This window comes from Blennius ocellaris (genome assembly GCF_963422515.1).
Source record: "Blennius ocellaris genome assembly, chromosome: 1".
Classification (NCBI taxonomy): Eukaryota; Metazoa; Chordata; class Actinopteri; order Blenniiformes; family Blenniidae; genus Blennius; species Blennius ocellaris.
Window position 1 is genome coordinate 17169815 of NC_137650.1, and position 130047 is coordinate 17299861.

The 130047-nt window shown below is 41.6% G+C and overlaps 1 protein-coding gene across 1 annotated transcript; it reads right to left on the bottom strand.

Moving 5' to 3' along the window:
* Positions 1 to 45666: 45666 nt before the first annotated feature.
* Positions 45667 to 119109, bottom strand: mtss1lb (MTSS I-BAR domain containing 2b). Its single transcript, XM_080495616.1, has 15 exons — positions 118722 to 119109; positions 100975 to 101036; positions 100824 to 100897; positions 67590 to 67674; positions 66791 to 66882; positions 65458 to 65532; positions 59211 to 59368; positions 57969 to 58076; positions 57450 to 57547; positions 56346 to 56619; positions 55261 to 55335; positions 51451 to 51606; positions 50811 to 51002; positions 48416 to 48581; positions 45667 to 46930 (listed from the first exon to the last, which is right to left on the bottom strand). Exons 1-15 carry the CDS (start codon positions 118806 to 118808, stop codon positions 46050 to 46052), a joined length of 2583 nt encoding a protein of 860 aa, XP_080351742.1. The 5' UTR covers positions 118809 to 119109; the 3' UTR covers positions 45667 to 46049.
* Positions 119110 to 130047: the final 10938 nt, after the last annotated feature.

A 130047-nucleotide genomic window follows, 5' to 3' on the forward strand; every position in this document is an offset into this window, starting at 1 on the left:
CCCCAGGTTCTCTCATTTTGTGTCTGTAGCCACCAATTAAAGAGAAAAAAGTCCTTCATATTTGATCAAGCTTTTCAATGGAAATTCACAAATGTATGAAAGTGCTTATTACTGTACGTTTTGCAGTTTGAGTACAAATGTGTAAACTTCTGGATGCAGCTGCATGTGACGACGACATGGCTGAAAATAATTCAAATGATCGAATCTTATGAATGAACAGACCTAATCAAGGACTACAGACATGTTTCATGCCAGAACGATCTATCGATTGTGCAGTTCAGGCCAGTAGCAGCACCAGGATTTTGATTGTGGGTGGGCCTCAAGACAATTGAATGGGCCAATGAGCAAGGCTCGTCTGTGGACCTTGCACATGTCACGGTGCCTACATGATTGTATTCATGCTCTACTCTGAGCTCACTTCCGTACGTGGGGTAGAAGCCACTGATTGGCTGAGAAGCTTTCACTCAAACTATCCTCAGGCTGCTTATTTCTATGAACTGCTTGAATGAAAATCACTCACTAAGAACATGGGTGCAGCTCTCTGACAAGAGGACCCAATTGGTGTGAGTGATTTGGAATGCCAAATACCAAAAGCACAAAATAAAGTTGAGCCAATGGACAGGATGAGTGTGTAAGAGGTTTTAAACTATTTCATCGTCTCCATCGCTTGATATTCAAATTCTTAATTGCTTGCTTTAATGTATTTCTTTTATTTCTTTGTAAAGCACTGTGAATTGCCTTGTGGTGCTCTTTAAATAAATTTGCCCTGCCTAAAATCTGGAAACAACACAGCTGAAAATGTAATGAAATGTCTATCATCCTAAATCGTAATTGAAACTTCATGAATATGCAATTTTTGGATGTATATCCAACCTATGTACAGTATTTGAAATGTTATAAGCTGTGTTTACCTCATTTTAAAGGTGAGACATGTTTTGTGGCTCCAGGTAAATCTGATTTGGAGGAAAATTACAAAAAGGGCTTTTTTGATGATAAAGGCTGCAGACCTTTGATCGAGTTTAACACATAAAGACTCAGTGAATCTTGGACTTTGGTCAATGTCTCAAAAAACCTATTGGGAAATAACAAAAAGTTGAGCTTTGTTTGTAGTAAGCAAGCGCTCGAAGCATACACTGACAGTAGGTGGTGATGTGAAAGTCTTTCAGTTAGGGCAGGCATCCATTCATTTATTGTATATATCACTTTATGTAGGTTTCAATATATTAAGTCCCACTAGTGATTGGAATTGTGGGTCTTTTAGGCATCGACTCTCATAGCTTGATTCAATTAAAAACAGTCATTATCCCAGTGACTGCTCAAGCCTTTAGTTCCTTAATGCAGTGATTCCCAACCTTTACTTCGTAGTTTTGCGATGTAAATTAACTAAATGCTGACTCACTTATTTCCAAATCAAAAACATGTTATACCTCTTAAAATCCTAAAAATGATTGGAAATTTACATGTACTCAAGATGGTTCAGAGTGCTACAAATAAATAAACAATTTTGACAATACAAACTCAATCTCAAAGACGAAGGGAAAAAACAAGATCCAAGATATCAGCTTCCGGACATTATATGCAACTATGTTCTCTTCTGTTTAATCTGACCTTTTTCCAGAAACTGTATGTTCTAGCCATACGGCTCAGTGTGTACCTGCAGACATGCATATCAAATAGTTGAGCAATCATCACTAACAACAACAAAAGGAAAATAGAACCGATTAGCCCTGGAGCTGGCTCAGATGGTTGACTTCAAAGAACGGCTCAGAGTTTTTTCGTTCATGACCAACAAGGCAAGCAGCCAATTACACCAACTGATTTGCAAATACCAATTTAGAGTCATAAACTAAAGAAGGCTTTGGTCTGCAATGAAAGAGGCAGGAGGGTGTATGTCAGAAACCTCAAAGGAAGAACATGGAATGTGTTCACGTTGATGTGATAGAAGGATGAATAGTAGGCCAATGTTCGGTTGGCTACAAACTGTCATTTTAATAATCTTATAAATTCACAGCTAGCCTCATTGCACAACATGAATCTAGTAAACTTTGGCCACCACATGAAGTGTCAGGCTGTGTACAGATTGCACGATAAAAACAAGCTGAACTGGGGTTATAGGTCGAGAGGCGTAGCCATGACGTCATCCTTTTTAGCAAATGTGTATCTCGTCCATTTACATGACAAAGTTGAGATGGCGTAATCAAATTTCTCCACTCTGGAACCTGTTTAAAAAAAAAAAAATGTTTTCAGGCTCCTGTGTGGATGATCAGACAAAAACGATGCAGTGACATGAAACGCCATTCTCATGTAGATGAACAGACAAAAGATAGTTACATGGAACGGCGTTGTCGTGTGGGTGGGACCTTAAGGTTGGTTTACACATAGGCACGATAAGTTACGAATGTCATTTTGCCATCATTCCCGGCACATGCTTGACATTCTTTATATAGTTCTCAAATGGGTGTATGACTGCGTGACAATGTTCTGATATACGTGGAACATATTTTTGGCTGACAAAATATCTTCCAACAACAACAAGAGATGCTATTACTTGTAACCCATGATGACAAGTTGCAACTGCTGTGACGGCACATGACGCCTCTGCCCTGAATCATATAATTCAAGTGAAAATCGTGATCTGCGGTCAGGAATTGAGATCCATGACATTCTTTCATTGTTATGAGTAAATGATAGATAATGAGTCATTATCTCTCAAGCGTGGTCCAGCGTGGGAAAGGTCGCTCCACTTTGCATGTTACAGGACTTAAAGGATTTTCTGCTCTTCGACAACCATCTTGATAGATACCAGATACAAGAGCACACATAACAAGATCGTGTTGAATTCCACTCCACAATGGATGTGGGCTACATCAAAAGAAGTAGCTACATACCGACATAGCAGAGGTACATATAGGTATATTCAGTTCTATAGATTGAATGCAAGACAAAAAACAATAATTTTGAGGTTAATCTACATGACAGCATCAAAGCTTTTAATGGCTGTTCTCACTTGGACTTTTTTTGAATTTCACACAAGTCTCATAAAATGGTGTTTCACCCATGGAGAGACGTGGTGCTGGAATCAAAGGCATGGATCAATTATCCACAGTTACTACAAGAACATAGCTTCAAAGGATACATATCAGATCAGAATCTCTAAGGGTTATGCTTACTCCACCTCCTCTCAGATTTCACAAACAGATGGAGTACACAACCAACACACACACACACACACACACACACACACCACACACACACACACACACACTCACTCACTCACTCACTCACTCACTCACTCACTCACTCACTCACTCACTCACTCACTCACTCACTCACTCACTCACTCACTCACTCACTCACTCACTCACTCACTCACTCACTCACTCACTCACTCACTCACTCACTCACACACACACACACACACACACACACACACACACACACACACACACACACACACACACACACACACACACACACACACACACACACGAGCTGCAAAAAATATCAACTTTCCACATCTTTAAATTTGATATCGTTCATGCCATGAGAGAAATGGTACTTATTTGATTGATTAATCACACTGATGAGCATTTGCTATTCACAAGTGCAAGTAAAGAATTAAAAGTGGTTCATTAGTTTCGGAATTTGACCCACTTACAAGCTGAGACGGAAAGAAGCAGATGAGGAAGAGGATGCGGGCGAAGCTCAAGCACCCTCGAAACCAAACTAATGAACCTTGTTAAAGTGAAGATGGAGTCACACGTCAACACAAGCAAAATCAGTGGGAAAAGAAAGGGGAGCATACTCATGTCAGCCAGTGACGGAAATGTGAACTTTTTCAAAGGTAAAAAGCTGAAGAAACAACAATGCGAGAATGAGTGGGGTCTGAGGAGTGAGGCGTCGAATCCACCAATGCTCCGCTTTCAGAGGAGAATAAACCAGGTTGAGAAAAGTGGGCCTCCAGATGTGACTCCTTGTTTTTCCGCCCCCCTTGGCATCATCTTCTGACGGCTGGAATGTGTTCAATTATATTCATAAATATAGGATCGTCTCGCTGCTGACAAATATAGACTGGATTTGTATTATTTAAATGCAACCTGGGAGGAAAATTACAGCGTGAATATGCAAATAGGTTAAGAAGATTAAAAAGATCAGCAAAAAAAAAAGAAGCAGGGTTGTATATGTGGCATGGCATGGATCCATGATGACAACAAGAGGAAGAAGAAGACGATGAAGAGGGGTAGGAAATGACAACACAGAGAGGTTAAAGAAGAGTAAACTGAAAATGAGAGTAAAAGGAGAGGAGATTACGAGCGATGGGAGGAGAGGTGGGATCAGAGGAGAGGTGACAAAGTAGGAGTGTTTGGGAGAAGACTCGATGAGGACAAGAAAGGGTGAATGAAGTAGAAGAGGGACAAAAGGGAGGAGATAAATAAGAGCAGAGGTGTTATCTGCAAAGAGGAGTAAGAGCATTATGTGCGAGGAAGGATACATACAATGAAGCTGCAAAGCTGTTTTCCTAAAGAGCAGAGTGGGCCATGGATAAAAAAAAAACAAAAAAAAAAAACATGTCTTCCCTTGGAAGTCTTCAAATTCTAACTATTACACTGCCTTCGCCTTGGTCTGATTTGCTGAAGTGATTCTTCCAACTAAAGAGGATAAGGGGTGGTGGGTAGCAACATGAATTTCATGAAATTTCTAACAAGAAATCCCTACAAAATGGTGTTTGAAAGGTAGAAATATGTAGTGTAACCATAAACACTCTCCGTCACTCAGTAGTGTAGTGTGTTATGTCATATTTTGAATAATATCCTTCCATAATCACGATTTTACTTTGTTATATTCATTCTATATTATATATCATAACATTATATAAAAATACACATGTGATTCATTTATACCTTTTCATCACATAATTATAGTCTTAATCTAATAGTTCTAACATGTTTAAATTAATTAATAATTAAATAAGTGGAAGCTAAAAAGAACATTATTTATAGCAAAGGGATTCAATAAGTTCTACTTCTTCCCATTCCTTATCAAACATGAAACCTGAACATATTGTTCTGCTGATACTTATTCACAGTTTGTTTGATGAAATGTCTTTGGTCGATTGGTCTTAAATGTTGATTTTGAGCATGTTCAATTAAATGAAAAGAAATGAAAAAAAACATTTCTTGAAATCCGTGTCTTCTCCCTCAATAGTCACGTGAGTTCTGACCCATAAAGTCATGGCTTATTAAACATAATACATTTTTGTACATTTTATGTACCTTTTAGTCACATTTTATCAACCTTTTGAAAATGCAGTTTCATCACTTACAGTTCTATTTTTGAGGTTAAATGATAATTTATCTTCAAAATGTTTCATTTAAAACGATACATTGTCATTCAGGTGTTTGTATGTTTGCTCTACTCTTTTTCTTTTTTTTTTCTGTTGAAGTATCTTTAATCACAGTATCAGATTTCATGCCATTTTTTGGATTAAAAACAATCCTCCAGAAAGGTGAAAGCATTAATTGGGGGGAGGGGGGGGGTGTTGCCTCTGTGGACTGGTTCGTGGCAGTTATCCTCGTCCTGCCACTTTCAGTGAAAAATGCCAAAATGTTGTCCCATTACTCCGTTTTCATAAATCTGACAGCCAATTCTCACGCTGTAAATACATTTTCATGGCGACAATAAATAAAATCCTTCTTGTTCATTGCTACATTGTGGCTGCCTCATTAACATGGTAATAAATGCCGCAGAGTCGTCTGGTTGTTATCACACAGACACATCGGCGGAAATGATATCCGATCGCTCTCACAAAGAAAAAAAAAAAGGTTATTTGGACGCAGCGTGAGGAGGTGCAAGAGGAGGGACGACTGCAAGAACTGAGGATATCGAGCCAGACAAAGGCTGAGGGGAGATGAATCAGGAGATAAGTCACAGAGAAGAAGTGTTATGATGTTCAAAGCTTTGGGCAGCTCCTATTGCTATCCACAAGTCCTTCCATCACACTTCCATCTGTACTGGAGTGAAAGAAATAATTTTAAAAAATCTTTTTTTTTAAAGGCTCTGATGTTAAATTTGTATTAAATATTAAAAGTGTCTCAGGAGAATGTCTTGATACATTTTTTACAGTGAGTGAATTACTGTTTGTCAGTGTTGCTGCAATCCTCCAGCTGTGTTTTGTAACACATACATGCATCTTCTAAGCTCCACTGTTGGTTCGCTCCACTGTTGGTTTGATCCACTGCAATGGGCTAATTACGCCACACTCATTTATACACTTGCAATGAGTTCCTAACCATTAGAAATAAAAAATAAAAATAAAGCCATACTTTTCATTCTGAGAACTACATTGCACTGCATTCAGTGTAAAAGTTGAAAATAATTACTTAAAGAAATCCTCAAGTCTGGCTTTTGAAAGCGAAAGATCAAGCAAACAGAAATCTTGTCTTCTGGAGGAGGCCTTGTGAAGTTTTTATCAATACATTACAAACTAACTCTTAAGAGTTCTCTCAATTCTCATAATAAATCAATGTGTTGCTGCTTTAAATATCGTCTCCAAAGACTAAATTACCCAAAGTGCATGAACATCAAGAGAAATATATCTATCCAGTGAGTTATAACCGTGGTATGACTCCCACTGATATGTGAAACGGCCCTAAAGCGCCTCAGCCTGTCTGAACTCTGTGATTCATGTGATTTTTTTCAACACATTGAAATCTGTGGGGGCTTGCCTGGAAGTATTATTTAAAAAATTTCCAGGACCTCATTATTCAGGCAGGTACTGGCAATTTGCCCTCTCAAAAATTTAATCTGACAACCGGTAATCAGTTTTAAAGGGAAAATATCTGCGTGCATACAGACATCTACTTCCATTTCCGCCCATCCACCTAATTGTATATTTAACTGTTCGGAGATTGAGGAGGCCACAATGCATTATCAAAGGAGAGTCAAAAGATGTTTCATCAAACAAAACCTGGAAAGGAGAGGGAAAAAAAGCACATCTTTACACCAAATACAACAATCGACAAAAAGTGCTTGTTAACATGATGAGTTGGGTCTTTGGCAGAGATTTGGGCGGGATTAGTCCTCGAGGACCTTATTTGGCTGTTGTGAATTGATGGCTGACTCAGTTGTATTATATATTACATTCTAATTCCAATTTGAATTCATTAATGACACATTTAATTAATTATTTAATGGTATATGGACCATTTCCCTAACCGGTTCTCATGACGAACTGGAGCACTAATACCAGTAACATCGCGAAGAAAGCAAGACAGCGCCTCGTCTTTTCACACAAGCTCCGTGATTTTACTGAAAATGTTAAGAGTCTTTTAAATTTTTACTATTGTGTAGTCGAGAGTGTCTTAATCAACTGTATTACTATGTGGTTTGAAAATATCACTCTGAAAGAAAAAAATACTTTGAACAAAGTGGTTCGCTCAGCCAGCAAGACCATTGGCTGTACTTTGTCGCTGCTCCTGGAGGCCACACATAAAGCTGGACTCTTGAAACAAGCTTTACAAATCATGAATGACGCCTCAGGACGCCCTGCTGAGGCCATTGTTGAAATGCTTCCCTCAGGGAAAAGATATTGCTCGATCAAATGCTCCACTGCTCGCAATTCCAACAGTTTCTTTCCGCATGCGGTGATGACTTTAAACAAGGCTCTTTAATTTTCTATGGACTTTTATTGCACAGTATTTGACCCTTTTTACCCTATAGAATTTTATGTGGCATTGATTAACTGATTGTTTTCTTATCATGAAATGTCTGTTAAACGTTGAATTTACTCTATTGACAGTGCACTTTGAGCTCATTGCATTTTTTTTCAAATGTGGTTTCAATACTACAAATGGAAAAAAAACTAAATCTAAATCTGTATTCATTTAATTTTGGCACGTTCAGTACCATCGTTCTCTGCTGCATGTGTGTGAGGTTTCATTATAAACACAAACAACAAAACTAACTAGGAGCCTGACAGGAAAACAACATTGTTTTCTGTGTTTCTGCCATTTTCTGTTGAGATGCACTTCATTTTCAAAACACTGCTATAGAAACTCAACATTTCTGAAATGCAAATGCAAAACAATGTGTTTTCACTTGAAATCTTCCATAAGATGGATGACCAATGGCACTGAAGAAACAGATGGCCTATACAACAGTGGAACAAATCTTAGTATATTGACAGTAGAAAATGAAGAAGTCCTTGATGCAGAAATTAATGTAGTCTGAATGTTGAACTGAGACATGAGCTGCATTTTTATACTTTTATCTCTTTTGAGGGGCTCTCAATCATAATTCTTGGTGCTCTCTGTGCTAAATCTAGATCCCCCCTGCTGAGCAGCTTTTATAGCTTTGATATTAGTTTTTATATTATGTGAGACTATATATAAACTGTTTATCAGATACTCTTCTCATTTCATCTAACTTGTGGGGTTTTTGTAACAAGAAACAAGTGAATTTACTCAATATAGACGTTAATCCCCCATGAGAGCCAGAGGTTAGCTACGAATCCTCAGTGAGTCCAAGAGCCATTCAACCCAAACAAATGCTTTCCTTCGAAATAAACTCAAGTCCAAAAATTCTAGAGTGAATAAAATAGAAAGAGTCCTTCATAAATGTTAAGAGAAAAATGTTTCAGATTTCAGGAAATTAGATACACGAAAAATGAAAAGTTAATTCATTATCTGCATTAAAAGGTGGGATGAAATAATTGCAGTGTAGTTAAGGTTTTAACGCAGTGGAACATCCAACAGAAAAACGCCTGCTGGCGTTCTGGGTTTAATCTGTTAATGAAGGGTAAAATTATGCAACATCGCCAGGTAGAAAATTAACTTGCTTCTAATCCCACCCACCCAAGATTTCTCGCTGCAGGAATCAGTAGGAATGAGTGGGAGATTACATTGTAGGTGAAGGAGCCAATTGAATTTTCCGCCCCCGCTGCCCCCCCACTCCCGGGGGACCGCGCTGATACCACCATTCCTTGCAACTTCCCCTCTTTAAATGTTATTGCATTTACAAATCCATTAAATATGTCCTAATTCCTCTCTTTTAAAGCAGTAATTGGAGATGCCAGCTCCTCACTGTGGCGTCTGCTGCAACCGCTAGTTTGATATAATTGCAATGTATGCGTGACTGGAGTATAATACCAATTAGCTGTGTTACCTCCTTGAAGAGCAAACTGTGTCCAAATAAACACGTCTTAATTATGCCCGCAGAGAATAGGAGTTGGAGAATACACAATTAAAGTGGGTAATTAATTCAGTGTTTTATCATCATAGTTGTTCTTTATTTTTTTATTTTTGACCCTGTCTTGCTTGACGCCAGTATCATGCAACTGAGAGACTAATAGAGCGTCCGTCCTCTCCACAGGACAGTGGGTCAGCCTTTGTAGTTCACTGTCCTGGCAGCCGTTGGCCTCGATGGGCTTGAGAAAAGAGGACCAGCGGAAAAAGAGAAGTAAATAAATAAACTGCCTCTTTCATTGAATTTTGCCATCATTACTGAACCAATCAAACCTCTCGGCTTCTCGGGCTCAAAAAACTTGAGAGACCATCGCCACAAATCCTTTCAAACTTGACAAAGTTTAATTTTGTTGGAGTGAAATCTTCTGTTTGCTCTTTCTTTTCCTCCTTTCTGCCTTCTGTTCCTCCAGCTACCTCTGGCTCGGTGTAAAGAACCTTAAAGAAGTAGAATGCTCATGTTTTCCTGCACAGCATTCCAGCATCCAGCTTAGTCTACACCAGGGGTCGGCAACCCGCGGCTCCGGAGCCGCATGCGGCTCTTTCGTCCCTCCACTGCAGCTCCTTGAGCCTCTGTCCCACTGCAGTTCATCCCGGAGGGACGTAAGGAGGTAAAGCCACCCAGAGCGCAGTCCCGCTACAAAGAGTGGAGTAAAATGTAGGCGTGTAGTGAACGATGCAGCGATGTAACGTCATTACGCAACAATAATGGCATGAAGAACGTAGAATTGCGGCTGCAGGTCATGACAGCGGCTCAACTGGTATCTGAAGCTGGAAGCTTCCTGTGCCTTTCACAGTAAAACTGCTGCGCTGCGGAGCGCCGACAATTCCGGGAGGTTTCATTACAGACTTGTTGAGAGTGACGGCAAATCATAGTGAATTACACAACAAGTAAATGACATTGAAAGCCACACCACTCACACTCATGGCTGTAAAAATCCCTGATCTCCCACATATATCTGCCATTTTAATAATGTGTAGCAATAAAGGAGCTGATAGCTGCAATGCATTATGGGAGTTTCTGTTTGTCGTGTGTTAAACGTAGTTATTGGGGGTTATGTTAGGTTTGTTGTGTTGGTAATAATTGTGTTGTGTTTTTGTTGCTTAGTTCATGTAGTTAAGTTTATGAGTTGTAAGTTGGCAACCAGCAGTGAAGAAGGTTTTGTGTATAGTGTCGTCCTGGCATGGTCTGGCTGAGGAAGTGTTGAAATAAAATGTGTGTGGATCTCTTGGTGTTGTGTTCAGTAGAAATTGGGACCAAATGGCTCTTTGAGCATTAAAGGTTGCTGATCCCTGGTCTACACTGAATTATCAACAGATGCTCTGGTGCATGCTGGGAACTTGTGATGAGTCAGTGGTGTGAGCCTGAGGGATTTACCAGAGTCAATTTAAAGGATAAAACACTTTATACTGTAAACACTTCTGGTCACTTAATACAGACTCATATGTAACCTTATTATATCTATCCCTCAAATTGATGTCTAAAGAATAATGTGATTTGATTACTTATCAAAACATAGTTGTTTTTTTCTTCGGTTAAAAACTATATATTTTGAAAAGCAATTAATGAAAATGAAATCCCAACTATGCCTGGAAATAATGCAGAAGCAGACCAAAAGAAGAAAAGAAAAGTTGTCATAGTACAAGAAGTAAACAATGTTGTTTTAATATGTATTTGCACCAACTGTCATAAACTTTTATACTTTTGTGTTTGTTTGTTTTTTCAAATTTGATTTAATGTGAAGAAAATATGAGTAACTGTGCTGCCACAAATGCTACTCTCTGTGCTGAGAGTAGCATTTAGTTTGAATTAATTGAAATATTTAAATTAGGTATAAAAGAAATGGATCACATCAGTGCATTTGTGTTAATTAATTCTAATAGCAATGCATACCTTTTATATAGCGCTTTTTCAGGACACACGGAGACGCTTTACATTGCATTATTCATTCACTCCATACTCAATGGTGATAAGTACGTATGTACTGACGGAAGAGAGGCTGCCAATCTGCACCATTGGCCCCTCCAACCACCGTCAGCCACTCACTCTCACATTGCATTCAGTCAGGCAGTTACACAATTTTGCAATGAAAGCACACATTTTGCATTGCGATTCCCTACAGGAACCAGCAGGAGAGATTGTGTCACTCCAATATGAGCTTGTCTTCATTGGCTTCATGTTCATTCTACAATAGACTTGAAAATCCTTCTTCACAAGCAACTCCATCATCTGTTAAAGATTGTTCATCCCATATGATCCAGCAGAACACTTGGTTCTCAGAGTGCTGCCACCTGGACGTTACTTGGTTTTCTACAAGTAGAATAGGAGTTTTCAGCTATTAGGCTCCTCTCATGTGAAACCAGCTCTCAGTTTCGTTTAGGGAGGCTGACACAGTCTTTACTTCGAAGGTGAGGCTCAAGACTTTTCTATTTCATAAAGCTTACAGTTCGAGCTGCTTCGGGACACCCTGGACCATTTTCTCATCCAGCTGCTAGAGGTTTAACGTGATGGGAGCTTCAGCATCGAGTGGATTCTTGATTACATCTGTTCGTTAGTTGCTGCTCCGTCTCACTCTATTTCTCTCCTCTGAACCACAACTGGAACAGCAGAACGTCTCCTCCTCTGAGTCTGGTTCAGCAAGTTTCCTCCTGTTAAAAGCAAGTATTTCTTTCCTCCATCTCGTCAACTTGCTCATGGTGGATTGGTGATTTTTTTTTCTCTGTCTTGAAATGTTGGTTTTGAAGCTTCAGAAATAGAATACAATTGAGTTGAATTTGAATGAATATTGCCAAATCAAACAAAATTGAAAGAGGACAGATTGGATATAACAATGACTCAGTGCTGCTCAAACACAGTATTACAAAAGAGAAATAACCAGACAGAAAACGGGGGTGAAAAGTCTGTACATAGAAATGTCAGTGAGCAGTCTTACGTCACATTAAATCCACATTTCAGCACAAGCGGTGGCTCAACCAGCGCAGTGCGAGCATAGGTTGAAAGTGGCGGTCCCAGAGTGACGGCTCTGCTGCTGACGCCAGGCGGTGGAGGAGAAGTGATCACAGTCAGTCGACGAGTCCCCCTGGCTTTGTGAAACAGCATAGTGGGAAAGCTTGCATCAGAGTGACTGTATCACCCTGTGATGCAAGCTCTCATTCTTTTATTTCAAAGCCACAATGCAAGGACAACGCAAGGAAGCAACGCTGAAGATGTTTTCCCCTTAAATCACGCATGCTAATTTTTAATTTCTTCTTTCGTTGTCAAATTTTGAGATTCCGTGCTTAAATATCGCCTCTTCTTTTAACATGCAGCAACAATTTGAGCTGCTCCTGGGTGAAATCGAGGGTAGAGCCTGAACTAATAGGCTCTGACCTTTCCAGTGTCCCTCCAGTGAATCAAATGAAGATAATGGATGAAAGGATGGCCAATTTACCCTTATAAGGAAAATATATATTATGATGTGTACTTCACAATTCTCAGGGGTATTGATAACTGGGAAATAAGGCACTTTATCTCTCACTGTTATTGGATCTCAGCCAGGTGCAAGTGCTTCCTGTAGAGCACTCAACAGGCTGAAAATCCTTCAAGGTGGCCTGCAATGGTTTCCTATATTCACTATCGAATGCATGGACAAATAATACATTCGTATTTTGTATTACACATGGTGACAGTGTTAAGCAATGAGGTTAACTCCATGTTTCAGTAATTCCCTGGATGACAAAGCTCCAAAGCAGAATGAAACTAAATGCTGGCCAGGTTGAACATAGAACAGAACTCTTCAGGATGGCAGAGGTACAGAAAATAAATGTGGCCAAAACCTGCCAAAAACTGGACATGAACAATAAGCTGACACTTTTCACAGAATGCTACAAAACAAACTGGCGATAAACACAAAACACAGAACTGTGGGAGAATAAAATTAACGAGAGACTTGTGGGAAATATCAAGAGGTGAGTTCCGACCGGAAAACATGGTGGACATGAAGCCGCAGCCCAGAGGACTGAAGTGAGAATAAATGGTAAATAAACATCTTCAAACAAGCAAATGTCCTTCCTGAAAACCGTAGCGCGGAACACACGGAGGCTGGTATCAAATTATAAGTAACAGTGCTGAAATAGTTGGCTGTTGACTCTTCAGCAGGTCCACATATGAACATTGACTGTATGGTACTACTGAGTTTTAATTCTAGGTGGTGCTACAATGAGATGTCTCAGAGGTCGCCGACCTTTTTCAAACTAAATAAGTAATATGAAGAAAATGAACTTGAAAACATAGTTTCTGAATAAATACTTCCGAACCGTGCTGTTTGCACATTAACTGTAGAACAAGTCCTGTAGTTTCTGAGTTAGTGTCTTCATAAAATGAGGCTATGTAAAACTACATTTTCACTGTTCATTACCAAAAAAGACAAAAGTAATATAAAGCAGGAAATCAAGTGAGTGAAGATAATTTCAGGGAAATACTTCATTTCCACTGGGTGATCAAGCCGTTCTGTTTGTGCCCCTGTTCTACGTGATTCCTCACATTCACTTTAACTCAGTTCACACACACTTCCACAACTTCTGTGACAAAAGGTGCTCACACACTTTTGAAAACATCTTCAGTGTCTTGCTCATTGACACTTTGACAGGCAATTAAACCATCAAACTTCGAATAGGAAGAGTTTTAGCTCACCAACTACCACTACTTTTTTAAAGTTGGTAGTAAGAATGAGAAAACAAGTTTGGTTTAATTGAAGAATTGAAAACTAACTTGAAAATTAGATCATATTTTGCAAACAACTGGTCAACAACGAAATGACCATTTCTTTGGACAAAGTACAAAAATACATAACTCAACAACCTTTATAGGGAATGCATGGCCAAAAAAATAGCCTTGGTCTATATAAAGGAAAAATACTGTCAGAATTCATGAATCAAAACCAAATTATTCAATTTAGTCTTGTGTACTTAATGCATCAGATCACGTATCCGTTTTAAATCTGTGTATCTTACCTGTTTGTTCACATCCTGTCTTATTGTGACGTACCTGTTTTGTCTGTGTTTCTGCTCACTTGTTTTCCCTGCCTGCCCTCCCTCTGTATCTGATTAGTTTGATGTGTTTCACCTGTGTGACTCCATCACCTGTGTACATAAATCTCTCCCTCATGTGTTTGTGCCAGATCATCTTGCACGTAGTGTCTTAACATCCTACAATTCTCCTTGGGCTTCCTGCTAGTGATTAACTCATGTAATGTTTTGGACCTTGCCTTCATTTGACCTGCTTCTGGAGTCTCCCTTGGATACCTTTGCCTACATTCTGAGATACTTAAAAAGAAAATGGACTAATTAAAAAATCACTGAATATTTACTCTCTATGCATGAGTCTGCTTTTGGGTCCAAACTTGATCTGTGACATTGCCTCTCTCCTCCGGGTTCTGCCAGTAGTGTCTTTCCAGTTGTCTCTGTCTAGTAATCGTCTCACTATGTGATTTTACTTCATGTCTTCTGTGGCGTTAGTTGTCTGCTGAATGTGTTAAGTTACCTTGTTCACCTTGTCTTGTTTCCTCCATGGCATATGCCATCTGATTTTACTTGTGTTCTAACTAATGGGCGGCTCTGGCTCGGCTCGTGCTCAACTCTCAATCAGAGGGTCACAGGTTTGATTCCTCATCTTGCTGTGTCCAATTGTTCAAATGTCCTTGAACGAGACACTGAACCAATGGCTGGTTTGGTCTACAATAGCAGCCACCACCATGGGTTTCAAGAATTTCACTCTGGGATTAATGACATATCTACATTCTCTAATACTACATGTTATAGCTTCTTCTTTCGACAGTTGTCAAGGTTTGGATGTATTCACAATTATGAAAGTATGTTGGCACCAAGATACCAGCAGCAGGTCCTTTTGAGTCCAAAATGGGTCAGAATTTCTCAAATCTTTACATTCATTCATTTTCTTCAACTCTGGTGACCAAATGTTTCACAGGTGCCTTCAGGTAAAGCTAACTTCACCTGGCATCATTTCATGGCATTCATGGTAAATCTATTTTCCTCCCTCCTGTTCCATCTTGCTTATCCAAAATATGACCGTCAATGTGTTATTCAGCGAATCACTTCCTCCTCTATGTTTTTCAAATATTTTGATTTGGTTACTCTGTTTAGATGTGAGGTGGGGATGGAGATTCCAAAGGGCAAACAGTCGTCTCCAGACTCACCGCCACTAGATACAGCACCATGGGGGGGGGGGTCCTGTCTTCTCCCTTTATCAGTCACCGATCAATGATGCTGCCAAATATTTTTCTTATATTTTTCTCTAATCTAAACCCTCTGTATTCAATGACTACCATCATTGGGAAATCTGTAGGTTCTTAGCATGCTGTGACGACCTGCGGTTTGTGACGTGTCATCTGTCTCTAAGATGTGGCTGAAAGATGCATTATGCATGGTGAACCAAGTTACTTTATGTTTTTCCAGCATATCTGCACCACTTTGGCCTCATTTACATATTAAGATGAGATTGAAATATAGGCAGCTTCAAGATAACAAAACAATATTAATAGCAGGTGGTAATGGAAATGTTCTGACATCCCATCTCAAGATACAGATCGCGTCTCAAATATTAAAGGCATGGTATTGAGGAGATGAGTGTAAAACACTGTGTTTCACCCTGTTTCTCATTACTGAACAAAGCTTTATATAGCACAGTCCAACAGAATTAATGAAAAAATGCAAAACCTTGTTTTTTAATAACCATAGAAACAAGCAGCGTTAATAATCCCACTTAAGCTATTAAGGATATGTTCAATATATTCATTAGCTTTAGGAAGTAATTTTCAGAAGAGAGTGAAGAGAAGGTCACACGTCATTCCTGTCAATCGCAGAGCGACAAACAATCTCGTAGGAGTTTGAAGTGATCTCGCTGAGGTTGCAGACAGCAATGTTGATCACGGAGAGGAGCTGATTTGTAATTACTGCCTTGTAACAACCTGCGTGTGCACTGCTGCTTTGTGTCACCTCGGTCCTCCTTTGAGCAGCCCGTGTGGTCGGCCACAGTTGCAGCATCATGAGCAGCTGGGCAGAGGCACGCTGGAGCCTTCATTGATATGCTAATGCGATTGTTCAATAACTGTCTTTAATTAGAGTGTGTGCTGCTGCTACTGCTGCTGCTACTGTGGACTTCTGGATAACTGCAGCCACCAACAGCAGACCATTTACCAACTCATGAGGACCAATACCATTTCGACACACCAAGAGACAGAAGGAGAACGCAGAGGAGGAAGTGCTACGATGGAGGGGGAGGAGAGAAAAACAAGCAAACTGCACTGAACCTATTGAAGTAACTGGCTTGAAAAGCCTGGATCAGACTGGTTCCCAGTTTGTATGATGGTCAGAAAATGTTTGCAGCTTTCTTACAAAATGTGAAAACAAGTGGTCCCAGAAACACTGTCAACAATCCAAAACAATTTAGTTTTCCAAAATCTTATTACCATATTTTCCGGACTATAAATTGCATTTGTCACAAAAAATGTTTCACATAGAGGGAAAATAAACATATAAATCACACTGGTGTATAAGGCACATTAATGTAACTGAAGTTAATCCTGGCCCAGCAGCTGCTGGTCCAGAACCTTCTGTGAATTTGTTTCTCAGCTTTAAGCCTTTAATTAGCCTTCTTTGTTTCCTTCATCATGGTGACACTTTCTTTTCTCCAATCCCTCACAAGTTTCTTCAACACTCTAACCTTTTTCTGTTTTCTCTTTTTACTTTAAATTCTCTGTGTCACACCCTGCATCTCAGCTGCCAGTTAGGAGCGCTGTTGTCTCATTTGGCTTCTCTCCTCTCATGCAGGGTTGGTCATGGAGCAATGTGCTAACTGATTACATGATTCAACTCACCTGCAGAAACCAGGTGGAACTTGTTCCCGTGATAATGACTCGCTCTACTTCACTGGGCTTCAGGCCACATTGACGTGTACCCGGGTATTTAAAAAAAACTGTGATATTTCTCTGCGTTTGGGCCGCGCATTTACACATGAATGCAGCTATGACACACCAAATATGATGATTTCTGAAAATTCTGGCCATGGTGGAGAACTGGATTACCTCTGTGTCTCTTGTTGCATCTAAAGGGGGGTAGGTGGATAGCTACGTCATACTTCGTGACATGGTGTTTTCCAGCATTGCGATTGGCTTCATGCTTCTTGCTGCACTGCCCCCTAAAGGTTTGGCATGCTCAGAGCAGCTCTGAACCAGGTGTATATGCCATCCGTATAAATGAAGATAATTTTTTATTAAAGGTAGAAGGGGAAACGTCAGTTTTGTTAAAAACACAGGTACGTGTAAATATGGCCTCAGACTCCACTCCATGCTGGGTCGTACCACTCAATCCATCAGTGTTAAGGCTAGTTTGCGCTGTTTGGCAGATTCTATGCTCCAAATTAAACTTGTGCCTCTCTGCTTCCAGTTTCAAGATCCAACCTGCTCAACTCCAGTCAACTCTCAGACTTGTCTTTCTCACTCTCTCAGCGAATCCACTCAAAGCAGCCAGCTCCACTCTGCTCTGCTTCCCACAACGCAGTCTCAGTCGCCTGCCTGGCCACCAACAAACACTCCCCTGCAGACTGCGTCCCACTCTATTGTGTGGGAAAGAATCGCAGATTTGAGTGAGTTTTCAAAGTCCAGTTGACAAATCTGTGATTCTTTCCCAGACTGGTATGGATCCAAAGCCTCAATTCAGTTTATACGTGGCTTTAGGGACTTCCAATCGCAGCTGGTTTGTGGACCTTAACATCCTTTCAGTGTAATGTACAGTCACAAGTTCTGATAAATATGGATGGGTACTTTTGGTAAAAAGTCACTCTAACCACACTATCGATCTCTTTGTCAATTTTAAAACTGCTATGGAAAATCGCTCCCAAGTTCTTCACAGGTTGTTTTAGCTTTGAGGACAAAGAATCAGAATACACAGGAACATTTTCACCAAATAAAATGTACTTGGTTTTGTTCATATTCAAATATAAAGTGACGTCAGTCTGATTCAGGAATAAATTCCAAGTTCCAATCAAATACAACGTGCTGTTACCTAATTATCAAGAAGCCACTACAATCAAGTAACTGGGTCAAGTTGATAGAATGAAACCATATTGTGTTGATTCCTGTAGTATACCTCCATCCATAAAGAGGTTAAGTTTGTGTGCTCAGCTAAGAAACACCTTTACAAGAAACAACTCAGTGTATTTACGAGGAAAGTTAAAAACTGTTATATTTATTCTGAGAGTTCACAGATTCTCATTTTTTCACTTCCAATCTGATCCCGATACCTGGATATCTGCTGATACTAATACTATTCTGATACCAGAGCTCTGTTTACTTTAATATTATTATCATTATTGTTGATTACCTTAGTTGGAAATGAAGTTCTCAGCCTGTGTTCATATCTGAAAAAATTGTATTAATGTTCATATTATTTTTAGATTTATGTTAAAACTGAACACACAAAATCAACAACACTCAAATCATTCAAGTCATCGTGTCTTATGTCAAGTCAATTCGAGTCTTTAACTTCCAAGTCGAAGTCGAATTTCAAATCTTTCTCCCCCCCCCCCCAAGTCACAAGTCATCAAAACAGTAACTGGAATCCAAACCACATGACTTCAGTCCCCATCTCTGGTTAGCTCCTGCCATTAATCTTGATAACTTCATATTTCAATGAGCATTTTTATTTTGAACTGCAGCCAAACACAGAACAGCTCATCTGTAACCATGTAGACTCACCTATCAGACATATAAACGATCTGCTGGGATTCAGCTCAGGCAAGAGCCAAACACAACTATGTGCTTATTTATGACCTTTCCTTGTGCCCTATTGAGTTATTGATGACTCGTCGGCTTCTATCAAACAGTGTTAGTTAATGTAAATGAGGCTAAAATATTAAGAAAGTGTGCCAAGTGGGACATCTGGGGACTGAAAGTTGGCCAAGTGATTCATGTGATTCTGAGCACATGCTCTCAGTTTCACCCTGAAAGAAATCGAGGGCGGGGTTAGTGTTAGATTTTGGGATGGTGGTGCTGTTTCTCAAACCAACACTCACATCCTGTTATTGAAGTAACAGTGACTTGCATTTCTGCTGTATGTATGAGTATTTCACCTCCTTGCATTAGTTTTGGCCGGCGGAGCTGCTCAGTGTCACTGAATATTCCCTCCATTCCCTGTGGACGCTAATGGAAGAAGAAGCCATGAATCGAATAGGTTTTAAAGAGTTTGTCTTACGGCTCGGCTGCTGTAAGCTAAAATAAATGCCTCCACCACACCTTCTGAAAAGTGATTATATATTTCATTTTGTTTTCAAAGTTTTTTTTTGTTCAGTTTCCAATTTGTGACCACTGCACCAAATTAGATTCTATCATTTGCTTTCCATCTTTGACCATTGTTGATACTTGGTATATGTGTAATCTCTTGTCTGGCCACAAGAAGTTATAATCCACTTCATGGACTTTGATTGTCTTATTTGCAATTCCTTAAATAGATTTCCTCACAGTGTGTAATCATTTTGCTTACACTGATTGATTTTGAGAAACCACAGTTGTCATAAGAGTGGTGAGATTGTGACTAAAAGAAGGAGGACTCTTGGTTTGCAGTGCCTTGGCCCGGAGGCTTCGTGGAGAATTGCATTACACGCTTCAACACCGGCACCATTGTTCTGGCTGTGCATGCGTTTCTTATATCTCTGAAACCAAATGGGTAGAATTATAATCAATAGCTTACCCTTTTGCTGATGTATAGCAGTGTCAGGGCAGCACCGTTGGTCCCAGAAGGTTTTCAATCCAAGCCAAAAACACAGCACTTTCTCCAAGACTTTCTAGTTAATCCACAACCATAAATACGTGATTAATGAGTCATTTATCTATCAGACCTTCATTCTAATGAAAATCACAAAAGCACAGCACCAAACACATATTCCCTCTTCTACTATGTTTTTTAACATACGTTTTTTAAATACCCTCAAATAAATAACCTTAAATAACCTATCAACCAATCAAAAGCAGAGACAGTCCAACAATGCCTAGTTAGTTGCCAACTTAGTCAAGCGCTGTGTAACACATAACAAGTGACTCACCTGCAAGAATGTGGTGTGTGTGTGTGTGTGTGTGTGTGTGTGTGTGTGTGTGTGTGTGTGTGTGTGTGTGTGTGTGTGTGTGTGTGTGTGTGTGTGTGTGTGTGTGTGTGTGTGTGTGTGTGTGTGTGTGTGTGTGTGTGTGTGTGTCTCCGAGATGTCTTGTGGGAGGAGCGTTGGTGGTGGGTTAGGAGGAGAGAGTACCACTGGACTGAGTGTGAAGTGGTTGGAAGAAGATTAGAACCTCCAGATCTGAGTCCTAAGAATAATTGGACTGATGTGTGTAACAAATATTCTGCTGAATTAATTAGAAGTGAGCTCATTGTCAACTTTAAATGATGAAATGTTTTGCTCAGAGTTTTAGCCTGTAACACTGAAAGACGAACAACTCCTTACTTTAACACTGAAAGACGAACAACTCCTTACTTCCTTGCTGTAGCATTGAGCTTTTCAGTTTATGAGTTCAATCTTTTTTTTCTTTTTTACTTCAGTTGTAGCCTACTGTCATTCACTTGGAAAAACAAATGTGTTATGTTTAGAACTTTTCCACAGACTTTCTGTTGGTGCATTTCTTATTGCACTAAATGTGCATTGTTCTGTTTTCTATTGTTTTCTATTAATTTATTCAATTGTATGAATTTGTATTTATTCTATTGTGCCAGATGGACTTTTGTTAAAGAAATATGCATTTTTTTTTCTTTGAAGCGAGACATGTTTCTATTTAAGAAAAATACAGATTTTGTTCTGCATTTTGTTATTTTGCAACAAAAATGAATTGCTCAATAGTGTGTTTTCAATGTATTCATATCACAAACAATATGCATCTACTAAAATTCTGGTTCAAGGCAGATAGTTAAAAAAAAATGTTTCACACAGAAAAAAAGAGCAAAACAATTTTGCAAAGCCAGGAATGGTGGACACAATTGGGTCAGCCGGCCCTGCCGGTGAAGTGTCCCTTATTTTTTTTATTCAGGGAGTTGGCAACCCGACTTACAACTGATACCTCGGCTGTCCTAGAACTGGGCACAAAGCCCAACTGATTTGACCTATTCGTCTCAGACGACTGAAAATCATGTTTATGGGAGCCTTTAGTAGGGACACATCCTTTGGGTCTCGATATGAGGCAACCCCAAAGGGCCAGTAGCTGGATCTACAGACAGTCACAGCTGCTGGAGTGATGTCCATGTCTCAGTCTCAGCAACCTGCGATGTCCTTCTCTTTTCTCTCCCGGTTGTTGTCCAACCTTGACAGTTCAGCACCACGCTGCTCTTATCACAGCCACGCAAACCAGCGAGCCAGCTCCTGCTCCGGTTGTGGTAACTGAAAATTGTTCCACAGCAACAGTCTCACCTCACACTAAACTAAGTGTGGTGGCAGGCAACAATCCAGACAAATCAGCAACAGGGTAAAACTCTTCTTTTTTTCTTCCCTCTTATTCTCTTTCGTTTCTCTCACTCCTCTCCAAGTCTCAAGCTTTTCCCTGATAGGTTAAGGGTCACAACATGAACAACTTTTCCCCCTTGATTGACACCTGTATCCCCCTATCATCAACCACAACTGCGCATGGCCCATTCAAAGACCAAAAACCCCTTTACACAATAAAATAAATAAAAAAACCTGTATGCACAGTGACAGGTGTAACCAGGGTGCTACAGTTATCTGGTGAAGTATCTCTGATCTCATAAACTCTTAAAGGCTTGAATAGAAACATTCAAGACATCGTCGAAGTGTTGTGGTTTGTTCTTTCACTTGTTGGAGCTCGTCCTTGGACGGCTGTTCATTGTGGAGTTTCCATGTTCTTATCGTCTGTGCAGAGGTTTCCTGGAGGTGCTCTTTATTGTTCTTTCTCTCCGTTTGTCTGGCAACCAGTCCAGGTTTCACCCACATTTCAACCGCAGCAGCAAGAGATAATGTGAATCACTCAGTGGCGCAAATATGTCTCACAGTATGAACTGGAATCGGCTCCAAAACACAACAACCATAGCTTGGATAAAGCAGTGCAGAAGATGGATGAATGGACAAAACAGGAACACTGAAAAAACTCCTTTTGAGACAAAAGATTACTTAAAATTAGTGAAACAATATTATAGCTGGTGTATATTACTTGATAAGATTATACTGGAACATCAAGGACTAAAAATAAGTAAATAACTTTTAAAACAAGTGAAATATCACTCATGTCTAAAAATAAGACTTCAAATAATTTGCAGTGTAAAATACTGCACATGAAAGAAAAATGATTTATACATGGGAGAGATATTTCTGATGGAAATAATCTGTGTGCGTGTGTGTGTGTGTGTGTGTGTGTGTGTGTGTGTGTGTGTGTGTGTGTGTGTGTGTGTGTGTGTGTGTGTGTGTGTGTGTTGTTGTAAGTATGTGTTGTTCAGTGTGAGGTGGACACGCTACGCAAGCACACAGCCCATCATTTACTCAGACAGCCTTTCTTTTTTCCGTCAAGCGTCCCGTCTTTCTTCCCTTCTCTGCCGTCGCGACTCCTCGAGGCCACTGCGTCGTGCAGACGAGACGGTCCCAATGTTTTTTTGCTTTTTTTTCATTCTCGCTGTGAGCTGAGGTATTCTGTGTTTTGTGATCTGGGACTCAGCGGCTTTAGACAAAAGGAGCCGCCATTCCCCCTGAAGCCTGACAGCCATGTTTGGATCTGATGAGAGACATGGAATGGAGAGAAGAGTGACGTTTTCCTGTCATCATCTCAGACACCAGAACTCCAGATGTCCCTTTCATCTCCAGCTTTGTTATTCTCGCTGCTAATTCCTCTCCTGCCTCCATGCCCTCCCTGTAGTTCCCGTCATATATACACTCAAACATGAGATCCGCTGATTCGCTGTGAGGTCTCACAACAGGACAACTATCAGCACCATAATCAAAACGTGATGTTCTTGAATGTTATTTTTGATAAAGCAAACCTGCCTTTCTCCTTCCTTACAATTCTCCTTCCTTCTCTTTCGCTCTCTCTCCATCGCTCTCTCTCCATCTATTATCAATTTGCCCTCGTACTGAGTCCATTTTTAAAGTCAGAACCTGGTTTAATAAAGGTCTTGGTTGAATATTTTAAAAGGTTGGTGGGGAGATGTTTTATATGTCACAGCAGGTTATAGTAAAATTAGCAGACAGGCAACAAGAAAGTCCAACGTGATATTGCATAAAGGGAAGCGGCCCATTAAAAATGTATGATATGTAGTAGAAGTGGTATTTATATCCAGTTTCTCTCCGATTTCACAGTTGATAAGAAGGGTAACTATGATCCCATGGCAGTATGCGTGATATAAAATTGCAAAGGGAGGCCATGCAAAAACAGGATCTACATAAGCTATGAATACCAATAATTGGTGATTAGTGAGTTACGGTGGAGGGTAAAGATTACAGACCGCTAAGATGCTCCTACTATTATTAGAGTTTTGCATGCCACACAGTCTGCTCTGTATCTTCTCTTTTCCATTTTTGGTTATCGCTCCCGTAAAGCACCTTGAGCTGCTTCTGTGGGACTGCGCTGTGCAGATAAACTTGAACCCACAGCAGCAAATCTGTCACTGGATACGGAAGACTTTAGACGCTGTCACTTTTATGTATCTCCTTCATCAAGCCCTCCATTTGTGCGGCACTAACCCCATCGGCATCAACTCTCTGTTAATAACTCCGTGGTCATTTCCTATCAGACAAAACCTGCACGTGCAGGACCTTCAGAGAGACTTTCCTTCGTAGATGTTCATAAAACTGAAAGACAGTTTCACCAGGAGACAGAAATCTGTGTAATGCTCCCATAAAGAGCTGGTACTGACAGCTGCTGATAGACAAACTCACATGACCCCCATTCAGAACAAAGTGTCACGGTGTCTCACTCATAACAGCAGATTCATGTGTGCTAACCTTAAACCTGTGCTAATGTTGAAATCTGTCACTGACTGCAATCGCCTCCGCAATAGGATATCATGAGACTGATATCATAGTGAGCTTTTCACCTCGACTTAACTTGGCCTTTTTCAAGTGGAGGCAGGATTGATGTCATTCCTTTGAATGAGCACATGCCTTTTATGTGAATATCGGCCCTGACAAACTTTCCCCTCTTGACAGTGAATTTCTCCATTGAGCCTGAAAGCATTGCACACAAATTACTTTAATGTCAAAGAGTTAAATGTGTCCTCAGATAATTGAAAAGTGGATGCAGCTTCTTCCAGGTGCAAAATGGACGACAGTTATGTGGCTGTGTTTAGAAGTCTCAATATGTCCTCTATTTCAGTAATATGTTCACACACCACTGATGACAACGCTGCTTTGCAATGTTTTGCCAGCCTTCAGAAGAGATATTGATTTACTAAAGAGTCACTTGGTGCAGAAGTGATACAGTGCACACACACTGTGGATGCTGATCTATAGCAGCGCTCTGAAGATCCAGTCTGATGGACATGTTGATTTACCACATTTGCCTGGATGATGGATTTGTCTCCCATATTGTTCAAAACACTTGGAGGAATATGAATTCATTAATATTGTGTAAAGTGGTTTGTGTCTGAATGTACATTGAGAGTTAGTTAGTGTCAGTTATGGAGGTATCTTCTCAGCGGGCGCTCCACCACGTTTGCAGAAAAAGACTGCAAGACTGAGAAGCGTCTGCAGGTTTCCAGTGGTTGCATCCAATCTGATCAAACTCTGCTGTCACCATGAATATCAAACTGTGCATATACATGAGCTTTGTGTGAGCATGTACAGCTGTCTCCGCCTGCGAGACATGCAAACGTACGGCCAAGACGAACAAGCGTCTAAATGCTTTCCAGAAGCGGTGATTGCAAAAAAATACAAAAGGTTACCGGCTGTGAATGGATCAGTAACAAAGAGGCTCTATGGAGATCAAGGGCTCTTGCACATTACAAGAGAATGTCACAGGACGTTGCTTTTGTCTTGGCGGGTCACATCCTGTGCCTCCCAGCACGCCGTCCAGCCATAACAGCGATGACATGGAGGAGTAAAGCAGTAAAGGTGTCATCGTCTTTCAACCAGATCAGTCAGTACAAAAGATGGATAGATGAACAAAAGTATGGAATTAGTACTTTTTAAAAAGTACATACTGTATTTTTAAACTTCTTAAGAGAGGACATCACACCACGCCTCTCCTGGCTTCTCTCCATTAGCTCCCTGTCCATTTTAGAATTGATTTTAAAGTTGTGCTGATTACGTAGCGACCTGCTAATCCTGTACGAGCCTGCTCGCACCCTTAGATCTTCTGGTGGATCCCGACTGGTGTTTCCAAGTCGAAGCTTAAAATCTAAGGGTGACCAAGGGTTCTCCACCAGGGCCCCTGGACTCTAGACAACCTCCCCCAGGGGATAAAGCTTGCAGAATCAGTGACCTCTTTTAAATCTCTTCTAAACCCTACTTTTAAAGGCCTGCTTTTATTTTAAGTTTACCTTTAGCTTTAATTTGTTTTAATTTTTCATTGATTTAAAAAAAATCTTTTTTCAAACTTATGTCCCGTTTGTTTTATATATGTTCTCTCTTTTTTTTTTTTAGCTGCATTGCCCTTTGGTGTGTTGTCATCTGTAATTACTTTTAGTTTATCACTTTGTTGATTGTCTCCTTGTGTCTTGCCTGACTTTATGTTTGTATGATTTGATTGTAAATACACAAGTAAGTAAGTACCGGTAAGTAAGTAAGTAAGTAAGTAAGTAAGTAAAGTTTACTCATAAAGTGCTTTTCACAGATAAAAATCACAAAGTGCTGTATGTAAAATGGGTCCAATAAAAGAGAAAAAAATAATTTAATAAAATACAGTAAAAGTGAGAGAAATATTTAGCTAAAAGCTTTGTTAAATAAAAACGTCTTCATGTGCATTTTAAAAGAAGCTGTGAAATCGAGCGTGCGGAACAAATTTGCAACCGCTGTTCCCCCCCATAAACGGTGTTTTTAGGGGGAATTGTGGGACATTTTGCTACCTTCAGCAGCTCCAGGCTCATCAGCAGCTGTCTAGTCTATGGAGTCTTCCCCGATTCATTGATCCATGACAGTAATTCTTGAATGACCTTTGTGATTGACTTGTTATGATGGGAGGGAGTCGAGCTGATTGGCTTGAGATGAACATGTATCGATATTAGAGCTGTAGATCAGTTTACGCTGACAGACAGGGAGAATGGACGTCAATGTTTGTGGACAGAATGAGAATGAACACGTCTTTAGTGAAAAGTGAAATGCAGCTTTGTGGAAAACTGAGGCAACAGACAGATGAATTCACAAATTACGATTAAACCTCTGCAGCATTAAGAAGCATTATTCTATGGTTTTTCATCCACACTGTCATTGTGTGTGATGTCAGATAATGAGATTCCTTTAAATCTTCTCTGATTTCCATAAAGACATCACACTCAACTCGGAGCACTATCTGTTTCTAAAAAGCCTTGTGTACGAGAAGAAAGCACGATATACACTATTTACAGTAAATATTTCACACACTGCTTTTCAAAGTGCATAATCAAAGCAAGAGCAAAGAATGTAGAGTTTTTTTCAGAAAATGTTGCAGTAAACATAACATCTTGTTGCCTTGGGCTAAAAATAGCTCAAATGAAGAGTTCACATGCCATACAGGTTTATTTCAGCAGTTATTTCACTACAGATCTCATTTACTTGGTTTTATGGAGGCAGGAACAAGCCCATGTTAGTGAAAGGGTCAGTGTTGGTGTTGAGGGGGCATTTTGAAGGCAACAATAGGCCTACTTTTTTTTTTTCCCCCACTTTAAACCAAGGTGCAAATGAGCTGGACTATTTTAAAATGCGTTCAGCGTCACACTGCGAGCTCGACTGGAGGCTTGTGTTTGTCTTTCATGGTTCCTGTCAGAAGTCTTGCCGCAGTTTTCTTCGCAAGCTGGAGCTGTCAAGAAGGCTTTCTGGGAAGACCGGAGGAGATAGTGTTCAGATAAAGGCACCAATGTTTCCCAAGGACTTATTTAGCTGCCAAGTCCTTGAAGTTTTGCCATATTTTGACATTATGCAGGAGTTAAAAAAAAGTTATTTCCTGTTATTAATTAAATCTAAAGAAACAATCAAAATAGTTTGTGGAAGGCATACACAGTTGATGGTTAGTTACTGGCCTGCACTGCTCAAAGTGGAAAGAAAATCCCAGTTTAATTCTAAACCTGGTCGGTTACTGTGTGGAACCGGTATGTTCTACCTGTGTGTGCTTGGGTTTTCTTTAGGTGCATGAAGGTTTTCCTTTTTTTTTTAACCTCAGAATTTTTTTTCTTCAGTGGCCTTATCACTCTTCCATACACACAGACTACTAGAGAGAGAGAACTCAAGAAATCCTCTCTTTTATTGAAGATTTTCTTTAGAAAATGAAGCAAATACAGTTCAGGGCCCATTATTAATGTGTTGGCATAAACAAATTTCGACGTACCTGTATTACAGTTTATTCATATATTTTGTATTAAAAAAAACCAAAACTCATTCCTCTTGCTTACACCAGGGGGGCCAGCACCCTGGTGCCCTTTATTGACCAGCTGCCACTGCAATATAAAGTCATTGCCAGGGGTGGACTGGGGCAACAAAATCAGCACAGACAGTTTTGGTCCAGAGTAGCCCGCAACATTATGGTTCGACGGAAACAAGCACTTGTTTTTGAATGCAAAGACAAAAACTGACAGAGGTCAGTTTTAAACCATACAGGCAACACAACTTAGACTTTGTTTACGCTTCAGTGTTTTCAAGAAAATAAATTAACATTTTTATCGTGTTTGTGGGTCTGTTTACACAACAATGGTGCTTGGAGACACTGAAAACAAAACTATTTATTTTAACCATGGAAAACACAACTTCTGAAACTCTGCTCCTCCAGGTCCTGGTACTGATACTGCTAGTGGTTCTGGTCCCCATGACTGTAGCAACTAGTAGTTGTGCAAATGCTCAGTAGCTGCTCACTCAGAACAATGTTTCATCCAGAGTGTCATAACTCCCAGTCTATATTCTCCTGGGACTTGGTGATTTTATAGTTGAAAGTCACCATAATAACAATCCAACTTGGTCGTCTGTCCATATCAAAGTCGTGTACTCCCAATGATAATTATTAGAACCTATTGTTCTCTGCTGTATGTGTGTGGTTTCATTACAAAAGCAAATAACAGCACCAACTAGTGGCTCAACATGAAAACCATATAGTTAGTTAGACAACACGTTGTCAATACTCTTCTGAAGGAAATTCGTCATTACACTCATACAAACACGTATTTCCAGCATTTTAGTTTTGCAGAACATACCTGAGTTAATTGACATTTTGTGGTCATGGAAATACCAGAAAATTCCAGAGGCAAGATCCTGTTTGTACACTCGACACAAGATCTCGATTCGTATTGAAAAGACCATCAACATTGAAGAATATCATTGTGGCTTGAAGACTATTTCTTTGAGAAAGTGGCTTTTTTCGGGCTGAATCGGTCAATTGTTGGTATTTTCACTTGAGCTGCAGCGAGGCCATCTTTGATCTCCCAGAAAGCCATGCAACAGGTTTCTGAAGATGACGTCAGTTAGTAGCTAGTTTGGTAGCTACAAATTCCGATGACAGCTAGTGTGTATAACAATACAAATATCATTGTGATTCTCTCTTGCTTTTCTCTTTCGTTACAAATTAAAGGATCAAAAGTCATTTTCTGGCATAATTCCATTGCGTTTAGAATTATATTCCCCATCAAATGATTCTGTTTACAAAACATTTTTTTAATTTATTCAAGTGTGACTAACAAAATCTTGTATCACATCTTACCTGAAAACTGTTATGTTGTGATAGATATTTTCAACATCAACTCAGTGTTATGTCACTGTTTGATACATAAGAAATGTTTCTTGTTATCTTGATGAAATTTGTTGTTATCACGTAAGAAATCAGATCATCTCCAAGGTGAAATGTTAGATTCAGGTGCTACCTCCAGACTTTACAGTGTATCTTCCTATCGGTGGAGGAAAGGCATCCTGCACGGCGACTGGTTTGAATGCGTGACTTTTTGAATGTGTATGAATTAGACCAACATTGTTGTGCATTCTAAACTGTTGAAACAGTGAAAATATATATTTTCTGTAGTGTTCATTTATCATTTAATAGATCTGATGCTGATAGCATCAAGAAAAGCAGAACCGGAGTGAACAAAAACCTGAATGTTGTAATAAAGCTGGAGGTTATTCTACTTTTGTTAGGTTGACTGGAGAGAACTGATTTTAGAGGACTGACTATCAAGAGTTCCTGCTTTGAAAGAGAATTATCTTGTAATCTGTGTATCTTTTAAACAAAACTAGATGACCTGACTGTTTGTCTGCGCTCTGACAGCAGGTCTGCTGATTGTGGTTTAAAAACGAGGGATCCCATTTTCACAGAGCGTCTTGGCATGCCCTGCGTTACCTCCTCAGAAACCATCACCATTTATCCAGCGAGCCCATGTTAGATTAATCCCTTGGCTTTTGACAGTTCCACCTTGTTCTGTCACCTGTCAACATCTTTCTTTTGGAATAAAGAAGTAAAAATTCTCTGTTTTCTTTGATGCTCTTTATATTCTGGTGAAAGAAGAAGTCCTTCTTCTTCAAATATTGCCAGGTCACACCAGGACATCCTCAGCATTGGCCTTCAACACCCGGAGGATAAATCACCATCCAGCTATCACAGTGGGTCTAAAATTGCTTGTGGAGGGAGCGGCGTTTCATAGGTATTTCACCTCTCTGACCGAGGAACTACTTTCCAGCCTCCCTGCGTTGGCTGGACGGCCCACTCCACGAGGAGTCCTGCAGGTTTTCAACTTGACAATTGTTGACCCACTGTGCTCTTGGAAAACTCGGCTTGAGAAATGTCCCTTCGTGCAGTTTGAATGTGGGGAATCTATGGGGAGCTCTTTAGGCTTTCTTGCTTGGTTTTTGTGTGACATTAAATCTGAAATGCGGAGCTTTCCAGGTGTCTGCTTCTTCATGCGATATTCCAATCAGTTCAGGTTAGGTCCTGGACCCACAACTCCACATGTATCCACTTGTTTAAAGGTGAGTCCACTTCCCTTATAATCACACAATCCCTCTGCTAGCCGTATCATCGTGCTTTACATAGGGATGCAGCAATACCATTTTTTTAAAGAGTATGAACCTTTAGTTACTTCCAATACTGAGCACTGATACGAGTACTTTTTGAATGCAATTAAGCCTAATTTACACTCAATACGCAAACGATACACATATCCTCCTTCTCAATGTTAAACACTTCCAACAGCTTTGCAGGCTCCAGGATACGACTGCGTCTACAGTACACATAGCACGGCGTGCAGTGTCTTTCTACGCACTGTGCTATGCTCGTGTAGACTGTAGAACAAGGGACGGAGCTCACTGTTAATGAGTGAATCAGTCACATTTTAATCATGTTTCTCATGCAGCATCGCTGGTGTTTAAGCCTGAAACACTTAAGCATGTAGTACTGCTCAGAGTAAAATCTCCCTGATCTACTGAGCAACATTGTTGTAACTATGCTGGTACTCTGTGCAGTACCGAACCTGATTCCCAATACTGGCATCGATACTGGTGCATCCCTGTTTGTCACTTAGTGACTTAGTGACTTAGTGACACTGAACTGAAACCTTCAGTTCAGTGTTTTTCTCCGGAAAACCTCATTTACAGATAGAGTTGGAAATCTAACATTTTGAAGAAAAACTACTAATTTGCTACAACTCTACAACAAAACTGATAATGTAACTTGTTTTATTTCTTCACTTCATTAGTTAATAATCTACCAAATATCAGGAGGTTCCAATCCTGTTTCTGACAAACATATTCCTCATTCTGGTAATCCCGATGTTAACTCGGAGGAACAAAATGTTTGGTTGATGGCTGTATGTTTCCAACAAAAACAATATTGCCTCAGCCAGACATTCCAGGTCGTAGTTTTCCTGGGTACTAAATGCATAAATAACTGAGCGTTAAAGAAAAAATAAGCACTTTTCATTCTGAGTGCTTTAATGTCAAAGTAATCCAATAGAAATTAAGTGAAAATAAACTGCGGATGCATTAACTACTCTCTCAGTCGAGCATGAATAAACAATAAGCGTGTCTCTCCAATGGGCCTGCTGCAACTCGCTATTAGTGCTACGAACACTGAGCCACACGTTGGCGCTTTTAATTAGTGCCCCAGTGTGAGTAGCAGAGAGCAGCACTTTATCACCGTATCAGCCTCGTGTACACACGCTCCAACCACACGCCAACCCTTCACAATAGGGGTGGCAAACAATTTCAGTACAGCCAAGTTTCATCTTGAGTGGGCCAGACTGGGAAAATAGTACCACTCCAACCTAAATTATCATTCAAGTTCACTACTTGGTGCTGCTAAGATATAATTTCTTTGCAAGCGACAACTTAATAGGTAAAGATGGTTTTCACCTTGCTGACATGTTTCCACTGTTTTTGCAGTCTTCCTCGGAGCCGTTTTATCAGGTTTCAGGCTGGTCAGCTGATAAAACGATCATCAGGGCTGGACCTGGTGATCCGAATATTCAGTTGTTGCGGTGATATCCGGATATTAATTTTGAGATCCAAATAATTGCCCCACCCTCCGTTGACACCTCCAAAAAGGATGGAGGATCTTAGACAAGCAAACTCACTATTGTATTTAAGTCTCATCTTAACACAAATTTTTATTGCTGGACTTTTTACAAACTGATGTTTTGTTTTTAGTTTTAATTTCTTCTCATCTCTATTTTTATTTGTATGTTCTGTATTCTATTGCTTACATTTTTTTGTTGTGGTTTTAATGTAAAGCGATTGGTAACCCAGTATTGAAAAGTGCTTTACAAATAAAGTTATCATTATATTTATCATTAATTGGGCCCAATTATTCAAAGCACAGAAATTTCTATGCAGATCAGCCCGAGCCACCCTGGTTTACAATGCTGTTGAGTGCTCAGCCTCCACAAGATCAGCACGCCAAAGAAATGTTGAACCTTGTAACAAGAGTTAAACCAGATCCCACGTTGTCACAGGCTGAGGACAGTATATCAGGATTACAGTCTCAAGCCGCTGTGAGCTTGAACAAAGCATGCTTCCCTACAATTAATTGTGGCCCACTTATTTTTAATTAAAGTTCTTTGTGTGGCTCCACGCTGCCAACGTGGGAGTAGGTGTTAAGTAAAAGACGTATGTCCTTGTTCTGTCTAAGTGGTTTAATGGGGACTGGTTGAGATGTGCTTCAGTTACCCATCGGATTGTTCACTGTGGATGACGGCCGGCGGCGGAGAATCAACATTCACTACAAAGGTAATGCTAAATGATTTATCACATGAAAAGAAAGAACTCATCAACTCGTAACGGTCCTTTTACACATTGTTTATCACTAACAATATTCACTTTAAAAAAAAAAAAATCTTGCTGAGGTATGAGTAACCTGGCCATCTGTCCCATGTCTTTTCTGTCTGTGCACGAGAGCCTGTCACTTCTGTCTGCCCCCGACACGTTGAGTTGTAGGCCTTTGGCGCCCCCTACCAGTAGATATTATAAAGCACCTGATCGCTACTTCATTTCTTTGTGAGAGATCTAAAACTCTTTGTCCGGGGTGAAGACCTGGGAAAAAATGCAGTTTCGGAGCTGGAGTAGAGATCTCTCAACTGGATTTATAAGAAGAGTGTCACCCACCCAAGTGTGGCCAGGAGGGGTTGAGTTTGACTTATTTTGTTTTTCAATTTTGCCACCCATGCCTCAGGTGCATGCTTTTGGGACTGTAGGGAAAACCAGAGTAACTGGAGGAAACCCCCACACATGGGGAGAACATGCAAATTCCAGAGCAGAGAAATGTCACTATTTTTTTTTTTTTTTTTTAAATACCGGTACCTGTATACATGTAAATGTGGCCTGAATTAGACACTTAATTGAACAAACAGGGTTTCAAAGAGGACAGGTTTCTTTTTTCAACGTGGACAAAGGTCCCTGATTTGGGGAAAATCCAGGAGCATGTCTGGAACAAAACAAAAGTTCATAAACATGATATCAGCTAAACTAGAAACACTGAGAACAAAGCTGGACGTCACGAAAAGGCAGGACACAAACTGCCAGCAACACATGGGGTGGGGAATTTATACTCAGGGTAAGGGAGGTGACACAGGTGAATCACATCAAGGTAATCAACACATGGAGGATCATTGGAAATGCGAGGGGAGACATACATGTCTATTATATTCTTCTTATTTTCATTTCAGAAAAGTTTTGCATATATATATATATATATATAGATAGATAGATAAATAGATAGATAGAAACCTGGTCCCAAGTGTTTCTGTGAGAAATTTCATGTTATTCATGTGCACATGTCGATTTTCTACAGGTAATTTGGTTTCTGTGCTTTTGAGGTTATTGGCACCACGACTATGAATGTGAGCATATTGTATGGCTCTGTGTTTGCTCTCTGGCGTATTTTCCAGTCGGCCAGTGACACTAACTCAGGCAATGTATTGCCTTTGATGAAGTTATTTGCCCAGGTTTCGGTATGGAGCCAAATTCCTCGCCAAGCCTCGTCTGCAGACTGTGACTCGTCTTCGTTTGCAGAGATGTCATTATCCAAGCCGTCCAAATGGAATTAAATGTTGCTCTGAAGCGAATTACAAATTCATCTGCAGTGTCATCCTTTTCCCCTGAAAATAAAAACCAAAACAGACACACTTCTGTGGAATTACTCTTGATCATTCTGCATCCCGGCAATTTATTGAAGCATGTAATCAACTGCAGACTGGAGTGTAATTAGATCGAAGAGCGACGGCTCCATTGAACTGCGCTTTCTTTTTTCAGTTTTTTTAAAAAAAACAAACTTCAGTTAATACTATCAATTACTTTAAAGATGTGAGGAACTTAACCTGGCTGGTTTCTCCTACAATTGCCAATTTAATTTGTTTTCTACACCAGTGATTCCAAATCCATTTCTTGAGGGACTCAGACCTTCTCCATTAAACCTCGGCTACCACCACCACATGCTGTACAATTACAAAGAACATTGAAGGAACTTCATAACACTATATAAAACACAGTTTCTTTGTTATATTCTATAACGATAAGATCTGCTTCTTACAGGTCAAACTCTTTAGGTTCGGTTTGGTGGTCTGGTGCTGGTCCAAATTTTTCTTTTTTTTACTGATTCATCCTTGTTTTTACTCTCAAAGCCCCTTCATATTCCATCAGAACAAAAAGAAAGTTCAGCACTCCAGGTTCTTGTGCGGCTTCACAGAAGCGTGCCAACTGTGAGGGGGTGTGGCCTGTGAGTTCAAGAGCTTCTTCTCGGAGTATGAACTCTCCTGCTGAACAAGTTGTTTTTTTTTATTAAACAGTAGTTTTGTGACATAAGTGAATTAAATGCATACTATTTTTAAAACAATAAAAAGAAAGCCCATTATACCCTTCAAAAATCAAGAGGTTTTTACAACCCCTCCCATGAGTCTTTGGCCTCCCTGGTTGGGACTCGCTCTTCGAGACATTAAAGCAGAAAATCTTCGGGAATTATTACATCATCAGGTGAGTGTCAGTTCTTGTTGCGGGCACATTTCATTTGTTCCTAAAAGCAGCTTGTCTATTTTCAGAATCCACCTGAAGTTACTGTTCAAAAATCCCCCTCTTCTATAGCAGCTCCCCAGCTTTTATCACACTGAGTCTGCAGAGTTAAACTCCATCTCGCATTGTTATTTGTTGGTTCAGCAACTGAAGGTAGCCTCTCTGCCTCCGAGTGGCCTTCAGGTAGCGTGCAGATGATCCACTGACCCGGATTCAATTTCCTCTGTGAACACGCTCAAACGGCGTGGACTTTTCAAGACTCTCTTTCCAATAACAGCACTCACATCGGCCCGCAACCCACAGTTTAAGTACAACTTTTATTAATACTGGAATCATCACAGTGCGTTTTGTTACATTAGCAGTGACTAAAGTTAACCGAAAGAGGATCAATTTTACAAAAAAGGAAGACCGAAAAGAAAAGGTTTATCTCCAGTGACAGAGGCAAAACAACCTTGGAAATTAATTCACAATAAATTAAAGGAAGAGAGCAGAGCGGAAGGGGGAGGAAGAAAAAGAAGAGAAAGACAAGAGCACAGTGGCAGCAGGGCTGTCGAGGAGGGTGGACAGGAGCTGGGGGGGAGGGGGGTGTACAGACAGACGAAGCGGCTGTTGATGCTGTCACAATGGGATTCTTTGAACAAAATAGCCTCTCAGTAAAAGCCTTGGTGGTGAGTTTTCATGGCAGAGTTCAGACTGTCGAGGAAGAAGAGAGCGAGAGACTACGGAGAGCACACACCAAGACATTCAGTGTAGTAACATTGAGGGTGGCACCGGGGGGCCCGAGCTGGCCAAGAGCCCCTCGAGGAGTCCTCCTCAAGCCCCCATGTGAGTTCTGATAATCTCCCTTAGTCACGTTGGCTCAGGACCACAGAGCAGAGTGTGTGGACTGTGGAGGATTGACAGACTATGTGTGGGAGGCGGGGGGAGGAACAGTCAGGCTCTTGAACCACGGGTCCTTGTGCAACACACACACCCACACACACACACACACATACACACACACTTGATATAACTCGAGCAGATGGCTTAAATTTCACTATACATGTTTATGATTCTCTTTTTGGTCCCATCTGTTAAAAGCAACCAATCTGTGAAAAGCTACCAATATTTTCTGATTTAGATCAAAATTATAATTCAGATTATTGTAAAAGTTTGATATTGGAATGGAAAAAAAACATATTTAGGACATTCTGTTTGATTAGAAGTTATGAGGGAAACTCCATTTCCACATGGATTTCCTATGGTGAGTTCCCGCTGTGAGCAAATGCTCACTGAGTGAAGCCAAGATTCAATAAATCTACCACACAAACTGCTCCGTGTCTAGTCAAAAAGTTTTGCTGGCTTGAGAAGCTGTTTCGTCACCGCCGATCAAACAAGGAGATCCGACACTCTGCCGGAGTCTTAATTCCATAATGTCACATTTGGCAAAAACAAAATGATAAGTTGTTGTCTTCAACAGTGATTCAAAAGCAGTACGTAGTGACATATCTGAAGCACTTTGGGGAGATTTGCTGACTACCAACGCATTCATCTTAGTTTAGACTGATTGAAATATTATTTAAGATTTAGTGGTGCCACAATTTACCAAGAAAGAGCAGAACTTGTGCCAGTGGGTTTTCTAAATACTAAATTGATGTAATCCAGAAAGCTACGATGTAAAAGTAAAATTTTGTGGGTTATAGTTAAGTTTTCAAACAAGTCATTTCTAGAAGTTAGCAAGCATATGGACCAAGCGCTTGTTTCCGTGTTTACACGGCAACGTTTTGAAAAAGTTGGGTCACTGTTGGTGTCGTTGTTTGGTTTTGTATTGAAGCCACACACACATGCAGCAGAGAACAATACACTCTAAACATTAACAATAGGAGTACACAGACATAATCGTTTGGTCAGACGACCAAGTTTGATTGTTATTATGGTGACTGTCGACTATAAAACTACCAAGCCCCAGGAGAATATGGACTGGGAGTCATGACACTCTGGAGCAGGGGTGAGCCATCCTGGTCCTGAAGAGCCGCAGTCCTGCACAGGTTCAATGTGTCCTCAGCTGATAGCAATGACTGGCTCGTTATCAGGCTTCCAGGCAGAGCTTCATCATGATACATTCATTACATTCAGGTGGAGCAGGGAAACATTGAAAACATGCAGGACTGCAGCCCTCCAGGACCAGGAATACCCAACAATGCTCTGGAGGAAACATTGTTCTTATCATCTAGCTAGCGAGCATGTGCACAACTACGAGTTACTACGACTGTGGTGACCAGGGACAGTAGCAGCATTTCAGAAAAGTTCTGATAGTTCCACTTTGGAAGACTTTTTTTTTCAAAAAGTTGTGTTTTCAGTGGCTACGAGCACCATTTTGCATTTTCATTAGAAAACGTTGCCGTGTAAACTTGGCCTGAGACTGATGTGGCTTAAATTTGAAGGCAAAGTCGTTTTAAGATACCGAAACATACAACAGACAGCGTGTGAAGGGTACTGGACGATTGTAGCAGTTGTTCCGAAATAAGATTTCTTGTCTTTGCAATGACTGGTGATATAAATTATACCCTCACTGACCAAAGTAGTTCAAGTTTTGATTGGTATTATGAATCGTAAAATCATCCAAAATAAAAAAGAACTGGATTGAAGCTGCTTTCTTTCTTGACCGAGATAATTTTAATTACATTTCAGCATTATAATTATGCCTAAGTCGCCTCTTGTGGCTACGATGGTGGCAGTTCAACAAATTCCTTCAGGTTTAATCTTCCGCCAGCAGATTTTGTTTTTCTTTAGTTTTTAACTAAATGTCAACTCAATCTCGAAACTTTTATCAGGACTTTAACTCCATGGTGGTCGAACACACGAGAAGATTTCTCAGAAGTGTGTGTAAAATGGTACAATGACTGCTTTGCAACTTGCAGGTTCCTTTGACGGCAGCTCGGTGAAAAACCATTTAAGCAATATAAGCTGCCTTTGAGATGATGCCAAACGGTGTCTTTAAAAAGCCTGATGAAAATTTTATTAGAATGTAATCTCAGGTTTGAGGCGGAGCATTAGACGTCCATCTGCTTGCCTTGAGACCGTCTGGAGTTAACTCGTACACCAGTTTACTCCGGCTAACGGTTCCAAGGCTTTGAACAACACACCCAGGACCCGAAAAGATTGCACACGTGAGCAACATGACACACACCCACTTTTCAACTGTTGCACATATGGACACATGCACAGTGGCACAGAAAGAGAGACGAGGAGGTGGAGGAGGAAGAAGTGAGATAAAGAGATAATATACAGCTGAGTGTGTATTCATTGTGGACTGTGGAGAAAATGAAGACTTCATCAGAATGATTCTTCATTAGCGTTGATGGGCCACGAGGCTCAAATAGACGGACTGACGGGATTTCCGTCATGATGTTTTCTAATCTGTCAACTACAGGCTGGCCCAGGGAGAGCCCATCGGCGGATGTGGTGGAAGTGAGCAAGGGGACAAGAAGAGATGGATTCATAGATGTGTAAAGTCTGGGATGAGATTAATATGCAGATTAGAGTTTCTGGGGTGCTCTGCAGTTGGTCACAGAGTTTTGTAAGGCAAATGTTGACTGGCAGTATTCACGAGGCTTCAGGATGTACAAACAACAACCTGATATTACACCTCGGCCATCGCTTGAAGTTTGAAGGACTGTTTCAACCTTTAATTCATTTTAAAATGGAGTATTTTCCCCCTCAGTAAAATTAGGTAATCTGCACTGGAAAATTTATGAAATCAGTTCATTTTAATGCCCCCTTTACATGACAACGTTTTCAGTGGAAATGCCTCGTCTTTTTTTTTTTGAAACGTTTCGTGGAAAATTTTCAAAAGAGCAAGAAAGTCTCCATTCGGAGCAGTTTGGATTTTACATAGAACCTTCACTATGAATTTCAGTCACATCAGAAAAAGACAATGCAATTAATGTAAAAGATGAATTAATGTAAAAGTTTTAAGCTAAAACAGGTCACTTTTTTTAACCTTCAGAACAAAATAAACCACGACTGTAGTCCAGCACAGCTCTTCCTGCTACTCGACTCTCTCTTTTCCTCGCCAGTTGTTTTTGCTTTAATGACATGATCATCCTGCAGATACTTTGAGTTCTGATTCCTTGAAAAGAAAAACAGTTGCTTTAAAGTCAATTGCAATTGTTTGAATTGCCACATTTTTGCATGGTGTGCTTTTTCCACAAGGGTGAAACAGTAAAATGTTGTGTAACTACCCCAAGCTGTTGTTAACTTTACACGTCCACATCTGTGTCGGTCCATGAGATGTAAATATCGTCATCCACCACTGAGCGCGAGGCTCCGTGCGGACCCTTCTGCTCTCAACAACACACAAGTCAAAAGTAGAAAGTATGGAGGGCCTTTACGTCAAATGGACCAATGCGTGCCGTGGAAAGGACATGAAAAGTATGAATTGGCTGTTACAGCAACTACCGTATTTCCCAGAATATCTCACACCTGCTAAAAATGTATTGTCAAGAGGAAAATGTTGATTGACAATCCTGGTCCAGCAGCTGCTCCAGAAGCTTCTATGAGTTTGTTTATAATTTTTTGACTCACAATTAGCCTTCTTTACCTTCTTCTTCACGGTGACAGTTTTCCTGCTGTCCTCCAGTCCCTCACAGGTTTCTCACACACTCTGAACTCCTTCTGATGATCTTTATGGATTTTACTTTGGATTGAGCTCTGTAGATTTTTCAAGTGGTCATATCTGTTATGTACCACAGCATTTCGATACATGTTTCAAAAAATAAACCCATGATGAGCCAAACAAGGAATGAAATCGCAACTCATAGTCTGGAAAATACAATAGTTACTGTTGTAAAGAGCTGGAGAACTGAAGTGATGGGTGGATTATCTGCTGTGACTGCTAAACATACTGGAAGTCCAGCAGTGAATCCACCAACCACTGCCAGAGATTGTTTGTCTGTGTCTTCTGGCTCTAATTGATGATGTGGTTTGTAAATCCTCATGAACTGAGTTGATGTTTGAGACGCTTCTGTGGAAAAGCTCCCATCAGATCTGACTCTTTAAGGGGGAAACTCCTTTTTTACATTCTAAATGTTGGATTCTAATGATATATTTCAGCCTTAACATTGGGCTATGTTGTTCAACAGGTTTATTACTGCTTTGACATTATATATTCTACATGAGCTCATATTAATCACAGGTAGCGCTGTAGTTTTGGTGCTTGTTGCACAGTGTTTTTCACGTATCAGGACTGTAACTGCATACATACAGCACATAATACTTTTGGAGGAAATGCACCATATTTCTCTGTGTCTATATTCACACACAGCAGAGGAAATGACATTGTAATAATGCCACAGAGACTTCGGTTTTCAACTGAATCAAATGCTAAAACATCACAGCTGCTTCGAGGACCGTGTGAGCTTTCACTTTCAAGGAAAATCCGTCTCTCGTCTTCCATTCACCGGTACGTCTATTACTAGTCACATACACGTACACTCAAAATGAACATCTTGACACTGTAGCGGAGTAGTTATTTCAGCTTGTTCAGACAGTTACTTTAGTACAGTTAAATTAGCATGTTAAAAAAAAAAACCTTTGCTCTGTTAGGTAAACTTGTTGTGCTGTTAACTGGGTATTGTTAAAGAAAATAACAGATGCGTCGCCCACTGCAGCCGGATGAATCGTGTGCATGTTTGACTGTCTTGACGTCATTCAATGTGATTAACTCGAGACTGTTTGTCTGGTCAAGAATTGGAAAACACAGACAGTCGAGCATTGTAGACTCCTACAGCGTAGATAACTGGCAGTGAATTTATAATTAATAGACACACTGCATGGACTCTGAGCAGTGCAACAACGTTCGACCTTGCATCAAAGTCAAGTAATGTGGAATAGCTTTCAGACTGGGGGACATCGGCTTCCGGCAGCAGACTAAACAGCAGTATTTTCCTTATCACACCCACAATGGAACATCACTGTGAGTGGAAATACATGCACTTAACCCCTGTATTGCTTCCCCTATCGTTGTAAAGAGGAAATGTCATTCAGAGCTCTGACATTGCGAACAACAGCTTCATGTTCACCGTCATCTCGTAGTGCATTCAGCATTTTGACTCATGTACAGTGTGAACTCTGCAGGTGGGCTCCAAGACCCCTCACCCCTCATTCAGTCAGCACACAGTAATCCCCCCCCCCCCCCCCCCCCCGAAAGAAAGACAACTGAAGCAGCGGTCGAGTTCAACCAAAAGAAATGTTACAGAGATCCAAATATTTTCCTCTCAGTGGTTTTAAATTAAATAGCCCCACATGTGTCCAAGCAAAACAAAATAAATAGACAGTAAAAGAGCGTCGGCTAAGTTTTGGGGTCACTGCAAGGAGAGCGTACAGACACGGCGATGAAGAGTTCACGAGTCTCGGGATCAACAGCCAAACAAAGACACACTCACTCCGGGCCACACACCCTACATCCATATGTTACACAGCTTCGTAGTTTGTGTTACAACTGGAGTTGTTTCTTCTTTTTTACAGGAATTAAAAGTCAAAATTTTCAAACAGTACTGTTGAAGGAAAAAGAAAAGAAACCATTTTTACCAAATCTGTGCGCCTGATTTGTCTTTTACAAGTGCAGCACGTACAGTATGGATTGTATGAACAGGCAGTGAAGTGCTCGTTCCACACATCTCCTCCTCTGTCCGCCGCTCCCATTTGTTTCCCGCTGCTTTGTCATCAGTGAACACATCAAAACAGGCCTCACATCTCCACGTTTAGGAATAATTCTCTCATGTCCTGAGCTGAACCCGCTCGTTTTTGCGCTGAGCTGAGCGAAACTGTCGTGTAGCGGCTCGGTCAATTTCAATGTTTAGATGAGGGGGGCGACGTTGCCTTCACGCTTGCCATACATAAAAAGATATTACGGGAAATACATTCATTCTCCGTGACTTTCTGAATAACTGCTGATCCGTGGACTCGCACTCGGGTGACACAGCTCATTATTCACCTGTGTTTGGAAAGTTGCGAGAAAACTTTTAAATATTTTGCTTTTTTTCCCTTCAGGCAAGTGTTTTTTTTTTTTTTTTTTTACAACATATCTTTGACATGTTTCAGTGGTGTTCTTCCATCTTTATCAGAAACGTCTGAGGACATTTCTGATGAAGGCAGCAGTGTCAAAACGTCCCATGACATTTTTACAACATCCCTTTGACATGATCTGCCAGTGTTTTTCCTTCTTCGTCAGAAACATCAAATGACCTTTGACATGTTTGGACCGTGTCGTCATATGATGTTTCTGATGCAGACGGAGGCATCACCGTCCAAACATGTCAATCAATCGCTTTATTGTCACATAAATACAATGGAATTCTGTTGGAACAACATAACGTAACCCAACATAGTATATCAAAGGTAATATATCGGTCAAAGATCATATGTCCAAACATGTCAAAGGTGTGTTACAAAAATATACTTGCCTGAAAAGAAGAAATTTAAATACTTATGAACAAACTAAAATCCATATTGAACTTAACTCAACTCCCTTGAAAGCAGTTTTCAGCTTTTCATTCCAATTCTTGAAGAAATACTTTGTTAAATTGCTTGTTCCTGTTTGTGTTGCACCAAAACCTGGACAGCTGCCTGTTAAACATTCTGCTTCTTCATTAATCTGATTCTCAACTGACAGCCTCCAGCAGCGAGCTCGCTGGGATACGTTATGAGTTTTTATCCAGTTAAATTACAAACCCAAAGCTGTGAAGACTTGTGGGCCTTGTTCTCTCTTGTAAATGTACATTGATACATGAAATATTTCAGTGGTTAAAGACAATTTTAAGAAATGTAACAAAAAAATATCTTCAGCCTGTAAGCATAAAGGCAAGAAACCTAGGTGTCTGCAACTGAACAATAAATATAAAGAGAAGAAAGTCTGTTAGGGGAGTACTGTGGCTGCTCTATGATTTGGTTTTGACCGTTTAATCAAACTGCGTGCCTGAGCGAGTCGGCATCGGGCTGGTTGTGTAAAGTGGAGCCACCATTAATGGCAGCGGCAGTAAGTCTTTAGTTTTACAACAGTTACTGGTAAATCAATGCCCAGAGAAGAAAAGACTTTGTCCTGAGACTCCTGATCATCATCTGGACACTGAAGCGGGAAGGATCGATCCAATTTCATTATCTATGACTAAAGGCTCCCTCCAGTGGCGGCAGCTGTTGCTGTAGCTTGTTTCTTCTACCAAACACAACATATTTAGGAAAAACAATATTTCATACATCGATAACAATACATCTCAGGAGAGTGAATGTATTTCTTTTCAAGGCCCACATACGGGAACAGCTGAGTTGTGTTAGAGCTGGGTGTATCTTAATCACTAAGTTGAATGATTCCTGAATAAATAACCTGAATGCCTTCATGAGATCCTTTGATGACACTTTCAGTTTTGTTTGATTAAGCCTGATCCAGCCCATTCAGGATGAAATTGAGCCAAATGTGGCCAATGAATTAAAATGTGTCCGATGCTTATTGGGTTACAGAAAGTAGCAGAGCTTCAAAACTGTGACAAATGGATTGACGAATTGAGATTACATGGATTTTAATATTTGGCAATTGATCTGATTGATGTTGGAAGCTCTGAAAATTACATCTATAGTCTGATTTGAAGGTAATTGACTATTTTGTGCGGCATCGCCGTGGCAACCCGTCTTTTTCTTAGGTGTAAGATAATATGTGCGAACTTCTTGTTGGCTTGTGTAAAGTGACATCTGATGAAGGCAGCCAGGTTACAAATGATTTTAGGTCGAAGCAGCTTGTTGAAGTGAGTGTATTTTTCCACTTCCTGTTTCTGCAGCAAAAACTCTTCCTTCAAAACTCCAGCTGAAACTCCAAGTTGCTCCTTTATTACCTGTAATCACTAGTCTTTCATTGTAATCTTTCACACATTCCTGAAATAGGTTGAGATAACCAGGTTTTTCTTGGTGTGCTACTGTCCAACAGTGCTGGCAGCGCTAGCATGCTCTCTCAATGTGCTGTATTATCTGCTGGCTGTGCTATATTTTATTTTGTTTGGCATCTTTTCTCTTTTTTTTTTGAATGAAATACATTGTTTGCGGGGCAATAGACTGTTCAGCTGTGTCCCAGGTTTGACTTTGTTTGCGCATAATGCAAAAATACACAGTACTAACAGGTAAGATGCTATTTTAAGATAAGCAGGTGTGCTGCTGTGTGCATGTGAAAATCAGGGAAAGTAACTTAATGTTTTGGACACTGGACAATTCAAGCCTGAAGCTTTCATTGTTGAAGGTGGTGAAGTGCAATGTGTCTGAAATACACATTTTGGATTTAATCGTTTTTGGGGACTCTCTGCCTCTGCCCTAGTACAACAGACAAATTGAATTCCATTTGTGGAAAATGGAAAATCTAACTTAAACAGTGTGTCGTCTTGACAGTTTTTTTGGAAGGCATTATTTACACAGTGGAAAGTCAAAATCTCCATTTTTCTGAGGCAAAGGCAGTAGAAGACCCAGAAATAGACCTGTTAACATGGGAACGTCAAATTATTCTCATGGCTGGTGACAAAAAAAATTTATTAAATCAAATGAGACCTGTCTGTACTGAGGATTTATTTGCATTAAGTCCTTCAAATACCAGAGCATCCATCTTTTAAAAAGCTACTTGACACCCCAAATCCTTTTTTCCCCCATATAAATATTCCTCTACTTTCTCTTCAGCCTCTCATTTGACCAGTCGACGCAGTTCTGCCCGTCTTCATCACTTCCTCTTCCTCCCTCTCACTATCATACAGCATGAATAAAGCAACACCTACTGGCTATTGGACAGACTCTACCCCCCCATCAAAGTGCTTAGAGTTTGACTTTTTTTGTGTAGTTTTTGTAATCCTTTTCATTCACCAGAACGAGACAGGGACAGAGAGAGACACACGCCGAAACCGACAAGGCATGTCTTCACAGTAGATGTGTAATTTAGCTTTCCTGATGATTGCCTGAATGTAACTGCGGAGGACCTACAACCCCCCCCCCCCCCCCCCCCCCCCACCCACCCACCAACTCATCGATTCTACCCAAACAAGAAAATAAAACACATTTATTGCTCCGTTTTCTGATTTTAACATTTTCTCTCTGGTTCTAGAAAATATATATGAATATATCTATAACGCCTGGATTCACGTCTTCTCGTACAGCTGTACCAAAGTGAATGACGTCACGATAGGAACAAGGAAAATACACACATGACACACACAGGAGCAAAGCCCTGCCCTCATTGGGTAACCAGCTGTCCTGCAGCAGAGCTCTACCCACCCCTTACACACACACGCACGTACACACACAGACACACAGACACACACACACACACACACACACACACACACACACACACACACACACACACACACACACACACACTTATGAAGTGAGAGAGAAGTGGCATTAGCACGGTTCAATGCCAACAGTATTGTGTTTTTCTGTTGATTTTTTTTTCTGAGCTTTGTTTTCATGGAGATGAACCAGAGAGTCTCCTCTGGCCTGTTAGCTCCCCACGCTAATACCAACACTTCAGTTCAGTAGGCTAATAGGTACAGAGTGTTGCTGCTGAGACAGTCTAGGTTCGCATCCAGCTGGTCACATGGCACTCTGACTCCGCCCCCCCTCCCCCGCCAGCCCCCCCCCCCCCCCCCCCCCCCCCACCTCCTTCAGTTAGCAGTCGTTCATCTGGGATCAGACAGTCGGGTAAGTTAGAGAAGAAGATAGGGAATCGTGGAAAATGGCAAACAGAACAGAACCCAGTGTTTCTCTCTTTCTTTGCCTCAGGTTGCTTCTTTTCGTCTATTTTTCCAGTGAGTCGTTCCGTCTCTGGGTGAGGGTGTTTAGAAGACAAACATGCGTCCAACACACACTAGTTATAGTGGCCTGCTAGGAGCCTGTCAATATTCAGTATTTTACCTTTTAATTATCAGCATGGGTTAACATTACTCATGGTGTTATCATCATTATTCTTATCTTTTTATTATATATCGTTTACTCTAATGGTGTCTTTAAACATATTGTATGTTTTTTGTTTTCATTCATCTTTTGTTATATTATAGCTTTCCCTACATGGTTAAGTTTTTGTGTATTTACTAGGTGGTTGGGTTGCACCACACCAACACCGGACTCCCTATTGGCCGATGAGCGTCGTCCTCTTTCTTCTCTCCGTCCCATCACAATATGCGTGGAGCCGAGCGGTCATTGGACACGGTTTTGCGAAGGCGGACTCCTCTCCTGATGGTGGTCAGCATGTCGCCGGACCCCTCTGCCCCTTCTGTCCCTGTCTGAGTGTCAGTGGGGCCGGTCTGCGGCAGGGCCGGGTCATCCGGAAGGGTGGGGAAAGGAAACTGCCCCTCCCCGAGGGCGTGTGCACTCGCCACCAATTCCCCGATCTTCTCCACGAGGCTGTGTCGGTTGGCGGCGATCATCTGATCCTCCTCCGACCCGGCTGTGGAGCCCGAGCCCATGGCGAGGCCGCCGTGCTGCTGGGCGTACACCTCTAATGCTGCCCCTGATCCCCAGGCGGTGTTAGGCAGGCTGAGGCGCTTTGGTGATGCCTTCACGTAATCAAGCGCTCCCTGTGCGTCCTCGACTCCGGCGAAGAACACGCATTCCTCGCTGCCCACGCGGACTGGTACCCCGCCCGTGTGCCCTCCTCCTGCGTATCCCCCCGTCCCAGGCGAATGCGAGTCCCCGGGAATGGTGGGTGTTTTGACAGGCACGATGGGTGGTCGGATGGGAATGGGCCCTGCACTGGACAACGTGCGTCTCACTCCTGGTTTGGTGGACGGGGTTCGGCGGATGGTGGCCGTGCCTGGAGTACCTGCTCCGCCTCCACCAGATCCCCCCGGTTGTCCTGGTATCCCATGACCCCCGGGACCAAGGACCCCACTTGGCAGACCGGCTGTGCTGGCTGGCCTCTTGGTCTGGATCATGCGCCTGTAGTTCTGGGCAATGTTGGAGTGGCGAGGAATGGTGGAGGATTTGTCGAAGTCTGTCTGTCCATCTGGACCTTCTGTATCACCGTTTACAGAGTAGCAGTCGTAATCTGAACCTAACGGGGTGAGAAAGGTGGAAAAAAGACAAAATAGTAAAACTTTCATAAAGAGGTTGAGACAGAACTGAAAAGATGAGAGATGCATTACTAACAAGAACATAAGCAGAACACCAGTGCAGAACTACTTTGAGGCTCCATCTTCTGCCATCCATCCATCCATCCATTCATCCACATTCCGTTCCTATGTTCCAGACATTTCGAGCAACGCAAACACATTTTGAGTATACCTCAATACATTTGATGAAAATGTATACATTTTCACAAAACCAAACAATTACTACTGAAAATGACTACAATCTCAACATGAAGTCAATTTTATTCGAACCTTCTAGTGCAAAATACGGTGAAATGTCCAGAAAGTTTCTGCCACTGTTGCATTCTGACAGCATTTGAGATTCAAAATTCAAAATACTTTATTTATCCGCTTGGGGCAATTTAAAACACTGAGTAGTCATGTAAGTACAGACATAAGAAGTTAAAAACCATGAAAAAGTTCACACAAACCACATAATACATAAATACAATAAAGTGCAGTGTGGTCCCAGCAATGGTTTTGAGGCTAGTTTGATAGTAAACAGGAAGCTAGCTTTCATGCAGCATCACTGATATCTCAGCTCTGGTCTCAGTGTTGCATTGTGTCCCTACTCTTGAGAGAGTTTGCCCAATAATCAATGTTTTCTTTGACTTTTTTTTTTTTTTTTTTTTTTACCATTTTCTTGTTGGTTTGACCAGATTGGAGCCTCTTGCTGGCCACTTTCAGCCCACGGGCTTCAAGTTTCACCTCAGTGTCAGAAATTGGCAGATGCAGGATCGTGGATAAATTTGAAGCTTTGGACTATATGGTGTGAAATAAAAGTCATGTGATATTGCTTGTGCACTTTCAAAACAAAAACAAATTAATGGGAAGAATTGTCAAGAAGTATGGTCTCTTGCCTCACAATGAGGTTTGCCCTGGTTTGATTCTGGGCCTGGAGGCTTATACTGGGTGGAGTTTCCATTTTCTTGTGTGCAGTGTTTTTCTCTGTGTACTCTGAATTCACTCCATATTTCAAAGACTATAATCCTGGGTGGATTCATGCTACACGTGTGAATGAGAGTGTGTGTTGTTGTCTATTACAGCTTATTGTTAAACTTGAAAGGGAAAAAAAGTGTTACTTTTTGATGTATTCTTAGATTTCTTTCAGTTTAATCTCAATCATATTCATGCTGATGGTGAGGAAATGTGGTATATTACGCAGTGATATTTTGAGTATATAATAATTTGGATGAGTCGATAGTTGTTATTATAGTTGTGTTCACCTCTTTGCTATAAAGGCAGGAATTCTGGTAGGTTCAGTTAAACTTGTGCAGAAAAACAAAGTGTTTTGCTTCTTAATACCATTGCAAAAATGAAGGTGATGAATGAGGCCATGTATTTTCTAATAAACAAGGTTGTCTCAGGCGGAACAGAAATGAGCGGTGTGCTGATAGTTGGAGGCTGACCTTGTGAAGGGATGGTGTCCTCAGAGCAGGATGGGGTGGTGGTCTCAGTGCTGTATCCGCTGGAGTACTGCAGTGAGTCTCTGTTGCTCTTCTGTTGCTCCATACTCAGTCCTCTGGTCAGCACCATGGCGAGGTCACTGGCTGCAGGGGAAACCTCCTCTCCATGCTGAAGCACAAGGACAACAGCTGCATTCAAATGTCATTCCACCAGACAGTTGTTCTGAAAACTACCGGGTATGGAGTTTATGAACCCGACTAACTCTTGGGCCAATTTTAAACCACATCGTTTCAAGTGTAAAGGCCTCCTTTTTGTGTTTTCGTTCCTCAAACGTAGTGCAAATACACGGCAACGATGTCCATTTACATGAAAACAATGTAGTTTGTATGCTTGGCCATGTGTTAGCAGTTTTGATTATTTTTGTAAAACTCACAAACACACATGTAGCACAAAACAATACGCTCTAAAGATCAACAGTGGGAGTACACTGACATTTGTATGGACAGATGACCAAGTTGGATTGTTAATACGGTGATCGTCAACTCTATAACTACCATTGTTGTTATTGTCCATCTACTCATGTGTGCGTAGAAGAACAATATACTACGAGTTTGATGTACATGTGCAGCAGCACTCCTGCATCTAGAGAGAGACGGAGTCAGAGCGTTTTCAGGAAATTGCATTTTCCTCCATATATATGGAGATGGAGTTGTAACATTTTCAAAAAAGTTCCACCCTTGAGCCATTTTCTAAAAGTAGTTTTTTCAGTGGTTTCCAGCATCGTTGCCGTATAATGATGAGTGCATCAGCCATATCGATATCTTTAACTTTAATATATCAAATCCATCAATGTGATATATATATTATTATTATATATTTATCAGTCAGAATCAAAAGTCATGGATGTGGTTGGATGTAGGTTAAGACTTTAGTACTGCATGTTGTTTGTCACAGTCTGAATAGAATTGTGCAGAACCATCAACAGTGCTTCTGGAAGGTAGTTTTTTTTTTTTTTTCTGTACAGTGGATACATCATCTTTATGTTCTCAAATAAAAGCACACAAACTATTGTGAAACCTCAGGAGGCTGAACAATCATTAAAACAGAGGTGACTCTGCTGCCCTGGGGCTGAAAGCTTCCTTGCAGCCTCAGGTCAGAGGTCCTCCAACAGGATAATGACACAAAACACACAGCTGAAAACACTCAGGTACAATAAACCACTGGGCCAGGAAGCAGCCTTCTACAATGCCTGAACGCAATCCCTGATGGAAAGTCTCCTGAGAAAATCCTTCAAAGTGGAGAAAGCTGACGGAGCTTGATCTGACACACGGATACAAAGTACCTGCTGACGGATGCAGGATTCTCCCAGTAAGCATCACAAATGGCTCATTTTCAGTGACTGACTGAGACAAAACATGAGCTCAATGGTCCGATTAATTCACTTCATCCATGCCAGCTTATTACAAATTATCCCCCCCAAGTACTAAGATCTATAACAGTAACTTCTGGGGTAATTTCTTCATCTTCAAAATGTTCCCGGGCATGGAAAGTGTCAGGAACCTTACATTGGACCCTGCAATGATGAGCATATGTGATGGGATGACTACATACCAATTTATTTAAATTAAGTTCTGCATCTTAATAATCTGAAATAATAATGCATTTTATTAATAGGCGCCTTTCAGAACACCCAAGTTCACCTCGCAAAAAGTTAAAAACAATGTAAAAAACAAATACATAAAATAGTACTAATAAGTCTTGGTAGGAGACATCTTGGTATGAGAACTTTCCAGTGTTGTTTCTTTTTTTGATTAATTAATTTCATGTCAACATAACATATTTATATTAGTCCTGTCAGTCAACAAAGAAATATAACTGATTAATTGCACAATTAATCACATTGTTTTAAAAATTGAAGTTCCTTTAAACTGTCATTCTTCATTGTTTTGGGCCAATCAGTATCTGTATTTTGAAAGAAAAAAGCCCGTCTCGTGTGCAGATGATGGTGAAGTAAATGTTCACATTAATAGAGAAGCTGTTAAACTGAAGAGTGAAAAGCACAAACTGCATTTGTTGTTATGAATATGTTATGAATTACTACGGCTGTTATGTGCATGCGCAGTAGCAGCGTTTTCAAACAAGTTTCCCCCCCATTTACACAAAGACGGAGAGAGAATGTTTTCAAGATGTTCCACCTTGGGAACCGTTTTCAAAAAGTTGGTTTGTTTTTATTTGCCCCGAGCAGCGTTGACACGTAACCTGGCACCCAAAATGCAACAAAGGCCTTAGTCTTACTGCATTGAGCATCTGGAATAATTTCCTACAAGTCAGAGTTTTCAAATGGTGTTCCCACACATCTCGAAAGAAAGTTTTATCTTGTGTGTCATGCAGCGTTACCTTGGCAGCGATAGTAGCTGGTGTCATCCTGGACGTCTGGCCGTCAGCGGAGTGGGACGGCCCTGCGTATCCCTGGGAGCCCGGAGACCCCTCGCTCTCCCTCAGCCGATCCAAAGGCTCCTTCCTCCTCTGCACCGGTGCAGCCGCCACTGCCGCCGCCGGCTGCTCGTACTGACCTGCTTTGGACCAATCCTGAAGAGGCGGGGGGAATTATTAAAAAAGAAGAAGAGGTCGGGAGGCTGAGCATCAGACTCGTCTGTTATCCAGCAGTTTGAAGCCCTTCATCTGAGTGCAGGAGAGGGGGGCCTTGGTTCGGAGGGTAGATTCTTGGTGCGTGCACGTCAGTGTATGTGGACAGAGGCCTTTCTGAGAGTTGGAATGTGTTCATGTAGATGGCTGCTCAGTTTTGACCAATCACCAGCCGGTAGATTGGGAAAACCAGTGAGAGGATGGAAGACAAAATCATAGAAATCACAACAATCAGTGGAATTAGATGTTCAAACAAAGCAAAGTAATGTGGTTACGAATGAGTTAATAAAGTGGTGGAACTCAAATGTAAATGAATGTGTGGATTAAATGATTAAGAAGGAACAGAAGAAAAAGGTGCAACAGAAGCGATGGGAGTGAATGGAGAACAAACCTTCCACACAGGGACCTTTGATGTGGGAGAGGAGGAGCTGGATCCAGAGGGGCGGATACAGGGTGGGGACGCAGGAACAGGAAGAATGACAGAGAGAGGCCTGGTGGAGCCAGAGTGAGAGAGAGCGGGGCGGAAGGTAGCGAAGGACGAGCCAAACTGCGGGACGAGAGACATCGTCGTGTCATCAGAGCATGAAAGAGAGAGACTGGCGGCAGGCCGTCGAGAGGTAGAGACACACATGAACCCCTACGGCAGACAAGTTCTCAGTGTGAAGAAGCAGGATCAACTAGCAGAAGGTCTGAAAGCAGAACAAAGCCTCAGTACCTAAAGTGGCTTCTGATGCACATGCAAAATAAAGATTCTCTATGCACAGTAGGGCTGCATGATGTTGGTTTACGATCACATTACACTGTAAACAAACTCTCCAAGAATCACATGCGTTGTGTTCTGGTATCAAACAGTGCTATTTCTCTTCTCGAAACTGTTTTATTTCATTCTAATGAAGTGAAAAATGATCTGTTGTCAACACCATCAATTTCAGTGGGACTCCATCTGATTGACCACATACATTGACAGGTTAATAAGTGCTCTTGAGCAAGACACTGAACCCCAAACTGCTCCCAGTGGAGGGACTGAGTGCCTTGTATGCCAGCTGAATTAGTGCATGAATGGGTGTACAGGAGTTTGGGGACTGCCCAAGTGGTAGAAATCAACTACATAGGTGAAATGCATTTACCATTGACATCGCAGTTACGAAACATGCTTGATATATCGTGCAGCCCTAATGCACACTAACAGTAACTAGTATGAGTGTATCTAGAATCAGTACATCTGGAAAAGACAACATGTTTGGTCATGAGATGTGTTAACGCAGCCAAACGAAGCTTTTCGAGTTCAGTTTGATTCCATTTGATCAGATGAGCTACGTAAAGTAGATTTCTGGCGTTTTGAGATTTAAAGTTAGTGAACGTATATTCTTTTTTACCTGGGCAAATGGTAACTTAACATAAACTCAAAGACTTGTTATTAATCCACAGAGAAACTCATAAAAGCACTTTGTAGCAGAAGGTGGTGTATTGAGTCATATGACTGATTGACATGAATGACCCCGTTTAAAGCCCAGTTTACATGATGTGAAAACGCATCATTTGTATTTTTTTTTGTTTCAGAAAAGTTTTGTGTTTACGCAACAAGGTTTTCAATACCATGTTGAAATGCTGAAAACGACGCAGTTAGTTATGAACAGACGGTGACTGTCGATTATAAAACTAGCAAGCCCTGGAGCAGATCCTGGAGCAGTGCTTCAGAAGAGTTGTGATTCCCCCTGTTTCCATGGAGATGGTGTTGAAGCATTTTCAAAAAGCCGTTTTTAGAAAGCTGTTATTTTCAGTGCCTGTGAAGCCCGTGAAACTTTTTATGCTCAGAAGCTGGACAATCAGACCAAGTTTCCTCCAGAGTATCATGACTCTCAGTCCATATTCTCCTGGGACTTGGTAGATTTATAATTGACAGTCACTGTAGTAACAATCCAACTTGGTCGTCTGTCCATATCAATGTCAGTGTGTTCTCGTTGTTAATGTTTAGAGTGTATTGTTCGCTGCTGCATGTGTGTGTGGTTGATGGATGAGCATGAAATCTACAGGGCTTTCAGGGTTTCTGTGTAAACAGACATCATTTTGAGAGCATTGCTGTCTAAATGTGAATCTTTGTTTGAAACAAAACCCCAAAAATTATGCGTTTTTTTGTTCTTGAAACATTGTCGTGTCAATGGGGCCTAATAAAGAAATTGTTCATCTCTTTTGGTAGTACAGCTGAAAGCACTGACACTCATATTTTCTTCATATCAAACCAAATCAAAACATTTTGAGTTTTATTTTTCTTCTTTGTCTGCTGCTGCTTCAGGTCTCAGCTTATGTATTATTTATAAAGCAAATACTTACAGTAAACAAAGGTTGCCAATTGTCTTGGCTTTAAGGTGTCACTAATCACCTGATAACCGACAAACCTGATTCACAGAGGAAATCAGAAGTTTTCTTGAAGTGTTTCGGCTCAGTGTGTTTGTCAGAGCGACCAGTGGAAGATCCGCCTCGACAACGTGTCTCTCAAATTAGAGGTGGATCACAGATGGCTGCGCTCACAGCTCCTCAAAGACAAGCCCTTCATACAAACAAGCTGTTGCTCTTGACAGATGCTGCTCAAAATAAGGGATGAATATTTACTTTGCTTTGCAAACATGGGTTATATGATCTTGTTGCAAACAGGTGTGCACATCGGTGAAAGGGAGGAAGAATAAAAGGGAAACGACGAGCTCAACAAATATAAATAAAAGGATAATCTTTGATTCCTGTCGCGAGTCGTGTGGGAGCGTCTGCACCAATTAGTGGGACCGGGAACGCAGCGAATGCACAGCTTCACACTTGTTGACCTGCTCGGATTGGAGGAGCAGATGTAAATGTGAGAACTAAAGTTAAACTGAGGAGGCGGCTTTTCTGTGGGAGATGAAACTTTCCTGACTACAAACAGAAACGGTAAACACGGAGCCTGAAATGGGAACTCATCAAACCCTGCCAGTCTGGGCTGTGCTTTCCCGCCTGCGTGAGCTGATGTGATGCTCTTTAAAAACCTCCTCTCCGGGAGGGCCCATTAAGCCCCCCGGGAGGCTCCAGTGTCCGCTCTCCGGTTGCTGAAGTCCCCCGGTGTTTTCAGAGAGCATTGATCCTCTTACCGGAGCTCCGCTGCCCAGGTGAGTGCAATTCACTCTTAAAAACAGCACGCTTCACGAAAATCAACGCCAACACCGACCGCAATTATCACAGCTCTTTGAATGTTAGTCCGTTTTCACTGAAAGAGGTCGTTTTGTTTGGTGATTCACGATCAAGTTGCTGAAATAAAAATGTTTCACTAAAACATGCAATCATTTGTATTTTCTGCAAATAATGACAATTAAAACGAGTGGATTTATGTCCATTTGCCTGTCGCTGTCTGTCGCTGTTCTGTCCTTTTCCCTATTTCGATCAACTAACAACTGGAAGAGCAGAATGTCTCCACCTCTCAGTCTGGTTCTGCAGGTTTCTTCCTATTAAAATTTAGTTTTTTCTTTCCTCCGTCTTCCCTACTTGCTCATGTTGAATTGTTGGTTTGTCTCTGTAAAGGTTTCCTGAAATGAGTTGTACACGTTGCTATAGAAATTAACTGAATTGAAAACTGAATTACTTCTGAAAGTGTCTCCAAAAGTTTTTATCCTGACACTGAAGCAGCAGCAGAGTTTTTTTAATTCTTCAAAAACAAAAATATCTGATATTGTATTCTTTTTCAGGAGCGTTTTATTTCCGTGATTTATAAGCTGAAGTTTAAAAGAATAAAGCAAAAAATTATTTCAATATTTCATTTAATGTGCAATAAATCACAATTTTTGGGAGGTTTTACTGCTTGGATTGAATAATAGTGAAAGTAAAGTATTTCACTGTATGATAGCTTTTTGAGATGAGCTGTATTGGGCTGATTTATAATTGTTGTATCAATAGTATTTTTTGTTTTTGTATTGTGACAGAATTAAAGACCAGTAGTGCAACAATGCATCAAATAAGCACAAGAGTTTCTGACCCAGTTTCAGGATACAGTTGAAAAATCTCAAAGATTTCTGGGTAGTTTGTAATGAACAATAAACTATGTGCCTGCATTAAACATGCAGCTTATATAATAATTGTTGTTGGAACAATTATTTAAACTATACTAAAAATGATGGTTTGATATCATGACTATGTTTCTCCCTCCTGAGACTCTGACGTGTTTGGTGTTGAAGATACTCACGGTGGTCGGGGAGCTGCACTCACTGACTGACTGGCACGTTTCTGAGGCCTCTGACGACGCTGAGCTGGATGACTTCTGCAAAGGAAGCAAAAAAAAAGCAAAGGAATGAATTAATAAAGCATAAAATGTTGGAGACACCAGTTTACATGGCGGCGTTTCAAGTGAGGTCGTATCGTTTTGTGTTTTCGTTTCGCAAAAGTTTCATGGCAACGTTTTGAAATTAAAGTCTGTTTAGATGGAAACCAAAAAAACATGTAGCATGATGAGACAGGCAACTCGTGGGTGCTGTTGCTTGTTTTTGGAATGGCATTTTGCCAATTTTGTAATGTTTTTCATGTGACAACCAAGTTGGATTATTATTACAGCGACTGTCAACTAAAAAACAACCAAGTCCCAGGAGAATATGGACTAAGTTGGATTGCATGCGCAGTAGCAGCATTTCAGAAAAGATTGCTTTCCCTCCCATTTCCAGAGAGATGAAGACGGATCACTTCCACCTCGAAAACAGGTTTCAAAAAGTTGCGTTTTCAGTGGCACCGTTGTTGTGTAAATGCACTCCCAATACGTTACAGGAGTTGTCTGTTTTCACTTGAAAACATTGCGTAAACGGAGTTTATAAAAGGATTAGCAATATTGAAAACATGTTTACTATTGATCCACGAGTTTATTTTCCCCACTTTATCAAGGAAATGTTGCCTTCTTAACAAGCTGATAATACTTTTGTGTCTGCAAATGAGTTTTGAGATGAGAAAATTGACCAGATGTTCAAGATCGTCAGTGGAAATGTAAGAAAAAGTTCCCCAGGTCTGCTTGGTATCTGACATGTGACCTTCTCAGAAATGGAATATGCAGACAATATACATTTATATGAAACTGTACATTTTTTTGGAAACCCTAAAATTGTGAAGTTTTGAATCAGTATTTCCTTGGAATGTTTACAGGTCTTATCAACACACGGGATGTAAATAGAACATGTAAAAAAACTCAATAAGCAGAATTTGTATCAACTGCATCATTGTTTCGATTAAAACTTCCTGATTTTCTGTCCAAATGTGAATAAACCTGTGGATTTTCCTGCTTCGTACCTGACTGGTGATGTCTGAAGGCATCGGTGACGGAGGCTTGGAGTAGATGTTGGCGTCCTGCGACACGAAGCCCGAGTCATGGGACGACACACTGCTGAGGCGGTGCGCGGCGATGCCTCCTGGTGGAGGGGGCTGGTGTGGCAGGCTGCTGCGGTAGCGATAGGAGGAGGCGGAGGATGAGGTGGGCGAGTGGGGCTGGGAGCCGCCCCCACTGCCACCGACGCCGCCCCCTCCTGACGAGCGGGAGGCACTACTGTGGGCGCTGTTGACGCTGCTGCAAGGGGGGTTTGGGGGGGGGGCGGTGGGCAGGACGGGGAGTGGGATGGTGAATATGAGGTGTCCAGGTTGGGGGTCAGTTTGATGGATGATCAGTTTACGAGATGGAGCGAAGTTCAGGAGCAGGTCGACAGTTGGCCGGGTTAGAAGAAGCCATGAAAGTCATAACAGCAGTTAGAAGAAGAAAAGACCCGGAAAGTGAAAAATCAAAAGTAAAGCAGGTAAACAAGCATCGAACAGGAGAGAAAGAGAGCAACACAACACAAGAAGAACAGAAAACATAAAGAGTGGAGAAGCAGCAGGAGGGTGAGAGTGTCAGCAGGAGGGTTGGGGTGGGGGTGGAGGGGGGGCAGAGAGTGAACTGAAGAAAGTGTAACACACACACACACACACACCAAAATCCAACTCAACCAGACAGAGTACAACACAACACAACACAACACAACACAACACAACACACAATACAGACCCAGGCACAGTACAACCCGATTTCTAAAAAAGTTGGGATAATGAGGACGATGTAAACCAAAACAGTGACGGCAGTGATCGACCAAACTTATAAACCCATATTTTATTCACAATAGAATATAGACAATATAGGTTGAATGTTTTACGAATCTTATAAAAATATGAGCTTGTTTAGAAACTGATACGGGAAGAAATCAAATCACTTTACAAATTGTTCCAACTTTTGTGGCTTTAATGAAGTTGGCATACAGTTTACACCACAGGTAAAAGGCTGTGACCTACACAAACGCGTGTGTGTGTGTGTGTGTGTGTGTGTGTGTGTGTGTGTGTGTGTGTGTGTGTGTGTGTGTGTGTGTGTACCTGCACATGCTGCTCTTGCGTGAGCCAGAGCTGCTGGGGGATGAAGGAGGCGTTTGATAGGACCAGCTGTAATCTGAACCTTTCAGATCCTTGATCACCTGAAACAACAAGCGGATCACGTCAGCTCTTTATTCTCGCCACGCTGTTTCTTTGCTCTGTTCAGCAGCTACGTACAGGACCATAAGGACCCTGTCACGCCACACCATTTCAAGTGAAAATACATTGTTTTTGCCTTGTCGTTTCAGAGAAGTCTTGAGTTTTGAAAAAAAAAAAAAAAAACTGTCCATGGAAATGGCAGGAATTCTGAAAACGATTTAGTTTTGATGTTGGGCCACTCGTGGGTGCTGTCAACAGTAAAACTGTAAAAGTCCCAGGAGAACATGGAGTGAAAGTCATGACACTCTTCAGTGCAAAAGTAGCAAAAACAAAACCCATGTTGGTCGTTTCCTGAGATCTCAAATGAATCCATATTCTGGCTAAGTTATTGAAACGACAGGCTGTGATGTGAATGTTGCCCACCTGTTCGCTGGCGGGGGGCAGTTTGTGAGGGTCGGTGGTCAGCACAGTGAGGTCGTCGATGATGGCCTGGAGGTGGGTGATCTCTCCCAGCATGGCAATCTCTCCGTTCTGAAAGGAAAATTGATTTTAATCCACCACGTTTTTAACTACCAGGCCAATAACACAATCCTTTAAACATTTTAAATAAACTTCAATGTATAAAAAGTGCTATATAAATAAATATTGATTTGATTTGATTTGAAACTAAACAACAATCCCATATACTGTAATAAGTTATTTGAGCCATTATTTTAATGATAGTTGTTGTTGTTGTTATGTTATTATATTAAAGAGTATCATTTGAAAATAAAATCCTCTCAAAATGTGATAAATTCAGGCAAAACTGTAGATTAAGTCCAACACGATGTTTGTAAAGTCACTCAGAAGTAGCCTCCTGAGCGACTTTCCCCCTTCAAACCATATAGTCAACAACTGCTCTGATTCTGAAATGCAGATGTGCCTGTGTTGGATGAAAAGCACAAATGTTGAATTTGCCTCAATTTGGGGCAAGAGAAAGAGAACAGATTTTTTTTTTTTTTATCAGACAAATTATTACTGGACAACGTGAAGTGAACATGTGATCATAGCTAATTTTATCAAGTATTTCAATAATGCTAGGGTTACCAAAAAATACAAAGATGAGGATTTTAATGTCTTTGAGATTTGTACTCTAAAATTACTGTGCTCTTTCTCACCACCCCGAATTGATCCCAGCTGTGCCTTATTGGTCTGTAGGGCTCCATCATGTGTGCTTGGAAACAACTGCAATTTGTGTTATTATGTGTGTTGATATCATAACAATCCATTTGTCATATAACTCCATCAACAACAATATATAGATATTTTATCTATAATCAATGCCAAATCACAAAAATATACATATATATATATATATGTTGGTTGCTTTGCATGTTGGCAGTGTGTTAATAAAGTAGAGTGGAACCACAGGATTACATGATCTAAGCCAGGGGTGTCAAACATCAGGCCTGAGGGCCAAAGTCGGCTCACAAGAGGCTCTACTCGACCAAACTACCAAGCAAATTGTAAAAATAATAAAGAAAACATTGATTAAAGAAAGTTTTGAATAAAATTGGCATCATGTAGAGGTTGCAGTCATTGTCTGTGATAATTGTTTGATTTAGTGAACATATCCACATTTTGGTCACTTCCTATTGTCTCTCGGTTTGGTGCCTGTCTCCTCACCACGACGGGCTGCAGGAAGCTGATGAAGGTGCAGAAGCGACCGCGCTCCTCCACCAGTGCACGGCGCACCGCCTGCTTCTCCATCTCCTCCATCAGCAGGCACATGTCGGTCACGTCCTGCATGGCGCTGTCCAGCTGGGGCTGCAGGTCGCCCCGGCCTGCCAGGGTCAAACACAGGTTGGTGAATAACACGAATGATCTGAGACAGAGGGCCAGGAAGAGGTCGACGCAGTGGCGGTGGATGAAAGATGAAGAAGAAAGAAGGATGGAGGGACTGGAGAGGCTTGTGAAACCGATCTGCATTGATTCCTCTACTCAATCAAGCTGCTAACTCACCTTGATGTATAAAATCTCTTGTCTGCAACAGAAACACCTCTCAGATCAAATCCAGCCTACCATCTCCTACATTGTCTGTGTTCTATTAAAGTTTCTCATTTTGGGAACATTTCCAGACTGTTTACTTGCTGTGGCTAAAAGCATGGGCAGCCACCTGGTTACAGTCTGTGCAAAATACACAATTTTCCCTCCTTGTATCCAACATAATTACAGTACACAGCCAGAACACACACACACACACACACACACGCACGCACGCACGCACGCACGCACGCACACACACACACACATACATTAATGTGTAAAAAAAAAGAAGCTTCACTCGCTGGGATTGCACATATCTCGTAACAGGAAAGTGCATGTAGAGTATAATATCACAATCGTACCTGCTATTGAGGGAAAAAAGAACATGAAACGCAATCAATGGAGCGCAAGACATGAAGTAACTCTTTGTAGTGTTGTGTTGGAGATAAAAGTGAGCACAGATGTTGGGAGAATGAAAGAGGGTGCATGGTGGTGGAGTGAGATGCCTGCAGAGGCACTACAAAGCTAACCAGAGCTGGAAAAGTCATGCCGGAGTCAAAGAAGACGTTCAGTTACATCATGCACAAAGAGCTTGGAACCTGAACTCTTTATTGAATCTGATCAGATTAAATGCAACAAGAAGTTCATTTCTAGTTCTGGACGCTGAAATAAGTGAAGCTTGGGAAGGACTATCGTGCTTTTCCCGTGCTATACATTTCAACTCTTTTCCCTGTGTATTTGAATTAGGGGGGGCGTAACAGATATGGAAAAAGAAATAATAAATTTTTCATAAAGGAGACTGTCTTTCCTTGCATTAGAGGTTTTAATGGTTTAGAGAAGTTTAGAGGTTTTAGAGAAAATCTTAAGCTATTCCTCAATAGTCACAGTGAAATGTACAGGTGTTTGAACGAGTGTCCTATAAAGCACCCATCTATGACTCACGCTTGTCTCGGTTACGTGATACATTAGCGCTAATATTAAACCCACCCAAGAAATGAGTAAAAAAAAACAGACGTCTTTACAAAGGGGAAAAGGCCCACTGAGGAGACAGAAGAATAACATACAAGTAAGTAGAAAGACATAGTAGTTCACAGTGGATTCGCGTTTATTATTATATTTACAAAATACCACAGTTTTTGTGTTGGTCGTATGATTTTATTTTATTCTACTTCTGCCACACCTTATATGTGTAAATATTGTCTGACATTAAACCGGTATGTGGCGCAAAAAGGGTTGGGGGCCGCTGATATAATGAGTTAAACCAGGTCAGATCCGTCTCCTGAAGCTTTAACGCTGCCTCTACTTTTCTGGACAGTCTTGGAAGCTGGTTCAGTTCTCTATTGGAATGACGGTTTTGCTTGTTGTGGATCATTTTAGATTTGTTTACATGCAGTCTGATTATAAAACTCAGAATCCTTCTGCAACAAGTAAATATATTTTCCATGTCTCACAAATTCAGCAGTAAAAGCTGTCTGCAGGAAAAAGTTGTGAGTGTGAGTGGAGAAGCAGTGAGTGACAGGCTGATACTTACCCTGAATCTCTATTACAGGGACAAACACCACAGCCAAGAGGAGACGACAGGGAGGGGGCAGCAAAAAGAAAGCAAAACCAAAAAAAAGAGGGGGACAGAGATAAAGGAGGGGGGCAGAAATAGCAGAACTTATTGTTAAAGTTAGTACAAGGAAGCCATCACACGACAGCCACAGTGCCGCAGGTTAGAGCAAAATAATAGTACCACCAAGCAACAGCTGGCGCGCACACACACACACACACACACACACACACACACACACACACACACACACACACACACACACACACACACACACACACACACACACACACTTAACCTCTAAAGTCAGTCATCAAACAGGATGTACAGTATAAAGACTGTAATTAAAGATCTTCCTATTTTAGAGTGAACATTATGACAGAACAAGACAAAATCATCTACATGTGTCAGAGTAATAGAAGAGTTCACAACATGGCTGATTGCTCTCTCAGGTTTTCTGTATCATTGTAACCAACAGGCTGAGCTTTCATTATTTCTGTTACAATTATGAGTTAAAATCTTTGGTTTTAACAAGTTGACCTGGTCAGAAAACTGTTTTTGCTGCATGTTCTCACTGATTTTCTCTTTAACAATCTGATGATTCAATAAGATGCAATATGAGATGAGACAGTGTGATGCAATACATTGTGATTAGATGTGATACAACAAGCAATGATGCAATATAATATGTCACTATATGATAAAAAATGATGTGATACATTATTATGTGATCATGTTACTAGATGATGTATCACAATGTGACATGTGGTGCTAAGTGATACATCACAATGAGATCATATGAATGGTGCTATGGGATATGTACAATGTAATATGTGATACAGCACAATGTGATATGTCAGTGGGACAAGTCACAACATGATGCTTTCCAATGTGATACGCTACAATGCCATATGTCATAATATGACGCGTCACAGTCTTACTTGTTGCTATATGATACACATGTTGTGTGATACTTCACAACTGATATGTCACAATATGATACGTAACATTGTGATATATCTCTAAGTGATATATCACAATGTGAAGTGCTCCTTCACATTACAATGTGATGACGTTGCAACTTGAGTCTGCATATACACACTGTTACAAGTGATTTCAAACATCCACTGCTCTTAATATATTTTAATGTGAAACACATGAGGAAGTTCAACATTTTGGTAGAATTTATTTCTTGGCACAAGAAAAAACAAATTCATAATCTTAATCTAGTGAGTTTCTCTCTCATGTTGGGAGTTTGCAAAACAGCTTTACTTAGATTTATAAGATACCCATTGCTACTATTATTTATTCAGTATGAAGGAAGCAATAGAAATAACTCAGCATGAAGAGGCTACAAGCTCCCTCTCTTTCAACACAACCTGGAATGAATCAGTTAGTGAAGCTCTCCAGCAGATGGCTCCACCTGACTGTGAGATCACTTGAGCTTCTATTCCTACACTGAGGAAATAAAAAAAATAATGATAATTTAAAAAAAAATTATGAATATGTCCAAAGATTTCAGTAATATATCACCTTTCAGTGATGTATGATGTATACACGCCAATGAGCCAGAACATTATGACAACTGATTATCGATTTGTCATAACTTTTCGGTGGGATACTTCAGGCAGCGACTGAAACTGTTGTCCTCAAATCTGACCTTTTTGTAGTGAAATATAGGACTATATTCAAGAGTCTGGCCAAAACAATGATAATAGCTCCATCAAAGAGGAATTATTTTCACCAAATGTAACTTTTCTGCAAAACACACTTCGCCTTTAAATGAAGGTAATAAAAAGTAAGAAATCCTGGTAAAGTTTTGTATTTAGTTTTTATATTCAAGCCCAAAACACAGGTTATATTGATGAAACTGAAAAAAACCAAACTGTGTTTTCTTAGCTGACAAGTTATTTTATATAACATTCCGAATATACTTTTATCTAATCTGAATCCAAGTGAAGTCTCAATCTGAAAGTTTTGTTTTCTGTGCAACAAAATGGGTATAGAATATTTATTTTAAGATTCAAGAATCCACTTCAGTCAATCAGCAGGTTGCAGACTTCTTGGCTCAACAAATGGGAAAAATCAACTCAAAAAGTGCAGCTCTCGTGGTCAGTACTGATTAAAACTGTCCAAAAAGAAAATGTGGACAAGTGATATTATTTAATTGATGCAGATCAGGAGTAAATCCAAAGACTATTGTTGAGGTTAATGCACAGTTTAATAGAAATGTGTCTAAACACAAAGTGCATCAAACTCTGTTGGATATAAAGCAGCAAAAAGGAGACATACAGTTATAGACATAAAGTTATGGCTGTTGGTGTTATGGAGTGTGTGGGAAGATGAGCCAATTTTTTTTCTAACGTTGTCCTGGAGGTAAGGAAAATTGACACAGACATAGAATGAAAACACATCAGTAAATTTTGGGAAGTCTCCTATTAAATGAAATTATCAGAATGCATCTCTGACAAAAGCTTTGAACCACGTGAATGGGTAAGTTGAGCCATCTTGGGGTAAACTGACCATCGAGTATTAAAATGTAAACCTGAGCATTTTGTGCCAACAAACAGTTTTAACAGTTTAGAACATGTGAGAACAAACAACCAGTTAGTTTAAGAAACATTTATTCAAAACAACTATTCACTGTTCCAATAGCCAACTGCCGGTTGTGCTGAATATGAAGCGTTTGCTCCCTCCTTCAGTTCCTCCAGGCTTTTGAGAGTGAAGGAGCTTCTTCAAAACATCACTCTGTGGGAACGGCGTCTCATCCTTTTCCTTGAATGCTCAGGGAGGTTGAAACCATCACGTGGTTGGTGATTCTGATTCTTCTGACTGCTAGCTTCTTCTCCACCCACTCTGAGGAGACCCTTTGCTTCTACTGTTCCACCGAACTCTACTGTTTTTACTTCCTTTGCCTCTCTCTTTGTCATGGACCTCCTCAACCTGTCAATATTTATCTCTTTTGCCACTGATCTGCTGGATTTCCATCCTCGATGTAATTGGCTGCTCTCTCCATCTCTTCAAGGAGTGTTGAGCCCCACCTTGTTATCCTCTTGCAGGTTCTCGGCATGATACCTTTTCTTCAACGGTTAACATATGACAAACACACCAAACCAGTTGGGTATTCTCAACTCTATTACAATTTAATACGTCAGAGTCCTTCGTAGGGTGGCTTGGCGCACCCTTAGAGATAGGGTGAGGAGCTCAGTCACCAGGGAGGAGCTCAGAGTAGAGCCGCTGCTCCTCCACATCGAGAGGAGCCAGCTGAGGTGGCTCGGGCACCTATTTCGGATGCCCCCCGGACGCCTCCCCAGGGAGGTGTTCCGGGCAGCAGGACACGCTGGAGGGACTATGTCTCTCGGCTGGCCTGGGAACGCCTTGGGGTGCCACCGGAAGAGCTGGAGGAAGTGTCTGGGGTGAGGGAAGTCTGGGCAACTCTGCTCAGACTGCTGCCTCCGCGACCCGGCCCCGGATAAGCGGCAGACAATGGATGGATGGATGGACGTCAGAGACCATTTAACCATTTGCTTAACTTACCCCATAGCCTGTGGCTTAACTATAGCCACAAATTTGGAATAAAAATGTGCAAGCTTTGAAATTCAGGCCAAACTTTAGTTATGTGATTCACATGACTGTATACAGTATGTTAGCAAATCACCAATATGCACAATATAAAATGTTAGACCTGGATACATTTGCTTTGGCATTTTATCTGTGGTGCAGAAAACGTACTTTGACAAGCAACAAACTGTTTTTGGTATAAAAAATAATAATACCCCCCCCCCCCCCCCCATCCTTCATGTGCTTGTGTACCTGTACAGTTACCTGAGAACAGGGAGTGGGTCAACTTCCCCTCAGGCTCATATTACCCCACTCTCGCGTACATAACAATAGTTGTATAATTTTACTTGCAGAATAATAAATGTATATATATCTTTTGACATGATTTCTACAGATGTGTTGTTTAAACATATTTCTCTGCCTGGCAACTGAAAGTCAGAAGCTGCTTCAGTTTAATCTCTCGATGAGGACAAAAGACAAACCAGCTGGAATACCTCCTGAAACCACTAGAGGTCGATAACAACTCACATTTCATGTGATGAGCCTGTGTGAAGTCAGTGGTTGTTGGTTCTGTATGTGTTTTTATATTAATGACAATCAGATCGGAACCAAAATCTCTTATCCAGTTCTGTCTCTTTCTTGTTGTTTGTTTATTATTTACAGTGAGATCGTGAAACAAAGTTCTGCTGACACAGGAACATCTGTGATAAAACTAACTTTGACCTTGGGCTCTGTGACTTGACCTTGAGTGTGAGACGCGAGAGGAGCCGATACCTTTGCGAGCCTTCTTCTGCAGCTTCATGGTGTCGGATGACTTCTTCTTGATCTCATGACGTGACCTCTTGTACTCTGGAAGGAAAACCAACAAAGGGGTGTCAGTGGGTGAATGTGAAGCCTCCACCCCCCCGGGGAAAATCATGTTATCTTGTATTTCCAATAGAAATGAGATAAATAGAAGCTCTGGCAGCCGGGAGAGTTGCTGACACAAATCGTGCCTGAGGGGAAACGCTGAGCAAGATCATGAAAAGTGTGGATTATATTTGGATCAGTCCATTATGTGAATAATCCAGCATAACAGCAAATCAATCATTGCTAGTATGGTAGTGAAACATGTTACACAGGTACATGTAAACAGGTAAACCAGAGACTTGTCAAGTAAAGTAACTTTATTGATTCACTTCTCAAATCTTCTAGTTGTTATTAGTTGACTTTTTTTTCAAACTGTGACCCAATCAACATTTATATCACAGTGACATGGAAATGTGTGTGATCTTCCAGAATCAGAGAAAACTTAAACAGTAATAACTGGGTACCAGTTGAAGACTTTAATATTAGAGATGCATTGACACCGTTGTTTTAAAGGATGAGTACACGTACTAAACCTTTAGCTCCTTGCCAATACTGAAAAATGATATCAGTACTACATGAATGTCATAAAGCTTAATTCATACTCCATACGCAAAGGATACGCAAAGGCCATGAGCCGCCATGAACTATCTCTGCACAGCCTCTGACTCAACACTACTTCACCTCCAAAGTCTCTAAACTCTGTAGAATGTAGCATATAGTTACTAAACTAAACTAATACTACTTTATTATCCCCTCGGAGAAATGTCTTTTTTCCGCATTGACCCATTAGTAGGCAGCCACATATCAATGCACCGGGGACCTGATGGGGTAAAGGGTCTTGCTCAGAATCACAGTTGAGACGTGTCAGCTGTGATAATCGACCCTGCAAACTCCAAGTCTGCCTCTCTAACTTCCAGACCACCACTCCCCCAAACTAATAGATATAGCTGCCATGAAAGGTGCTCTCCATCGCCATCCAACGGGAGTAGTTTGTGGTTCAAGGACACTTTGACATGTGGACAGGAAGAGACATGGAACAGAACCTGCAAGCTTCCCATTGATAGACCACCACTCAACCAACAGCTGCCCCTCCTTTGCATGTAGCATGTGGCATCATTGGATTGTGAGTCCCGAAACACTTTAGCATATAGCACGTAGCACATAGCATGTAGCATGGGATGTATGGATGTATCGGGAGCTTTTACAAGTACCGTTTTGTATCTGACCTGATGCTGGTATCTCAATTTCATACATTTACCTTTGGCATGGTCTTTATCTAGCTGGTTGGCCGTCTTCTTCCAGTCCTCGATCTTGTCCTGGAGAGGAGTGATCAGGCTCTCCATCAGGGCGCTGAAAGGGATTAAAAGGCAAATTAATTTAAACTTAATTATGAGGAATATGATGGTTCATTGTTGATTTTTCTTTTTTTTCCCACTTTGCCTTGCCCTGATATGCTTGTTTGTTTGTTTGTTTAGTTGTGTTTTTTATTTATAAAACTATTTCTGTTTTGATATTGTTAGTCCCACATGTCCAAAATATAAATTTTCATTCATTCATAAGTTGTGGGCGATTTATGTGAAAAATGAGAGAAGGACCTTCACTCTTCAGCAGTTAGATCAACATTTAGTGAGTGTGTGGCGAACTGACTGATTAACAATTAACAAGCAAAGATCCTCAAGATTCAGTGAAAACGACACACAGCATCAGTCACAATAAATGAAACCCACTTAACATGTTTAACATCTGGAAGACTGAGCTGAGTTTTTACCACATGTGTAAAGGTGGCGTCATTTACATGAGCAAAGGTAATCATCATCATCATTATGGCAATCAGGGCAAAAGCTTTTGTTCAGTGGAAAAGTCATTAAAAAGTCTGAATGAAGGAAAATGTGAAACAATGGTTGCAACAGACTCTGTGAGGTTTGCTGGTCTGTGCTGGGATCCAGTGGAGGTGATGTAGTGAGTACAGATGGTGTTCCTACTGGAGGCCACACAGGAAAGCCTCATGGTAGCAACATGGTAAACACACAAGGTTGGACCGTGAGCAAGCGTCTTACTTGGTGAACTGGCGAAGTTTTGCCTCGATGCTGCGATGCCTCATGCACATCCTGGTCAGAGCCGAACCAATGTCTCGGGTTGCTCCTGGAAACACAAGAAAAGGCAGGCTTATGTCAGAAAATGATTCTGAAAAGTACGTACCAGGATTTAAAAAGAACGTCAAGACTGTATAGGAAGCAATGTGAATGTTCAGACCTCCATGTTTCCAGGAGTTCATCAAGAAAACAAAGGACCAAAATTGCTCGTTATTAGGGATGAGAATCAAAAATCGACAAAAGATCAGGTTGGTTTCATTTCAGGAAAAAGAACGACAACAGGGCAACCTGGATATTTCATCAAAGGAGTAAAACGTGACCAGTATGCAGAAACATTACACACAGTGCAGAATTGAAATTGAAAATGGAATCAGAATTGTAAAAAAGGTGATCAATTCCCTTCCCTCCTTCCAATAACATGTGAAAGTGACTGCTCATGTAAACATGTTGGGACTGCGTTAAGGTAGAAATACCAAATATGAGTAGTGTTGCATTGTGTTGCATTCATTCAACTGAATTTTTGGAAAAAAAGACAATTTTCTTTCAGCAAAAAGAGAGTTCATGAGGATGTAGGAGTGTTGTAATCTTTTGTACACCGTATGGTATACAAAAAATGAAGTTAACAGAAAATCCTTCCATCTTCTACACTGCTTTACCCTGTTCAGGGTCACTTCAGTCATCCCAACTCCAGTAACTATGGACAAATGCAGGTTGAGCTGGACAGGTGAGGACAGGATAGACCTGGACAGGTATCACAGAACAAACACAAACACACAGACAACCACACACTCACACTTCCGGCCAATTGATTGTCACTAGTCAACCTCACATGCATGTTTCTAGACTGTGGAGGGAAAGCAGAGTACACAGAGGAAACCTACGCACACAGAGAGAACATGCAAACTCCACACAGAAAGGAATTTAACTTTAAATCAAACTATGTAATATACTGTAAATCGATGTAGTAGTAGTAGTATACTTTTTTATCATTGCATGGTTTTGGACTATAGAAGCAAGACAGAAAGCCTATTTTTGCACAGGAAGCACATGCAAATTTCACACCTCCAATCTTCTCGCTGTGAGAGGACAGGGTAAACCACAACACGACCATGCAGCCCTGTACACAGTCTGCAGATCACAACCAGGAACATTTCAGGAGCGGCCAGCAGAGGACAGAATGAGTGACAGGCCTGATGGTCATTAATGAAGCGTCACCAGTTCGCCTCAGTGAGGTTGCATGAGCAGGTACAGCATGCATCAGGATCTACAACTGGTTGAGTAGTACTCCTTCAAAAATAACCTCATACAATGAAGATTGAAAGATTTTATTAACATTTTCACTATTTCAAAAACAAATGTCGCTAAAAAGTCAAACTGAAAATTCTGAAATGTGACATTGGAGGCTTGTTTGTGTGTACGCAGTTTGTTGCACGGCACTGTGGCTTATTTTATTTTTATAATTTGAGGTGATTGCCTTTACATTACATTCCATTCTAATGAAACATTTGCTAATTGTATACATATATCTAAAAACATCAGATATAGAGGATTGATTTCTAATTACTGTATGTTCCAGATTATAAATCAAAATTGAGCATGAGACATAAAGGTAAAGCCCCTAACGATACAGAGCATTTCCAATTACCAATTAGCAATAATGCTAATGTAAAGCAGACCTGTGTAAACTCATGGTCAGTTCTCCATCAACACACCACTTTTCTGAAATACCGTATTTACCAGAATGAAAGTCATTACAAAATGAAACATCTTAAACCTTATCCGTCACTAATTCACATCTATGGCAACAAAAAGTTGCTTTATTGCTCCACAGAACAGATCTCTAAATAATATTTACACTCCAACTGTGAGTGTAAAGTCCCTGTCGGGGAAGTGCTCGGCCATATTTCATACTGAAGAACAACAACAGAGCTTTTGTGATCTTTTACATGTGGTCTGTGTTTATAGAAGACAGCACACACACTCCCACGTCCACCCAAATAAAGTAGTGTCTCATGAGTGTTAGCGTGAGTGCCGGTCGCCCAGAAACACACTTCCATGAACCTGCAGCTGTAAACAGAAGCTATTTAAAGTCAGCGGATCCAGGCGGAAAACAGTGACCCAGGAGTTAAAGTCAGTTTAACTGATTGTAGACAACCTCCAAACAAGGAACTCTAACACACCAAAAAGAGGCGAGGCTGACAGAGAACATAGTAATCACTACCACCATTGAAACGTACACACTGGAAAATTCAGATTAAAGCACAGCCAAATGGGATTTCCTGAAGAGGCCATGTTTATCAGAAGGGCTTACATAGGCTTACCCAGTGACACACAGCAGAGCACAGGGAGGAAGGGCGTCGACATTACAGATCTACAACAAGAACACCTGAGGCCTGGACTATGAACCGTGATCAACATAAACAGGATCTCTCTGTATTTCCTGGGTTAACTGATCCAGACACGATCCTGATAACTGTTACAACGAGGCAGGTTATCAACTTGATATTTCAACCCGGACCTACGTGTGCACCTTCACATGAAAGGGGCGGAGTTTGCAGCATCTGATCAATCACACACATGGAGAATCCCTGCAGTGCAGTTTACAGATGACTTCATATTACAATATGAAGACTTAAAACACATCCACATGGCTAAAAGCAACACTGCTGCCGTGTCCAACGTCAGAACATTCCTGACTTGTTAATGCCTGACATGGTGAGATTATACCATATTAATTCATCAGACTATATAAACGGACAGCACGGATCGATGATCACTGTGTTTCTTTATTACACAGACTCAGCTAAATAGAGGAGCAAGAATTGTGATTTGACAATCACCCACTGAACTTCCTCAGTGCTCTCTGAGTTTAGATTTTCCATCCAGTTGTTTTGAGGCTGAGTTTCTCTTGTGTGTGTGTTTCGTGTTGGAATATGAATTCATCACCCCAATGGACGAGTAGTTCTCTATTGCATAAATTCATGTTTCAGCAGTTGTGTCAGGTGTGATCATTAACCTCATTATTCCATATCAACCCTCGTGGAGCTAAAAAGACTTGGAACAAGTCAAGAACAAAAACATCCTTCAAAGGCTCAGTAACAAGGATTTATTTTATTATGTAAAAAAGAGCGCTGTAAATGAATTTCTCCTCTCAGCTGCAGCTCACCGATGAATCCGCACATCAATCCCAATCATTTGAGAATGGGCGGGTCATTTTCCAAGATATCTGATTGGTCAGGAGGCGGAGCTTTGACTGTTTATCGAGAACACACCCTGCTCTGGAGCAGGTTAGAGATACAGCGTAAGTTGCTGGGGGGATTTATCCCGTGAAGTCAGCGAGTGTCGTAATATGGAAAACCCAGGGTTAATCCTTGAAGTTATCCCGATAAGAGAAAATCCTGTGTCGTAGTACAGGCCTCAGAAGAAACCTTCAGTCACTTCATCAACATTTCATCTCTCGTTTCAGCTTTGAGGGTTGGATTGATCACTATCAGATGATTTGTACAGGGGCAGGGAGAACATTCAGACTCAGACCCCAGAATGTTTCAAGTGAAAAAGTATAGTTTTTGACTTTTTTAATCCTAAACATTTTCGTGTTTATACCGTAACATTTCGAAAACAATGTCTGTTTTCACAGAAGTATCAGGAACACTAAAAACAACAGTTCGTATTCCAGGTTTCAAGAAACCACTGTTCTTGTTGTAATGAAACCACGCACACATGCAGCAGAGAACAATCCGCTCTAAACATTAACAATGGGAGGAGTACACTGACATTCGTATGGACAAGCGAGCAAGCTGGATTGGTCCCAGGAGAATATGGACTGGGAGTCATGACACTCAAGCCACGCCAATCAGATACTAATCAACAAACCTTCAGAAACAACAATTTCGGAATAATATCACTACGGTGTCGGTGTGGTATCTGTTTGGTATCAGCATCAGCAATACCTGCTTTGGCTTTTACTTATTATTAGATCAGAATTGAGATGAACCCAAACCAAAGATTTTATTAAACTTGTTCATGTATCTTCTTTTAAATATTTGCAGCTACCATGACCCTGTATGGTTTCTTGAAATCTGGATCCATAAGAAAAAGCCCAGTATCTGTAGGTATGATTATCATCATAATCATCATCATCTTCATCATCATTATTATTCTGCAGTCAAAAATGTTTATCTGAACTGTCTTGCTCATGGGAATCTTATCATTATTTCAAATCACTGAGCCGACAATTAAACACACCTAAATGTTGAACCACACACAGACAGACAGACAGACAGACAGACAGACAGACAGACAGACAGACAGACAGACAGACAGACAGACAGACACTGATACACACAAACTTACACTGTGTGTTGTTCACGTCTGGAGAGAGTCGTCCATTCATAATTAACAAATTCCTACATCCCGCCTCCTGTTCTACCCGGCAACCATTCATTAAAGCAAAGCTCCCCTCCCCCAAACACGCACGCACGCACACACACACACACACGCAGTGCATGCTGATCAGCTGTGGCATCAAGAATTTATTCTGAAGCAAGCGCGTGGTGAAAGTGGTCTAAAAACTAATCAAAGACAGTGATCTGAAGGATGACACTAAGAGAAGACGAGGCGCACAGTGATGGACAGAGGGAGTGTGTGAGGAGATGTGTTGAAGAGAAAAGCAAAAGATTTGGGAAGAAATGAGAGAGGAAGAGATGGAGTGGAGAGGTTGCCTCGCACATTTTAATGAGCTCTGCAGGAGCGAGAACCATGGGACCAGAGTTACAGCCAAATGTGTGTGTGTGTGTGTGTGTGTGTGTGTGTGTGTGTGTGTGTGTGTGTGTGTGTGTGTGTGTGTGTGTGTGTGTGTGTGTGTGTGTGTGTGTGTGTGTGTGTGTGTTCTCTTTCTGTTTGTTGGTTACTACCAGACATCTAAGACTCCACAAGAAATCAACAACACACTGCAAACATCTGGAATACCACTACTGTCTGCATGCGTGCGTGCGTGCGTGCGTGCGTGCGTGTGCATACAGTAGTATTTAAGGTCGAGGGATTAGCAAGAATTAAATTCAAAGAGATGCAGTGACACCAGAAAGCTTGAGATCACACGTACTAAGCTACATTATCTGCATATTAAAGAGTAAACATGTGACTTAACAGGTGATCTACCAACACACTTGCAAAGAGACGTATTCAGAAGAGGATTTCATTTTTTCAAAATATTCAAAATGACCAGGGGGGTCACCAAAAGCAGAAGAAACTTCGAAGATATTTGAAGACTGAAGAAGGGTTACAACACAGAAAATATCTGATAATAAAAAAATAAAACTCGTGAGGAGCCACATGTCTGAGCCAGGAGATGTCTCTCATCTCAATGATATGCTGAAGCTGATTTGCACCTGCTTTTCAAACATGTTAAAAATTGACATTCAACGAAAACACAAACACTTTCAGACACGTTGCACATTGTAAATGAATCTATTGAGACAGACCTTGTTAGAGCCCGATATGCAACGATGACCCAAAATGTAACAACGACCCAGATGTTTGATAAAATATAATGCAATAAAACCTAAAATGTAATAAGTGGCCAATAATTAAAAAAAGATTCAACAAGAATGTAAGTGTCATCTTAATATGTTAAGTGTTATACAATATTTTGTACTGATTATGAGAGGAATAGATTACAGATTATAGAGAATAATAACAGAACACTATAAATGACAAACATGTTAAAAAACTGACATGAATACCATAAACTGTATATAGATATACATATAAACAATAGTCCAAACCTTTAGAACTTACTCAAGTTCAAGTCCAAACCATAAATCATCGACTTACTTCATAATGTATTAAAATTATTACAATATTAGGGGAAAAATATTTTGCCTGCTCCATAATGTTATATTCAAATTTTTGGGCTCAATGTTTGTATTGACATTATTGACCACTTGTTACATTCCAGGTTTTATTACCTTATATTTGATCACAATTCGGGTTGTTGTTACATTTTGGGTGGTTGTTACATATCAAGCTCCACCAGGCTTTGACAACATTTCAAGTGAAAATGCATCATTTTTGTGTTTTTGCATCATTTTTGCATTTATACAATATTTGGAAAGTCATGTTTGTTTACAAAGAAATGACAGAAACATTGAAAATGATGTAGATTTTAGAATGGGCCACTATTTGGTGCAGTTGGCTGTAATGAAACCACACACACATGCAGCAGAAAACAATCTGCTATAAACATACAGGGACATTTGTATGGACACAGACGACCGTTCAAATTGGATGGATGTCTTGAGTGGACTAGACCCGAAAAATAGTGCCATAATAACCTTTAAATTGGAACTTTAAAGTTTTTCTTTGTTAAATCGCAGCGTATATGTGATGGAAACTTCAATATTTTCACAAAGACCAAACAATTACCACTGAAAATGACTCCAATCTCAACATAAAGCCAATTTTAATGAAACCTTCTGGGGCAAAAGACAGTGAAACCTCCAGAAAACTTCTGCAGTTGTTGCATTCTGGATGTTTTTACAAACTCTCCTGACAGCACAGCTTTGAGACAAGTTTGATAGCAACCAGATAGCTGTCATGGCAGCGTCACAATATCTCAGCTCAGGTCTGTGTTGTGTTGTGCTGCTACTCAGAAGAAATTAAAAAAAAAAAATCTTTGAGTTCTTTGAAACTTTTACCATTTGCTTTGTGGTTTAGCAGTCGGATTGAAGCCTCTTGACACTGTTGACCGTCGGGTCTGATGTTTGACATGGCTTCTCTCGAAAAAAACTTCTCAGATCTCCTCTCTGAGATCCGAAATAGCAAATCTTCCAATGAAGTCAAACACTGACACTCTCACCAACATACAGTAGCAGGAGCTTTTAAAATCAAAGTTTGCAGTTCTATAGTTCTGCTCTACATTTCAGAAACTACCTTATACTTAGAGCCCTGAGGTACTGAGATACCAAGGTCCAAACCAAAGCTCAGATGGAATAGGGCCTTTTCTGTTGTAGCTGCTCTGTTGTGGAATGAGCTGCCACTGCCCATCAGACAATCCCTTCACTGTCCACTTTTAACAGTAATCTTAACACCCATTTTTGTTCCTTGGCTTTTAACCATGTTTGACACTCTGTGACTGCTTTTACTGTTGTCAATTTTAATGTTTGTTGTACTGGATTTTACCATTTTTACTCTTCTATAGTCATTTTTATTTTGTCTATTATGTGAAGCACTTGGGCTTCAGCCACAGCTATCTTAAAGTGTTCTATAAATAAAGGTGACTTGACTTGACTTTACAAATCTGATTTTAAAACATCAGAAAAGGTGAAGCCTCTGTGACCTGCAGTGTCAAACTCTATCTGGAGAAGCTGTGCTTTAAAGGCTCCCAGTGAGAAAATGTGAATAACAGCTACATTAGGTTGTAGGGAAATGGCTTGAGCCAACATGAATGTGTTATTTCTTCATTGCAAAATTGCTTCTCAGAAAGACTGTGTACCTGCCCCTGCACATCCTGCAGAGAGACCCAGGGACTGCCACCTGGGAATCATGACTTGGCTCTTTTACCTCCTCTGTCTTTACTTTCCTGCTTCTGATCTGTGTCCTGCTGCGAAGCATCCGGGCAAACAATAAAAATGCACGTGTGTGCTTGTGAGAGACAGGAAGAAGAACACCAAGCAGGCAGTTTCACACTAAAAAATGTAACATGAGATTTTTGCTTGATGTCCAAGACTTCTTTATCCAAATCGAACATTTTTGCGACATATTCACTGAGGTCATAGACACTTGTGGGATTACACGGTTCTTGTAATCCAAAGCTAAAAACATAAAGAAATCACATGATCTCAGACAAAGTGAGTCTGCCCGGTGACTGGCAAAAACCCCAACTCCTCCTCGTCGCCTAGCAACGGCCTGAATTGACAGCTCCGCTGCCGTTCCCATGACAGCGCACAGCTCGGCCAGTTGCCACGGTGAGCATCAGAATGTCTGTTGCTACGGTGAAATAGTTGGCTGCCACTGAAACGAAGGACTCGACCACACACACACACACACACACACACACACACACACACACACACACACACACACACACACACACACACACACACACACACACACACACACACACACACACACACACACACACGCACACACACACACAGAGTAAGTTCACTGTGAGGACCGGAAGAGCTTGGAGCAGGAAATCCTGCCTAAACACTGTAATTACATCTCTCTGTGTGCAACATCATATATGTCATCTGCAAGCTGCTTTATGTCCTTGATTCAGTCACACACACACACACACACACACACACACACACACACACACACACACACACACACACACACACACACACACACACACACACACACACACACACACACACACACACACACACACACACACACAATGCTACATCCATGTGATTGCAGTGATTTAAGCTTCACTGTCACTTTCTCGTCCAACTGTAACCTTAGTTTAGTCCACAAAGTATTTGTCTGAAATATTATCATTTATTTTGTTATTCATTATAAAGAACATGAAAAACTTAGAGGCTTCAAAACAGTGAAAGGTACATGTTCACAAATACATCTTCTTTTCATGCAGAGTTACTCTAACCATGAACTTCACCTGACCCTGGCCATAAAAACCCTCTTCACCTCCATATGTATTGATTTGTCTAATGGGGACGACCATTTTTATCCACACAGTCACATAAATTCCCCCGTGTGTGGGGGGGGGGGGGGGGGGGGGTGCAGTCAGGTTCAGGTCGCTAGCAGTATAGAAGGAGAAGGAGATGCACACAGAAACGGCTTTTGTTGGTATATTGCATAACCTGAATCATCATAGCGACTGTAATAGCAGCTAGAACCTCCGTGTGACCTCAGCTCTAAAAACACATATTTAGACTTAAATGGATGTAAAGTGCTTGTGTGCTTGTTTGTCAGCTATAGAAAGAGAATAATACTCAAACACAGACATAAAAACATTCTGGTTGATACAAGACGACAGGAGAACATGAAGAACGATGACTGTGCTTCTGTGTCTGTGGTTTAGAGAGCAGGGAGGTGTTAATGACAAATCAGGTGAGGCTGCGGTTACCAAGGTTACAGACGTCTGCAGCATCCCGCCATCCTTACCCCCACGACTCGAGTTTCTCAACGGTGACACGGCAACAGCGAGAGCCCAGCAGAGAATGACGGAATGAAAGAGAGACAGAATGACAAGACAGAGGAGACAAAGAGGCTTGGAGAGAGAGGTGATGGAGAGACGGATTAAACAACGGGAGGATGGGCTGCGGTGTTCGCCGCTCCACATGAAGCAGAATTATTCATGAGGCCGAGATGCTCCTCTCACCACCAAGCCAAGTCAGGATCTGCACATTCCAGACAAGCTAGCAGCCAGGCTAAAACAAGCCATCAGTCTGTAATACACACACACACACACACACACACACACACACACACACACACACACACACACACACACACACACACACACACACACACACACACACACACACACACACACACACACACACACACACACAGTGTTCCCGTGTCAGTCCTGTGCAGCAAACCTCCAATACCACATGTTGAAGGAATGCATTACAGGATGAAACATTAGACGTAAGCATCAAGCCACAAGAGGCTGCGGTTTGGACAGACTTTGATTGGTGGCAGTGTAAGGGCTCATTAGCTTTGCTAATCGATAATGGAGCTACTGATGTGGTTGGCTGGTAATATGCGTGAATTGGAGTTAACAAAGTGAATTAACCTAGATTGCAAAAAAAATAAAAAATAAAAAATCATGTATTGAAAGACAGCTCATAGTAAAAAGACTCCTGTTGCAACATATCGCAATTTTTTTTTTCATTGTGACTGTGGAGTGTTTTTACAGCCACTCCATCAATTTTAAATGAACTCATGGTGAGTGTGTTTACCCGCCAGCCTTCTGTTGGGATCACAGGCTGGAGGAAGAAAGGTTTCATGTGTCAAGGCCAGATAACAGCAAATAAATCCAAAACATAAAGGTTAACTAGTCCAAACAGCCACTTATTTCTAAATATAGCAAATAAAAGTTTTGGGTTTCTTCTTACTTAGAAACTCACAGGGACAAGTCAACAAACCAATGCTGCTGGATAAAGGAACAAGGTCTCATCTTTCCTCAATCCGGTATTCTATAGTGTATTCTGACTTTTTATATAGAAATCTTCAAGATATATTTCATCATTATCTGAAATTCCTAAAAATATTCAATAAAAGTAATAAGTGGCAGCATAGTACTAAAGCTCTACGATAAGGTATATGTCATTCTGAGAAATTACTCATTCACCATCAAGTGGCCAGAACTGGTAATACAATGCAAAATCGGGAGATTTATCTTTCCCTGTCTCTGCAATACTAAACACAATCAACAACAATATCGACACTGATCATGCTCCTAACCTTTCAAGCCAAACCATTGCAAACGCCAGCTCCATCTTTACGACAGCCATCCCTGAAAATCTGAAAATGTGTGTTCTGTGGCTTTTCCAGTTACAAGTTGTCACGTCAGACGTTCTCCCAGTGGACAGAAACTGTCACTCTCACACAGGCGCAGACACACGCACACTGTTACATACCATCTCTGACCTCCGACCCCTGCACAGGACCTCTGACATCAGAGCGAAGGCCAAGGGGAGGTCACTTCCTGTCAAAATGCGTCTCTTCAGCAGGCCTGAACACTGACAGCTGCGCTGACACACCATCCCCAGGCCAAAAAAAGTTGTAAGGTATGACTGTGAAACTTGAAACTGATCTTTATATACTTGGAAATGAGTGAATGGCAATTGTCTTTGTCAAGTTAGCCTAGAAGTTAGTGGATCTTTTTCAAGGAGAATAGTGTAAATATGCCTGTGAGTATGTCCTATTCCTGCAGTGAACCATGCTGCGGTCTAATGCTGCTGCTATCTGTCCTCAAAGGCCCGTCACGCCGCACAGGCTGACCCACATGAGGGTGTGAGATGAACCTGAACAATTGATGTTCTGGTCCAGTACGGCTGATTTCCACGGCCAGTCACTTCTCTCCCTGCTCTCACGGCAGTTGGAAACCTTCATAAAGTGGTGCAAATACAACAGAAACAGCATTCAGAGTGTACTGCCACTTTACATGGACAGTAAACAGAAATGTCTAAATTATGATGATAGACAATTACGCAGCACATTTGTCCACTTCACCCTTGTCACTGTGCTTTTGCATGATTTCACATATTGTCATATTGGCTGCCATGCAAGGTCCATTGGGTCAGAGTATCCTTCAGAAACAGATCCTAATCCAGATCTTTCCAACTGCTCACTTGGGAACTGTTGGGTTACAATCGCTTCCTGAATGACTCTCAAACACATGGACAGATCTTGAAGTGGGTCATCAAACCGTCAACCTTTGGATTTGACCGGCTCTGAAAACTGAGACACAGCTGCCCCATGTCTGATATGAATACATACCTTTTTTTCATGAACAGTGGCGTGAAGAAGATCTGGCTCCTGACCTGCTGATCAGGCCAGAACTAATGTGCACCCAGGGGAAAGGTTCAGCAGCTCTTTCTCTGTTAAATCAGCCCATTCCTCTTTGTTTTGTTAGAAATTGCAACTTTTCTTGAATGTTTGGAGCAGAATTAAGCAGGATACTCTCTGAAACATAGAGTCACTGCTATTTGAAGGAACAAAGGAGGAAATTGAAAGCTATAACATTCTTCATAAGCCACATTTTCAAAGTTCTGTGCAGTGTTTGTACCCAGTCCACTTGGCTCGAGGGATTAATTTTTGTCATGAACCCAGGTCTGTCATACCATCACCTTCCTCTGCACTCCAACGTGTCAGATATCAATGTCACCAACCAGAAGCTCTGCTTTACCTCCGGGTTATAATGAGTGACATTTACAGCTCTGCAGCATTCCCTAAGGTACACTTAAATTGTTAATCACATTCATTAATGGCATGCACGGCTGTTTGTAGTTCAATGTGGGGATAAGTTTCTTGCTCAAGGACACTTAATGTATACAAATGGACATGGAGAGACGCAGGATCAGACCTGTAACCTTGCAAATGAAAGGCCAACAGCTCCAGCAGCTCTCATTGGTTCTGCATTGGGCAGTGGTAGCTTGGAGGTTAGAGGGCTCGACTTGGAATCGTATGTTCTCGGGTTTGATCACCACTGATGACAGGTCACCACTGTGGGTCCTAAAGCATGACCTTTGTCCCCCCCCCCCCCCATTAGCACTGTAATGTGGCCTCACTCTGGAAAGAGTTTGGTAAATGTGGAAAATCAATTTTCTCCAAGAGGATGAATAAAATATGATTAGTTTAATGTATTTGTTGGATCATGATGGAAACACAACAGGAAACCTACAACTCTGGTGATCTTGCCTGCAGTTCCACCAGAAGCATCTGATTATCCCCATACTTTGCAATATTTCAATGGCATTTCAACTTTATCTGCACAAATACGAGATTCTAAATTGAAGAGCAGATCTTAAAGGTGAGTCAACTGTAAGAACCAACATGAGAGCTTAATATTAGCAAGAATCAACTGAAGCATTACTCATCACAGTGAGAGAGAACGTTTCGCTTGATCTGTTTCAGGGTTTACATAACAGGCAATGTGATGTTTGATTGGCGAGAGTTAATAAGTACAAGATTAAGTAAAAATGTCCCTCTTGATGCAACCTGAACAGTTTGAGTTTCAGTGCCTTGCTCATTGAACGACCCATATGACCCGTCAGCAGTGGGATTCAAACTCCTCTTTACTGTTTTTTTACTTTAAAAAGGATATCTGACCCTACTATCTGCAGACTTTACATGATCTGTCATATGAATCTATTCATATATATTACATAAACATTGCACCCACTTGCAGCCGACAGGCAATTACAACTACATCAGTTTGATTGTCATCAAAATTTAAAACCTTTCTGAAACAAAAACGCATTTTCAGTGGATGGTTGGGGAGCATCAGGTAGTTTTGACGCATGAGCCTTATGTTTGGCACCCCTGTTTTAGAAGAACAACGTACTTTTATACAAGTAATCCATGAGTTATGTTCTAGCTTTGTGATGGTGGCATCAAAATGGTCTCGTATCAAATTCTCTAAATCAAGGATTGATTTCTAAAAACAGTTTGAACAACATGGATGGAGTGGTGATAGGAGACAGAGCTTACTTTACGAGTATATCTGCATTATCATTCTGTTCTGTCCACTAAATCTTCAATCTTATAAAAACAGACAGATCTCTGTCTCTGTCTGAGAGGAGCTGCTTTTACTGCCATTTGGAAGTAATAATCCAGACAACTTGACAGGTTGAAGCATGAACGTGAAAGGTGAGATGCGATAAAGCAGGAAAATAAGAGTTTACGATGTTTCCTGGCACTGCAGTAACACATATCATCCAACACTATGCTGCACTGCACTATGCAATTTAACAGTACAGTGGTCTCAGACTCAGGCCTCGTTTAAAAGAAAAAGAACTCATTTATTTATCCACTTGGGGATTAAAAAATCCCCAAGGTCAATCCAATGATGGGTCAATCCAAATTGACCCATCGTTAGGCAGCCACACAGAGCAGTGCTCAGGTGGATCTGGTGGGGGCCGAAGATTGTGGGGGAAACCATAGGAAATCCATGCACACACGGGACATGCAAAATCTAAATAGATAGGGCCTGGGGTTGTATTTGAACCCGCAACCTTCTTGCTGTGAAGCAAGAGTACTAACCACACTTTCTGAAAACAATGTCTGTTTATATGGCAACAGCAGAAATCCTGAACACAACCCAGTGTAGCACTAGTTGGTGCTGTTGTTTGTTTTTGTAATGAAACCACACACTCATGCAGCAGAGAACAATCTGCCGTAAATATTAACAATGAGAGCACACAACACTCTCGTGGACAGATGACCAAGTTGGATTGTTATTACAGTGACCGTCAACTATAAAACTACCAAGTCGCAGGAGAATATGCACTGGGAGTCATGATACTCTGGAGGAAGCATTGTTCTTATTGTTCAGCAACTGAACATGTGCACACCTACAAGTTACCAAGGCCATGGTGCTCATACGCAGTAGCAGCACTTCCGCAGTTTTGTTGCGATGGAGCCCAAGCTTTTTTGAAAAGTTCCACCTTGGGAGCGGTTTTCAAAACTCGCATTTTCAGTGGTTTTGCACACTGTGGTCATGTAAACAGACACACAAAATGCAGGGAAAGTTTTGTGTTTTCACTTTAATTGTCATGCCCTAAAATATAATATCCACAGCAGCTGTTTCCTGCACACAGTACAAGCAGAGATTGTCGATCTCCTCTCCAATCAGATTGAGCTCAGTGCCAGTGGAGCCAACCACTGGTGGACACGCCCACTCTCACCAGCAGTCGGAAAAGCCTTCCAATGAAGTAATGGAGACGTCTCCCAGGTTTCATTAAGCTTCTAAAAAGTGCCTCCAATGGGTTTTTTTGGTTAAACATTTTTTGATCTTTGATGCTTCTCAAGGCAAACCCAGACCTCAAGTTGCAAACCTCTGCTCCTTGCAGGTGAAATGCATCACTGAACGACATCCTCAACCAGGTGAACAGCGTGACAGTAATCAAGTGTAGATACTTTAGTTTTTGAAGATCCACTTAAGTCAGCAGTGCTGAACAATCGACTCTCATGATAGATCAACATGTGACCTGAGTTCAGCCAAAGCTGCTTGAAAACCTCAGTTTCAGGAATAAAAAGATCAGTTCGCAGTTCGTCTCCACATCAAACAGTTTGCTCCAACATCACAGAGGAAACCGCTTTGGAACAACTTCCTTCCCCACCCGACAGACAGGCACAGATGTGCACTCTGTGCCCAGCAGCCCCAAGCAGCCCTCAGCACCCCCCACAGACCCCAGCAGCCTCCAGTACCCCCACAGGCCCCAGCACCCCTCAGCACCCCCCCACAGACCCCAGCAGCCTCCAGCACCCTTCAGCAGCCATCAAGACAGGACACAGAAGACTGTGTAGTGTTCGAGAGGAGATCAGCAGTAGAGTGTTTGCTGGTTGAGAGTGGATCAGCTGGGCATGGGAAAGCATGCACACCCTCTCGCTTTGATTACAGAAGCTTTAAATCTCAGTTACACAGAAGATGCACTCATAAATATACACAAATGAAGTGCAGATACACACTGACTCCCAAGAGACAGAACTTAGCCCTCCAGACGGGACATATTTACTCAAAAAAGAGAGACCGGGGGGTCGTTGCCAAAGCTTCTAAAAATACCAGCAGGGAAAGTGAAACCAGTTGGGGCTGTGCTGACCAGAAGCAGAGGAAACATGGGAGGAGAGGAGGGGGCTACAGCACAGGAATTTAGTTTGAATTATTTCAGCCCACTTGTTTCTGTTAGTGTGAGACGAGTTGAACGATACAGGAGCTCAATAAAGACCTGATATGACCTGAGTGGCGCTTGAGGCCCTGTTTACACCACAACGTTTTCAAGTGAAAACGGCTATTTTCTATTGTCCTGCTACTGCTCTTGGCCCTTGTCCTGGTCACCTTGTGCATATGCTCATTGGACGGACAATAAGAACAATGTCATGACTCCCAGTCCATATTCTCCTCGAACTTGTTAGTTTTATATTTGACAGTCACTGTAATAACAATCCAACTTGGTTGCCTGTTAATATAAATATTTGTGAAATCACTGCATTTTCACTTGAAACATCTAAATGTGTAGTGATGTAATCTACAGATTTGCCTGAAAACCTGTAATTCACAACCTGGATGTAATTCACCATGCTGCTTCAGTTTCATGACCTCCATTCAGGACTCATCACTGGATTCCCCGATAAACTGGACAGACAGACAAACTCAATGCTTTCATTTCATTTACAAATCTCCTCTAAATCTACAGTCGCTCCTCAATATTCACAACACAAAATTTCAGTTGGGTCACATCTAAAGCCTGTACCTCCTTTGGTTGCTCCTCATTTCAGTTTTCTGCTGCAAAAAACCTGCAATCATCTGCAATAGACCTTCAAACTTTCTACATTTGTTCCACAAATACCATAAATCCAATATTAAGTGATCACTGCACCTGCTGTTAGATTCAGCAATTTGTTTCTTGATATAGACTAGACTGACGAATGGATGGATTGACAGATGGATTGCGGGACGGTTTGTCTGACGGACCGACCAACGGATTGACTGGAGACAGACTCCTGTTTTGAATACAGTACAGGAACCCAACACTGCACTCAAATCAATTCAAACTACATTTGTGCACCTTCACAAGCTGATATCGATCTGACATCTCTTCCTGTCGTCAATACAGAGTCTACGTTTCACCTTGAGGTACAGTCGCAGTGTTTGTGCATGAAATCACTGCACCCTCATTAGTGAAACATGGTCCTCTCATCGTCCACAGGCAATGTGACACCTGAGCTTTAAAGAGGCTTCAGGTTCAAGTCAAAGCATCTTCCTGTCACCTGATTGGTGAAAGCACTGCTTTTTGGTGTCAAGTGTTGACATGATAACATGTACACGATGGCAACGTTTAATTAAGGAGCATCCTTGTAAACACGGACCAGGAAGACGCTATTATATAAGACAAGTGTTGGAAAGGTGAGCCACTGGTGCACTGGAGGAGTTTTGTAGATTTCTGACAGAAAGTAGCTATTTAGCAAGTTTACAATAGCTTATGCCTTTGTTGTGCGTCATTGTCAGGACCCGCTTCTTCTTCTCTTGTGGGACTCACAGTGGCACATTTAGGTGATTCACTTTGCCATTATCTAGAATAAAGTTGTTTGTTAAATTCAACAGATACTTCCAGCCCACTAGTTGGTGGGCTGGCAGTAGTTTTTTTTTTGTAATGAAACCACACACATGCAGCAGAGAACAATCTGCTCTAAACATAATCAATGTGCGTACATGGACATTCGTATGGACAGACAATCCAGTTGGATTGTTATTACAGTGACTGTCAACTACAAAACTACCAAGTCCCAGTAGAATATGGACTGAGAGTCATGACACTCTGGAGGACACATTGTTCTTATTGTCCATCAACTGCGCATGTGCACAACTACTAGTTACTACAGTCAACGTGACCAGGAGCAGGAGCAGCATTTTTTTAAAAAGTCCAGTTTTCCCCATTTCCACGGAGACGGAGTTGAAGCATTATATAAAAGTTGCATTTTCAGAGGCTCTCACCATCGATGCGTAAACCAACCCCCAAAATGCAATGAAAGAACAATGTCTTGTAAACAGGGCTTGCATGTCTTCTTTTAGGAAGTACAAGTAACAACATGTGTGTTTGAGTAAAGTCAAATCAACTGGTATTTCTAAACGAGCTCAACCAGAAGAGAAGTTCTCACACACGATGCACAGAAGCCCTCCGGGCGATGGCTCGTCGAGGGTTACTCACACGCTGATTTGCATGTGGAGCACAAAGGCTACAAAACATGACTAACATTCATGATTGCACCGGGAGAGGGAAGCTGTTTGCAATTCAGTGCCCATCCACGCTTAACTCGGCCTATTGCACACACACTGCTGCATGCAGATCCCTCTGCAAACATTTCTAACCTTTAATGACATTCACATGTTAACGTGCAAAACATGGAGGACGTGCAGCATTAACTAACAACTATCATAAAGAATAAATCTTTAATTTATTGATTTTATGTTCTGGAAGTCAAGTTAACATGAATGTCTGCTTGTCTGAGCCACAAATCTCAATGTGTACATCATGGTTGCAGATCAGTTTGCTCTTTGTGCTACTTTTGTAAATTGGGTCAAAATACTGACTCATGTCGTTGTGTTTGTATAAAATATGCATGCGACAGAACATTTAGTGTAGCGGATGCTTGATCCTGAGCAGATTCAGGCCAATCTGACGGTCTGTGCTGAGTCACACACTGCAGTAGTCTAAATATAGCATTGTGGGTAATGTAGTCTGGGCATTATGCATGCTCATCTGCTGCTTGGCTCCCTCCTGACCTGCAGAAACATCACAAAGAACCAGATCTGAGGAGGAACGAGCATTGGGTCGTGACTGCAGCAGCATGTCAGGCTTTAGAGGAACATCCAAATGTTAATCATGACTTTTTTTTGGACACAATATGAATATAAAGGTGGACAGGAGATGGTTTGTTTGGGGGAAAAAAAAGACATATCACAGGGACGATCAGTGTATGCAGCTGTTGCCATAGAAACACACTTCATTGGGAAAGGCACACACACACACACAAGCATGAAGGTTAAAGAAAAAAGTAATGGAATCGCATCCACCAGCTAGAATGTGAAGGACAATGTCGATAAAGACAGAAAACCAAAACGTGTTTTATTTTTTCAATATTTCAAATACCACATCTGATCATGTGAAAACAGACCCTAATAAAGCCTTCTAAATGTAATCTGAGAATAAACTTTGTCACTGTGTATACAGAACAGTGCGATCAGCCTTTCAAGTCAATAATCTACCTCAAACCAAACGTATGAAAAACATGCAGCCAGGTTTGTGTGTGTGTGTGTGTGTGTGTGTGTGTGTGTGTGTGTGTGTGTGTGTGTGTGTGTGTGTGTGTGCTGAGCCAGCAGCAGCTACACCAGTCATTACGTCTGGCTGATTGCTGGTAATGGTGTGTATTAACACCACATACACACACACAGCCTATTAATCATTAAAAGTCATTAATAATAAAGAATCTCCAAACAGCCGACGCTTGTCCTCTCTCGTTTACCTGCTGCTGAAGTTGATGTCATGAGTACCCCTTGCGGTATCGGGCCCAATACCAGACACTAAAAAAAACCAGTAGTGTTTCCAACAGATTGTTCTCGTATCAAAGGAAAATCCTTCATGTGACACTCCTGTTGGTGCCTGATATCACTCATCGTGTTGTGATCAAATGCAAATGTGGAACAATTGTTAACTAAAATCACAAACTACTTTATACAGGATCTTAATGAATCAGGCCATAAGGTTGATCCGATCTGCATTCAAGTCAAAAAAAACAAACAACAATGGCAATGTGTTCAATCCAATACCACTCAAACTATTCACAAAATCCATTATTTTGTCTGACCAAAGCCATCAAACATTCAAAGTGCTGCTGAAGAAACTAAACATACCTTGGATTGTTTTATTTAGGACCTGATCCAACTTCATTTGGCAGCCTAAGCTCAAATACACTTCTCTCCCCTTGTATGAGTGTGTCGCACATTTCCCTTTAATGGAGATGGTGAGAGTAATTCTTCAGGGCTACAGATGTTTTACTGTCATTAAACATGACGGCAACCAACTGGACTTTTAGACTGAAGCCATTTAAAGGAACAAATGTCCCATTTCACAGTATCAAAGAGGAAGGGTTGCACTCTCCCACAAACAATCATGAGAATGTTAGCCCTGGTTTGGAAAGCAAGATATGACTGCTTAAACCCCAAACACACACACACACACACACACACACACACACACACACACACACACACACACACACACACACACACACACACACACACACACACACACACACACACACACACACACACACACACACACACACACACACACACACACCTCAACCCAGGCCTCTTGTCTGATTTAACAGGATTGGCCTTGAAGCAGCAAGACACACTCAGCCCAGCTTCCCATGAGCACACATCGCGCACGTGTGTGTGTGTGTGTGTGTGTGTGTCCGTGTGTGTGCGCGTGTGTGTTCAACAGAGCGTGTCTTGTGCTGTTGACCTCTGCGACAATACTACACTGTGACATGAGGAAACGTCCATAGAGAGCTGCCAGAGAGTGAGAGCGCGAGAGAGGGATGTAGGGATGGGAAAGGCCGAAGGAGGGCCAGGAATGGTGGGAGACAGGATCTGATGGGAGGATCGTGTTGGGAAGTAAAAGAGAGAGAGAGAGAGAGAGAGAGAGAGACACGGGAGAAAAGAGGCGGAGTGATGGAGGCAGGGAAATAAACGCACACTGTGGCCGAGGCTTAATTAAAGACAATAATGTTGTTTTGTAGTCCCTCAACAACAACACAAAACTCTGCCATGGCCTAGATACAGAGGGGAGGAGGGGGAGGGAAGGAAAGAGAGAGTGAGAGAGAGAGAGAGATTCAGAAAGAAAGAAAGAAAGAAAGACAAACAGTTTATTAGAAGATGTTTCAGAGCAACATTGGAGCCGTTAATTCCTTTATTACAAACCAGGGACTCTGCACCTTCGCTGGAAAGAAAAACCTTTTATTCATTCACGTGTGTGGATGATTGATCGGATTAATTAACAGAGAAGGTTAAAATCATTACCCACACTATTAAACTGTTTATTTCAGGACAAACTGGCACATTTGTGTCAAGCCCTGTTTATACCACGTTTCAAGTAAAGTAAAAGTTAAATTCATCGTTTTTGCATTTGCATTTCCGAAACATTTTACGATTAAAGCAGAAATACTGAAAATTATGTAGTTTTCATTTTGGGCCACTGGTGGGTGCTGTTGCTATGTAACAAAACCACCTATGTATGCAGAGAACAGTACGCTGCAAACACTGACGTATGTCTTCATCATTTCGGACAGTATCATTGTGAAAGAAATATAAAGTGTGTCCAGGTATGACGACGATGGTGTATTAAATGTTCACTGTATTAAAGAAACGTTGTTGAATTGCAGGGTTAATAACAGACTCCATGTGGTGAAAGAATCTTTGTTGCACATGCAAGAACATCTGCATTTTGTCCCCGTTTACACAGAGGCAGAGCAGAGGCAGAGCATTTCTGAAAAGTTTCTCCTCAGGAGAAGTTTTCAAAAAGCTGTGTTTTCAGTGGCTCCCAGCACTGTTGTCAAGTAAACAGACCCCCAAAACACAATGAAAGACTTCTGTTTGAACTTGAAAACATCGTTATGTAAATGGTACCTTAAGCTGAACGCAACTGTTATTTCTGTCCAGCCCCCATACTGGTCGTATAACAACCTGTTTCTGTGTCAGTCTAAAAGTGTCTCCCAGTTTCATGAATGCCGAGTCGTCCTTCAAGAAAGGCTTCGATCGAGCTGAATCATGCTTCAGCTCTGACACAAAGCTCTTCAAGGCCTTTTTTATGGGAGAAAGGTAGCAGCTCTGTCAGGAGAACAATCTGATGTTTGAAAGGACATGTAGGGATCTCCATACTGTATCTATATTTAATTGAATAGCTTCTCATTAAACTAGACATGTATGCATAGAAAGAAGTTCAGTTTTATAGTAGTACAGTCACTTTCATGATGTCTGCTGATTCAAAATACAGTGAACCGTCTTGAATTTAGACCTTAGTTTGCTGCTCACACTTCTTTGAATTTTGTTGCATCTGAAAATATAACAAATGACTTCCTTGGCAAAACCACTGACAGCTCTAAAATCCTCCCTAATGCAGTGTTTCTATTCATGTCACGGAGCAGGATTGCAACGACTTCACCCTCACCTTGTGGCTTCAATGGCAATGCTACTTGTTAGCAATAATGCTGCAATCTTTCACTTCTACATCACTGATCTCTCTTGAACCCTTGTTTAACAATCAGGGTTCAGAGATCTATACTTACTCTATACTTGTTCACACAACAACATTTCAAGTTACAACAATTTATCCGTAAAAAAAAAGAAAAGAAATTGGTGCATTTACACTGCAGCAGCGGACACACTGACAATGAGGGCCATGGGAGGGCGCTGTTGCTTGTTTTTATCATGAAACCAAACAGACATCTGTGCAGAAAACAATGCACTATAAACGTGAAAAAAATCCAGAGAACCCCCCATCCATATGGACTGATGACTAATCGGATGCTATGAGGGGTATAAAACTACTGACATGGACTATAAAACTAGAATACAGACCACGAGCCATACCATGATGCATGAGCAGAGGGAACTATTTACAATGAAAGGGGAGGGGGGGCAGATCTGCATGTGCAGTAACAGTGCTCAGTTGCCTCCGGTAATCTCTGCAGATCAGAACCGCGACCGTGAAAGAAACTTTCCACCTTGGGAGCTGGTATAAAAACTTTGCCAATGCAGTGGATCTGCACGCCGCTGTCGTATAAACACCCAAAAGTGAAGAAGGTTTTGCTGATACACTCGTATTGGTTGTCGTGTAATCGGGGCCTTCACTCAGCTATTTTGCGTCCTGCTCACTGCAATCAATCACCTCTTTGTCTGACCACCATTGCACGTTGGTCGCAGGCAGACCTGAAGAATTGGGGACAATAAAATAATGATTAGAGGTCATATGTAATAACCACAGAAGGGTTACATTGAGGTCAGCGGCTTGCTGAGAGTCATGCTAACCCAGTTACTGTATCGCACACAGCCCTTCTTTAACTACCGGGGTAGCATGAGGAGCTCTATCAGATCAAGCGTAGCGGCAGTTGACCATGAATGGCACGCTATCAGTGGAAAGCAATTAAGCCATCTTGCTCAGATTCCTCCTCTCCTCTTGGCAACAACATGGCTATTTTTTCTCTGCCACCACGTCGCTCTCTCTCTCTCTCTCTCTCTCTCTCTCTCTCCGTCTCACTCTCTCTTACTGTTGCCTGGCAACCTTGCTCGTAAATGTGATCCAACTCACCCGTGATTGGCTGAAAGGAAGGCAGATCCATGTCAGATTCAGAGGGGAAATGGGGAGACACGCATGCATCACAACACCCTTGTCCTGATTGCATGTCACTCCTGCATGTACTGTGTGTGTGTGTGTGTGTGTGTGTGTGTGTGTGTGTGTGTGTGTGTGTGTGTGTGTGTGTGTGTGTGTGTGTGTGTGTGTGTGTGTGTGTGTGTGTGTGTGTGTGTGTGTTGCCAGTGAGCAGCGGCATAAACTCGCAGGTAGGCCTTGAGGCGGGCTGCAATGCTGCAAGCTGAACAAGGCGAAAACACTCTTTGCCGGGTAGCATGTGTGTGTATGTGTGTGTTTGCGTGCTGCAGTTTGCATACGTGTGGCTGTTAACTTAAGTGGCCTCACATCTGTGTGCTACCCCTCTTCCTCTTACCCAGGGAGTCATCAGTGCAGCCAGCATGCAGTGAGCCACCAGCCAGCCGTTTTAATGAGCAAGTGTTGAATAGTTTTTATATTGGCCCCCCGTCTCTCACACACACACACACACACACACACACACACACACACACACACACACACACACACACACACACACACACACACACACACACACACACACACACACACACACACACACACACACACACACACACACACCACACACACACACACACACACACACACACACACACACACACACACACAGATATTATGTGAAACCTCCTGTTCAAAGTTACTATATAGATATTGTTTGTTCGTTCATTCATAGCAACAACTTTATCACACAGACTCTCATGAATGTCACACGGCAAGAACTTATAAAAAGACAAAACCACCAACATGTCAGAGAAAAGAAACAGGCACTTGAATTTCCACAGGGTTCCAGATCGATCGTTTGTGTTGTGGTACTTGGTGAACTCATGGAGGGGCTCCAGTTACTAAAATTCTCTATAAAGTCTGGTCATGCAAACGGATTGCACTTTCAAGTTCAGTATTCAAATGAGGGTTTTATGTGCATGTAAACCCATATAAACCCACCGGCTGTTGTTCACATGCTTCACTTTGTGCTCACTGGTTGTTTAGTTAACTGGGTTAATGAAATGTTGGGGCTACACTGCCTGCTGATGTTCCGACAAGGTGCAGGAGAGGAGGTAGCTGGACGCTGATGTTCGGAATGAAAAAGCTGTGTCACAGAGAACGGAGGCTCACGGCTTTGCTCCAACTCCTGAGCAATGGCGCAACCAATGACATTGACTTCACCATGCAAACCTTTCTTAAGTGAAAATGCAAAAAAAATGCATTTTCAATTTAACTGTTGTCATGTCAATGGGGCCTTTGAGCTTTAAAATGTGTTAAAAACAGAAAAGTTGTCAAACCTATTAGCATAAGTTTTGCCATGCATTTTGCACCAACTCGCAGGCGTCTGTATATCTTTACTGCGATCAGCTTCCAAAGTCAAGTCTGCTCTGGTCTATAAACATGGAAAATTTTAGGAGATCAGCTCTCCCACTGGTGCTGATTCAATGTTTCCTGAGTTCATGTAGACGTTTCCATTGAAGTAAATGTTTAAAGCCACAGTCTCGGCTGCTTTTAGTATCAGCAGTCGCAGCACAGGCCTGAATTGACGCTTGACAACAGTCCTCTGTCCGATCTCGGTCTTTATTACTGGCGACACTCAATAGTCTCTCGAGCGTGACCCTCTCTGTCTTTTCATAGAGTCATACAGTCCATTCATCGGAGGTCTGGAACAATCCTCAGCTGTTGCTTTCGCTGCCATTTCCCTCCACACAGCATCTCTGTGCCTCACATCTGACGTTCTGTATTTACAGCACGTCAATGTGTCCTTATCCTCTTCGTCTGGTTTCCACCGTGCGACTCTTTTAAACACCAATAAGCCATTTCCACCTTGGTAGAAAATGAGTGTAAAGGAAGAGGACTGATGCCTCTGCGGCTGGTGGCCTTTCTGTCACACCGTTGGTTCTACTGGTGGTCGTGTTTGTGAAAATCAGAACCACATTTCTCATAAACTTCATTGCTTCCTGCCCGTTCCGTCCTCCCTTCCTCTGTAAGATAAACATGTTGGAAATGACTTTACCACCCTGATTTCTCTCCTCTCACCATGTGCTGCTCACACAAACCTTTACTTTTCGCATATTAAGTCAAACAACAAACCGCCATGATCCATCATGTGCTGAGTGTAACAGAGCAAGCAATGCAATACTGTCAACGCTTCACCTCAATGGGCAGAAATGTAAACGTGTTCAGGGCTGACATAAAAGCACATTTTTCTTGTGTGGAAAAATGTCATAAATTGGTGTTTTGAGTTTGTCCGACATTAACTAACCACTGAAATCTAAATAATTTAACAAATCAGCAACTGTACAATATCTGACCTCAAACCCTGAAAATAACCTGTTCTTAAAGTTAATGCTCACAGTGTATTGTTCTCTGCTGTCTGTGTGTGTGGTTTCATTACAAAAAAACAAATTGAAATGTTGTCCAGTAAATGGGATAACTTGAAAGTTAAAATACTTGAAAGAGAAAATTTCAGCCCCAGGGAATTTTTCTTTTTGTTTCTTCATGATAACACTAAGCAGCTCATGTGTCATAGCAACAATCCAATAAGACAAACATAATTAAAACAGGTCAAACTGAGGGAGGCAATGAAGTCATTAGTTACTTATTGCTGCACAACTTATTAAAGATGTAACGAGTTAAGCAAATATCAACTTTAGTAACTTGCACAACCCCTGATGATGAGTACATACTGTATGTCACACAGGTGATATGCACTCCAGAACAAATAATGGCCGTGTGTCAAACAATGCAACCTGCTCAGCGGATCATGTGTCTGCAGGAGGACGTGTGTGTTAATATTGCGGCCAAGGGATTTAAAATATGAACCAGACCCAAACACTTGAAATCCCTTGAACCTCATAGAATGTGTGTGCATGCGTGTGTGTGTGTGTGCATACGTGTGCCTGCACGAGTGCTTGCGTTTTGTCGGATGACACAGCAGATATGTGAAAGAAGACTTTTAAAGTGAATCTCGCTGACAGGAATCTTAGATCGCACTGTTATTTTAAACCAAATATCTTACGATGAAAGACAAAAAAGAAAAGACAATGTATTTCAAGCATCAGAACGGCCACTTTCATTGGAGAGAACATTTATCTCATCATGAGGAGTCACATTTGAAACACTTCATTTAAAAAAACCTGCATAGAGACGAGTGTCTATGGGACAGAGGTTTTCTCACGTTTGCAGAAGGTCCCAAATCAAAGCTTCCAGGATTTCAGGGATCTTGTGTTCACGTCCTAGTGTCTAAACTACGGCACAGCTCCAGAGGACTGGAAGAGTCCATGTTTTCTTGAATTATTACTTTTTACTGTCAAGCAGCAACAAGAGGATCAAAAGAGTGAGGCAGGTGTTCATAATGTTATGGCTGATCTGTTTCTAACAACAGCAAATCGAGGCCTTATTTTTAAAATCTAACTTGGGAAGCTTATAAGTAATAAGTTCTAAGTAACTCTGAGTGTTAAATGCAAATTTGTATGTGTTTGCCTGTTATTTACAAGACTTCTGATCAGATTAAAGCCAATAACACACTGTAGTCCACAAGCTACCTCTTCAATGGAACTCTTACTGTGCGTGTGCGTCTGTTTGTGTGTGCATGCAATGAGATTTATGAGATTAATTATAAAAAATAATATTTGGGTGCAGGCAGGCAGCTGGGCAATAAAACCACAAGATCATCAACCTCAACACACACACACACACACACACACACACACACACACACACACACACACACACACACACACACACACACACACACACACACACACACACACACACACACACACACACACACACACACACACACACACCATTTTATTGCTGCTGTGCCAAGCCTTTACTGCTATCACTGTAGAGAGAAGAGCCTCACCACCATCATTGTCATGCTCATCATCCTCACCATCATCATCATCATCGTCATCACTGAGACATCTCATTTGCAGTCACTTAAAGCAGCATGAATAAAGCAACTATAAGAAAAGGGAAGATGGACAAAATCTGGCTAATATTGAGAATATAAGGGAGGGAACCCATAGAGGACATGAGAGGAGCCGAACTGTCAAACCTACATCTACATCTTTATTTCAAATGCTCTCCAAATCATGGAATCCAGGAGTTCCAATCACTTCCATGCCCACAGATGAATAAAATTAATCAGCATGCAGACTATTTCTATAAATATTAGTGACAGAATGTGTGGCTCTCGGGAGCTCAGAGAGTTCCATAAGTCCAGCCAGGAAATTTCCTGCCAATCAACTGTTAGTAGTATGATAACAAAGTGGAATCGACTGAGAACAACAGAGCAGATCAGTGGATGCTTCGGAGCATAGTGAGCAGAGGTCAACAACTTTCTGCAGAGTCAACAGATACAGATCTCCAAACGTCATGAGATCTTCAGATTAGCTCTAAAAGAGTGTGTAGAGCTTCATGTAGGGTTTTCATGGCCGAGAAGTTGTGTCCAAGCTTCACATCATCAAACACAATGCAAGGCATCTGATGCAATGGCGTAAAGCCTGGCCATAGAATGTGACATTAATAAAGTTATTATACGTATGTAGGCACATGTGCAAATATTTTTGGGAATATGGTGTGTCGATACTGATAAAAGTGTGTGTGTTGTCCAGCATTTTTCTTCCCTCTTTAGTTTTCCATTTTATCAATCTGGGAGGATGAATCCAACTGGTGTCTAATCTGTAAGGAAGCAAGAATAAATAAACACGTGCTCATATCTCTGCTCCTTTTGGGCCATGGAGGAGGAAGAAGGTGGTGACACAAGCTTTCAGATGCAATCAGCAAAAGGAATGAGCTGGAAATCAACTTCTGATACCAGATTTAACTGGTTGTAGAACTTGTTCCCCACTTTGATTGCCTGGTCGTAGATCTGACTCAGGAAATGCCTTCAGACTATCAGACTGATCTGTTTGTGTTTGTGTTGGTCACGTGGCTGCAACAGAGAACTGAGGAAGACCTACAAAACATACGAGGATTTAAGAAAGAAGAAGAGAGATCACAAAGTCCAGAAAGTTCAGATCCTTTAAACTGCTGGTGTAGCAGCTGCTAAATTTCATCACTTGCAGTTTTTCGCTTTTTCACTGAAATTGTTCAAAGAAAAGACGTATGTTTAGAAAGTTCTGAATGGGAAAGAAGAGGAGTTGTTAACAGTGACAAATGGATAGATTATTAAACAACCAACACACACACACACACACACACACACACACACACACACACACACACACACACACACACACACACACACACACACACACACACACACACACACACACACACACACACACACACACACACACACACACATCTCTTCATACATTTACAAAAGAAAAGCTGCTCATATTCAATCTAACCTCAGAACTACAGTGAATCCAAACACATCCAGTCTCACCAACATGAGCAGGATTCAGAATGGCCCTGAAGCTGAAGGTAGCTGATATTAATGGTGCTCAGTAAAGGACGGACATCTTTGACCCTGCTGGATGCCACAAATGTTTTATCCTCTCTGCCAGAAGGTCGAATTGCAACAACAGAAGGGAAAATGTTTCACAAAGAGCTTCTTCAACAGCTGAAAATGAATTTAACTAAATCACAATGTGCACATTGCCTGATTTCTATTTCAAAATGTTTAAGAAAAATTGGGTTCCAATTGGGTTTATTTGACTTTTCAACAACGTTTTGAAGGCCACAGAGAAAACAGAGGGGGGCCTCATGAGGCCCACGCACCACCAATCCTTCCAGCAGCTTATTTTTCAATCTGGACAATTTGCAAAGTGAAGATTGTAGAAAGTGTCTTTTTCTAAGACATGGAACTTCTCCATCATCTATGGCTCCCATGCAGAAGGTCCCAGCCCCTGTTTGAAACCATTCTCATAACCCAATCCTCATCCAGAAACAAGTTTCTTACTGTAACTGTGCATCGTAAAATGCATCGTTTTCATTTAAGACAAGTTTTGAAAATGATGCCTGTTTAGACAGAAACACTGAAAATTATGTAGTTTTCATGTTGGTCCACAAGTTGGGGCTGTTTTTGTCATGAAACCACACACACACATGTAGTAGAGAGCAATATGCTCTAAACATTACCAATGGGAGTACTTTGTATATTCGCACGGACAGACGACCAAGTTGGATTGTTATTACGGTGATTTTCAACTATAAAACTACCAAGTCCAGGAGAACATGGAGTGAAAGTCATGACACTCTGGAGGAAACATTGTTCTGATTGCCCATCTACTGAGCATGTGCACAACTACGAGGTACTATGGCCGTGGTGACTAGAAAAGTTGCGTTTTGTCCTGTATCCACGGTGACAGAGTCAAAGTGTTTTCAAAGGTTGTGTTTTCCACCGTTTCCATGGAGATGTCAGAAACATTTTGAAAAGCTATGTTTTGCCCGAATCTACAGAGAGGCAGTGAGAGCGTTTTCAAAAAGTTCTACCATTGTCAAAAAGTCATGTTTTCAGTGACTCCAAGGATGCAAAATGCAGTTTCCTGTTTTCAATTGAAAACATTATGTAAACAGTTAACTGTAAAACTACATATTTACCTGTAACACTGTGTGAAACATTGTCAAGTCTGAGGTTTAAGTCCTAAATAAATTAGTTGACTGTCCTCCAGTGACCTCACAGTGATAGTAAAAAACACACACACACACACACACACACACACACACACACACACACACACACACACACACACACACACACACACACACACACACACACACACACACACACACACACACACACACACACACACAGAGACACACAGACACACACACATACACACGAAGCACAGGGTGTTCCCAGGGGAACGTTGAGCAGAGTGAGTGTTGGGCTGTGAGAGCAGAGAGAAGAGGACATCTGAGAGTTCACTCACGTTCAGCACACACCCGGGAACTCAAAAACACTCCTGCACTTCCCACGACCGGATCTCTCTCTCACACACACACACACACACACACACACACACACACACACACACACACACACACGACAACCTCTTTCTCTCAGCCGTAATCAAAACCTGAAAAGCTTTCTTTCAACGGCTCTGTTCAGTGGACGTGCGACCATGTGAGCGTGTCCATTCTTCATCTTTCATCGATATGTCCTCATCAGTACAAAATACCAATAACTTGCAGCTATGCTGTGAAAAAGGTTTGCTTGATTTGAGAAAAGTATGATTGGAGTGGCATACTATGAAAGCATTGCGACAATGAAAACCTCTAAAGACCTGTTACACGACAACACAAAACTTTTGCTGTGTTCTGGGAGTCTGTTTTCACGACAACGGTGCTCAGAGTCACTGAAAGCGCAACTTTTTGAAAATGGTTCCTAATGTGGAACGTCTTTAAGACGCTACAACTCCACCTCTGTGGAAACGGGAGAAAACCAACTTTTTATAAACGCTGCGCCTGGTCCAGTTCCAGTTCCAGGTCATGTGTTGGTTAGCCTACCCCTACCTAACCCCTAACCCTAATCCTGGTCACCACAGTCGTAACTACAGTAATTTTCGCATTATAGAGCACACCTGAATGTAAGCCGCACCTGCAAAATTTAACCAAAAAAAGCCGCACTTAACGATAAGCCGCAAGTGTCCACGTTGTAACAGGGCAAGAATTTCACTGCAGGAACATGGGGATTGCTCATATTTTCATCCATTCTCACAAATCTGTCTTTCATAGTGCTGGCAATTCCTGCACACAGCGCTGTGTTGTGCGCGCCTGCAGCAAAGCCCGCAAACAGACAGAGAGACACAGAGAGACACACACAGAGAGACAGATACATAATCACCAAGCGTTTTATCTCTGTTGATAAAGTACTTTATCGGTTATTTGCTGATTGTGATTCTGACAAGTAAGGTTTCTCAGTCACAGAGTCCAGTGGGGTAGTTTACGCGATGCACATGAACGCAACATTCACGGCCGTCAGCTGCTGGAGCTCCGGACCACGGAAAGCAGCAACCGACGAGCTCACGAAGAGCAGAAATGTCATTTTTAAGGCAAGTTTTGGAGAAGCAGAGGCGCTAAAAACAGCATGTATCTACATGCGGAAGTAGAATCTGGTGGCATGAAGCCTGTTAACCCCTAAAAACCCAGAAATCGGCCCCATCGTGTTATAAGCTGCAGGGTTCAAAGCGTTGGAAAAAAGTCACGACTTATCATTTGGAAAATACAGTAGTAGTTGTGCACATAGTCAGTAGAAGGACAAAAAGAATGGAGTGTCATGACTCCCAGTCAATATTCTCCTGGGACTTGGTAGTTTTATAGTTGACAGCCACCGTAATTACAATCCAAATTGGTCGTCTGTCCACTAAAATGTCCGTAAATTCTCATTGTTTATGTTAAGAGCAGATTGGTCTCTGAACATGTGTGTGGTTTCATTGCAAAAATAAAAAACAGCAACTAGTGGTTTACAGAGTGTCTACCATTTCTGTGTAAACGAACATCCTTTTAAAAAATGTTGCAAAGTCAATGTGAAACTTTTCTGGAAAGAAAAGTTGTGCCTTCCTGGTTTTCACAGAAATGGAACATTTATTTAAAAAGTTCTACCATGGCAGTTTTCAGTGGCTCCATCAGGTACTGTCATGTAGACGGACACCAAAACCATAATGAAAGTTGCAAAACAGGGCCTTAAACACCAAGAGAGAGCATCCACACTGAATGCAGATGGAAACACATCTGGTATAGATTAGAGCTTAATGGTGGCACGTGTTAACTTTCGGGAAATGCACAAAAAGATCTACAAACAGCTGATGGTTGTTCTCCTTTGGTGATTCGCTGCTCGACTCAGAGGCTGCAGTCAAACGTTGATGTCAGTTTTACTGGTGAGTACCTGCACAAGGATCAGAATATAGCAGCCAATAATACTGCACAACATACCACTAAGTCATGAATGAGACAAAAGACGGTACCAGTGGCGCCGCCAGCCGCAATCCTGTACGCACCGTTCGTACAATTCTTTTTGAAGGTGTGACAAAATAATAAAGTTAAAGCCTGGGATGCTGTTTCTGTATGCCCTCCCCCGATGGCCGAAGTTGCAGTTCTTCGGATGAGTTCTCTGGTAACCCCCCCTCGCACCTCCCGAGTGTACGGCCGGCGGGGGTTGTGCATACTGTGAAATTCAATCCTGGCCACTTGGCGGTACAAAAGACGAGCACGGAGCCGTCAGTACCCTTTAAGCTATATTTACACTTACACACTTACACACACACACACACACACACACACACACACACACACACACACACACACACACACACACACACACACACACACACACACACACACACACACACACACACACACACACACACACACACACACACTGTAATAAGTGGCACATTGATGCAACACAGAGCATCATTCTTGGTGCATCCGTCCCTTTAGCGAATCAGTGATAGAGCATCACACAGCATGAGAAAGAGCAGCGATTGTGGACAAGCAGACGCCAAACAAAGTGACTCATCAATACGAAAAGAACAAAAAGCCTGTGACGGGCGTTTGGCATCTTCTCACTGTATCACTTCTGTCTTTAACGGGGTGTGTGGAGGCTGACGAGGCTCCTGGCTTCCTGGCTGGCCTGTAAAAACAGCAGGAGGCTTTTCCTGGACCTCAGTGGGAGGAGAACCCATCCCACATCATCTTCATCTTTATCTTCATCACATGCACCATGTGTCAGCTGGACTGCGCAGGTTCCACCAGCAGGAGGAATCCCTGTATCAGTGGTCTTTCTCCATCCTGTTCTCCCTGGGAGGAACCTCACAGGCCCTCAGAGGGTCGTGTTTGTCTGACCTCCTCACATCTTCCTCCTCCTCCTCACCTCCTCAGCCCCCGCTTTATTCAAACCACAGCCAAGCTGCAAGCCCACGTTCGGAATATAAAGTGTGTCGAGACAGTCAGAGCCAAAAACAACAACAGAATAATCCATAAACCACCAATCTGTAAAGTTCAGTCGGGTTTTTTTGGCACAGAGAAGCTTTGCATTCAAAAAACAGATTTTCCATTCACAAACGCTTCAGGACAGAGAGCGTGTAGAAACCATGTGATGACAGTTTTATTTCAGCCGTTTTCACTACATGATTGACTTCAACCTGATAATAAAAACATCATCATCATCATCATCATCATAATGTCTAACTGCTGTGTGAAACCAGCACAGACCTGATTCATTAAGGCCACCAACGAGGAAATCTCCTCCTGAAACGTCAGATTTTGTACCACAATCCAGCATCAACCTTTAAAAACTTGAGTCCACATTGATCTTTTCATCAAACTGATCTGTTTCTTGCATTCTGAAGTCTGACAAAATCGATCCTGTAACAGAAATAGTTTTTATCGACCTCTCAGAGACACTTCCTCTAGATTTCTGCCTCCGTATACAGTGCAGAACATTTTCTTTGACGATGTGGACAAAATGTACCTTGAGGCTCCTACAAACACATTCATGAGCGAGAGATCAGCAGACTGCTTGAAAATATCTCCATAATCCTCCTGAAATCCAACAACACAAGAGAAGGCAAAAAAGAAGGAGATGTTCTGGTTCTCCTACCTCTGGTGTTGGTGGCCATGTCTGCCACTTTCTGAAAGGCATCGAGGAAGGCCACAGCAGCCAGGACCGTAGTTCTAATGGAGAGGAAACACCCGTTAACGCTTCAGTCTGCACGCAGGAGCGGAGAGAAACATGTGGACAGGAAGCTTACCGGAGCTGGGAGTGCAGTTTGGTGGCCTTGGCGCTGAAGTCCTCCCACACGGGATAGGAGCACTGGCAACACAGAGACGGAATCACACGTTAAAACAGGGACAATCAGGTGGAATAACTGTACCAAACACTGTAACAGCAACTGATAAACTAGAGCTGAATACACATTTATTCAATATTTATTCAATAATGTTACAAAATCAAGATGATGCAGAATGAACAGTTGATGAATGATTAATAAAACGGTATGGTATGGTAGTTTGTTTTTTAGTTTTTGTGAAAACCCAAAACTTTTGTTGCATTGTAGTTGTTTGGTTACACGACAACGGTGCTCTCAGTTGCTGAAAACACAACTTTTTGAAAACCGCTTCGACTTCCTTTTCTAAAATGCTTCGACTGTGCATGTGAACCACGGTTGAAGTAAATATTTTTTTCTGCACGTGTTGAAAGTCACCGTAAAAAAAAATTGGTGGTCAGTCCAATTATCCATGTACTCCCTTTTGGTAATATTTAGAGTGGATTGCTCTCTGCTGATTTTGTGTGTGGTTTCATTACAAAAACAACCAACAGCACCAAATAGTGGCCCAACATGAAAACTATATTGACTTCAAAAGGTTGGCAAGTAAATATGAACCTTTTTAGAAACAAAAACATAAAAACAATGCGTTGAAATTGTGTTGTTAAACAGGGCCTCAATAGGTTGATAACTTGCACTCAGGTGCAGATTAAGGGTCCAAATATTAAAGTTTTACTTCCACCGGCTCCTTTTCAGACACTTTGAGGTCTGAAAGCGCTGCTAGTAAAACCTGTGTTCTGTTGAAATGAGTCGTACTGAGTGAAGCTCTTTAGCTTCCACCACAGCAAATGAAAAAACACTGAAGCAATCAATTGAAAATTGTGCAAAATTCCCCCCCCCCCATTACATCAATCAATATAGAGACATTTATATTTGATGGATTGTGTAAACGAAAGATATCGCTGATTTAGTTACAAGTACATTCATTTGTAACGTCTCACATTCTGACCTGTGTAATTCCATACGTATAATCATTAGGGATGGGGCCGATCCGATCCAATATCAGTATCATGTTCCAGTACGAATATGATTCACAGATCGGAAATTTCCGGTCCAACCTGCGGAGATTTCCAATCCATGAAGCCTCGTCTGTGCTTTACTGTTACTGATGTTACTGTTTCCCTGCCACCGCTCTGTTCGCTGGCTGCAAAATGTGGAATGATTACACTAAAAGAAACTGCAAAGCAACACAGCAACGTGGATGTTTGCCGTTGTACAGCGAGGCGCCACTCTGCCACCAGACATCACCGTTTCAAAACGCCAGCTCGCCGAGGACAACGGCACTTACATCAAAACAATGAACAGCAGCTCTTCCACTGCAGCAGGTGATTCACACCTCCATTAATCTGCGTCCCACTCCACAAAAAACTCCCTGAAAATAGTCCCAATCATTTGTGCTGCAACAGTGCTGCACAGAAATTGTAGTTTGTGCTGCATTGCGAAATAATTCCCCCAGGGATTAATGAAGTGATTCTGAGGTTTTGAAGATATAACAAGTTTATCTAATTCAGAATTCTAATTCTAATTCTATCATGAGATGATGACATCACGCAGACCCCCACATTGTCCAAAGTGAACAAAAATTGTTTGTACTGCTTCCTTTTCTGATCTTATACTAACCTCAAGTTGCCTTTTGAGAGAATACATGCATAGATCAGTACAATTCATTACAGCCTCATATAAAATCAACAATAATGATAATAAAAATATTATAGCAAACAGAGCTCAGGTATCAGTATCAGCAAATATCCAAAATCGAGTATCGGAATCGGAAGTGAAAAAACATGGATCGTGCATTCTTAATTATCAACATATTATAAATACAATGTCCTATTAAATAAGCTATAAAACATCTTTTGATAGCATAATCTAATTGTTTAAATAAGAGGAAATTCCAATGAAGATGCAGAACTAAAAATCTTTCCATTATTATTTAAAAGGCCGTCCTGAGTGTATTTTACAGTCTTTGTTGTCTTCTGTCCCACTGGGGTGCTCAGTTCTAAACTCTTATCTACACACACACACACACACACACACACACACACACACACACACACACACACACACACACACACACACACACACACACACACACACACACACACACACACACACACACACACACACACACACACACACACACACAATGTGAAATCATCAGAGACTTCCTCTGCAGCAGCAGGACTGCAGACATAATCCAAAGCAGTGTGTGTGTGTGTGTGTGTGTGTGTGTGTGTGTGTGTGTGTGTGTGTGTGTGTGTGTGTGTGTGTGTGTGTGTGTGTGTGTGTGTGTGTGTGTGTGTGTGTGTGTGTGTGTGTGTGTGTGTGTGTGTGTGTGTGTGTGTGTGTGTGTGTGTGTGTGTGTGTGATGCCTGCTCCTCCATCCTCCAGCAGCTTTTTCAGCCTGGGTGACGGCTCTATCATGCACCACACACACCCCCACCTCCAGCATTTATTACATTACACTTGATCCAGGTTAACCTATAACCCTGTTAAATGCTGTGAAGTGGGGGTCCGGAGGGGAGGGTTGCCGGATGTATTTATATCAGCGGGAGGTCCGAGAAGCTTTACGGGAACTCTGAGGGAAAAATATCAGCCGGGCCAGGATAAAATCAAAGTAATGCAGAGGAAACTTAAAAAATGGAGGCTGGAGATGAGGGTGTAGAGGTGTGTGTGTGTGTGTGTGTGTGTGTGTGTGTGTGTGTGTGTGTGTGTGTGTGTGTGTGTGTGTGTGTGTGTGTGTGTGTGTGTGTGTGTGTGTGTGTGTGTGCATGCTCTGGGGGGGTGGGGCATCCTGTGGTGGTGTCAGCCTGGCACAGAGAGTGAGGCTGTAACGCTTTCATCTGGCCTGTTTGATGTAGTTTAATTTGGTCTGAAATCACAGTCCTATTCCCCCTTGGTCCCCAAAGCTGCCCCCCTCTCCTCACACACACACACACACACACACACACACCCCACCCCCTTTGCAGCATGTTCACGGCGCCCTGCAGAGCTTAAGTAGTGTGGATGGGAGATAACGTGGAGTGACGCCTTTCTTGCACGTGTACACACACACACACACACACACACACACACACACACACACACACACACACACACACACACACACACACACACACACACACACACACACACACACACTTCATTAACATATTTCTGGCATTTCAATCTAGTCAAAGAGGCTGGAGGCAAGTGACCAAGCCACGACAGAGAGTGTGCACATCTTATTATGCGCTGCAGGGAGTGATCAGCAGTCTGCAGTATCCCTGACTTAATGGATGATTCTCACCAAACTCGGTTAAATCTGACACTGAACGTAAAGCGAACCTTACATTTTTCATTATTGCTTCTAATGCGATGTGTCAGTAATATCCAAAGCACATTATTCCTGGTTTGTATGCAGTGGTGTTTCTAGATGTAAATAACGATGAGGCAAGACTTTATTTCAAGTCCAGTGAAACCACTGAATGCCAAAGTAAAGTGGGTGCCCAACTTTTTAGCCACAACATTATGAAAACCACATAGACACTGATGCCATGAAAAGCTTGTGCACTGGAAATAGCGGATAAAAAAAAAAGAATTAAATTGGAAAAAAAAAAAAGGCAAAGTAGGAAAGAGAACCTGGGTCTGCTGTGTCGAAGATGAAAATGTCACTACTGGACCACAAAGACCACAAAGTTACACAATCATGAGATACCTAGAAATTCTCTAACATCGTCTCACTCAGTTTACCGCTAGTGAAAGTTTCAAACCCCTCACTCCGGTTCTGTGAAGCATTGCCTAAATCAGCACTAGCCAATAAGCTCTCAGCTTCTAAATGACACCGTTAGTGAGGCTTCGGGCATCAAAATCACATGATATGAATGAATGGAGCCACAGCCTGAGCATGCACACTTACACTTAACTACATGCAATACACTTTGCATGGTGAGAGAGGGGAAAGCCTCACGAATGTCCCATTGGGATCGGGAGTTCCCCGAGCTGATACCACCGGTGTTTCAGATTAACCTGTTAATTGGTGATCAGCTTCCTCAACCGTCCCATGCCAGAGCATGTTAAAAAACACGACCACAATCCGTACCTGTCCTATTCTTTAACAGCATTTACATTAAAGACTGTTTCGTTGTCTGCATTTAACATCAGCTGCTGCTTACAGTTGGTGTCACCAGTTAACAGGGGCACCAGTTAAACCGAAACAATGGGAAGTGATGCACATCTTCACAATAAAACACCATTGTTACAATCCACATTGCATTATTAATCATTTTAGCTGATATCAAAGCAGAGTTGTAACTCCAAATGAATGCTAGCTCTGCATCAGGAGATACAGATTCTAATGGGGGGGGGTTGCTTATGCTCAACGGGATAAAGCTCTGATGATTCCCCCCACGCATGCGGTGGTACTGTATTGTAAAACGAATGAAACTGAGTGGAGTACAGGTGAGGCGAGCAGAGTGGAGTTGGGCCGAGGAGGTACTAGTGGAAAAGCGCCACATGAGTGGTAGTTTCAAAAAAGTGCCTTAGTATGACTTGACTGTGGCAGATAGGTACACATCTGAAGAAAGACTTTATCAGTCGCATCAATAGAAGAAAAAATAGAGAAACTGCTTGATCGTCTTGTTTCAGTATGTGGCTCACATGGAGGCAGTTCACACATCTTTGTGTTTTTAAATCTTTCATCCAGCGGTTATGCTGCGAATAAGAAACAGACCGTCGGTGTGAGTAAAAGATCGTCTCAGTGAAGCTCCTCATATCACTTTAAAGAGGTTATAACGTCCGCATCCCTGCAGCTCCGTTCATGCTCCATAAATGTGTCTGCGAGTGTGTTTGTGTCTGGAGCCTCGTGTTCACAGACCGCGACCATAACCACTGCTCTCACATGATGGCAGGACTGGGAATATCAGGATGGCCGAGGGGCAAACACATCAGCGTGAGAGACGCCGAGCAGGAGACAGTGTGTGAAAAAGCTTTGGGATTGTATACTATTACATCACCACTTCCTGTGTGACAGAAAAAAAACCTCAGTAGGGCCCGCATGACTGCCTCTCATGCACACACTGGTCGAACTGTGCCCATGTAAACACAACACAACCAAACGTCATGCCAGCCTTCTTTTATCTCCCGTTTTCCCCCCCCAAGTCATTGGTTTAAAGCTCAAATGGTTTCAGCTGTCACTGTGTTATATCAGAGGAGCATTACACAGTCAAGACTCTTTTGTAATTTATGGGGAAAAAATTATGGAAAGTTCCAGTTCCATGCACTTCACTTTGGTCTTTTCTTCCTTCCTGTCACCATCATCACTGCCTCCATCTCAATAAAGTACATGTGACTGCTGTTCAGTCTGTGTGGAGAATGGACGTTCACTGGAAAGAGGTGGAAAGAGAAATCTAACAAAAGGTTTGAGCTGAAATAAAGCAGTTGGTACTCTATCCTCCAACAGGTAGCCTTCTTTGATTTACACGGAAAGAAAGATGGATCCAACTACTTGATGGCAATAAAGTCATTGCTTAGTAGTAAATGTGCCGATCAATACAAAAATAGGAGCACTTGTATTACAATATGTCTTGTGGACTCACAGATAACAGTAACATGTCTCGACTCTGATACAGAGTACTATGCAAGTAGACTGTGATTTTTGATTTGCTTTTGTTCTGCAGTTTGTCGGTCATCAATGATGAACAACACGATAAATGAAGGACATGAAGGACATTACTATGCTTTTTTAGTATCTGGTCCGATACTGCACGGAGTACTCTTACTCGGAAAAACACCCCGATGACACTCAGAGAGTAATACGTGATGTCATCCGTATCAGTAGCAGGTAGATGAGAGAGGGGGAGCGATGTCTGCGGTTTGGAGGTACTATAATATTAATGGGAATGACAAAAGTAAGAGATTGTAAATTATGTTCTGATAAAATATCAAGAGGAGGAAAAAGATAGTTGGTACAACACCAGCAACTTAATCAGCAGCAACTTAATCACGAGAGACATTTTTACTAGCAGAGTTAGCCCGATGCTGCTCAGTAGTTTGACTGCTCAGTAGATCAAGAGGATTTTGCTCCGAGCCGTGCTTCATGCTACAAATAACATGCTACAAATTAGTGTTTCCAACACATCTCAAAGGTGCTTAACTAAACTGAAATTCTGGAAATGTGACAAAATCAAACTCTTGGTTTGGATGAAACTTTGTCATATTTTCTTGTTAAAACAACAGCAAGGTGCAGAAAGAAGGACACGAGAGATGGAAAAGACAAAGAGCCTGAGGCTGTAGTCAGGACTGTTTTCATATTGTGATAAATATCCATCAACATCATGATAACAATATCAGTCATAAAGCCTTTCTTCATGGCGCTCCTTAATTCCGACCTGGAGATGTTTCGTAGTGTGGTTAAAAGATACCCTCGGGTTTTGTGGTCCTCTGAAGTGTTTGTAGAACTGTACATCCTGAATCAAACATAATTCCAGACCGTCCGTGCTGACTGACGTTTTTCTTATAGCACCGTTCTACAGTCATCTCTTCCTCATGCGGACAACACATACAATCCCACTCTTCTCATGCTTCGAAGTTCCAGCGTAAACGTTGTTTTATGATTGAAGCACAGGCGTGACATGCGGAACTTAGACGTGCGGAATCAACATGAGAGAACGTGTGTGCCATCTATACTACACGCAGTTCCCACTCCCAAACTGCAGGGGGCAGTGCATCGCAAACACACTCCCACCGCAGTATTAAATTAAAGCAGAAGTAGTAGTTTTCTTCTCTTCGACACCAGCAGGTGATCCTGTAAGTGGACAGCGGTGCGGAGTATGCAACTATTGTTTCAAATTAAATGTCCCCTCTGTTGAAGTCTGACACTGAAGTAAATTGACATCTATGAGTCAAATGTTGTGTTTCCAGAGCGGATATTCAGCTTTATGCTTTTTGTGTCTTCAGCTCCGCCTTTCTTTTGTCTGCTGACTTCTGACTTCACGTCTCCGTCTGTGAAGTCAGAAAAATTTGGAGGCGCCCGGAGCAAAGACGTCCACGTGAACAGTGGCACACAGAGGGGCGTGGCGGCTAAAACTACGTAATTTGGCCGCACGAAGCCGTGCAGAGCTCACGGACGCGTCAAGCATAAAACAGCCTTAATGCTCACATGCTTGTGGCAGACTCTTTCAAACTGTCCTGCTGAGGGGTTTGACACACTTCTGTCAATGATACTTTGGATGTGAGCCACTTTTCTCCTCACAAATATATCTGAGCTTCAGAATCCAAGGCGATGACGACGTGTCTCTTACTGACCTCCTTTGGACCAACTTTGATAACTGTTCATGTCTGATTCACACAGAACCTGTATGAGTGACCCCACTGCCAAACAGTTGTAGCGAATGAAGATTTTGTGAGATTTAGAACCACATTTTAAAGGGAAAACAGAAAAAAAACTCTGTTGCGATTTTTTGGTTGTGATCGGAAGTGATGCGGAACGTTACGGCAGTGAGGCAGTAACGTCCCGCAGGACGAGTATCTTGTCTGCAGAACCGCTTTATTATTAACCAGAACTTGGCCACTCGTTCTTCCTCCTCCAAACAGACACAGACACACGCAGCACATGCAGTCTGACCTGACCCGCTCCCTTCTCCACTCTCAGCCATACACAGACCAACTCGCTCTAACCATACATTCAGGAGACACAAAAGAATTGGAGTCAAGAAATGTCAACACTAAACCATATTTTTGAAACAATAACACAACTGCAGAAATGTTGAACTTTTGGGGGATTTTTTTTTTCTTTTTCAATCAATCAATCAAAGACTGAATTTGTCCCATTGGGGAGCAATTAAAAGGTCGCATAGATGCATAGCATGAGTTGGCGCTGTGTGCAGAGAATAATGCAGTATGCTCAAAACTTGGGACAATGGAAGTACAATGGAAGTCCTTGGACATTTGTATGAACAGACGACTATTTGGATTGTTATTACATAAACTGTCAACTATAAAACTATGCACCACAACTCTAGCTAATGCTTTGGTTTTCAATTTGGGACGTGTCCAATGTCAAGATTTTAGAAAGTCTTTTTCAAAGACATTGGACTGCTCCATCATCTCTGGCACCCGTGCAGAAGGTCTCAGTCCCCGGGTTGGAAACAACTCTCCTAACCCGATCCCCATCCTTCAGAATCAGGTTTCTTATCGTAACTGTAATTCAGTTCTCATTTACATGACAATGTTTTAGTAATGAAACCACACATACATACAGAAGATCCATTTTCACCTGTTGTTGCATTGTGTAAATGGAGTCTAAGTGACATCACAATCAGGTGTTGTCAAATGAGGACTACGTGAAATTTTGAACCCGTTTGTCCTCATCTGGCTCAATCTTCAGTGCATCTCGTCAGAAGATCATGCTCTCTGTACTTTGAGCATCAGACAAGAGCTGTTTTGTAGAGATGTTCTCATGCAGCCATCCAGATATCATAATCAAATCATCCAATTCTTGTATTTGCTCATTTTTTTTGTCTTTCCAGGACTTTTACTTCAAGGACTAAATGTCCTCACAATGTCCATCATGTCTAAATCCAATCATACCATTGTAACAAGATAGTCAACATTCATAATTCATCCATCACTGATTGCAGGGTTGCTGCTGATCAATGTCGGTTGTAAAATCATGTTCTGAATATATTTGCACAGCTCATTGTGGATATCCAACTGTGACAGTTCGATGTTTTCACTAGTTTGCCATTTGGGAATCATCACGGTTCGGACGTTCTGGACAGGAACTAAATCGTTGCCATGGAGGCAGTAAGCTAGCTGTGGTGTCCACCTGAGCCCCATCATCTCTCACATGCAGCCAGCGATTTAACAACGTGCCGACCGACTTCTGTTGGTACGTGCTGGGGAAAGCACTCAACCGGAGCAGAGTATGGTAAGCAGGGCTTAGACAGGTGTCAACTTTGCATAAGTGGCTCCATAGATGAACGCAATAAGAATGAGATGCAAAAATAACAAGAGAGTATGAAGTAGCTGCACGAGCTGCTGCACGAAGCAAGAGATCAACTGCAGGAAGGATGTTGATTGGACAGAGGAACGCAGCAATACAACAGGGCAACAGGCGATTAGTTAACGTACCACACAAATATATTCCAACAGCATTAAGCCTGTTCCATGTTTCAGCCAGCAAGCAAGTTTATAATAAACATCATGTTAGGATAAAACTTGTTTCAAGCACATTTGGACAAGGCACCAACCAATGATTCAAAATGGCTCTATCAATTTGTCTATTTCAACATGAAAAGATCAAGCGCAAGCATATTCACTGAAATAACACATACAATAAGTAATTTTGTAATTAGTAGTAGAAGTGCTCACAACATGGCTTGTGGTCATGAGGAGGACATTACTGCAGCGCTCACAATGGGTCCAATATTTTAAACAAGGTCTCAAGCAGGGGTGCCAAGGAATAAAAGCGGCCCACAAGAGGCACTGAGACCCCAGCTGAGATATCGTGATGCTGCAATAAAAGCAAGCAACCTGGTTGCTTTCAAACTAACCTCAAAACCATGTTGTCAAGAGGAGTTTGTAAAAACACCCAGAATGCAACAGCTCGAGGAGAACTTTTCTGGACATTCCACTGTATTTTGAACCATCATGATGATGATTGTCATTATTATTATTATTATTATTATTATTGTTGTTATTATTAATATGCCTGCCTTAGTGGCAAGGTAGGTTAATTTTATTATTATGTATTTATTATTAAAACATAACCTCCACCAATGAATTTTGGGGTAAAGGTTTTTGTTTTTTGTTTTTTTTTACCGTGGGTATTTATTGGTTTGTATGTATGTGTTTTACCAACTTTTCGCAAAAACTGTTGACCAGAATTGCATGAAACATTCAGGGACGATATTTCATCATCTCATTAGATTTTGGGATCTATTTGGGTAACTGTTTTTGAATAGATCCCAATAAACTGGGAAGAAATGTCATCATACAAAGTGGATGGGAGAGGCACCTCATGGAGGAGCTCAAAGAAGCTCAAAGGAGAAGGAACTGCCCAATATTTCCTCTGGAATCATTAGAATGTGGGCTGAATGTGACCAGTGAACATAATTGTGTTTGACACTTCTGTTTATCTTTCGAAGCTGAAAAGGTAAACTATGCTTTACCCTTTAATAGATCAGTTTAAAATCCATCACTCTTCTGGGGCCCCTCTCATTCCCTGATAATCTCTAATCCACAGTAATATATTGACTAATTTCCACCTTTTTCCATTTGTTAATCCTTCATTTGGTTGGGCCCTGACTCTTCTGGCCTAGTTCTCACACCCGCCCAGAGAGAGAGAGCAGCACTCCAGCACTCACTACAGTGGACGAGAAGCTTACTGTCTCCTCTCGTTCTTTTGTTCCCTTTGTTCCCCCCACAGCAAGACAGAAAAACAGAGGAAATCCAGCAGGAGAGACAGAGGGAGAGCGAGGACGAGCGGAGGCAGGCAGAGAGGGATGGAAGGATTAACTCCCTTTTTTTTGTTGTATAATCGCGCCAATTCACACATTAAAAGAGAAATGCACCAACGAAACAAAAGGGGATCATTTCACAGCTCTTCATATGCATAATCGGAAGGGTTTGAGTTTTCAGAGGGAGGATCAAACTCAATTTTATCAAGGTTGTAGACAGATGTACAGCCCACAGAGGAAAACAGAGCCTATCAGCTGTCTGAAGGGTTTTGTTTATTCTGGAGTCAAGCGCAGTATTACACATTATACTTAGAGATACTTAACACAGGTAGGACTCACTCCTGTCCTTTCAACACTGAACAGGACTGGCGACAGCTCTGTGGTTGAAATTTAAACATTAAGCAGAGTAAACTACATTTTCACTGCAGAAAATCTGAATTCTTTATAATTTTCTGGTACATCAAATTCAGTTAGTTTAAAATTTACACAAATGTTTACACAATTTAGCTAACTTTGACTCACAGTCCTTAATGGCCACAACTTCCACGCTGGTCTTGCGATTACTGTTGCAAGTGATGTTATATACCTGCATCATTACACCTGGCGTTCACAACCCTGCCTTTATTTTAACCGTACTCTCTGAGCAGTAAGTGAAGCGATCCCACAGTACACCAATCAGGACTTTCTCACTCATAAATCGACATGTTGCATTATTGTTGTTTCAATATTAATGCTAATGCTGCTCCTAATCTGATCAACGGTTGACGAGGTGATGTAAAAGCCTGATTTACATCTCTGAACCTGGGAATCGTTTGTTCCAGGCTACAGCGCTAAACATAGATCAAAAGAAAATCTGTGAACCAGTGGAAGGGTCAAAGGTTCATTAAAATTTGTGCTTGCATCTTTCCACTTAAATGACTTAAATGATTGATCAAAAATATATGGAGCCCTCTTGTGGCCATGTTCATTACGACAGAAGCAAGGTTGTGAAGCATCAGATAGAGTTTAAAGAGAAAGAAGATTTATGTCAGAGGCAGTTTCAGGTGAAAGACATTGATTTAAGAGAACAACATTAAGTCCCAGGGAGTCTGGTTCTGCAGGATTTCTTCATAAAAGTGCCTTGAAGTGACTGAAAATTGTACTTGGTGCTATAGAAAAGTATTCTAATTCATTTCATGTAATTTTTTCATTTACCAGTCAATACAAATATTGACTACCCTCTAAAACTTTCCAAATACTGGGGAACAGACAAAACAGGACTTCACAACACCCATGTTTGGTGGAGAGCAACGTGACCGACTAATGCAGATTTCTTCTCCTTCAACATCTACAGATCTGAAGCCTCTGAAGTAAAAGATGGAACAGGCATTGATTTCTACCAACTACTGTATGAATTGGCTCTTGCCTACTTCTCAACAATCCTGACTTATTTTCCTAGAGTCTCACCCCAGACTGCTTCCAAGAAAACATTCCAGTGAAGACAAACACCGCCAAACAAAACTATTTTCTTTCCAATCACTTACAAAAGCAGAGACTTTCCAATAGTCTGTTCTGGAGTCTAGAAATGTCCAATTATGGTTTCTGTTGACATCTTTTCCTTAAATGTAATTTTGACAACCCACCCCCAAGCTCCCCCACAGATCTCCAGACACCGTGCTGGAACCCCTGGTTATTAATCCAGTGCCCCCCCCAGACACACGCATGCAAAGTGTTCAATCCAACACAAGCATTTCACTCTGAAATGAAAATATATGTGGAGCATGAAGAGAACTTGGTTTACGTGGACGGGGAGAGTATTGATTTGCCACACTCATTGTTATTCCCTGTGTCTGTGGATTGTTCATAATGATCAGGGGTGGGGGGTGGGGGGTGGGGGGGTGTTACAGTGAACAGCTGAGTGTGATGGGAAGGCTTTGACAGGCCTCACAAAGGGTTCACTGAGTGAGGCTTTCTTGGCCGACTCCCAAGCAGCCTCCACGCCTCCCAAGACCGGCCCTCTTCATTCATCTCCAGCGGTCCTCACAGGCCTCGGGCCTCCGACGACCTCGGAGATTTTAACAAGCTCTAATGAGGGAGATGCTCCTTTACACATCCTGCGAGTCTACCGGCACGTCGGCACCACTCTGGTTGTTTTTGCCATGAAAAAGTTTCAAGATTCAAATGCAACACGTGTTTTCCATAACTAAACCGTTGTTGTCTTTGAAGGTCATTTTAAGTTTCCTTTTCAACTTACTGTCAATGTTCACCTGCCTCCTGCCTCCAACCTTGAAGTCATAGGAATAGGAAATTATGGTCAACGAAAAATCTGAAGGGTGTCAAAGCTAAAATGTTCTTAAACCTGTATACAGCACAACACTTTAGGTGTCTCATCCTGTTTTGTCCAGTTGCTTAGTACCTTCTCTTGAGTTATTTACCTCCAATTGTTGGTGCATGTTGTGCTGTTGCCATTGCAATTGGTTGGTTGGTTCCCTGACGTCAGCAATTTTTTTCTTAATTGATCAATTGTTTGGAGGGTTGCTTAACTAGCAGGATAACACAAAAACTTGTGGATGGAGTTTAACAAAAAGAAATGTTCAGGGCAACAGATAATTGGAAAAAAGAAAAAGATGTCAAACCACAAAGACATTCACAGCATCTACTTATTTGTATTTATTGGAGATTGTATTGTCATCAGAATACTAAACTACATTATTATATGTCAACATAACAGTCTTATTGGATATGAACATTTGGCCTTCCCTCAATAGAGAGAAGTTTATTAAGAAAGCCTAACAGAAATGACCAATCACCATGGTTCCTCTGAATAGATTGAACTTGTAAAGTATTCATGTTCCATAGATACAACAAAGATTAAGGTGTGTCCATTCTATCTTCAGTTAAAAGTAGTGAATTAACGGCAGCCCTAACGATGACCGTGGTTTGATTACATTGTCCCATGAGCTGGTGTATTTCGTTGTGTCTTCTCAGAGATTTGATCTGATGATCTATAATTCTGTTGGTAATGGCAGGTTCTTGGTTGTGTTGCAACCAACCCTGCAGAAATCACAGGCTACACCGATCTGTGTCATCATTCTCCTCCCTCGCTGGGTTTGCACGCACCTCTGCGGTGGAAGCCCCCCCCCCCCCCCGACCACACACACACACACAAACAGCCCACAGAACGCGGCTCCACAGAGCATCTTCAGTTCTGCAGTCATGAGACAACACAGTCCCGTGAAGAGACTGGCCACAATGGACGGCCTCTGCCAGGACACTAAGCAGTTTACTTCCACTTCTGCTACCATGTTGATGCTGACGCTCTGGCTTTACCATTTTAATGAGGCAGGCAGGCTGAACTGGACCCGAGAAATGGTCCGGTCAGCATTCTGCAAACACAATTTCACTGAAAACTGACCCATCAAGTCTGAATCACGTGGTAATCATCAATCACGCTTCTTTTTTTTACTGCATTCCTGTTACAGTGCCTAAGAGTTCATGATTTAAACATGTGGATTTCTTAGACGTCAGATGTCAGATTAATCTCAATATTCAAACATTAAAATCAGCACACTTGTTGTTTTGATATTCTCATTTTGGTCCTGATTCTTCACCGACGCAAAGCCAATCTGCATGAGTCCCAGCAGCACAGACTGATCAGTCAGTGGGTTACAGACACAAGCAATGACAGGCTGCTGAGGAGGCAAAGGGGAAGGGAGCAGCAGGAGGAGGAAGAAGCAGACAGATTAAAAGAGGAAGAAAAAGTGCTTTCTAAACAGCAGGGATCCAACCTGCTGACGACAGGAGGTCAGAGGTCATCTATGGGCTAATTACTGAGAACAAATCTTTAGCTTCTCATTTGAAATGGTGGTAGACTCGCTGATATCACACAAATATAAGGTAAAAAAAAAAAAGAAGAGAGATTTAAGCGTTGTTAAATATTGTTCATTTTGTACATAGAAATATGGACTTCAGATATTTCTTTGTTAAAATCTGAAGCTAAATGTTCAGAAAAGTACTTTATATGTTAAATACTGGCTGAGCTGGTCTTGTCCTCATGGGAGGCGTTCAGGTGCAGTGGAGCGTAGGTCATTTCACTTACTGTAGGTTTCCTCCTGGATGAGGTTTAGGAGGTGTGTAAGTTACATTATAGCAGATAACAATACACACACACACACCAAGATTGCAGCATTTAAGATTTTTTTTCTATCTCACCTTGTGCCTGATTTGAATTAATGTCGCACAATATATGTATAAATATATTATTACCACATATGCTACATGAGCAATATCCACATAATAAATAATTAGAAAATAATTTTCCAATTTGATCCATTTTCTAATAACATTTTGATTGAAAAACTAAATTGATCATAATAACAATTAAAATTGTGCCAGAACATTGTTATATGGAAAACACCATCTGCATGCACGTTTTTATTTATTATCACTCTTAACTATTATTGCATTACTGAACATAATCGCACATCACATGTGAACCTACAATTGTGAGGCTCTACTTTTAATGAACAATCTTGTAGCCTGTAGTTAGAAAACAATGATGTTGCCTTTCAAATGATCACATTGTGCAATTTAATATTACTAATCAAAGCTTAGGAAGAAGATATGTTGCACTTGTATTAAAGGAGTCATCAGCTGGTATTCTCACGAAATCCAGTCTCTCTTTTCAGTTTTAACTGAGGTCCAATACCAATATACATGTTTTAACAAGGAAAACTTGGATTCTCTGGTGATGAATCCTTAAAAAAAAGAAAAGGTTCTATTAAGCGTTCCACTGTGTTTACCGCATCAGTTAAATGAAAGCAGGTCTCCTCATGGAATGAGTAAAGAAATGCAGAAAAGCTATTAATTACTTTGTTTTATCTGACAAATGGTTTCTTTGTCTGAGACATTCGTTTCTTATGACTGTGAATCTCCTTGAGGCTCCAGCAGCTTCCAGATGAAAGATGTTTTGAGATGATCTATAGTGACTCGCACATTTCTGAGAGTGATGGATAGACTGGAAAACAAGTGAATAAAAAATGAGACTCAGAGAAACTGACAAAAGCCTTTAAATGTGAATATGGACCATGATCACATATGATCAGTTCACTAAAAAGTATATGAACAGGTCATTTTGAGATCAATCCCGTGGTCTGGTATTAATCCCAATGTGTCATTTGTCATTAATATAACGCCTTTGTTTTAATTATTATTAAAGATCTAAATTGATGATGGATTCCACTGAAAATAACAGAAATGTTTTGCATTTACACGGCAACGTTTGGAAAACGATGTACATTTACACAGAAATAGCAGAGGTGCTGAGATGTATGTAGTCAAAACTGCCAAGTCCCGAGAGAATATGGACTGGGAGTCATGACACACTGGAGGAAACATGGTCGTTATTGTACATCTACTGAGCATATGCACAACTACACAATTGAATACAATATTGTTTTCTTTGATTACACTGAGACGGAGCATTATGAAAAAGTTGGATTCTCCCCCATTCCCACGATGACGGAGTTGGAACATTTTCAAAAAGTTGCATTTCCAGCGGCTCCGAGCAACGTTGTTATGTCAACAGACCCAAAATGCTACGAAAATGTTCTGCTTTCACTAAAGAGGGTCTAAGAGGCACCAACATATCTTCAAATATCACAAAGCCACTAAAAAAACACGAGTAAATGCAGAATAACAAACAGTTTGATGCCTTCTATGCTCGTATTATCTGAAATAATGTCGAAATGAAGAAGTCAAGGTGTCAAATGTAAGTTTGATCCATTAATATGCAGATGATTATGACACATTAGCTATGTCTGCTCCATTCACCATTTATCAAATGTAATGTAATTTATGTCAACCCTCAAATGCTTAATTTTGGGCAAAAACCCTGGTGTGCACAGAGACAATGCCTGCTTCACCACCGAAAACAGCAAATATAATCAAACTGCAGTGATACACCAAACACTAAGAGATGAGTGTTTCCCACAACACACACAAAGACCTCACTTCTGGTTTTCACATTGTCAAAGCAGTTAATAGATAAAAGGAGAGTTTAAGAAAACCATGGCACATTAAAGGCATTTTTTTGGGGTGCATTTTTCCATGATGATCTGATCTGATCCACCACATTTCTGTCTTCATTCAGCCATTATTGAGCTCTGCATCTTTGAATGGCGTCCGTGTGTCCATGCAGCAGTCGGTCCTGACAGCAGTGGCTGTGACCTCTAGCATTTCGGGTCATCGGCAGTGTGCTGAAATGTAGATGAGAAACGCACCCAGGGAGCACACATGCTTCTGGTATGTAACGGTGAAACATATTAGGAGAGACAAAGAGAGATGCGGACTGACAGACGAGGGCTTTTCATGGGCGTCTGGTTGGTTGTGGACTCGTCCCTCCTCAGCATCCAACCCCAGTGATCCTGAAACCCCACAGCCTGGTTTCTAGTGCCATGCCGGAGCCACAGTGCTGCAGGATCAGTGGCAGACAGACAGGCAGAGCGAGACAGAGAGAGAGAGAGACTGGGAGTCTGCCGGCTGCACGGCTTCTCACGCCTTCATGTTTTCCTGCCAGATCAGCCTGACAGAAAATCAATGACGCTGCACTATAACGGAGACGCACGGTAACCTGCGTAAAATGGGCCAGGACTGTGCAACTATAGCACGTCTGCGCCCTCCCTAATGCTGTTTTCTTTTAATGATGAAGCCCCCTCATGCGTGCATCCACCCCGGAGCACGAGGTGGATGCATTTAAAAAAAAAAAAAGAATTATAACACGGGCCGGAGTTTCTTCTTCTGCGCGGTTAATCAATTTCAATGAATGAATGAATGTGAATGCGGGATGATTCACGCACAAGTCACTCGCGTTGTCATACAACACAACGCTAAATTACGCCTGAACGTGGCGAAATACGAGGATGGAGGTTTTCCGAAATAAAAAAAAGAAAGAAATGGATGCATTTGCATGCATGAAGATTAAAGGACGGAGGGTTTCGCAACGGCAGCGCACCCGGCCGTCGCATCCCTGTCAGAATCGTTCATTAGTCCTCATGTCAAGTACAGGCAGAAAAAAAAGCAGCTCGCGGGAGAGGTGCGTGATGAACCTGGACGTGCGTGAGCGCGTCAGACAGCAGCTCCACAATGATCACCTCCTAAAGGCGTGTGACATGTGAAAGAATGGACAAACACACACACACACACACACACACACACACACACACACACACACACACACACACACAAACGTATTACCTTCATGTCGTTGACAATCGCCTGGAACAGACCCCCGAGGGCCCCGCATTCCTTCTCCACGGTCTCCATGTTTGCCAAATCCACCATTCACCGGAATTTACACGAGCGCGCAGCAACAGCGCGCTCACCGACACCCGGCAGGAAAACACAAAAAGAAAAGAAAAGAAAAGGGGTGAAAAAAATATATATATTCCCACGAAATCACTCTCCGGGTGCTCCCTCGAAACACCTACAATAACGGAGGGATGCGGAGAGAAGAGGTGGAAGAGGAGGAGGAGGGGTGGAAAAAAAAGAGAAAGGTGCCGAAACCAACGGCTTGCTGCGTCTCTTCCAGATGAAGATGGGAGAGACTCTCTCTCTCTCTCTCTCTCTCTCTCTCTCTCTCTCTCTCTCTCTCTCTGTCTCTCTTTCTCTCTCTCTCCCTGTATTTCTATCTGTCTCTCTCTCTGTGTCGCTCTCTCTCGCTCTCTCTCTCTCTGTCTGTCTCTCTCTCTCTGGTTCTGGCTCGGTCAGGCTGCGGGTTGGTACCGATGAAATGGTACCGGGGCCACCAAGCTCATCTTGGCGCAGCCAGAGCGACGCGGAGTCGGTGCGGACGCATGTGAAGGCAGCGGAGAACCGGAGCGACCGTATGTCAGTGTGCGCGCGTGCGTGTATGCGTCTGCGTGTGTCAGCGTCTGTGTCTGTGCGTTTGTGCATGCGTGCGCTCGTAGGTGAAAGGCGTGCTGTGATTGGTGCAGAGACGGTGGGCTCAGCGGTGCGCAGAGAGCAGCCAGTAATACGATCCATGCAACTGCAAAAAGAAAAGAGGCTGGACAGTACACACACACACACACACACACACACACACACACACACACACACACACACACACACACACACACACACACACACAACTGAAATCCAGCGTGGGGTAAATGTCAACTGGATTTAGACACAGTTGGAATGCATGTGTGTTGGACTGCATCCTGACAACCCAGATTTATTACTTGAAGCTACACTATGTTTCATTTCCATCCCAAAACATTACACATTGACTCAAAAGAACAATCAGAAAGTGAAGAACCTACAGTTATAAAGTAGCATGCTGCAGGATGACCTTTGTGCTTCCACTTTGTGCCACAAGATGAGCCACTTTTAATAACAATGACGATAATGGTAGACATTGGCGGATTTTGCTATAGTGCAAAGTGGGCAGCCGCCCAGGGCGCACTGTGCACGACAGGAAAAAAGAAAGAAGACTTGTCAGAGGGCGCCTTGTGCTGGGGTGAGGGTGGGGGGGGTTTGCTGGCACCACCCCCATGTGCATAGGGGGAGGTGTTCATCCAGGGCAGAAAACAAGCCATGTCTTCGATTGATGGTAAAGATGCACTAAATACCAGTATCTGGTATGGTCTCCAATACTGCACAGGGTATTCCTACTTGTATAAGTTCCCCAACACAACCCGGAGAGTATGTCATCCCGAAGACAATAATGCATTTCATAATTATGAAGTAGCTCCAGTATTTCAAAGCATTATTGTTAATATTTATAGTGTATTGTTCTGTGCGTGTATCAAATTACAAAAACAACCAACAGTACCAACTGGTGGCCCAACATGAAAATTACATTGTTGTCAGTGTTTCTGTTTCCATCATTGCTTCCAAAATGTTGCTGTGTAAACGTGAAACTTTTCTCAAACAAAATAAATGCAAAAGTGATACATTTTCATGAAAACATCTTGTAAATGGTGTTTAAACTTTAAACAACACTTTCACTTCTTTTGGGTTTATTTTTGGCCATCAGTTGGAAAAGAATTCCTGACCTTGAGAAAATCAAAGACGTTTGGTCATGAGTACTGTGTGAAACGTATATATTCAGTGTGAATGAAACCATAACCAAACACACAGTGTCCTCGGGCATGTTGAGCTCTTCTTTGGTACGTTTGTCCAGTGGGAATCTTCAAACACAAAGAAATCCTGGCCCACATCATAGTTTGCATGATACTTGTTTTTGAAAGCTGCATGTGAACTGAAATGTGGGGAACAATGAGATTTGACAAGCAGACCGTTAACAGACACAGGGTCCGAGTACCACCAGCATCCTCTTCTCACTGACTGAAGTCACTTCATCAAATGAAAACAATCTCTCTCTATATATATATATATATATGCATGCACCATAAGCACACTACAGGCCCATTTGTGTGAACTATGACCTTGACAGAAGGAAGGATGTCACAGATGCATCACGCTGTCCTTTAATCCACCGTTTCTCTCTTCTGTCCTGCACACGTCACGTCTTTCCCACACGCTCTTAATGTGCAGGCTTTTACTCTGAGCTTTGCAGAAAAGTGTGCAGCACATGTTGAGGTGCAGAAAAGTCGTCCTTCGGTTCTCGTCGGCCCCCACGAGACCTCTGCTGAACACGATCAGGTCGGAGCTGAAGGCAAACACACTTCAAAGAGCGGAGAAAACAGTGTGGCTGTATTAACAGCTGCTCATGGTGAAGTGATAGATTCCAGACAGGTTAAAGCGATCTGACAAGACTTCACTGCATTCCTGACCCAGCTCCTTTCTTTTAGCTTTTCTCCTCTCTCTCCCGACGGTTGGTAAAGGTTCATTGCTAAAGGTGCCCATAAGTCTGCAAGTGATCAGCATCATCCAGAAAATTGCCATCATTCACACTAGCCTGGAAATGTCATATTCGCAACTGTGTCTGAAAATGATGTAGATTTCATGTTGGGCCACTTGTTTGGGCTGTTGGTTGTTTTTGTAGTGAAGTCACACACACATGCATCAGAGAACAATATGCTCTAAACATTAACAATGGGAGTACACGGACATTCGTATGGACAGACGACTAAGTTGAATTGTTATTACAGTGACGCTTGCTATTACAGTTACTGTCAGTTACTGAGCACGTGCACAACTGATTGTTCCTATGGCCGTGGTGACCAGGACAAGTAGCAGGAATTTGGAAAAGTTGCTTTTGCCCGTACTTCCACTGAAAAAAGTTCTACCTAGGGAGCCGTTTTCAAAATGTTGTATTTGATGTTGTCCGACTTGTAATTCCTATTTATACCACCAGATGGTGTAGTGAGCCACTTCAGTATTTAACACATCTTGATCAGCTTCAAGTTTTCACCTTGTTGCATACAGTGCTGATGACCAGAAACTAAACTGTGGAAGCTGGCGTGAAAGTGACTCAGTGCTGCCAACTGCTGCACAAATGTAGTATTACATGGATCTGACACGTCATCCTTATAAAGTCACAAACAGCAAACGTCACAGGGAAAAGCATTATGGGATTGATCCAGTGAAATTCATCGCGTCACATCTTGGTGCATCCAAACTGGCACGATATTCCGATTCATTTATTCAGTGTTCATGTAAATCTAATCAGCTAATCGGAAAGAATTCAATCAGAAAAGTGAGCGTGTAAACGCAGCTAGTGAATGGAGAGTTAATGAGCTCGGTTTTCAGCTCTGAAAGTTTCCAGATCTGGTTCATGTTGACTGAGGAATAGTTTAGAGAAGATAAAGTCTCTCAGAAAGCCTCACTTCAGAGGCAGTTTTACATTCAGGACTCTGACGACGGCTCAACTCTCCTCGCACGCACACACACGCGCACACACACACACACACACACACACACACACACACACACACACACACACACGACTGGATGTCCAGACAAATGTGAAGGAGTCCAGTTCGTGGAGAAAATAACAGCTTCCTACTTATTGACCGTTTCTTTTTTCTCTCCTGAAGCTGCAGGAGGGCCTTTTTTCAACTTCATCGGTTTTTAAGTATAGACCCAAACAGTCTGAACAGTCTGCACAGTGAACGCAGTGGGCCTGTTTCTGAATGACACGTTTCTTATTCCAGAGATGGATGTCTTATAAAAGAGTCTGAGTCACAGCCGGTATAGAAAAAGCCTCCGCACTCCACCATGTCATTTTGAGCTATTGACTGTTGTTGCCTTATATAATAAGAGCGTCAATGACAAAGATATTTAATGTGGCTGTTTGTTGTTGTTCTGGCACATCTTTGACGTCATGTCGGAACAGAACATATGAGTTCAGTGAATTGATTCCTTCTTCATGGAGGGATATCGCCCACAGAGCTTTAAAAACAGACCTTTTTATGTGTTTTGTGATGCCAGTTATATATATATATATATATATATAACTTTTTTTTTAATTATTCACCTCGTCATCGCTGAAGGAATTTGGGTGTGAACACTGTTTATGCGCACATCCACATAAAAAGCTAAATCTGCTCAGGCTGACGTCTCCGGGGCAGTTTGAAGGGGGGGGGGCAGAGGTCAGCTGACCCTCCAAGCACATGACTCTGCATTTTATTTCTCTGAGAAGCAGAAGATCCTGAGTAAAACTGATGGAGCCCCGAGAAAGCAGATGTGAGCAGCAGTCAGGAGAGCAGGAAGAGGATTTTCTCAATGAAGACGAAAGTTATTCATCATCTGCTGGAAGTTCTGGAACTTTCTGTTTTGTTTCAGTGTAACAGGAACTGAAGGCAGAGAGACCAATAACAGTCCTTACTTCCTATCCCAAAGTAACTCATCAAACCATGGGTGTAGAGGACTATATCGCCTTGCTTTCTTTTCCCAATCCGAAGACACATATCAGATTCATTAGTGGCCAAAAATACCTCAGAGGTATGTTAGTATGAGCTCAACTCAGCTCCAGTTGTATAACCTTGAAGAAATCAGTATTGAGGTGATGTAGCTTTAACTGCATGTTATGAATGTCACTGGACAAACCACACAAATGTTCCCAAAAACATAAAGGACTTCTGTGGTAGCTGGGTTCATGTGCACACAACCAGCAGCTGCTGATAAAATGCTCAGTATTGTGTCTTTAGCACATTGCATTCCTCTCTCTGTATGTCATATGTTTATGAAGATACTTTTAGAGCCTTGGCTCAACATCCTGGCCCAGTGAAGAGTGATTCACACCACTGCCAGAGTCCACTGGTCACACACTTAAACACGGAGGTGTGGGGTTTTCACAGCATGCAGTCTCTCTCATTGTGGTTTATTTCAAGGAAATTATTGGAAATTGAACACTTTTCCCCTTTTATTAAACTTGTACTTTTTTTAACAACTGAATTTAAAGTAAACATAATCCATCTCTACACACAGAACATTTCTTCAGTTGTTTTGACAAAACAAATGTGCACCTCATTTTATAATAAGCTTGACAGAGAGACGGAATCAACATCCGTGAGTGTAACCAGGTTCAACAGTCGCAGCCATATACAGAGCCATTTCCTCTTTCCACCACAGTGCTTCAGTGGAAATGCAAACATTTGTTGGGTCTTAGGTGTCTGTTTGCACAACAATGGTACATGGAGCCACTGAAGAAGCAACTTATTCGAAACAAAACGTATGGTGGAACAAACGTTTTTACTTCGGGGGGGGGAACAACTTTTCTGACACACTGTTCCTGGTCACCATGGCCATAGCAACTGCACATGCTTTCTTGATGGACAATAAAAACAATGTTTCCCCCAGAGTGTCATGACTCCCAGTCCATATTCTCTAGTCCAGTCCAGTCTAGTACATATTTATAGTTGACAGTCACCATAATAACAATCTAACTTGGTCGTCTGTCCATACAAATGTCCATGTACTCCCATTGGTAAGGTTTACAGCAGATTGTTCTCTGCTGTATGTGTGTGGTTTCAGTTCAAAACCAAACAACAGCACCAACTAGTGGCCCAACAGGAAAACTACATCGTTTTCAGTGTCTCTGTTGTTGCCATGGAAACAGACATTGTCAAAGTGATACATTGTGACTTGAAATGTTGTTGTGTGAACTGAAGACATTTGAAATCAAAAATATGATTATTCTCTCGCCTGTCTGAGTCTCTTTATCATTAATCCCAAAAATAATAAGTTGTCCATATAACAATAATCAATTCTGAGCATATTAGTTTATCAATAGCACACTGGAACTGAATGAATTACACTAATTCTACATGGGTGATGGGTAAACTGAGGTAAACTGAGGGTAATGAGTAATAATGATGTTCTACCAGTCAGTCTAAACTCTTTCTACCTGTGCTTTGCTGTGGTTAGTTAGGGAGAAAAGAGGGAACATCAAAGACTGATGCTGAACAGGTGTTTCATTATTTGGGGGGGGGGGGGGGGGGGGGGGGGTTGCACCCTAAACTTTAACCTTGGAAGCATGTGAAACTTAGAATTGGTTGATGTCACATTTTTCTTATTGATCTCTTCATTTGTCTGTTCATTTCCTCGCCCCTTCTCCCGAGTCTCCTCACTGTGCTGAGTAAGACCCTGCGATCGTCAAGCGTCACAACCCAACAACAGAGAAAGATGCAACGCTGACAATTTGAAGAAATGCAGCGTGCTGGGAGGACGTCAAAGACAAGCTTAAGGACCAAAGGAGAGACCCAAATTTTCCCCGCCCTGCTCCACCTCCTCCTCCTACTCTGTGTGCAGAGCAGAATGTAGGTCTGCGCTCGCCTACAGCCATCAGCAACAATCAGTTCTGCCCCAGTTACTGACGCATCTCGCAGACTAAACACACACACACGCACACGTACGTCACAACATGAAGGAATACACACACACACACACGCACGCGCGCACAGTGAGACGTAGACACATTTGCAATATGCTGGCGGAAACACACACTCCGAAAGAGCAGTCTCAGAGGAGCAGACATGCTCTCGCTGCCATGCACAGGCATGAATCGCAGCACGCCTGCACCAGAGTGCAAACATTCAAAGGCAATTTCTTGGTTCCCCTGTAACGCGAAGATGGTGGCAGTGAAGCTGCAGTCATTAAAAATGTTGAATGTGGACACAAAGAGGATGGTCAAGTTCAGCAGGAGAGGCACATGACATTCTCACATTTGCAGTGTGCAAAGGTTTGGAACATCACAGATGTTTGAATATGACAAAAACAGAAATATGCGGTACAATTAGTTTAAAGGATGCTAATGTCAGTCTGATGTATACAAAAAAATAAGATCAACTGTAGCCTCATTGTCTTTCAGCTATCATCTTGGACTAAAGTTAAACCTGGAGTTCCACAGGGTTCTGTCTTAGGACCTATATTCTTCACAATATACATGCTTCCTGAAGGAATATTTTCAGGAAACATCCCATTAATTTCCATTGTTATACAGAAGATACACAAAGCTATTAAACAGTGAAACCAAGTTATACTGATCAACTTGTCTTAAAGACATAAAAGCCTGGATGAGCTGTCATTTTCTACTCCTGCACTCAGATAAAACAGAAATTATTCTTGGCCCAAAACATCTGAGAGAGAAATTATCTGAACATGCAGAACCAGTGGATGGTATTACTTCGACCTTTGACCTCCAGTGCCACTGTGAGGAACCTGGGAGTTACCCAGGACCAGGACTGATCCTTCAATTCTACAGGACTGGAACTGGACTAGAATGTCTCTAAAATCAGGACTATGTTGACTCAGAGTGACGCTGAGAAATGAATCCATCATTTGTTCCGTCCAGAGTGGACTATTGTAACTCCTGATTATCAACTTGAAACAATAACTGCATCAATATCAGGTCACTTCAAATCAGCTTCCTGTTCAATCTACAATAGAATAGAAAATCCTTCTGAACAAGCAGCTCCATCATCTGTTTCAAGGATGTTTGTCCAATATGATCCAGCAGAGCTGTTGGTTCTCAGAGTGCTGCCCCCTGGAGGTTGCCAGGTTTTCTACCAGTCGATTGGGAGGCAGAGTTTTTTTTTTTTTTTTTAGCTACCAGGCTCCTCTCATATGGAACCAGCTCCCAGTTTCATTTAGGAAGGCTGACACAGTCTATACTGTGAAGGTTAGACGCAAGACTTTTCTATTTCATAAAGCTTACAGTTTGAACTGTTCGGGACGCTCTGGACTATTTTCTCGTCCAGCTGGCGGAGGTGAAGACTGACAGAGGTCCTACAACGAGCTTCTTTACGTTGTCACTCACCATCACATCACCAATATTTACCTCATTCCTGTAGTCTGTGCAGTCTCTATGATCATTTTTTTGATTTTTTTTTTTTTACTTTACTGTATACTCCACAAATCTTTACAAAGATTACAGTCATTACAAGAAGTGTTAATATAGATGTGGCACCAGCCAGGAAAGGAAAAAAACGGTTTCCGTATAAGGAACTTCTCACCCAAAGTATTGACCGTCCTGCTTGTGAACCTACTTTGTACTTGTTGTTGCATTTAAAGATGAGAATGAAACCAAGAGGTGTGTGGTGTCTTGGCAGATTGCGCGTGATCAGAGGAGGAGGCGGATAAGAAGAGAACAACCATCCGTTTCTGCACATCTAATCGACTGCACCGACAGAGCTTTGTATTTCCTCTGTGCACTTGCTTCCGCCGAGGCTGCGGGCGTGTAAAAATAGTGGCTGGGTTCATTTCTTATGTTGGCCAGCTTCTTTCTCATGAGAGCAGCCTGCAGGCACGGTGAGCAGCGCAGATTCAAGATGTTATATGTAAAAGAAACTACTTAGAGCTGCTTTATGTGCCATCATTAGATCACAGGGCAGAAGCAAAGGCAACACAAAGGCCTGACCTTCCCTTCGCATCCGAGCACATGCATTACTCTTTATTGCTCCAGATGAGACACATTTACATGCGAGTATCAGAAAGTTTAATAAATAATGTGCTGACTGTCAATCTCGGGTACTTTCTTTGTGTCACAGGACATGTTTTGAATTTGTAAGACATTTTATCCACACAAAAAATTAAAATTGGATAATTTTATCTCTGTGATACATTTAACCTCTTCCTAACCTCCTGCTGCTGGCTTTACAATGTTTCTTACTGTAGTTTCCCATTTTAGCATTGGTTTATAATTGATAACATAATTTGAGGTAAATCTTAACTTTGTGTTTTCTCTTAGCTCCTGTCCCTCTATCAAAAATTATTTTTGCTAGGTCGTTGTTGTAAATAAGAATCTGTGGTTAATAGAATAATGTTGTTGTGGTATTAAAATTTTTTTTTATAAATTTTTAAATGGAGATGATTGTCAAGTACTTTTTTTATTTTGTGTCGTTGTAGATTTCAGAAGAACTTTTCTTGAAAGGATGCTTTAACTCACTCACTCAAAGAAACAGTAGGTCAATTTGCTTATTCTTTATTAGAATAGCAGTTGATGATAGGCAGGTGGTTTGAAATTCTTCAGCTTTCTTCTGTATATTTTTTAGCTTGAAGTGAAAAAACTCACTTCGTTATCATAGCTTCAAATAGGCCTTTATGTGTTATGTGTGACAAATGTTTGATTCTTAAACTTAAATCACACAATATATTGCTGAAACTGAATTAATAGTGTATGTACCCACTTTGTTGTTCAAAGTGCTTATTTTTACTTTAAACAACAAAGTATTTAAACAAAGCAGATTTAAAAGAATAAAAATGTCAACTTTACATTTTAAAGCAAGGTAGTTTAAACAAAATACGCCACTAAATTGTGTCAAACGCTTTTAAGCAGTTTGTTTAATGCTTGCAAAAGACTTTTTTGTAAATCTTCAAATAAATCCATACAATTTTATTTAAATGATTTAGATTAATTGGCTAATAAATATGCAAGACGTTGCACTTTGGTTGTATTCACAAGAACACATTAAACTTAATGTTCTTAATGTAAAAAGCTGAATCTCCCAGGCGCTCGTAAAGACACCAAACAATTGATGAGAGACATTCAGACAAACACGGCAGCATTGCGGGTAGAACAGGTTACATTATGGGTAAAACACGCTGCATGGTGGGTAAAAACACATTGCATTGTGGGTTAAACACACTACATTGTGGCGCTTACCAGCTTCCATCCAAGGTCGTAGAGAGTGTTGCATGCCACAATACAGTCACAATCTGGAGAGAAACAACTTTTTTTGCAGCCAGGTGTGCTCTGCCATGGACTCCATACACATGCACATCCAGCGACCCGTTAATTAGTTCCACCTGATCCTCCTTAACGAGGTAAGAGGTGAAAGCAGCTTACAAGCAGTTTGACAGAACAATGGTGAACTCTACACCACAGATTCAATAAAATGCAACATTTGCACACGTTTTCTTTACTTTTGGTAAATATAATGCACAGAGGCAACACTGGACACATCTGACCTGCATCTATCCATCCATCCATCCATCCCACCCCATCATCCTTCCATCCGCCCATCTATCCCTCCCTCCCTCTATCCATCCATCCTTCCTTCCTTTCTTCACCTCAGAAATGGGGGGATGGGGGGCAAACAGAAGAGGGAATCTGCTCTCATTAATTTTTCACTTTCATTTATGGTGAATTATTTAGGAGCCGTGTTGCGTCGTGTCTCTCTGATAAAACTCTCCAAACACCAACAAAGAGACACGTGCACACGGTCACAGTGTCTGCAGCCTGTGAATGGAACTCAAGTCTCATGCATTTACACATTTACACACACATGCATGATGCACGCACCATCCCTGGGGAGGTGATTAGGGTATGATATGTCAGGCAATGCCCCCCCCCCCCACACACACACACACACACACACCTCCCACCCCCCAACACATGCACCGTATCACCAGATCTCCTCATACTAACCACTGAAATGTGCGCCCATACAGATCCTTTCTGCATGCATGCGGTAATGATGCTGCACTATTTCATATTAACCTATTCACTTTGTTGAATAACCCATGAAGTGTGCGGCCCAGGAGACATTGCGTTCACATATAAATGCATTTACAGATTTTTTTTTTTTTTTTTGCTCAATAAAACGGATTCTGCCAACGGATCTCTATCATACATACACATTGATGAATCACGGAAGACCTCATGTGTTTCAGTAAGCACTTAATGATACTTGCTATCATAAAAAACGCACATCCAGCTCCGTTAGCATGGTGCTCACATTCTGATGCTGTGTCTGAGATCATCCCAAACTTCTGTGGAGGATCCAGAAATGTCAAACGTGTTAATAAAGGAGCCCCCCCGAGAGCAGACTCGCATACATTTACATGAAATGTTCAAATTTCAGGAGGTAACAAAAGGTGCCAAATGCAGAAAGTGTCTCCTTTGTCTGGTAGGCAGGGCGAGCGTGGCTGTCTGCAGCATGGCCCAGATACATCACAGTGTCTGCAGCTCTGCAAAGCCGAGTCAGATCAAAGAGGGAAAAGACAGACGAGGAACCCAGAGAAGATATGGAAACAAAGGGAACTGCCAGGAGGAGGGACTCTGAAGACATGAAGCAAGAGAAGAGAGAAAGATAGAAGCTGGTTCATGATGCTGGAGAGAACTCCAGACCAGGTGGAGGTCAGACACTAAACACTCAAACCTCCAAGG

Excerpts from the sequence above, each read along its gene's own strand:
- mtss1lb (XM_080495616.1), bottom strand. The coding sequence starts at position 118,808 with ATGGTGGATTTGGCAAACATGGAGACCGTGGAGAAGGAATGCGGGGCC. Across the intron at positions 56,620-57,449 it reads CGCAAGAGCAGCATGTGCAG|CAGCGTCAACAGCGCCCACA; the intron begins GTACACACACAC and ends CCCCCCTTGCAG. Across the intron at positions 48,582-50,810 it reads CAGCTACTATCGCTGCCAAG|CATGGAGAGGAGGTTTCCCC; the intron begins GTAACGCTGCAT and ends CTTGTGCTTCAG.